Source organism: Erigeron canadensis, chromosome 2 (assembly GCF_010389155.1).
Source record: "Erigeron canadensis isolate Cc75 chromosome 2, C_canadensis_v1, whole genome shotgun sequence".
Taxonomy (NCBI): Eukaryota; Viridiplantae; Streptophyta; class Magnoliopsida; order Asterales; family Asteraceae; genus Erigeron; species Erigeron canadensis.
The window spans coordinates 6,955,290-7,099,468 of NC_057762.1; the positions used below are offsets into that span (position 1 = coordinate 6,955,290).

General features: G+C 33.5%; 12 protein-coding genes and 1 pseudogene across 13 annotated transcripts; 10 read left to right on the plus strand and 3 right to left on the minus strand.

Moving 5' to 3' along the window:
* Positions 1-5,878: 5,878 nt before the first annotated feature.
* LOC122587614 (protein FAR-RED ELONGATED HYPOCOTYL 3-like) lies at positions 5,879-7,251 on the minus strand. The gene is made up of 3 exons (XM_043759789.1): positions 7,171-7,251; positions 6,529-7,071; positions 5,879-5,905 (listed from the first exon to the last, which is right to left on the minus strand). The coding sequence occupies exons 1-3, from the start codon at positions 7,174-7,176 to the stop codon at positions 5,879-5,881; spliced, it is 576 nt and encodes a 191-aa protein (XP_043615724.1). The 5' UTR covers positions 7,177-7,251.
* Positions 7,252-9,979: 2,728 nt separating this feature from the next.
* Positions 9,980-26,297, plus strand: LOC122586569 (protein SABRE-like). Its single transcript, XM_043758552.1, has 23 exons — positions 9,980-10,046; positions 10,826-10,937; positions 11,347-11,628; positions 12,525-12,784; positions 13,507-13,711; positions 13,786-13,947; positions 14,034-14,111; positions 14,204-14,449; positions 14,683-16,782; positions 17,199-18,957; positions 19,443-19,549; positions 19,676-20,032; positions 20,562-20,680; positions 21,015-21,264; positions 21,642-21,866; positions 22,261-22,400; positions 22,574-22,646; positions 23,096-23,197; positions 23,282-23,389; positions 23,535-23,831; positions 24,254-24,421; positions 25,147-25,519; positions 25,965-26,297. The coding sequence occupies exons 1-23, from the start codon at positions 9,982-9,984 to the stop codon at positions 26,144-26,146; spliced, it is 7,770 nt and encodes a 2,589-aa protein (XP_043614487.1). The 5' UTR covers positions 9,980-9,981; the 3' UTR covers positions 26,147-26,297.
* A 12,338-nt stretch (positions 26,298-38,635) lies between these two features.
* On the plus strand, positions 38,636-47,052 carry LOC122588440 (protein ANTHESIS POMOTING FACTOR 1-like). Of its 2 annotated transcripts, none has more exons than XM_043760555.1 (10): positions 38,636-38,940; positions 41,009-41,109; positions 41,775-41,884; positions 41,961-42,027; positions 43,020-43,119; positions 44,820-44,936; positions 45,065-45,202; positions 45,278-45,359; positions 45,660-45,709; positions 46,487-47,052. In XM_043760555.1, the coding sequence occupies exons 1-10, from the start codon at positions 38,857-38,859 to the stop codon at positions 46,646-46,648; spliced, it is 1,011 nt and encodes a 336-aa protein (XP_043616490.1). In that variant the 5' UTR covers positions 38,636-38,856; the 3' UTR covers positions 46,649-47,052. The 2 variants fall into 2 exon arrangements, with proteins under 2 accessions (XP_043616490.1, XP_043616491.1); XM_043760556.1 differs by having other exon boundaries at positions 41,775-41,878.
* Positions 47,053-53,904: 6,852 nt separating this feature from the next.
* LOC122586923 (protein ANTHESIS POMOTING FACTOR 1-like) lies at positions 53,905-55,798 on the plus strand. Its single transcript, XM_043758954.1, has 5 exons — positions 53,905-54,121; positions 54,196-54,278; positions 54,542-54,591; positions 54,802-55,319; positions 55,453-55,798. Exons 1-4 carry the CDS (start codon positions 53,975-53,977, stop codon positions 54,918-54,920), a joined length of 399 nt encoding a protein of 132 aa, XP_043614889.1. The 5' UTR covers positions 53,905-53,974; the 3' UTR covers positions 54,921-55,319; positions 55,453-55,798.
* A 345-nt stretch (positions 55,799-56,143) lies between these two features.
* LOC122587615 lies at positions 56,144-56,845 on the plus strand. The gene has a single exon (XM_043759790.1). It carries the CDS (start codon positions 56,144-56,146, stop codon positions 56,843-56,845), a length of 702 nt encoding a protein of 233 aa, XP_043615725.1.
* A 19,395-nt stretch (positions 56,846-76,240) lies between these two features.
* On the plus strand, positions 76,241-77,702 carry LOC122589213 (transcription factor AS1-like). The gene has a single exon (XM_043761465.1). The coding sequence runs from the start codon at positions 76,461-76,463 to the stop codon at positions 77,574-77,576; it is 1,116 nt and encodes a 371-aa protein (XP_043617400.1). The 5' UTR covers positions 76,241-76,460; the 3' UTR covers positions 77,577-77,702.
* Positions 77,703-80,716: 3,014 nt separating this feature from the next.
* On the minus strand, positions 80,717-83,142 carry LOC122587616 (pentatricopeptide repeat-containing protein At5g19020, mitochondrial). Its single transcript, XM_043759791.1, has one exon. It carries the CDS (start codon positions 83,140-83,142, stop codon positions 81,124-81,126), a length of 2,019 nt encoding a protein of 672 aa, XP_043615726.1. The 3' UTR covers positions 80,717-81,123.
* Positions 83,143-84,585: 1,443 nt separating this feature from the next.
* LOC122587617 (protein FAR1-RELATED SEQUENCE 5-like) lies at positions 84,586-85,494 on the plus strand. The gene has a single exon (XM_043759792.1). The coding sequence runs from the start codon at positions 84,586-84,588 to the stop codon at positions 85,492-85,494; it is 909 nt and encodes a 302-aa protein (XP_043615727.1).
* A 14,651-nt stretch (positions 85,495-100,145) lies between these two features.
* Positions 100,146-101,413, plus strand: LOC122589465 (F-box protein At2g27310-like). The gene has a single exon (XM_043761758.1). It carries the CDS (start codon positions 100,187-100,189, stop codon positions 101,324-101,326), a length of 1,140 nt encoding a protein of 379 aa, XP_043617693.1. The 5' UTR covers positions 100,146-100,186; the 3' UTR covers positions 101,327-101,413.
* A 9,825-nt stretch (positions 101,414-111,238) lies between these two features.
* LOC122587618 (F-box protein At2g27310-like) lies at positions 111,239-112,333 on the plus strand. Its single transcript, XM_043759793.1, has 2 exons — positions 111,239-112,197; positions 112,309-112,333. Exons 1-2 carry the CDS (start codon positions 111,239-111,241, stop codon positions 112,331-112,333), a joined length of 984 nt encoding a protein of 327 aa, XP_043615728.1.
* A 5,026-nt stretch (positions 112,334-117,359) lies between these two features.
* LOC122587619 (F-box protein At2g27310-like) lies at positions 117,360-118,524 on the plus strand. The gene is made up of 2 exons (XM_043759794.1): positions 117,360-117,782; positions 117,825-118,524. Exons 1-2 carry the CDS (start codon positions 117,397-117,399, stop codon positions 118,390-118,392), a joined length of 954 nt encoding a protein of 317 aa, XP_043615729.1. The 5' UTR covers positions 117,360-117,396; the 3' UTR covers positions 118,393-118,524.
* A 2,031-nt stretch (positions 118,525-120,555) lies between these two features.
* LOC122589395 (F-box protein At2g27310-like) lies at positions 120,556-121,548 on the plus strand. The gene is made up of 2 exons (XM_043761689.1): positions 120,556-121,251; positions 121,442-121,548. Exons 1-2 carry the CDS (start codon positions 120,643-120,645, stop codon positions 121,451-121,453), a joined length of 621 nt encoding a protein of 206 aa, XP_043617624.1. The 5' UTR covers positions 120,556-120,642; the 3' UTR covers positions 121,454-121,548.
* An 11,048-nt stretch (positions 121,549-132,596) lies between these two features.
* On the minus strand, positions 132,597-134,502 carry LOC122587621 (annotated as a pseudogene).
* Between the last annotated feature and the right edge of the window lie 9,677 nt (positions 134,503-144,179).

The following is a 144,179-nucleotide window of genomic DNA, read 5'->3' on the forward strand; positions in this document are numbered from 1 at the left end:
GTCAAACAAAAGGCAGTATCTTTAAAGGAAACATGAAAAAGTAGCGCCAAAAAGGTGGCGGCAATTTTGAGCCGTGGAACAAGAAACGTTTCATTAGCCAAATGAATTGAGGATACTATTGTCATTTTGCAGCTCCAAAAATATGATGGTGGAGTATTTCTTTAAATGTGAGTTTTGGGTCCCATGACAAATAATTAGGGACGGAGGGAGTACATCATATGTTATTATGATCTAAATTTCCATTGAACCCTTGTCACCAAGAACATGTATGTGTCCCCGAAACTTCCACATTCACATTATATTGCTTATCAACTTAAAAGAAAATGAACGCACTGTCACCTGATTTCGACAAACTCATTGCCACGTTGGTAACTCGACATATCTACACTCCATAACTCCAGCTTGGTGTCCTATAAATCCAGCCATGCAATGTGCTGTAGCAAAAGCCAACAAGTATCTAGAATCACAAATCCTGTAAAAAAATAATAGAAACATATTGATAATATAATCTTTAGTAATGATTATCACCTACCTTGTTAAAGAAAAATGAAAGCTTCAAACCATTTGCTTCTAAAGAACCTGGATCTAGATGTATTTGCACATGAAAAATAAAAGAAATAAATAAGTAGTAGAAGACAAAGATAGAACCAATTTCTAGAGAAATTAATTGTGGCATTATTTAACAGGCCACATACCCCGACCACGGAATATTCTGTAATCCGACCACCCCTCTTTAGGAGCGACAGTCGCTCCTAAAGGGTAGACCCATTAATTGCTCGCGGACACCTATGTATATACCCGTTGGACCGTTGACCCGTCATACCCCCTCTTTAGGAGCGACGGTCGCTCCTAAAGGGGTGCATTAAACCTCTTCTTTAGGAGCGACGGTCGCTCCTAAAGGGGTCCCTCGAATAAATAAAAACCGATCGATCCCTCCTTCTTCTTCATCAGTTTCTCCATACTCCTACTCCTACTCCATATTTTCCGATTTTCTCTTCTCCTTTCCAACCGATCCAACCCCTCTCTCCCCCATATTTTCCGGCCAAGATATTCTGGTGAGGCTTTAGGAGCGACCCGTCGTTACCTCTTTCGTAAACCCCAACCGATCCAACCCCCCTCTCCCCCATATTTTCCGGCCAAGGTATTCCGGTGAGGCTTTAGGAGCGACCCACTTTTTCAGTGAGGCTTTAGGAGCGACCCGTCGTTATCCCTTTCCGAACGTCGAAGTAAGTTTTATTTTTTTTTTTTTATTTCGTATCTATTAATTTGCTATATAGTATATGTATTAGTTTGATGTTATTCTTGTTATGCATAAATGTATTATGATCGATCTTATATGGCCATAGATTTAACGTATTGTTGTTGTTGTGTTGTTGTTGTTGTTGTTCTTGTTGTTGTTGTTGTTTTTGTTATGTAAAAATGTTTGTAAAAAAGTGTAAATAATATAAAATGTAAAAAAAGTGTATTACATAGTATATAAAAAATATATTTTAAAAAAAGTTTATAAAAGTTTGTACTAGAAAATGTTTGTATTAGAAAATATAAAAATGTATAAATAAAAAAGGTATTAAAAATAAGTATAAAAAGATATTAAAACATATATTGAAAAAGTAGTAGTACAAAAGACATATAAAAAATTAAGTTAAAAAAAAATTGTTAAAAAAGTTGATATAAAAAGTATTATAATACGTGTATTATTTATGTAGATATAAGAAGAATGCTAGGAAAATGTATAAGTAAAAAAAGTATTAAAACATAAGTATAAAAAGATATTAAAACATATTTGAAAAAGTAGTAGTACAAAAGACATATAAAAAATTAAGTTAAAAAAAGTTGTTAAAAAAGTTGATATAAAAGTATTATAATACGTGTATTATTTATGTAGATATAAGAAAAATGCTAGGAAAATGTATAAGTAAAAAAATTATTAAAACATAAGTATAAAAAGATATTATAACATATATTGAAAAAGTAGTAGTACAAAAGTCATATAAAAAATTAAGTTAAAAAAAAGTTGTTAAAAAAGTTGATATAAAAAGTATTATAATACGTGTATTATTTATGTAGATATAAGAAAAATGCTAGGAAAATGTATAAGTAAAAAAGTATTAAAACATAAGTATAAAAAGATATTATAACATATATTGAAAAAGTAGTAGTACAAAAGTCATATAAAAAATTAAGTTAAAAAAAAGTTGTTAAAAAAGTTGATATAAAAAGTATTATAATACGTGTATTATTTATGTAGATATAAGAAAAATGCTAGGAAAATGTATAAGTAAAAAAAGTATTAAAACATAAGTATAAAAAGATATTATAACATATATTGAAAAAATAGTAGTACAAAAGTCATATAAAAAATTAAGTTAAAAAAAAAGTTGTTAAAAAAGTTGATATAAAAAGTATTATAATACGTGTATTATTTATGTAGATATAAGAAAAATGCTAGGAGCTCACGGCGGCGACGGCGATGGGAGGGATCCGCACCGATCGTGGTGGAAGAAAATATCAGGCTGCAAAAACAGCGGTAAGAAAATTGACTTTACATTAAATTTAGTTATGCATTGAAATAATTTTATTCTTATCGTTTAAAGTAACTTATTTATGTTATTGTTACTTATTGGTTTGTAGGCTCGAAGAAAACACCACCACCACCAAGAGGGGCAGCCAAAAATCTAAAACTTGAGGCTGCCTTGAAGAAAAATGGAGGCCCGTTACCCATGTACTTCGACTACAAATCAAAGACCTTTCAGTCGATCGGGGACTACGGGGCTATGTACAAATCTTTGTTAGGCTCGTTGATCGGAGATGTCCCCCAGTACTACGAGTCATGGGATGATGTGCCTAAGTCTATGAGGGACCATATCTTGGAGGAAGTACAGGTTAGAATATCTTTCTTTTTATATTTTTTTACTTAATATGTTTTTCAATGATAACCCCGAAAATGCTAACTTGTATTTGTAAACAACGAAGCGCTATTTTGCGATGGACCAGTACTTAGAGCTTGATGAGGACGACCCCACCGGAAGGCAGCAAAACTGGCTTTCCGTGCTGATGCAGCTAGCATATATAGGCAGAGAAAGTCAAAATTCAAATCTCAGCATTTTACAGCACGGGGGGGTGTAGGCTCAGCAGATACCCTGCAGACAGCACCGCCAACTGGTATGGACCCGAAGAGTGGGAGAAACTATTGAGTTTCTATACGAGGGATGACCGGGTGAAGCGGGCCGAGACAAACAAGACAAACCGGTCCAAACAGGCGGTGGGGACTCAGGGTCGGCGATCTATTTCTCTTGCCCACGATCGGGCGTTGGTACGTTTGGTTTTAACAAAAGTATACAATTGTTGTGTTTTTTAAATGCTAATTATTTGACATGTTTGCAGGCCAAGCACCATAACGAAAAGAAGGAGGGGCCCCCCCTACGTGGGAGTCGACTTGGGCGGCAACCCACAGACTACAACCTCCGGAAGTTGCGGTATATACATAACTTTAAGTTAAATTACTTTTAATTACTGCTCCATTTATTAAACTTACCTTACTATTTATATGCAGTCCCGTCTGGAAGCTGTGCAGCAGAGACATTCACAGGATCCTGCACCGACACCTCCAACGCAGTTGTTCCCGGAAGCGTTTGGATCGCGATCCGGACATCAGCGCGGACTAGGGAGGATTCTCAGGGGTTTCGGATCCCATGATTTCCCTGGTGAGTTGCCGCAACCACATTATGGACCTCCGGAAGGATCCTCCTCCGGCCCGCGTGCATCCTATTCTGACCCCTCTGCATCCCAACCTTCCGGCTACCATGTTGACTTGAACCACCCTGGTGATGACTATTTCGACCCCCGCCAGTTATGGGGTGGGAGATCGGCGCATTTTGGACCTCCATCAGGGGATTTGGTAGCTTCTCGGATATGAGTGGATTTTTTAGTGGGACAGGCTCTGTATCCGGACCAGGTGTGGGTGATGATAATGCCGGTGAGGACGACGACGATTCCGATGATTAGACTTTTTTGTTTGTACGAAATAGGGACATTTTTATAAATACAGTTTGTTATGTACATTTTTATTATTTGTGTTTAATATGGACTTTTTTATTATTTGTGTACTTTTTGTTTATAATGATGCTGGACTATCCGGTTTACAAAAATTTAACACCCCAAATTTCGTAGTATTAATATATTATTATAAGTAATATACCAAGTAAAAACATGATAAAGTTATGAAGTAACACCCCAAGTTTCCTTTAATAAAAAAAAAAGGAAAAAAAAACGGGTAAAACAAAAAACAAATAACTTTATTACAATCCTAATCAGATGAGTCTACTGTTCCCATATAGATGGGAGGAGGTTTATTTGCATCTATATATCTATTGTAGGCTAACTGGCGGGGTCCGTACAAATCTTTCCATTTGCTCACGGGAGGCCTTACACGATCCTGTACCCAATATGCGATCTCCGGGGCCATCGGGTAGTCACCTTCCAACTGCACCATGATATAGTGATTGTGACCCTGTACTAATGCTATTGATATGGGCTCTGTCCTAGGCATCTCATCAGGACCATAGGTAAATGGGAACGAAGTCCAACTGGCGGCAGTAGATAAACAGTTAATTACTATACCCATCCTGTTGGACAACAACATAGTCCCCATAGTCATGTGCATCCAGTAGGCAGTTGGTCTAAACACCCCTACATAAGACCGCGATAACCCCTCAAAAAGCTCGCTTCAACCTGTCCCCATCTTGTTAGTTCATCGTAGAATTGTTTGTTATTTTCATACTCCGCCAACATATGTAGTCGGATCCACTCGTAACCTTCGTTTTCATCGTATCCCAATGCAACAGCAAGTGCCCTGAATCCACAGTTGCCATCACCCCTGACATTAATAATCCCCTTGACGTATGGTCTAAATACATTCGGTATGTCGTCAAGGTAACCCTTTATACCCGTCATCTGCAGTGGGCTAGTGTTAGGTGGTGGTACTGGTAGAGCAGCCAATTGCTGCTCAGCTGACATGGGAGATATTGGTGATGGTGCTGGTGCTGCTGGCATCGGAGGTGATGGTGCTGGTGGCATCGAAGGTTGTGTGGGCGTATTGAAAAAATCAAAGTACGATGATGGTGCAGCTGGCATCGTAGTGCTAGGACCTGCAGGAAAATAAGTATCGGCACTGAAGAACTGATCCATTAAGCCTGCTGGTGCTGTTGGTGGCACAGGATAGTACGCGGGTTCGGCTGCGCCGAACAACTGATCTAAGAATGGGGTTTCGGTTGTAGGCTCATTACTCGGCCCTGCTGTTGAATATTGTGACGATCGGATCAAGTCATCAATATATCCACGGGTGTCCTCCCGTAATTCGGTGTCAGGCTCCGCGAAACGTGACTGCGTGGGCACATGCTCACTGTGTCTCGCCGGATGAAAGTCTCTATAGCATGAGCCTGAGTCTGGTGCGGTATCCGGATATTTAGGTATGGTCACGTGCACAGACCTTGACTTTTTCAACTTTGGTGGTGGTGGCATCGGAGGTGATACGTTCAAGTCTGGCATCTGCAATGAATGAATGAATAATTAAGTTAGATGATAGTATTTAACAAGTAATAATTTGCTAGACTATAATAATATACCTTTTTCTTTGACCCAACAGGTCTACCACGTGTTTTCTTTTGGACCTCTGGATCCTTGATTTTGGACCGACCCGGATAGATGAGGTCCTTTATTTTGGACATCAAGCTTTTCCTTTGTTTTACGGGTTGTCGTTCCAAGGCAGCAGTAACCTCGCCACAAAAGGCCTCAACAGGCTCGTCATCATCTGAGTCTTTCTTCACATTTTCAGGCAGGCAGGTGGACGGGGTTATATCGAGCCTGCACCAAAATGCATCTATCTCATATTCTTGTACACGCCTTCCTGCAGGAATAAAAATATTACATTAAGTATTTTTAAGTAAAATGGACCATTTGTATCTGAATGAACTGTACTTACGTTCCTGCATGTATGTTAGAAGTCGACAACTACATGGCAACCCACAACTAGCCCATACCGTACACCCGCACTTTGACACGTCCCCTTTTACTGTATTTTTCAGTCGATCAATTTCGTCAACCATAATTTGCAAGGCTACATGGGAGGCTTTACCGAGCAAATCCTTTAAGCAGGGATAGTTGTGTTTATTTTGATTGTACTGCCTGCAATGTTCCAGTGACCCCTTTATTTCGGTGTATTGCCCGCTGACAACAGAGTTAACACATTCCACGATTCGGTGGAACGTAAGCCGCTTTTGATGCATAACTGACTTCAGCAAAGAATGCTCGCTTTCAACCCTGTTGGTAGTGTAGTTACGATAGTTGCGGGTTGGTCGACCCAACATGACACAAATAACTCCTTGTACGAGGCAAGCCACTGTATTTGTAGATACTTATAAAGATCTGCAGGAAAATAAAAAGTGATTTAGCTACATGGTTACATCGTAAGCGTTATCATAAAAACAGTATGGGACGGGATGTATATACTTGGTTTATCTGCCAAAATACTTTTAGCCGCTGCTCATTCTCTGCGTATTCTTTAACCGTGATTGAGTTTACGAGTTGATCCCACCGGTGTCTAAACAAACCATAATCTTTTTTTGACCTAAACGATGGGTTGGCATGTAACTCAATATTCCTCCAAATGTGTATTCTACACAGTATCAGCTTTGTTTCCGGCATCACATCCTTAACCGCTTTCATGAGGGCCAGATCCCGATCAGTGAGTGCCACACGCACGACGAGGCCTTCTTCGAGCGTCGACCTCAAGCACTGTAACACCCATGTGTATGTCGCATGTTGCTCATTTTCAATAAGTGCGTGCGCAATGCTGAATGTCTTGCCAGTTGGAGTGACACCCACAATCTCAACAAGCGGCATGTTGTAAACGTTGGTTTTATACGTGGCGTCTATTTCAATGATCCAAGGAAATGCACGCCATATGTCAAGTGATGTAGGATGTACGAAAAAGAGATTGGTCAAACATCCGGTTTTGCTATCCGTCGTGTACTGATACGTGTACTGATGGTCAGATAGTAATTGGAGCACGATCTGCAACGGGTAAACAACCAAAGTATAAGGAATTCGTATTTTTTTAAAAAATAAACATATAGTTATATGATCCACATGCAGGTATGTTTCTTATTTCACCTGCATTCGAGTTTCCCCTCGTTGTTGGGCGTGCTTTAGCCGGTGTTGCCGCAGGTAGTTAGAAATGTCTTGTGAACGGGTCAAGATACCGGGAAATGCATCCTTCAATTGGTCCCTTATGCTATTTGGCCCTAAACCTAGCAATGCCTTTTCGTCCACAAATTCTTTTTGAACATCGGTTAGTCGTCTTGCGTACGCAATACCTTCCAAATTACAAGCTGATGGATGGTTATGTCGGTGATCTATAACTTCAACCCACCAACTATGGTCCTTTGTCAGACGGCCTACCAATTTGAATGGACAGTCAATTTTGGTACTCCCTTTGGGTGCCCGGTTGACCGCTTATCTTTTTTTCCACCACGGTTGCAAATAAGGACCACCTTTTTAACTTCTCCGCCTTTTGTGACATTTGATCTTCGTGTTACTAACACATAACCAAGCTCCTTTGCCGTTCTTTTAGCCCAGTCTACCAAATCTATGTGTGTGTCAAACACCTGAAATATTTTATACACTTTTCTTAATACACTTTTTATGCACTTTTTTATAATACATTTTTTTTAATACACTATTTTATATACTTTTTTATAATCCACTTTCTTATACACTTTTTTATAATACACTTTTTATACACTTTTTTATAATCCACTTTTTTGTACACTTTTTTTTAACAATCTTTTAATAGCTTTTGTTAATCTACATTTTTACGTACAATTTTTAATATGTTTTTATAAACAATTTTTTATCCGTAGTTTTAATAATTAGTTTTCTTACATACTTTTATAGCAATATTTTATACACTTTTTCTTAATACACTTTTTATGCACTTTTTTATAATACATTTTTTTTAATACACTATTTTATATACTTTTTATAATCCACTTTCTTATACACTTTTTATAATACACTTTTTATACACTTTTTATATCCACTTTTTGTACACTTTTTTTTAACAATCTTTTAATAGCTTTTGTTAATCTACATTTTTACGTACAATTTTTAATATGTTTTTATAAACAATTTTTATCCGTAGTTTTAATAATTAGTTTTCTTACATACTTTATAGCAACAAATCTAATGAATAATAACAAAATACAATTACTCACAAAATAACAACACAAAAAGTGAAAAAGGTTGGATTATATACATACCTCCTTGGTATAAAAAACATCGTGATCGTAATCAAATTCATCACGGACATCTGGGGATTCAAATTCGTCATCGGCCTCTTCGTACACAAACTCTTCATTTACACCTTCCGCGCATTTGGATTTAAGAAAATTTCCTCCAAGCAATCCATCTAAAATATAAAAATACTTAACAGTAATAAATGAAAACAAATAAATCAAAATGAATGAATATAAACCAATCGAATATCAAAACGATTCAATATCAAAAGGGAAATGTTGCTCCAAGAATGAATATGAAACGAGATTTTATAAACGAAGAATCGTCACGGGGAAACAGAAACATTACTGTACGTTTCGTACCAACCCGAAAACAAATAAATCAAAATGAATGAATATAAAACCAATCGAATATCAAAACGATTCAATATCAAAAGGGAAATGTTGCTCCAAGAATGAATATGAAACGAGATTTTATAAACGAAGAATCGTCACGGGGAAACAGAAACATTACTGTACGTTTCGTACCAACCCGAAAACAATAAATCAAAATGAATGAATATAAACCAATCGAATATCAAAACGATTCAATATCAAAAGGGAAATGTTGCTCCAAGAATGAATATGAAACGAGATTTTATAAACGAAGAATCGTCACGGGGAAACAGAAACATTACTGTACGTTTCGTACCAACCCACCCTTTTGGAGCGACTGTCGCTCCTAAAGGGTGGGTTGGTACGAAACGTATAGTAATGTTGTCGTATGCTGTCGCCCGTTGTCGTATCCTACTACCCCTTTAGGAGCGACTGTCGCTCCAAAAGGGGTGGTCGGGTTACATGAGGGGTGGTCGGCTTACACGTCCCCTTATTTAAAAGATGCATTGAAAGATGCTGATGCATTGAAAGATGTAAAATTATCTAATTTTTTGGAAACATGCTTATCTTCTCATATAAGCTATCTATTCCCAATACTAACTAAATATTTATATCCCAATTTGTTGCTAACCGACTTTTCAAACTAGATGATGAGATCATCAATTAACACTTTTTTAGTCCATTTTTCCTATGTGGATAATCTAGATTATCAACACCTAAGTCTTGCTTAATATTATTAGGAAATACCTATAATACCCTTAAATATCAACTACTTATTTTTTTTTTCTCTCTTAAATCTCAACCACTCATTTTTTTTCCTCAATCCATAAGTTATTTTATTTTTCTAATTTATTCAAAATCTTTTATCTCAAAAACCATATATCGATAAATTATAAAAAATGTATAAATGTTCTTAAAATTTCATGCTCTTTCACTAGATATGTCATTTGATATACTTTTAACGAATTTTTAAATTCAAATACAAAACCCGTACGACTAAGGCATTTGGCTATCACCATCAATCATTTATCACATATCACCCCACTATGCTCGATCGTATATGGTAATTAGTGAGCATTTCATGGATCAACACATTCTTTTTGTCCCGAAAAAATTACAAACAAACAAACACTTGTCTAAATTACTTTCTTCAGTTTCGCACCATGCATACTTGGTGCTTTTGCACAAACATTTTTCGTACGTCTTCGAGATTCAAAATTAATTATGGAATGAAATGATCAACAAGTGAATGAAAAGTAAATCGAAAACGGAGAGGATTTTTATTACAATTATTCTTTTTTTGTAAAAAGCAATGTCTCCCGTTAAATTCCTCTTCATATTCCTGTTCGCATCAGTCACTTTCTGGCTCATTTTATTGTAAGTATATATATATATATATCCATCAACTTATTTTTTTTTTTTATTGATTTCATTATTATTAATTAATTATTATTGTTGTTGTTTTTGTTGTTATTATTGTTGTTGTTGTTGTTGCTATCCATGTTTTATTCTCTGCAACAATAACAATACCCAATCCCGTAAATTGTTGGTATGTAGACCGTCGTATTCTAATATTCCATATTGATATCATACGTTTAAAATAAGTTTAGTAATCAATCATGTGACATGCATTATGGGAGATCTTGAATTTGGGCGTTAATGAGACTTATTCAAGTATGTATGTATATATAATTGCTTTTTTTGTTATCGGTTTGTGAAAGTGAAAGTAATTGCATGAATGTTTATGTGATTCAGTTCTCTAATTGTGTGTGTGATGGATACTGCAGTTTTGTATATAAACATTTAGTCCAAATGGTTGAAAATATATATACATTTAGTCCAAAGTTTATTGTATGTATCCAGCTTAGGTCGTTTCTGTAATCTGTATGCAACTTTTAAATATTGCTATTGTATGCATATGACGTTACTTTTGCGGAGGTGTCATCTATATAAGGTGCCACATCGACTAAAGTATCACCGGATACATAGGATTGGAACGTTTTAAAGTGTAATTACACACAATAGTAGCAATTTAAGTTGGATACATACAATAGATTTTGGACGAAAGTTGAATACGTTTCCAAACATTGATCCTTTTTATATATTACTTCCAAGTTTCAGAATACTTACCATACCCTTTTTTTATTTATTTCCAGATTTGCTTCCAGGTTTGTGGCTTCATTTTTGAGCCGAGTCCTCAAAGCATCTGTGGTCCTTAGACTCTGTGGATGGAGAAGTTTGAGGGATGTTAAGATCAAGTTCGAAAGGGTACTTATCGCTCTCTTTCAAGTCACTTTATTACCTATTTGTTCGGTCTATGAAAATTTATGACCCCATATGGTATTCCGTATGGATGTTGAATGATCTAGTGTTAAAAATTAATTGTCATTAGCTGATGCACATGCTTGTTCTTGCATAGTCTGAAGTTCTTGGATAGTCTTTATGATTATATTAATCATGATAAATATAACATCTTGAAAGAATAATTTATACTATATTAGACAATGAAATATTTTGTTATTTTAAAGATAGTTAGTTACACGAATGAGGATTCATTTTCTATTTGATTGAATCCACATATCCATCTTAAGCGTGATGGCCTCGATGAGATGATAAAGCAAAACCTGGATTGTAACATCAAATCATGTTCATCTTGATGTTGACGGAAATTTTACAGGGTGCTGTTGAATCTATTTCGGTTGGTGAAATCAAACTTAGCTTACGGAAATCCTTGGTTAAACTAGGAGTTGGTTTTATTTCTAGGGACCCCAAACTGCTGTTTGTGATAAGCGATCTAGAAGTTATTACGAGGACTCCCGACAAAAGTTCAAAAAAAGCAACACCACAAAAACCAAAAAAGAGTTCAAAGAGTTCTGCTAGTAAGCAAGGCAAAAAGGTCATGGTTGTGGGTAATGTGGCAAGATTTTTCTCTCTTTCTGTCAGAGAGTTGGCTGTGAAGGTAAGTTTATTTCAAAATTCATGCACATATTTGTTATGTTTACCCGATTTTTATTTTCGTTATTGCTGATCAAGTTTTAATGCACATTAAATGATTATTCATATCATGCTATAACCTTTACGGCTGCATGATTAGAGTCCTATATTGTTATTAATACTAGCTAGACATGAAGGAGTACCAGATGTGGCAATTTTCACACATTCACTAATTACCAATGTATGTGTCATTTTGGCTTTTACTCTATATATAACTGTATCGGCCAAATAAAAAGATTTAGTTAAAAACGGAAACAGGTCAAATGGGCCTAAAGATGCCCAAAGTGTATCTTTCTTGCATGCAATCTCGTATATCATTATATACAAAAAATAATAGTACTATAAATATGTAGTTTTGTAATCATATTTAAGAGATTAACTATTCATAATTATGGTAGAAATTTGTGAACTAAAGGTGACCCCTTTTGACATGTTAAGATCACCCATTTTGATCCATTACTCAAGCAGCCATTTTACCATTCCTACAAAGGAGATAAACCAAACTAACTTAAGTTGGCTACTTGGCTCTATGATATTTTTTTTATTGTTCACACCGCACACGTCTTCAGACTAAGATATATCAATAATAGGATTGCATATAGATGGCGTACCAAAGGCAACCACAACTTATCAGATATTCAATTTTTATGTTATATATATGTTGGGCACTACTTACATAAGTGTATCCACTTCTCTGAGCATGTATGTAGGCTATACTTCTATTAAATAGTTATACTACAACTAAAGAACAATTATCCATTTCAGCTTTCATGTTCTTTTAACTATGTGTCATGCATTCTATATTTTTCAAACAGCAAAGTTTGCCCAGACAATCCTTTTTTTACTATTAATTTTTGCCAGACACCGAAAGCAACCCTAGAGATTAAAGATTTGGGTGTTGATATGTATAAAGATCGAGGTTACAAGCCATCTATGTATTTGAAGTTGCAAATCTTGCCTATTGTTATCCATCTGGGTGAACCGCATATTAGTGGTGATACTTTATGTAGATCGACGGACAGTGACGGATTATCTGCAGGGGATGGATCGACAACAGGGAAGTCCGCAGCTCATTTCATCTGTGAAGAATTTGGTCTCTTAGTTGAATTTGCTCCTCACAGGTTTGTATTCTTTTTCTTCTTCAATAGATTATTTTCCAATACCTTTTTCTTTTGCATTGGCTAAGACTGCCATTTTCAAAAAGAAAAACAACCAAAAGAATCGAAAATAGAACTATATAAAATGTAACATCATCTGAGTCATCAGAGAGAAATTTAACCCAAATGAACCCATTTTACGTAATTGGGTTGAAATCCCCCCTATGATGTTATAGTAATGTTACAGGAGCATTGAGAGGTGTATCTAATGTTAGGACTTATAACAATTATCATGTACATATAATCACGAGTACGCAGCGGAATAAATAATATGTAATATAATAATTAACAAAGATTGTGAATATGTACCTTTTAACTTAGCTTACAATAATCAAATAATAATAATAATAATAATTATTAAGGTTTAAAGTAAAACCCTCTACGATGGCACACTTGACACCACTACGTATGTATGCTATTACCTGATGACGAACTCATAACCCTTTGTGTTTATCCCCTTAAAGTCGAAATCCAAAACCCGAAAACCCTTTTGATTTGATGCTACGAGCCTACGACCGAAAAATAACTCGAGATGCGTCAATAGTCTTGTTTCACTTACAAATTAATTAATCACATAGATGTGTCAATAGTACTCTTGTTTTGTGTTGCGGTTCTTTTTAGCCCCCCGCTTCCGAGTTTTCCAAGCATTTTTTTTTTTTTTGTATTTATTATAATAATAATTGCAGAGAAACGGGTGTAATCATTAGAAACACTGATATATCACTGGGAGAGATTAGTGTAGACTTGAATGAGGACCTGATTTCCAAAACCAAGTCATCTAACACTCATGTTGCTGAGCAAGTTGTCGTCAAATCTACCCCTCAAACCAACAAGAAGCAACAAGATGCACTTTCAGCCATCACAAAGTGCACTTCTTTCTTTCCCGAAAAGGTTAGTGATCGACTTCTTTTTACACAACTTGTAGTTCATCTTACAAGCTGATCATATCTCTCTGTGTACACTAGATTTCACTGACATTGCCAAAGGTCGACGTAAAGTTTGTACATAAAGAGCATTGTGTTACACTGGAGAATAACATCACGGCCATCCAGTTTAAAAGCATAAAGTCTCCATCTGTTGGAGAAACGACACAACTTGATCTACAGTTAGATTTCAGTGAGATTCATGTACGGACAATTTTTCATTTTCATTTATTCAATACTTATTCATATTTTTCGGACATAATTTTGTCTTTTCGTTATGCCACTTGTAGATTATCAAAGAAGGTGGAACTTCTTTCCTTGATTTACAAAAGCTTGCTATTCTTTCTTTCATTTATGTACCGTTAGAGGTTAGTTAGTTCATAAGCTTGTGTTGCAATCTAATTATACTAAATACAGTAATTTTTTTCTTTTTTAAATCTAATTAATTTACATTTTGTAGCATACATCACCTATAAAATGTGAAATTGATATTAAGCTGGGAGGAATACAATATAACATATTTATGGCAAGATTAAAGCCACTGATGCAATTGCGCCCTCCTAAGAAGAAAAACAAGGCGCCAAATGGTGAAAAAGTTAATCCAGTAAAGGTCGATGATTTTAAAATCATTACGTGGACATGTACATTCTCGGCTTCTGAGGCGACCATTGCAGTTTTTAATTTGGAAGGATTGCTGTTGCATCATGTAAGCTTCTCACTGAATCATACTTGTAAGTTTATTGATGTAAAGGTATTGCCCGATGATTTATTTCAATTTTATTAAATTGATTTCGAGCTCATTTTCTAATAACTCAAAAAGCAATTTCATTTTGGATGCATGAAGCTAATAAGGTCTAGTAATAGTGTAAATTAGTAAATTCTTAATGGAATATATATATCTAATAGTTTTTATTATGCATCCTGTTTTCTTTGTTGCAGGGTTGCTTGGAGTCATCTCATCTCTTTGCCAACAACACATCTAATACAGGCACTGTAGTTGACTTTGAACTTGGGGATTTTAATTTTCAAATGGCTGATGAAAATCAAGAATCTTTTAAATCAACCTTTTTTGTTGTGGAAACAAACACAGTTGCAGTACTGCATATAGCGAAAGTCATCCTCAATTTTGGCAAAAAGGACATGGATTTAGTCAAACAAGATAGTTCCAACTTAAAATCTGTTCTCTCTGTTGATGTAATCGGTATTGGCATGTGCTTGACATGCAAACGAGTCCAATCTCTGTTATCCACCGCTTTATTGTTCAAGAAATTATTGAGAACTCCATCTTCTCCATCTGGTAAATCATCATCTGCACAGAGTGAAGCACCAAGTCCAAATAAATCATCAGGAAAAGGAATCCAATTGGTTAATTTTAATCTCCAGCGTTTTTCTGTGAATCTATATGGTGATGTAAGCTTGGATCATGAAATTGTTGACGATCCTAAACGTGTGAATTATGGAACCCAAGGTGGTCGTGTTCTTATTTGTACGTTGCCTGATGGAACTCCACGTAATGCAAAAGTGGCATCAACAGCTTCTGCTGACTACAAAACAGTGAAGTACTCTATCGGACTGGAGATTATTCATCTGAGTTTGTCTTTGAACAAAGAGAAACATTCAACTCAGGTGGATGTTGAAAGAGTCAATTCAGCATATCAAGAAATTTTGGAAGATGACACTTGTAGCACAAAGGTGGCATTGTTTGACATGCAGAAAGGGAAGTTTGTAAAACGAGCTGGTGGTCTTAAGGAGGTACCTGTTTGTTCCCTTTTCAGTGCGACTACTATTACTGCCAGGTGGGAGCCTGATGTTCATTTAGCATTAGTTGAACTCGGGTTGCGGTTGAAGCTACTTGTGCACAATCATAAGCTTCAAGAACAAGTACTTACAAAGGATACCGAACTTAAGAAAGAAGGGTCTGAGGATTTAGTACACATGGAAAATAATCAAAACCAAAAGAAGAAAGAATCTTTGTTTGCTATTGATATCGAGATGCTAACTGTCATGGCTGAAGCTGGAGACGGTGTTGAAACAATGATTCAAGTTGAGTCAATTTTTTCAGAAAATGCAAAAATTGGTATTCTTTTAGAAGGATTAATGCTTTGTTTTAATTCAGTAAGAGTATTCAGAAGTGGTAGGATGCAACTTTCACGAATACCTAATGTATCTGAGCCAGCTGTTAAGTGGGACTATGTGATTCAAGGGCTTGATATGCATATTTGCTTGCCGTTTAGATTGCAATTGCGTGCAATTGATGATTCCATCGAGGAAATGATCCGAGCATTAAAACTAGTCGCTGCTGCTAAAACGAAGTTAATATGTCCATCTAAAAAAGTGAGTGAGAGTTCAAGTGCAGAAGCAAAGCCTAAAAAGCAGAGTTCTTCAAAACTTGGTCGTGTAAAGCTGTATGTACGTAAATTAACGGCTGAAATTGAGGAGGAACCGTTGCAGGGATGGCTTGATGAACATTATCACTTAAGGAAGGATGATGCTCGTGAAATGGCAGTCCGTTTGAACTTTCTCGATGATCTTCTTTCTAAAGGGAGCCAATCTGCTGGTATTGTGGATACCATAGATCCTTCTAATGAAGGAAAAATCCAATTGGATGGCCAAGACAAGACATGTGTGTATGATGCATCATCTATTGAAAAAGAAAAAGAGGAATTGTATAAGAAATCATTTCGATCTTTTTACGAAGCATGTCAGGCTCGTGTGATATCAGAAGGATCAGGTGCATGCCGTGAAGGATTTGAATCAGGGTTTAAGTTTAGTGCCTCAAGAACATCTCTTTTCTCAATCGTTGGTACTACACTTGATGTAACATTGACTGCAATTGAAGGTGGGGAGGAGGGGATGATTGAAGTTGTGCAGGCACTTGATCCAGTTGCTCGGGAATGTAACATTCCATTTGCTCGTCTCTATGGATGTAACCTTATATTGCAGGCAGGATCTCTTGTTGTTCAGCTAAGAGACTATTCGTATCCGCTTCTTGCTGCAACTTCCGGTGAATGTGAAGGTCGTCTCGTGCTAGCTCAACAGGTCAAATTACACTGTGTCCATAATTATAGAATTCACTTGAAATATATGAGCTCTTGTTACATGGTCAAGTTCATGATATATCAACCAACTACCACTTCTTGATTATTTTGAGTAATCTACTAATTTTCACTATTTGGTCGGTGAAATATCTGTTTTTACTATGTAGGTCACTGAACTATCATATTTCTGTCATCCAAGTCAGTACATGGAGTCTTGATGCTAACAAAATGATGGTTCACTAACATGTTTCACCAAAATTTATTTTAGTGGTAGACACAGTGAAAACTGGCAATTCTGTAACTCACATTTGAAAAAATTAGTTGGTTATCTAAATTGATTATACAGTGATAATTGGTTTCTGTTCCTAGCAATAAAAACCACAATTTGATATATTGAACACTTTTCTTGGAGTGCAGGCGACACCTTTTCAGCCTCAAACTCTTCATGAAGTTTATATTGGAAAATGGAGGAAGGTGGAACTGTATCGTTCTGTTAGCGGCACAACTCCACCGATGAAAACATTTCTAGATTTACCATTACATTTTGAGAAAGGAGAAGTATCATTTGGAGTTGGATTTGAACCAGCCTTGGCCGATTTGAGTTATGCCTTCACTGTGGCTTTACGCCGGGCCAAATTAAGTGTCCGGGACCCTAATCCGTTCGTTGTTCCCCCAAAGAAAGAGAAAAGCTTGCCATGGTGGGATGAAATGAGAAATTATATTCATGGGAAGACGACGTTGTCTTTTTCGGAGACATTATTTAATATTCTTGCTACTACTGATCCATATGAAAAGTCTGATAAACTCCAAATGTCTTCTGGATTTATGGAAATCCAGCAGTCAGATGGTCGTATTCATATCTCTGCAGGGGACTTGAACATATGTACAACCAGTTTAGAAATTTTTGCCAGGAACTCAACCATCAAACCTCCAGCTGGTGCACCGATCCCTTTCTTAGTATCCCCAACCCTTATTCTTGAGGTTGATATGGATTGGGGTTGTGATTCCGGTACCCCACTTAACCATTTTTTGTTTGCGCTTCCATCTGAGGGTGTTGCTCGTGAATATATATATGATCCTTTTAGATCTACTTCACTCTCGCTTAGGGTAAATTTGGCCCTCAGGCCTTCTAGCTCAAATGCTTCACTTAGTTCACCTACTATAAATGTAGCTCTTCACGATATTTGTTGGCTGATGAACTTCATAAACTTGAACTACCTTCCTCCTGTAAAACTACGTTTTTTTTCTCGTTACCCTCGTTTTGGTGTCCCGAGAGTTCCTAGATCAGGCAACTTGTCATTAGACAAAGTGATGACTGAATTTATGCTTCGATTTGATTCAACCCCGACCATTATAAGACATATGTCAATAGATGAAAATGATCCGGCTAAAGGGTTGACTTTTAAGATGACAAAGATGAAATCTGAATTGTATTTAGGTCGTGGAAAGCAGAAATTCACCTTTGATAGCAAGCGCGATCTTCTTGATCTTGTTTACCAGGGGATTGATATGTATATGCCTAAGGTGTTTCTAAATAAGGAGGATAACACAAGTGTCATTAAAGTTCAAACTTTAAAGAAAAACTCACTAGATGGTATCGTTAATGATAACAGTGGTAATGCAATAGGAAGTAAGGAAAGGAATCATGACGATGGATTTATATTGTCGTCTGATTATTTTATAATCAGAAAGCAATCCCCGAAAGCAGATTGTTCTAGACTATTGGCATGGCAAGAAGCTTGTAAAAAAAGTATTGATACAAAATTTGTGACACCTGTGTCTGGTGGAAGTGACAGTGATGAACGAGACAGGTCTGACCCGAGTGATGATGATGGATATAATGTTGTGATGGCTGATAGTTGTCAGCGGGTTTTTGTCTATGGATTGAAGCTACTTTGGACAATTGAAAACAGAAATGGAATTTTATCATGGGGCAGTGAATTAGCTAAAACATGTACACCTCCAAAGCCTTCTCCTTCTCGTCTGTATGCTCAGAGGAAGCTGCTAGAGGAGACCCAGGCACAAAGAAATAGCCAACCTTCTCAAGAAGATGCCTCAAAGGCTACTTCAACTGGTCAGAGTGGAAGTCCATCTGCAAATCAAAAGGATGACTCTAAATCAGATCAGTCTCCATCAAAGTTAAATAAACTTGAACATCAAACATTTGATGATATTGGTAAGTACAAAACCCCTTTAAAGTTTGTGTTGAAGATCTATCAAGTATCGACACAGCTAGAGGTGACAACATTAACGGTTGGACTGGTTGGGTAACAGACAAATGGGTTTGGGTTACACATACTTTCATCTTTTCCATCTTTCTATAAATAAAGATAAAGATATGTGCAATAGTTATGATTAAAACCAATATTATTACAATTACAATCTAAATTATTTGAAGAGCAACGACTGAGTAGGTAGTATGCGTAAAAGGTAGAGTTTGAGAAATTTTCAGTCAGGTTGACCTGCTCTAACTATTCCACCTAGTTGTCGTCTTAGCTGAACTTACTATTTGACTCATTTGATAAAAGACAACCCAAGTCAACCCATTTATATGTAAAAGGTCAAAAGCTTCTTGTTTTTTTATGACCTGACCTATTATCCCATATATTGGGCTTTTATACAGAACATCATGTATAAAGGTTTTCATGCTTTTTTTGACAGCAAAACATGTCAATATTGATGACTCCGAGGAGGACGAGGAGGGAATTAGTAATTTCATGGTAAATGTTATCGAGCCACAATTCAATCTTCACTCAGAAGAGGCCAATGTAAGTTGATGTGATAAAACTCAAAAGATTAAAAGTTAAATGGTTGTAGAAAAATTGGTTGTTTTTCAGCTGCTTAGTTATGGTTACAGCATACTTTTATATCTTAAAAGATCTTATAATCAACAGGGTAGATTTTTGCTTGCTGCTGCTAGTGGCCGAGTTTTAGCTCGTTCGTTTCATAAAGTTCTTAAGGTTGGTATTGAAGTGATTGAACAAGGAACTGGTAATGAAGGGGAAATTAATTCTGAAAGTCAACCTGAATTGATATGGAATCGCTCGGAGCTTTCTATCATGTTGGAACACGTGCAGGCTCATGTTGCCCCAACTGATGTCGATCCTGGCGCTGGAGTGCAGTGGCTAAGAAAGATTAGTACGAGCTCGCCTAAAGTTAAACGTACCGGGGCTTTACTTGAACAAGTTTTTATGCCTGGTGATATGTATTTTCGCTTCACCAGGCATAATGGTGGAACTCAAGATTTGAAGGTATGCCTGATTGCCTGTTCATGATATGAATCTAAACCAGTTATTAATTTACCTGTATGTTCGATTATAAAAGGTAATTGGGAGTACCTGGCAGCCGGTAACAAGTTAAATGTGGTTACTTTTTTTTAGGAAACTGTTCAGGTTGGATTTACCCGAATCACATTTTGCCAAAAGTCATATTTATAACTGATTGATGTGCCAAAGGTCTATTTTAGGACTTTGAACTTCTTGAGCTGTTAATAAAATTGCCCTCTCAATTGGAACCTGACATACCTCATACCTCAGAAGGATATCCGGACCATTGGACATGGTAAAGGCTGCCAGTGAGGAAAGGGGATGCTGTGGAACCATAAAAATAAAAATTCCAAATGGAGTCTGCTTTTATATTTCAGTGATAAACAATATTTAGTTAAAGACCACTCTCTGATAACATTTTCATAACAAATACCCGACAGTTGAAGCTAAAGCTTGCATGTAACTTCAGTACACTTTAACATGCTAAAATTAAGTTGAAATCTTTCTTCTGCAGGTGAAACCTTTGAAGGAACTTGCATATAATTCTGATAATATAATAGCAACCATGACATCTCGACAGTTTCAAGTTATCCTTGATGTTTTGAACAATTTACTCTTGGCTAGGCCTCCAAAGTAAGATTTCGGTCATCACTTACTATTTGTCTCAAGAGAAAGTGTCAGAATCAAAATCCAAGTCAACCTGAACAAGAATGGTTTGCCTGAATCTGTAAAATTGAGATCTGTCTATATATAATACCAATATAAATATAAGATCCTGCTACCAATAGCCTGTAATGATGAAGAAGTAATTTTGCTACTAATTAGTATACTATTACGTGTGAATTATTAGGACCCAAATACAAAGTGTACTACTGTTAGATAAAGCTGATCTTCATGGTTGATTTGTATCATAGGATTAACTACAAAGCATATGTAGCCATCGATTTGATTGAAATTTATAATTCAGGCGTCCGAAAAGCGGTCTTCCTACATCAGCAGAAGATGATGAAGACATGGAGGAGGAAGCTGATGAGGTGGTTCCGGATGGTGTTGAAGAGGTAGAATTAGAAAGAGTCAATCTTGAACAGAAAGAACGAGTACAAAACTTGATTTATGATGATATTCGGAAGCTCGCTATTCCAACTGATACTGCTGTAGATACTTCCTCAGAAAAGGAAGCTGATTTGTGGATGTTAACCGCCAGCAGATCCATTTTGGTAAATCTGAAGCTTTTAGTTATTTTTATAAATATATATGTCATAAGCAAATAGAGATCCATCTTTTTGAAGCTCACTTGGTAAGAGTCTTGGAATGGCCAGGGATAAAGTCTAGGAAATGGCCATGGGAATACCCATTAGGCTGCATACATCGAAGCCTGGCTTGCCTTTCCCCGGGTAGCTAAATAAGGATTCCTCTCGATTTACCCAATTATTAAGCAAAAAGATGTACATAATTACTAATAACACAAAATAAAGATACTTGATTGATATCAGCTTTACTTGATTAAAGTTTATGAGCAAGTACATAAGTAGGTCTTCAATCCATTGTAGTTTTCTACTTGTTATATATAAGAAAATTAGAAACTTGCCTTCAGGTGCAAAAACTTAGGAAAGAACTGGTAAATTCACAAAAATCCAGAAAGGCTGCTGCAGCTTCTTTGAGGATGGTTTTGCGGAAAGTTGCACAGCAACAGCTAATGGAGAAAGACAAGAATAAAGGCCCATCATGTGCTATGCGTCTATCTTTGCAATTGAAAAAAGTGGCATGGAGCATGCTTTTGGATGGAAAAGCTATCTCAGAGATTGAAATAAATGACATGGCAAGTCTTTAAATTATTAATTGTGTTCGTTTAGTTTAATCTGTAGGTGGTAAAATAGGCCAGTCAGCGAGTTGGTTAATGGGTCAATACAAATTCGGATCAGAACATGTATATCTAGAGGTCGAAACAGGTCGGTTGACCCAGGGCACTTCCTCATCAAAAATTCTTATAGATCAACTCATTTACGGTCAAGACCTTTGACTAATAAATTAGGTGGTTTAATTTCAATATATCATTTGGATGAATTTTGACCTGTTTCATTTTATGCTAATCTTTTTGTTTACATGTTTGAAATGTATATAACCCAAATTATATAGTTTTTTTCCGATCATTTTTTTCTTATGGATCTCATATATGTTGAAACTTGATGTATGAATGATCTTTTTATACACAGATCTATGACTTTGACAGAGATTACCAAGATATTGGAGTCGCCAGATTCACAATAAAGTACTGTGTTTTGAAAAACTGTCTGCCTAATGCTAAATCTGACACACTTCTAGCTGCATGGAATCCTCCTTCTGAATGGGGAAAGTATGTATATATTTGTTATTTTTTGACGGTTAAAGTAATTTTTTGACCGTTACTTTATTGTAGAATAATAACTATTAGAGTTTTTTACTTCACTATGTTTTGGTTAGATTTTGTGTATCTTTGGGATTTCGTTCCTATTTCCAGTGATACAGTAATATTTTTTGAGGGTGCAGGAAAGTGATGATTCGGGTAGATGCAAAACTAGGTGCTCCAAAGGATGGCACTTCACCTATTGAACTCTTCCAGGTCACTCCCACCCTCTTGGCCTCATTTAGTTCCAAATTTCTTATTTGCAGATGAAGTGTATCATTTATTATAGATGTGGCATAACGAGCGGGTTGGGTGGTTGGCATTTGGATATCAGTACAAAACGGGTTTGGGCTAAATCTGGTTGACTCGAGTCGAACTGATCCACCAGTACTTTTAAATCCATTGTAAAAGGGTATTTAGGAAATGCATCTGGATACTTATTGCCTTGGACTGCTCTGTCTTGGAGCATTCATACTTCATGTTGTTTTGTACTGTTTCTGTTTTATAATTACAATTTGGTTTTCGAAAGGAAAGGGTATCCCATTTGACTAGTAGCAACCACTTTATTTTATCTGTCTCATCAAACGGTCCTACATTCTTTGGTTTGCTGAGACAATCTTCCTATTTTTCTGATATCTTGCCTTTTATACTAATTACATATATAGGCAGATGTTCACCCGTTGAAAATACATTTGACTGAGACGATGTACCGAATGATATGGGGGTATTTCTTCCCGGAAGAGGAACAAGATAGCCATCGACGGCAGGTTGGACTCCCTCTATCAACAATAATATTATAAGTTTCTGGATGTTTTAAAATGTGAAACTGAATGCCACTTTTCAACAAATAGGAAGTTTGGAAGGTCTCGACAACTACTGGCTTACGAAGAGGCAAAAAAGGGAATGAGGCTACAAAAGAATTAGAAGTATCCTCTAAATCAATCACTGCCGATCCCTTGGTAAGTATTAGCTATATTTCAATGGATTGGATATCACATGTGGTTGTTTATTTTAAATCTATACATGAACGTGAAATTCTCGTGCTGAACATGTAGGTAGAAGTGGTATTGAATTGTATTGCACTATTGTGTATAATGCCTGCAGGCAAAGAAAGTGAAACCAACACACGAGTTAAAAAGAAGTTCTTCTTTTGATAAAACATGGGAAGAAAGTATAGCCGAGTCCGTGGCTAATGAACTTCTAGAAGAAATGCGTTCTCTTGAGCAGGAAGAGTTGAGTAAACCCAAAAAGGACTCAAAAGCTACAAAAGCTTCAAAAACTGTGAAAGCTTCAAAGAACAGTCATTCTGGTCAAGAAGAAAAGAAGTCAGGCAAACCAACTGATGACAAAAAAGGCAAGCCTCTCATTTTGAGAGAGTTTCATAATATCAAGATAAGTCAGGTGGGTATTCAAAAGATTAAAATTCTAGTTCAGTATTTTTTATATTAAGTATCATTGTTACTAAAGGTGTTGGTAATTTGGGTATAGCAAATAACTCACCTAATTCGTTTGTTGTTTAGTTTCTTTGGATTGGCTTATGTGGTTTTGGTTTTGTCTTTCAGATTGGGTCCTACTCGTAACTTAAATTAGAGTTTATTTCTTAGAGGTTTTACGTTACCCAAGTCCAATTAGCCAAAATACCCAATCCAAATAACTCAAATCAATTCTAATCTAATTGAAATAACACATTTTTGTTATAGGTCTTGGGTGAATGGGTGGTTGGCCAAAACCTGAACAACCCACACTAGATGAATCCAAAACTGCCAGATTGAGCACTCATGTTTTTTAGTATATAATATTTATAGCGCATGCTATTGAAACAGGTTGAACTATCAGTGACCTATGAAGGGTCCAGATTTGCTGTCAGTGATCTGAGATTATTGATGGATTCTTTCCATCGAGTTGAGTTCACTGGAACTTGGAAAAAGCTGTTTGCGAGAGTCAAGAAGCATGTTATTTGGAGTGTCCTGAAGTCTGTCACGGGAATGCAGGTAAATATCCTAGATAATTATTATTGGTGAAACTATTCAATTAATTTTCGAAAATGGTCACAAATATTTCCCAGCATGAAAATGTCGTTATAACCATCCAACGTCTAGAAAACTATCAATCATGTCAGGAGCTTTTCTATTCGAACATTTCAGAAACAAATATTATCATTAAGACACTGGTTCTAGACACAACACAATTATTAAATTCTAGTTATCAAAAATTAAACAAAGGTACATTTCTGTTTATTGAAATTTGCCCATTATAAATTCTGCACCTGATTTGAAAAGCACAATAACATTCACTAGATAACAACCACGAGGGGAAAGGACATCATCGTGTTCCTTCTTTCTGTGATTGTCCTTGGCTTGTGAGTAAACATAGCCCAAGGGGGGTTGACTTGGGTTACAGTTTATTCATTAAAGGTTGAACGGGCTACACGTAGCATAAAAGTATGAACTACAAGGAAACAATTTAAACTGATAGAACTGGAGAAATGGGTCGGAAATCTCCAAAAGTTTATTCTCAGTGTAATGAACCTCCCAAACCACCATTTCTAAATAGTTAGACTGATGCTGAAGTAACATAATTTTGATAATAGCTATTGAATGACTAAATGATTAAGAGAAAATCAGAAATGCTAGAGAGACAATGTTGGGGTAAGGATTAGACCTGATTCGACCAGTCTATTTTGTTGACTTAACATCTTACAATCTGATGTCTACAGGGTAAGAAGTTCAATACCAAGACACATGGGCAGACCAAAGAACCAAATGTAGCAGATGTCCCCACCCTTGATCATATCAGTGACAGCGGCGATGGACCTAATGGAAAAACCAATAATTTGGGTTTAACTTTTCCTAAAAGGCCTGCTGATGGAGCAGGAGATGGATTTGTGACATCAGTCAAAGGAGTATTCTCACTACAACGCCGTAAGGCCAGGGCATTTGTGCTCCGCACCATGAGAAATGAAGGAGAAGAACGGATGCCTGGGGAATGGAGTGATAGTGAGGATTATTCTCCTTTTGCTAGGCAGCTCTCCATAACTAAAGCTAAGAAGCTTATACGGCACCGCACCAAGAAGTTTAACTCAAAGAAAGGTCAGTTTAGGAAATTTGGATTTGTGTTTTGGAACTAGTTACTCCCAATAATCAGTTTTTAATGTTTGGATTAATATATTAAGCTTTTGATTGCATGTTCATACCACAAGCAACAGCTGATTATCTAAGCTTAAAATGAAACTATCTTTTACATCAACCTAATTTGAGATGAAACCACATTTGACCAATTTCTGTTTAGCTGATTTCTTACTTTACAACCCTTTAGAGATGATAAATAACATGTGACGCGATCCATTCAACTTTACTTTCACTTTAGTATGCAACTCAACTTGAGTTACTTACAATGGTTAGGTGTAAGTAACATGCTCCATATTCATTGTTTCGTTTACCATAGTCGACTCTTTTATTATTTATGATGATACATACGAAGTACTTTTAGAATGACATCAAGAAACTTATTGACCCAGCTTCTCTTATGTACCAGGGTTTTCTGTAGATGGGCTTTCATCTTCTCCAAGAGATCACGAAGGATCTGAAAGTGATTCATCGGGTGGTGACCCTTTCGAGGAATACCTCGAGTACAAAGCTGCCCAGGAGAAAGCTGAACAAGATGCCACCCAGGAAAACGCTCCCGTAGAACCCCTAACAAACCCAGAAAACCAATGATCTTTTACTTTTTTGCAAGGCCTTGCTTACATTTCCTAAGCCAGCGAGACAATCTCGTTGACTAAAACAGGCAAGGCTGAGTTTTTGTTCAATGAAACAGCCAATGTAGCTTCTTATATGAGTTATATTTCGATTTTCATTTTTTTTATAATTATATATATATGGTCACCATATCTAAGAGAAATAAATCAACTAAACAAAATATCTAAGCCATCGAAATTCATAACCAAGTTAATCTTAGCCCTTAAAACTCAAAGTCAAATAATTAAAACTAAAAAAAGTCAAACTTCTAATAAACAATGGGATATGTACATATTGACAGCAATTTTGAGCGTAACTAAAATAAGTATTTCACAGTGCAACATGCCATAAATTCTTATAAAGCAATTATCTAATTACGTACAAAAATATCAAACCATATTTCCTAAAGTGGTGCATTGAAGACGACACATATAATCAAAAAGTCAAAATTTATAATTAATAACAAATCTTTATGAATGTTAACGGTACTTTAAAGATTTTGATATTTTTTTATTATTTATCTGTGTCCACTAACGCTCCTGTCCAGAGCGAAGAGAAGGCGAAACGCCGCCGAATCAAGTGACTTCTCCCTTCTTCATTGATCTGGGGGGAAAGGAACCGTCTATCCCTCTCTCATTCCACTTTCGGTGGCAACGACTCTTCGAAAAAAGACAACCCATGGTATTCATATTTACCATATATACGAATTATAGTGCTACAATTTCAAATATCTGACTATGATGTATTAACAAAAGTCAAAGTATGTAATAAATGAAAAATCTTTACATATGTTAAGGAGATTTAACCATATCATTATAAATAAAATACACACTTTTTTCTTCTCATTTCGATACATCACAATGTTTAACAAAATGACCAAATGAGGAGCCTTTTGATAGTGATGATGAATCATATGCTCCAAGTAGTGATTCTGATGTGGATTCTGTAGCCTCACTAGACCATTTAAGTGAATGGGAAGATGAAATGAGGTAAGTTAGGAAAGGAAACCCCATTGCCAAGATCCCAACCCCTAGGCAACTTCCTGAGCTTGGTGGTAATACGCAAGGTCATGAAGATGAAAAATGTGTTAAGACAACAGTTCATACTGAGCATGAGAATTTCATAAATGAACTAATTGAAGCCCTTAAATTAAAGGATGGGGAGACTTCCAATGACCCATTGAAACCACCAGAACCAGAATTGCCCAAATTCCCAACTCATGATCCATCTACACATTGGAGATTGAGAAGACCTCAGGTGGGTGAATTATATACAGACCACAACCAATTGAGAGAATGTTTATCCTATTATGCACTTGCTAATGGATACACCTTATGGTTTGAGAGATCTTGTAAAACCAGTTTAATTGCAAAGTGTAGAACTAGACCCCCTAACATCTCTGACCTATCTAAAGGTAAACAGAGAAAGCATATAAGGTTCCCTGCTAAGCAACAAAAGTGCAAGTTTAGATTTTTTGCCAGATTGAATAATGAGAAGTCATTCCAAATAATGTCCTTGGTTGATGAACACACCTGTGCCATAAACTTCAAGTATGGTTCTTTGGTTAACTACAAGTGGATAGGAAAACATTTTGCTGAAAGGATTAGATCACAACCAGAAATCAGGCTGTGTGAGATTCAAAATTTGGTTATGAAGAAGTACAAATGTACTATTTCAAGTCACCAGGCTAGAAGGGCCAGAACATATGCCTTGACAGAATATGAGAAAACCTTAGAGGAGCATTATGGCATGCTAAACTCATATGGTCAAGCCATTTTGAAAACAAATCCTGGTTCCACAGTACAATTAGGCACTACAACCAACCCTGATGGTAAAACATACTTTGACAGATTTTACACATGTTTCTATGGGTTGAAACAGGGTTGAAGGTTTGGGTGTAGAAGGGTTGTGGCATTGGATGGTTGTTTTCTGAAGAAGCCATTAAGTGGAGAATTATTAACTGCAGTTGGAAGGGATGGAAACAACCAAGTATACCCAATTTGTTGGGCTATTGTCAATGTAGAAAACAAACATAACTGGACATGGTTTCTGCAGTTGTTAAGTCATGATCTTGATTGCCCAGATGGTGCAGAATTAACTCTAATATGAGACCAACACAAGGTAATGTATATTTTGTTTCTGCAGTTACATTTTTTATATTGAAAATGACTTAATTAACAATGCAAGGCTTCACTTACATTTATATATATTGAAAATGACTTAATTAACAATGCAGGGCTTAATTGAGGCTGTGAAGGATGTTATGCCTAGAGCAAAACACAGGCAATGTGCCAGGCACATTTATGAAAATTTCAGGAAGCTTTACAGTGGTGTGGAGTTCAGAAACCTCTTTTGGAAAGCTGCCAAGTCCACATATATGGCACAGTATGAGGCTGCTATGCAAGAAATCAAGGTAGCTAATCCTAATGCCTATAATTATTTGATTGAAAGGAATCCCAAATCTTGGTGTAGGGCATTTTTTGAGATACATAGAGGATGTGAGGCAGTTGAAAATAGCTTTAGTGAGTGTTGGAACAGTGTGCTGTTGAAAATTAGGAACAAACCTATAATAACTTTGTTAGAAGCATTAAGGGTTATTGTCATGATTAGGTTGGAGTCAATGAGGGATATAAGTGAAAACTGGAAGCATGATGTGTGTCCTGCAGTTAGGAACAAATTAGAACTTATCAAGAAAGATAGGGCATGTTGGTTGGTGATACATGCAAGTGACAATATCTTTGAGGTGAGAATGCACAATTATTCTTATAGTGTCAGTTTAAATGAAGGAAGTTGTACATGTAGAATGTGGGAATTAAGTGGAATTCCATGTATCCATGCAATTGAAGCTATATACAAGTGTAACAGGGATCCAGAGGAGTACATCTCTTGCTAGTTTAGGAAGGCCAATTACATACAAGCATATAACAAGATTGTGTATCCAGTGGGTGGGATGGACACATGGCCAACAGTTAATTTGCCCAAACCATTGCCCCCTAAGTCTAGAACTATGCCAGGCAGACCTAAGAAAAAGAGGATTAGAGCTGCACATGAACCAAAAGTTGGGTCAACCAAAGTTACAAAACATGGAGTAGACATGCATTGTAGGAATTGTTGGGCAGTGGGCCACAATGCTAGGACATGTGACTCTAAACCAAAAGAAAGACTAGCCCATTTACCAAAGCCTCATCAAAAACAACCAAGCACTTCTGCAAATCAACCAAGCACTTCTGCAAGAAAATCAAACACTTCCACAAGACCACTAAAGCCTGCAAACCCTTCTACAAGAAAATCAAACACTTCAACAAGACCACCAAAGCGTGCACACTCTTCTGCAAGTTAACCAAACCCTGCACACCCTTCTGCAAGCCAACCAAACCCTGCACACCCTTCTGCAAGCCAACCAAACCCTGCACACCCTTCTACAAGCCAACCAAACCCTGAAAAAACTTCTGGAAGTCAACAAAACTCTTCTGAAAATAGACCACTCAGTCCAGGCAAAAAGTTTGTGTTTACCAAAGGAGGCCACAAGTTTGTCACTTCCAGTTCATCAATTGAGCATCATGATTCATCTTCAGGTATTGTTTGTAGTTGTGGTACTTAATTACAATTCTTGCAAAATGAGGTCAAAATTACAAGTAATTGACTTTGTTATGTGTTTTGCAGTCAATGTTGCTGCCAAGACCAAAGCAATTCATAAGATTGGAAGAAGACCAACTGCTACTGGGACATTCAGCACCAAACCATTCTCAACACCAAGACTAGCCGCTACTGGAACAAGTGCAAGCCAATCACCCAATAAGACTAGGAAGGCCAAGGAATATGTCAAGACTAGGACCCCAAGTCAGAGGGCCTTAAGACAAAAATTGCAAAGAAGAGTGCCTAGACCAGGGTTGACTGAGGATGATCCTGTGACTCTCTTATAGATTGATCCAACTTTGTTATGTATTTAAGATAAACTAGTGAATATTTGGGATGAACTTGTCATATTTTTTGTTTGCAGTTTGTACTACAACTGATCATGTCTTTTGGTTGTGAATGACATATCCCTGGTTATGGTATTTTGGCAATGTTTATGGTATATTTAGTTATTCTGCTATTTTGGCAAATTCACATTGTTAATTTTCAGTTTAGTTATTATGGTATTTTCTTCATAATATAGCTATTTTAGCAGATTGACTTTGACATTTTCATCTTAAAATCCATAACAATAACCAATTGTGGCAAACAAACAACTTCATTCCATTTCTTAGAAACCATTACAATGACCAAATTACAATACTAAGACAGCAATTACAAAGCTTAATAATGCCACAACTCTAATCAAAACAACAAAAACAATGTCAAACAGTTTAAGCTTTGACTTTGCAAAAGTCAACTCTGTTTCAACCTTCTTTTTTTCTTGTGAATCAATATTTTCTTTCATCTTTGCTTGTGAATCAACTTCTTCCTCCATTTCCTTCTTCTTTGCTTGTGAATGAAGCTCATATACAAGGTTTTTGTAATAATCACTTGGGAGTGGGTCATCAAAGAAACTAAATTTTGTGCAACACCCACTTTTCACCTAAATCAAAGTTAAATACTGATACTTATTTCCAAATACAAATAACACATAAACCCTAACCCAATTTGACCCCTAAACCAATTCCTGCAAAATTAGGTCAAAATTGAAAATCACTTACATTAGGGCACTTCACAAATCGACGTCCAGGATTTTAGCGGTCCATGAAGTGATGATGTACATCCTGGCTCCACAATTACACTTCATAAATCGCGAATTTGTTGAATTTGATGAAATTGAATCCATGGAGAAAGAGGAACGAGCGGGAGGAGGAAGAGAAAAAAGAGGGAAAGAAAGAAATGGGGGGAAATCACCAGAATTTAGGGTTTTATATTCTGTTTTTTGTTTAATGGAATTCCACGTGGCAAAAAAAATTATTAACCGGATGAATTACCTTGTGTATCCGGTAGCATGCGTTAGATAAGCCAAAAAACGTAGTTGGTTACATTACATAGCAAGTCGAGTAGTAGGGTACATTACATAGCATTTTTGTCATAGTTGGTTACATTCTCATGCCTTTATACCTTTATTTTATATTTATATATAAAGTTCAATATGTTTTGTGAACTCTTAGTTATATATAGATATATATTGTTTTGCACTCAGTCAACGACCAGGTATAAATCTAGTTTACTTTGTTAGAGTTGTATAGGACAAGGGACTTTTACTCTGCCATGCCTTTATACAGGACATTAACTTTTGAGGTAAAATTTCAATCGGAAATAGGTGTCAAATTTCCGCAGTTTTGTGTTTTTTGGAGTGAGACTGCTCGACTTCGAAAGCAAATTCACGTGTAGGCAGCGCTGTCTGTCGTACCGTTGACTCTATCTATTCATTGAATTTTCTTGATTCCTTTTTTTATATAGGCTCGCTCCCTCTTTTTCCAAAAATTCATGCACTTCCCTTTACACCATAGGCCTCTTTAATAGGTTCATAGTCCAAAGCCTTCCATTTCTGTCAAATGACCACCTAGAAATGTTGGGGTGTTAATAAAAACCAAACATCAACAAAGGTGATGAAAACGAAAGCTATTGGAACTCCCATTCAAAACACTAATGTAGACCCTTAATCAAAATCCAAAGCTAAATATATAAATTGAGGTGTTGTAATATATCATAGCATAACAAGCATGGTATCCGCGCAATGTGGCAGCAGTAGTGGGGAAAACGGTCTGCTTTTTTAGGGATTTTGGGTAGTTACGTAAAGAAAAAAAACAAAAAAGTCCAAGGGCAAATAAGGTATTTCAAAGACAGAAATATTTAGGGGGAGGGGGTGATTTGCTTTATTAAGGAGTAGAGATAGAGATAACCGATGGAAAACTAATTCTTCCAAAAACCATAAATAGAAAATATTAGATTTATGCCTGTTTCAAATACACGGCTGTTTTTTATGACATTCTTATAACAGGATCTATTATTAAATGTGTAAATTTAAATGTAAAAATGGTCTTTGTAAAATAATATAGTTTTAAAACATTACACGCGTATACTATATTTTATTTTTTTGTAATGTTTTTCTATGCACAATTTATATTTTTTTTTCATGCAACATTTGTTGCTTATCATCACTTTAAGGTACTTTTCGATTTAAATCGATATATCACAACGTACAATTATCTATACTTAAAAACTGGACGTTATAACTACAAAATAACTTTAGATTAAAAAATAGGTGATAACTATTTACATGAGCAATGTACCTTTTATTTCTTATTCAAAATAATGTATTAATTAATAGATAGAATTTGAGATACAAATAACTAAAAATCAATATTAAAATAATATAACATTTAATAATTGTTTTCTAATTGGTATATTATTAAAAAAAATTAATTTTTATAATTATAAAATGTATGAATTATTTTTTATAATTGATGACTATTTTTAGTTTATTAAATTGAAATTAAAACCAAACTAATTCATGGTAGAATTCAAATGTTTATCTTTAAATATATAAAAAAGAAACCTTAATCTCAAAATGAAAAAATTTAGACCCTCAAATAAAACTCAATTTTTAATTAAAACCACTATATCAGAATGATGACGTCATATACTTTTTATAACTTTTAAAAATTTAATTTTAATTTAATAATTTTAAATATGGTTATTAATTATGGAAAGTAAATTTTTACATTTTATAACTATAAAAAGGAATTAAATTAATGATATAACTATGAAAGTTAATTCATTTAACAAGTATTAATTAAGGGTATGTTTGGTAAGGGGAAATGAAATCAAAGAAATAGAAATGATTTCATTTCCCTTGTGGCCTTGTTTGGTAAGCCAAAAAAACTAGAAGTACGAAGAAATTCATTTCCTAAGAAATGGTAACCTTCATATTTTGATTTTCTCTCATTTGGTGAAGAATTGGAGAGAAATTGGTTTTGTAAACAAAAATTTCTCCGTGTTTTTGAGCTGAGAAAAGGGTTTGTCTTAAAAAAATAAAGTGTATAACAAGATCAAGTCACGTGCTTCTCACATACAACATTTTCAAAATCATCCAAACCCTGACACCTCTTATTGGGCGATTTGGTAGCACTCCTCATCTCCTGACTTCATCTCTTCAACATAGGTAAGAATTAGGCCTCACATACCCTTCTTGTTCACCCCTCTCATTAATTCTCCATTTTGAGTTTTTGACACATACAGATCTGTAACATGTGTTGATAATTATGGTTTTGATTAAAAATAAAAGTTTGATAGAAAAGGGATTCAAAGTGGTGCCGAGGTGTCCAATAAGAAATATTGCTCATCTTGTCTAAGGCTGCTAGTTTAAGAACTTCAAGTGCTTTTAAGTAATATACACACATAAACAAACACACAATATATATATATATATATATATAGGGAAAAGTTATTTTAGGAACCCTACAAAAAGTAGGAACCTTTAGGAACCCTATAAGTAAATCCCAACCATTAAATAATAGTGATCGAGGGCTAAAATGCAGGGTGGCAAAAGTGTAAATAAATTAAAGAAATAAATGAGTAGAACATGTGATCAAGGGCATAAACGTCATAAAAAAATTGACATTAAAGTCAAATATGTTTCAATATTTCCAAATCAATGGACGGAAGAATAAAAACCACTTTTGTCTCTAACCTACCTTCCCTTGAAAAACTCCATTGAAGATATCAATAACCAAATCATATCCAAAAGTTAGGCAAAAATTCAAATCAAATAAACGAGAGGTGCGTGTGATCAACAAAAAAAAGGGAGAAGATAACCATTGGTGATCCAGTAAAATAGCGAGGGGTATTTTTTTTTTTTGCTACTCACGATATTGACGCGGGTTGATAATTTCTAAAGCCGCCGACTTGAGTTTTGTGCATCCGTATTCAGGACGATAGACGGAGATAAATGTTTTATGTTTTTCATTGGTTAATTGATTCATAGTAATTGAGCATATGTGAATAGTGAACACGTGTCACATTTATATGTTTAAGGCATGTTTGTAAGTGATTATTTGTGATAAAAGCAATATGATTGATAAACACGATAATTTTTGCTTAGTGTATATCTTATATGATTCTTTAAGAATACACAAAATATTCGGGTATTTGTATCAACTGTGAGCATTTGTTCATTGGTAGACAGGATTATTTGTGATCAGTGTAAATCCCATATGATGTGCATATGTGTTTGTGTAAAAGCTAGAGCTGTGAAAAGTAAAGGCAAAACAAGTATGTGTTTGTGTAGGAGCTAGAGCTGTGAAAAGTAAAGGCAAAACAAGTACAATGGAGAGAATCAAAGCAACAAGTATGATGTAAGGAAATGGTTAAGTTTTTATTTGCGTTTTTTCATAGTTAAATATGATTGTTTGTGTGCATATTTGTTTGTGTAGACATGATTATATGTGATTAGTGTGTGCATATGTGTTTGTGTAGATGTGATTATATGTGATCGGTGTGTCCATATATGTTTGTGTAGACATGATTATATGTGATCAGTGTGTGCATATGTGATCAGTGTGAGTATATGTGAGATATGGTTTAGGAACAAGTCAATGTGAAACTTTTGATCAGTTTGAGCATATGTAATTATATGCAATCAATGTAAGTATATGTGAAATATGGTTTTAAGGATATTTTTTCTAGCTAAACTATCTTGATGATCATATGTGCATTCATATTTAAGTATAATTGTTTGTGTGTATATGTGTTTTGGTAGACAAATTATGTGTGATCAGTGTTTGCATATGTGATTTGTATGAGTATATATGAAATATGGTTTGGGACCAAGGCAATGTGGATTTTCTAGCTACATATGCTCATGATCATATGTGCTTTCATAGTTAAGTATGATTATGTGTATATGTGTTTTGGTGGATATGATTATATGTGATCAACGTGCGTATATGTATCCAATAGTCATATATATGCAGTCAATTACCATATCTATTCAAGTAAATTTACATTTAAGTACTTTGGCTATGTAAATGTATGTTTCATGCTTCATAATCACATGTGCATGAACGTGTATAATTAAAAATATAACTGAATTTGGTGATGTAGATGTAACTTTTGTAATTTTTCTAAGCAGGTGACGAATCCCGTGGGAGGAAAATAGGAGTAAGAAGACAAATAGTAACACTAAGAATAGGAAAGAAAATGTGTCAAAAAAAAGACAGAAAGAGGGACGAATCTATTAGCCAAGGAATAAAGAACAAAACTACTTGCTAGACTTGTGGTTGACTACAACGCAGACCGGTAACTTGGGAACAATGGAGATCATTCAATATGGCAGGCTTCATTTGAATTTGATAGTTGTTTGGTTTTTAATGCAATGATTCATATAATTAGAAGGCATGTATGCACATACGAACAATCAAAAGGTGCATATGTATGTGCATATGAACAATCAAAAGAAGTATATTGTTTTATGGCGGTTCTAGTGATTGGATCGGTTGTAGCTATAACTACAAGGCTACCATGTTATTTACGTTTAACTCTTTTGTTAGATTGAAACGTCCATTTTTTTTGTTACTGAGGTATGTTGTTAACAACTTAACATCATCGATTATAGTCCAAAGTTTTGTTGAGTTGGTTTACTTATTTATCCAAGATGTACAAGCGTGTATGGATAGACTGTTCTATAATGAAATGCAACGAATGGGGAAAATGTAATAGTATATAATTACCTCTTTTATTAAATAATCAAAGTACAAAATTTTATTACAATCCTCAGCCTAAATTTACTACTTGTGAGCTTTAAAGTAGGATCATAGATAAACATTTCCGAACACCGAGTATTTAGGTTTGCCACGTTAAATCCATGTAATAGTCAAATCCATGACCTTTAATTAGCAGGTATCTAGTAGATGACAGAACTCAATATCCGTAACATTCGTGCAACATCAAACATGGTCACATAAGCTTATGTAAAATTAACGGTAAAAGTTGTTGAATATGTTAACACTACACTATGTACATGTAACATCTAGCTAACCTGATATTCAAACCTTATCTTTTGGTTACATGTAACAATTGGTAAAAGACATCGAGTAGTTGACGTGGATATCAAAAATAACTCGGCCCCAAAAACAGAAGTACACATGATTGTAAAAACATATATGCTTATTTGGCAACTATATATCAAATTTTGAAATTTACAATCATCAAAGTCACACAGGTCAGAAAACATTATATAGTATATACTCATATAATTGTTTGCTAAATAGAGGGCTGACTGCATACTTACGATCATCAAACACAGGCTAAAAAACAATTGTAAACACACATAAGTTAATAAATTAAAAAAAAAAAAAGGAAAAGAACACATACACATAAATGAATCTCAAAAGTTGGAAAACTTTGTTATATATATACAAAAGTTCTCGTATATACATTTCATATTGCAAAATTTCAAATTCAAAAACTGTAATGTAATTTCGTTAGAAATTGTAATAATGTATACTCAATTCAAATTATTCTGAATTGATCCGCAAATCGTATATACTAAAGAATACAACATAAAACAAGCATTAACAATATCAAACACATAGATAAATTTAAGAGTTTCTTATATGATTCAAATATACTGAAATTGCAAAATGACATCAACATACCTTCATGATGATCGAATGGAAGATTATCACTCCTAGCCAAAATAATAGAATTGCATATTTCATCGATGTTTGAATCATATATTAACTACAATTCCGTTGTAGTAAGTTTGAAGGAAAAACCATAGTAGATTATAATATAGGCCGGTCAAAAAAATTATGTATCGAGACTAGTTGAATATACGTAACTGCAAGAGAGAATCATGGGATTTATTAATTTAATTTTCTATTAACTAAATGGATTATTAGGAAAGTACAATAATACCCTTAACTATATTTGTGGAAAAAAGTTCCTAAAGGTTCTTGCCTTTTTTTGAGTTCCTAAAATAACTTTTCACTATATATATATATATATAGAGAGAGAGAGTTTTAAAATCGATTTAGAAAAGAAAAATAACGAGGATGAACGATTTGAACAAATTCAATATTTATGTAATGCATAGTCTAATCTCGTTTGTTTGAAAAAAGTGTATTTCAATGTGTGGATTCTGAAGTAATATTTGGAATTTTAGAGGTTCATACAGTAGTGGTGACATAACGTTTTAACAAACCATTTTTCATTTCCTTGCTTTTACTTTACCAAACCAAACAATGGATTCGATTTTTTTTTAATTTCTCGGATTGATTTCCCTTGTGGTACCAAACGATAGAAAATATTGAATTTCTCGGCCAATTTCATTTCTCTACATTTCCCCCTACCAAACATACCCTAAGGGCTCGTTTGGTAAAGAGAAATTTAGAGAAATGAAATGGAGAGAAATGAAATTGACTAGGAAATTCAGTAAATTCCGTTGTTTGGTAATAACAGAGAAATCAACTTGAGAAATTAGAAAAAATTATTTCCATTGTTTGGTATAAAAAATTCAAAGAAATGAATAAAGATTTTTATCACAATAATCTTATAATTTTAGTTTTATAGAATCCAAATAAGAACTAGGAAGTATTATAAAATATATCAATTTTTCTAAATAATACTGTATTATTAACCTTGAAAAAAAAAACAAATAGAAAATTTCCTTTTATTACGATAACAATAAAAAAAATCCCCAAACCAAAAACCCTAATTTCAGTTGCACAAATTTTCAGAAGCTATCTTCAAATTGAGATATTTCATTCATGATTAGATGAATTCGAAGTTAAATTTTTATCGAATTCGAACTCGAGTTCGAGAGCAACAAATGGGGGAACCTTCAAATCAACAAGAAGTCAAGAATTAATCATCTTTAATGTAGGTAGAGAGCAGTGGAAGAGCACGATGACAGCGAGAGTTAGATGTGAACTTGCAAATCGCCATAGAAGATAAAGGGATAAGATTTGGTGGTGGTTTTCAATATTTGTGGAAGTCATATGCCCTTTGATTATTATACATTGATAAAGACAGAAAGCAAGTGGAGAAATGTATTTTCCGTGTTTAATTTTTGAAGGCCAAAAAAGAAGGGAAAAGATTTCCACACCAAAATTGGAGAATTTGGGTTATATGTAAATTGATTTTCCAAGAAATGGATTTCTCACATTTTCTATTTCTCTTGATGTACCAAACGCAGGAAATGAAAATATTTACATTTCTCAGCCACCAATTCACCCTACCAAACACACCCTAAGGGTAATTTAATATTTTTCCATCTAACATTTTATAATGCTTTATAAGGGTAATTACTCGACTCGTAGTATTATAAATGAGTACAGATTATAGATACTAGATGGATACCCGGGCGATGCAGCGACGGTATAATGCGGCGGTGGGTGGAAGTGACAGCGGTTGATAGTAGTAATTTCCCTATCAGCGTAATAAAACCGCGAGTTAAAAAAAAAGGATTTTAGGATGGAAAATATATTATAGGAATAAAAAATGTCCAAGATAAACTATGGTATTTCAAGGACATAATTGATTTTTGATAGATAGGCGCTGTGATTACGATTGCATTGATCGGGTAACAGGCTCTGTGTTTGCAACCTCATAAACCCTCATCAGCTACCCATCCAACTCTATATAACTACCAAACCCTAATTAGAAAAATATAATCAAATTAATTTAGTTATCATTGTGGAATAATAATAATAATAATTATAATGAGGAACGCATCATCATCAGTATCAGAACTCAACGATGGAATCATCCGCAATATGTCAATCGCTGCTCTTTTTTCTGATTTTGTCAGTCCCTCCCTCCTTTATTTCATTATTATACATACACTTTTTTCTGTATCTATAGATCATCATTATCAACATTATTATTATTGTTTATACAAACAAACCCACTTACTTACTGAATGTCATTCAATATATGTATATGTATATATAGGGTAACACTCCGGTGAGAACAGTCTTAAAATAAGAACGGTGAGAACACTTAAAAGATATCATTTTGATGCATTAAAAGTCCATAAAACTAACATAGTGCAGAACTAATTATCATCATTTAAGTGTTTAACAACACATTGATCCGTCAAAATTGAAAAAATCACGTTTTTTGATGGATGCATCATTTTGAAGAATATGCATCCAAGATGGATGCACAAAACAAAAAACATAATTTTCTTCATTTTGACAGGCCAATGTGTTGCTATACACTTAAATAATGATAATTAGTTATGCATTATGTTAGTTTTATGGACTTTTAATGCATCAAAATGATGTTTTTTAAGTGTTCTCACAAACCTGTGTTATACTAATATACTCACAATATATATATATATATATATATATAAGAAGTAGAAATATAAAGAAATTAAGAGTAGACGGTTGGTGGGGTGTAAATGGGCGTAAATCGTTTAATCATGGAGGATTTAAGGTATTGAAGACGAACATTTGTTACTCTTTTATCATAGAGCGAGCGAAAGACTTGCTTTTTGTGGAGGGTTGGATGATAATCATAAGAATGTATTTAGTAAAAGCCTGAGAATCAGTTGACTAGCTAACCACTTGTATGATTGAGATTGACCTCTCACATGGGTGAGAGATGAGTATCGGTAACTTGTATCTTATGATTTTCTGAAAGTACACATATAAGAAATTAAGAATACTTAGAAACTAGTTTAAGTAGTCATTGGTGGATTAATGTGGTGGGTTTAGTGTACAAGCAACTGTAATATTCGAGTGTTGTAGGTATGTGTTTGATGAAAAGCTGGACGATATTTGTTTTCTAATGTATATTGTGTTTTGTAATTGTGCAAATCGTTGGATTACGTAGATAAGTGGCTCTAGTTATAAAATTGGAATTGTTTTCATACCAATGTCCTGCTTGATACAATATTAGATCACCTTTTTAGATAAATTTCAACATGAGTTATGATTATTGGTGTTACACAAATGATTTGTTTCCTGAGCATATGACTGAAAGGACAATAGGAGGCTATTTGTTAGCTGAAAGTCTTTGTAAATACATATCTTGATTTAGTTGATATGTCAAGACTGATTTAGTTTCTTGGCTTATTTGGTTTCTTTATCTTAGCATTGTATATTATCTATAAATAGATGCTTATCTCAAATTGAATATACAACTTTTTTTTTTCCTTCCAAATTTCAAATATTCGGTAGATGACATTGTGATAATGGGTTGGTCAAATGTTATTCTGATGCCATGTAAAGACTACAATGAGATTTATTAAGCTCAAGGGTTGTTGAAGACACTGGGGATACCGTAACTGGACGAAACATTGTCATTTATGTCAGTGAAATCTTACCAAGTTAAACAGAAGGTGGATCAGATGGTTGGGCCACCATTTGAGCAGTCCTCTAGGTGAGCTTGATCTACCTCTAAGGTGGTCGGCCTGGGCCTGTCTGCCACATGTCAGTTAGGACTGTTGGAAATTCTAAATTTTGGAAAGAAAACATAATGGATAATGAAAATTTACATCTTGGCCATGTTGTTGGATATAAAGAATAAGAGATGGACTTCAATGGGAAGAAGAATATATGAAGGCAGAGAGTGGTTATTCGCTGTTCATAGACAAACATGATTTTTTTTTTTTTTGAAGAGCAGATTATTAGCAGACACATGACGTTTTTCCTTGTTTGCATAATCATGGTTAGGATTTAGGAAAATGTTATACTATGTAGGAAACGTATAGGTGTTTTACATGTGACAACTGGTTCCATAATGAAAATCTAGAGCAATGTACTCAAGAACTTTTTATTTTGTGTATTTTCATGTCTAAAAAGGTTAATTGTTTTTATTGGATTCAGTCTATTGCTTTTATATTGACGTTTAGAACTGTTTCAGGTTGGGAAGATTAATGCGCTTGATTTTCATCGTACTGCAGATCTGTTGGTAACAACAGGGGAGGATGATTCTGTGCGGCTATATGACATAGCAAACGGCAAGTGCGTATCATTCACGATTTTAATTAATCCTATAGTAATAGAAGTAGAGGATATGTAATTCAGTAGTGTGGCATTTACTTTAATATGTTTACTTATGGCTGTATTCTTATCTGGTCATCAGTCAAGAGTGATATGGTAGCTAACTGATATGCAAATATGTTGTAATACACTATTTAATTTGTGAACCACCTTAACAAAATATGGCGTACCGGAGTTTTGTGCCATCCCTGGTGCATCTGCAGCGGAGAATATTTTAATGATATTATGTTGATACGGCTATAAGAGCTTGAAATCTTGAGAACATCTAAAAGCAGTAAAAAAAATGTCATGGATGGGAAGTGGTTAGTGCTTTGTGGTTGTCCTTACTCCAAACTCCAAAGTACGCTTCAAATACCAACTATCCAAGTTGGTATACTATTCATACACTCAGGCTGTCTTCGTCTTGTAGAATCTGAATATATTTTGATATGTTCCTGAAGACTGTTATGGAATGGTCTCGTATTTTTAAATACAGTTATGCAAAGTCTTCATTTTCCTTTTTTCCATTAATTTGTTTGCAATAGTGAATTTAGTGAGTCGCCATTTTGCTAGATTTTTGGTTATAAAAAATGCTGTTTGTAAATATTTGACTAGTTGATGATCATTGAATTTCAACCATCTTCCAGGCTACTGAAAACTACACATCATAAGAAACATGGTGCTGATCGTATATGTTTCTCTCACCACCCTAGTTCTGTCATATGCTCTTCAACACGCAATTTGGATTCAGGTGCAGGTAAATATGTTTGCTATAAGTTTACCTGGATTTTTCTAATTTGCAATGCTGAAAAATGAAATTCTTCACTTTTCAGAGTCTCTGCGTTATCTATCTATGTATGACAATCGTTGCCTTCGCTACTTTAAGGGGCATACAGAAAGGTTAGTCTTTATTGGCTTGACTTGGTGATCACAATGTGTTGCCTTGAACATGTGTACGGTTTGATGGGATACATCTTGATGATCAAATAGCTGGTGAGATCATGGAACAAGGTTATAGAAGTTTTCGTTCTGAATAGTATATGGGTTTATAGCATGTTGGAAGTACCTTTTTTAAGATCAAATTTAGTTGCATTTTTGTTTGGTCAGATCTGAAAGTGTTCCCTTTAGTTATAAATGAGTCAATTAGGGTATGTTTTATCTATCATCGGGTTTAAACTTTAAACTTTAAAATAGGTTAGAAAGAACAGGTCAAACAAGTTGAAAGTTGGCCAAAAGGCTTTCCTTTGATGCATTAAATACTCTAGATCAAATAATTCAAAAAATTGGATAAACTTCCAAGTTATATAGTTTTCAGAATCATACTTGATTCATTAATCATTTAAAAGAATGTTAACACTAAAAGTGTTTCACCCCAACCCGACCCAACCCATGCTGATCCGTGCCAACAAATATCATGTCTGACTTGTTACCGAATCTGCTTAACCAAGCCATTTGTCACGATTACTCTCTTCGTGATAACAAGCCAGTGCCTTGTGGTTATGGGAGGCATAAGAAAGTAAGAATAATGTTTGTCAAAGTCAGAATATTGTCCATTGTATGTGACATTGGTTTTTCGTTCAAGTTGTGTTTGTGTTATGAACGAGCTAATGTTTGTCAAAGTCAGAATATTGTTCATTGTATATGACATTGGTTTTTCCTTTAAGTTGTGTTTGTGTTATGAACGAGCTTTTAGGTTAGAAATCTCGATCATTTCAGATATGGGTTCTGATCTATACTTATTTTCTTTCTCCTCTTAACTTGCAAATCAGTTCTCCTGAAGGAAATCATGATCAGTGGCAATTAAACCTGTCATTTGTACCCCTTCCATATTGAATTGTTAAAGTCTGGTTATGGGCACATCCTTAAAATTTATTGTCTTACTTCATCTGTAGGGTTGTGTCCCTCTGTACGTCTCCAGTTGATGACAGCTTCATGTCTGGCTCTCTAGATCACTCTGTCAGGATATGGGATCTTCGTGTGAATGCCTGCCAGGTATGTACTTAAGAGTATTTGTAATGGTTCACACCACCACACTAGGTGGTGTGACACATCAAAGCCATGTCAGCACCACACACACCACCCAGTAACCACACCACACCATAATTTAGTAATAAAATATTACACATTTAATTTAATAAATAAAGCATACCACATTTGTATAAGTATATAAAAACTTTATTAAGATAAAAATAAACATTATAATACTTTAGATATAACAAAATATTCTAAGTACATGTAAATTTACTTAAGCTGAAGAATGAAACACAAACAACATATAAATTTATTAGCTCAGTAGTACATATGATACCTCTAGGCTTCCACTATTTAATATCAATTTATTAATTTGGAAAAAACAATAAAAGGAAAAAAATTAAGTATTAAAGTTGGGACCCACCTCCAAATAAAAAAACCATACAGTTGGCCTTGCTTCTTCTTGGATGTATATAACATACCAGAGATCTATATATACACTCTACTATATGTATTTCAGTATCTATGATTATGTCTATCACAAAACCTTGAAAACAAAAACAATTAAAGGAAAAAGAAAAGAGGACACCAACCACCCCACTCTTCACCGTTGATTGGTAGACGCAGGTCTCTTCACAGGCATCGACCCCAAGTTTGTAGTGGAACGACCCCAGCTGGTCGGGGTGGTTCCTTTCCACGTTGTCCACACCGTATCCATTACGAATGCTCTAAGTTTTATAAATCAACAAATTCAAAATGGAGTCGTGGAGGGTACCATGCACTATATTTAAGTGACAGGTGATATATACCATACGAGAAAAAAAAATAGAACACAAAGAAACAAAAAATTGAGTCATAGCAGTAAAGTAAGGAAAAGACCATAGGTGCTCTGGAGATAACTGAAACTTAAACAGACAATTTCTAGTAGATGGCCTTTATACTTGCTGGGTCTCTATCAGTTCTGCTAAAGTATTCGAGAGTAAATTAATTCACGACTCACGTCAGCTTAACCCATTTACATGTTTATTTGAAATTAACTTTAATAATTGGTCTTTCTATTCTTCCATAACGTATTCAAATTGTACAAGGTGTCAGAATATACACTAGTTGGTATAGAAACAGTAAACTGATAATTGGTCTTTCTATACTTCTATAACTTATTCAAATTCTACAAGGTGTCAGAATACATGCTAGTTGGTGTAGGAACAGTAAGTTCATAATCTTGTTTTTTTGTTTTATAATTTTTTTGTATTACAATATAACTATAGTCTCTGGATTGGTTTACAGAAGGCACATGGGTTTGGTTCAAGGTTTGTCATAATTTTGATGTTAACCATTAACATGACTTATGAACAGACAGTTGGCAAATGGTGTTCGAACTGCAGAATATTAGGAAAACATACATTTTTGCCCGTGAATAATCATGTCTTTCTGAAATAGAGTTTTTTTATTTTATAATTGTTTTTGTATTACTATATAACCAAGTCTCTGGAGGTAAACTACAAAATATAGGTTCGGGTTTACAGAACGCATATGAGTTTGGTTCACGGTTTGTCAATAGTTATATTAACCATGAACATACCTAAACTTATGAACATGAGAGTTGGCAAACAGTGTTTGAACTGAAAAATACTAGGAAAACATACATTTTGCCAATGATTAATCCTATGTCTCTCTAAAATGGAGTTATGATACTGATTTATGCACACATTACTTTTCAGGGCATCTTACGTCTGCGAGGTAGGCCTACAGTTGCTTATGACCAACAAGGCCTTGTCTTTGCGGTATCAATGGAAGGTGGTGCTATCAAATTGTTTGATTCACGGTCATATGATAAGGTTCTGATCTATCTTGAAGGGAAATAACAGAAAACAAAATAAAATAACTCTTGTTCAATAAACAGATTGAAACATGCAAAAGTAATATTCATTCTTGAATCTGATTATGATCCTTATTATTCTACTAGGGCCCATTTGACACTTTCCTGGTGGGAGGAGATATGGCTGAGGTGTGGGATATAAAATTCAGCAATGATGGTAAATCAATGCTTCTGACCACCAAGAGTAACAACATATATGTCTTAGATGCATACAATGGCGAGAAGGTTAACAATTTGTTTACTCTATTTAATATGATTATTATTTATGTATATTATTGTTTATTGAAGTATTTTATGCAGAGATGCGGATTTAGTGTGGATGCTTCTCCAAACACAACAATTGAGGCCACATTTACCCCTGATGGCCAATATGTGGTTTCAGGTATATTCAGTTGCATTGGTTCTGTTCAATATGAATCTTATGCTTATAAGTTATAGCCCGTGCTGATTAATTAATCTCGTATAACATTGTCGTGAATACTTGATGAAATTAGACAATCATCTTGAAAGTGAAACGGAAATTTATAATGAACGAACTTAATTAATGGTTACCCCTGGTTGGTTCTGACATCTGATAGCATTGAAAATTTTGAAGGAGGTTTATACACACAAGTAAAACTTCTGATGGTAGTATTATTTTAGTATCAAGAGTTATCTCCTAAAACAAATGATTATGTTCCAGGATCTGGAGATGGAACATTGAATGCATGGAGCATCCCCGCCAGAAGCAAGGTATAAAAATTTGCACTTCATATTTACTTCAGATTACGCTATCTATTACTTGACTATCAACTTAAGAATACTTTTATATTCATGGGAGCAAAAAGTATAAAAGCCACCATCTGCCTTACTAGTACATTTCTCAGTTGCATATTTAAACCAGGTCCGTAGTACTTTCAATCTACCTTAGGTTGATATATAGATCTGTAATATGCTCTAAATCTCACACAATCTATGAGACAATTTGTTGCCAAATTGTGTACAACATGTCTTCGGCATTTAGGAATGAAGATTGATGAAAGCAGACAATATGCACGAATGTCTCACCTCTTCAGGGTTCAAGACATTCTCTTTTAAAAGGCCAACTATTTTGGCATATTCTATCCACTTTCTTCCAAAATATGGTTCTGAAAGAACCGAACGTGAAGACACTATTAACTTCTTTTGATGACATAACTTCCATTTCTCTCAGTGACAAAGCTATACTATGACATACTTATAATTTGGTTTGTTTTTCTCCATCTTTTCAATCCAAGAACACATGTTTTCCAAAGAAAATTTTCCAACTCAAGAACATACAATAATACATCTATTACACTTCTTTTCCTTCCTTTTGTATCGTGATTGTCACTTTCATGACCCTTCTCTCTCCAAATTCGAGAACATAGCATTAAAGCATAATCTGAAATAAAAAAATGACTTCCATGAACATGATATTTAGGTTATGCTGAATAGTTGGCATATGTGCATCTAATTTTCTTACAATGAATTAAAACATTGTTGTGACAGGTCGCGAGTTGGGACAGCAACATAGGTGTTGCGTCATGCTTGAAATGGGCACCTCGTCGTGTAATGTTTGCTGCTGCTTCTAAGGGAGTCCTCACTTTCTGGATACCCAAAGGCACGAATTCAGCTGTTGCCAGTTTTGACTACTCCAAAGAGAAATTTTGACTACTCCAAATAGAAATTTTGAGCAACTACTTTTTATTTGTTGTTACCCTGATTACCCACTTCACAATTTTAAACTGCATTTCACCGCCTCGCCAGGATCATCATGCCAGAGCAGCACTGAACCAGAACTGGGAGTCTGAACATATGGAAATCCAGGTCCTACCATATATTACTGGTCTAGTTGCAAAACTGGGCAGTGAACCAGACTTGAGTATTGGGCTAGTGGTTCAGTCCCCAATCAAGTACGAGTATATGTTTTTCTATTCTGATTGGTATGGTTTGTTGGTTTTTGTGTTCCATACTAGGTGTTACCAACTATTAACCATTTGTGTTGTCATCTTGTATGTATATTCAGTATCATGTTTAACAATTTTCAATCGGATAAGTAAGATGGTTTATTATCATTTATCATTTTACAAACAAAAGTTCATAAAAACATCTGCCGTGTAATGCCGTCCACCATTTTCATCATAATTTGGAACATGCTTTGGCGATGACCTGGCCAAATGCTTCAATCTGGTTGAACAGTTTTATGAGAACGAGAGTAAATACCCGCGTGTTGTGGCAGTGAGATGGTAGGGCGATAGGTTATAGAGTGTGATAACCAAATGCCTTAACCGTATGGGTTCCGTCTCGGATTTAAAAATTCGTCGAAAATATATCGAATGCCATCTATAATGAAAGTGTACAAAATTTTAAGAACACCCGTATTATTTTTATAATTTATCGTTGTACGGTTTTTTGAGATAAAAGATTTTGAATGAATTGAAAAAATAAATGATTTATAGAGGAGAGAAGGAAAAAAATGATTGGTTGAGATTTGAGGAGAGAGAAAGGTAATATAGTTATTTTAGGTAAATATAAAATAGGTAGGAGGGTATTTTGCGAAAGTAAATGTTGAAACTTAAAATTTAAACATGGAGAATTTGTTTTATAATACGAGAGTAAGTACCCGCGTGTTGCGGTGGTAAAAAGATAGGGTGATAGGTCATAGGTACTTAGGTAGTGATATATCATAGAGTGTGATAGTCAAATGCCTTATCCATACGGGCTCTACCATCGGATTTAAAAATTCGTTGAAAGTATATCGAATGACATCTCTAATGAAAGAGCATGAAATTTTAAGAACATTCATATAATTTTTATAATTTATCGATTTATGGTTTTTGAGATAAAAGATTTTGAATTAATTAAAGAAAATTATGGAGGAATGAGAAAAATGAGTGGTTTAGATTTGAGGAGAAAAGAAAAAATGAGTGGTTGAAATTAATTAAAAGGATATTATGAATAAGTGATAAGGGTATTTTGGGGGTTTCACTTGTGTAAAGTTAAAAAAATGGAGGGAACAAATGTTTTATAATACAGTAGTGATAGTACAGATATAGATAAAGTAGAATGATATAGCCACATTTGATCGGTAACTAATTCTCAAACAGTTATTTGTTACATGCGTTTTAGCTCTTAGCATAGCATACTAGCATGTACGAGACTCGTTGTAAGGATATGTAGACTTAAATTGTTAAATCCACATAAATATATAAACAGCAATAATATGTATCCATCTTATTGAAAAAAAGATTCGAGGATTATAAATATAAACACGATAATATATATGGAGGAAAGGAATATGAGGCTGTTAGGCACCTAAGTTGGGTGAAAAACTCCTCACATACCTTTTTTTAAAAGGTAAAAATCATGGGGGGTCATGTATTTATTTAAAATATTAAAATATTAGTATGTGACAGGTTTTTCACCCAAGTTGAGTGCATAAAAGCCTCATACTAACTTTTCCCTAATATATATCCATCTCCTTTGATGTTTCATCTATCTATATTATTATAATATAAATTATATAACTCCCAATTTAAGAGTTTAGAAAATATGAAAATATGAATTGGCTAAACTATGCTTAATGATACCTAATAAAGTATTTGACCATTTTATTTTTTTTAAAAAAATTTTGATCTACCTAAACTACCCATCTCTTTTATGCACTAATTTAAATATCTCCACCTAATATAACTATAGCACGCCTAACAAAATTGTTAACAACATAAATCCCTAGCCCTTAAATTAACTATAATGCCTTTTTTTACATCAATTACTTTTACATTAATAATCACGCCACTACCGACACCGTCGCGGCCACCACCACCCGTCGTTGCTGCTACCACCACCGCATCGCACGAACATATGAGTAGTCCTTAATGAATTAAATCACTACCAACCCTTAATATTAAATTAAACCACTAGTCATTTATACTATAAAATATCTATACTACCTTCTTTTAATCAAACACTTTTACATCAATTACCTACACTATTTGGCGCTGCCACCACCATCATCATCCGTCGCCTCATTATTATCGTCGCATTGCGCAAGTACCATGCCAAACATAGCTTATTTTTACTTATTTTGTTTACAACCCATCTCTAACGACCCTTTCTCCTGGATCTTGGATCGGAGATTGAGCCTACGATTTTGAGATCCAGATCAAGTATTAGAGATTGAGAGTTTGAGATCGAGATTATTCCCATCCGGTTAAAGTTTCCACTCCAGTAGATCTAATTATATTTTTTACACTCTTTGGCCCGGAGGTCCCTTCCACTTCGATGGATCTAGAAACAGCCTCTCTACCGTTGGGTAAGGGTAAGGTCTGTCTACATCTTACCTTCCTCGTACCCCGACGTTTGTCGGGATTGGATACTGTTGTTGTTGTCGTTGTTTACAACCCATATTGGCCCGTTTACATGGATCAAGATGGTCATTTATCGGTTTATATGTTCTTTTGATAAAAACAAGTTACAAGGACTAAAGCAGTGAAAAGTAAAAACTTTTAACAGCAGACTAAGAAAATGAAAATCATTGAAACCCTAGAGTGACTGAGTGAGGGAGAGACACACATATACAACCAAAAATGTCAGACAACATCCCTTATAATCTGGAACCCTTGTACCAGGAGTTTGTTACTGCCCATACCCTCCGCCATTATCAGGCCCACAATCATCTTCTTATAAGCAAACAAGATCATGTTTGTTCACAGGTAAAATATGTTTCCATTGTCGATTCAGTTAAATGTTTTAGTCATTATTTTAAAACAGTCGGTAGTTCTCATGGCTTGTGGAATGAGTACCGCTGTTATCTGGAACCCTTGTATCAGGAAAACTGTTTCCATTAAAGTACCTACACCTATCGTAGGCCGACCCAATTATTGGACTGTTGTTGGTTTTGGCATTTGTCGTGGAATTCTTGACCTTAAGCTTGTCAAGATCGCACAAGATGATCCAAATAGTACTAACACCCAAGTTTTGGTATACACGTTAAGTTCGGGAGGGGCTTGGAGAAGACCATTAAGTAGAAATCTTCCTCATAACTTGATTAGATTTAGATATAAAGGGGTAGCTATAGATGGTTTTTTATATTGGCTTGCCGCTGATAGTAGTAATGTGGTTGATGGATTTGGATATCGCAATTTAATCATGTCATTCGATTTGACAAGTGAAGAATTTACCAAAGTAAACCTTCCTGGTGCTTTAGCACTCACGCTCCACATTGATTCGTTGTTATCTAACCTAAGGGAGTCTCTTGCTCTTTTCGAGTTTGAGTAGAGGACTTCAGAAAAATTTTGTGCATTGGAATAGAGGACTTCAGAAAAATTTTGTACTTTTGTTATCTGTAAGATCCATGTTTCACATTAGTTATGTTGAATCTTATTTCATTGTAAACATTATGCACAGCTACTTTGTTGACATTCACTATGTTTTGATGTTGGTCTAATTTGTGCTTCAACTTTTTCCTGGTTGTCTTACACTCATTTTCCACTATGCCAGAGATGTATGGTATATATGTTTTGTTATTTCTGTTTTCCTAATCATATTATACTGCATGATTTTCTATCTCATTGATATATTATAGGAGGGTACAATCTGAATTTTTCAGTTTTTCCTTATGTTTCAAGATATCTTGGATTTATCTTATTCCATTATTGATATGAAATCAGGAACATTTATCAACCATCCTCTACAAAAGATAGTGCATGGCTGCTTCCTCAAACCTTTCATACATGTGAGGATGAGCCTTCCTTCACCATTGAGGCATTAACCTTGGTGAACTAGTACTTTCGCTTTTGTCTTATATTTCGTTAGATCTTTTTATGCCTAAGTGTTGATAGGAATAGGGAAACTTGATGTTGATACAGAATATTTACCCAAATCCTTTGAAACCGGTCACTTCAATTTGGCTAAACGTCAGTAATTGGATTTCTAAGACTACCTTGTGTATTTGGGAGGTGAAATAGGGCCAAGCTATGTAACTTTTTTTTTTTTTGAATTGTCATTACGTATATTAAACAAATGATCCAGCAAGTTACTTGGATCATACAGTTACAAGCCAGTTAGATCTAAGATGACTGCAATATGTAAACTGCTCATACGTGTCTAAGTATGGATGGGATGATTGGGGATGGTTGTACTAGATCTTTCAATAAGCTATACACCATTAATGCACGTGATAATGCATTAGTACATCCAACACTGGGATTCCGAAGGAATGGTGCACCCATAATTGAAGTAAAGAATGAAAATGAAAATAGATTTGATTTGGAATATGAACTTGCTAATTATGAGCCAGAACCAACAAGCAACACTAACATCGGAGTTCATGGAATAGGTGGTTCCTTTTTGGTGCATTCCTACATGGAAACACTACTTTTGCTTGGTCATTGAGGGATGATTATGGGACAATGACCAAAGTGTGCATCTGAGTAGAGGACTTCTGAAAGATGCAAGTAAAGTTCTTGAAATTAGATTTCACGCAGGTTAAAAGTTAACAAAAATTTAAACGCATTACATGTAGATTCATGCTTTGTTATCTGTGAGATCCATGTTGAACATTAGTTATGTTAAATATTACTTTATTGTAAGCACTATGCACAATTACTTTGTTTTCATTTAATCTTTATGTTTACTGTTGGTCTAATCTGTGCTTCAACTTTTATCTGGTCGCCATGCCCACTATGCCAGAGATGTGTAGCATAAGTTTTTTATTATACCAGATTACCAGATGATGTTCTATCTCATTAATATAATTAGGGTACAGCCTGAGTAATTACGGTCTTCATTTTTTCCTTATGTTTCAAGATATCATGGATTTATCATATTCCATTATTGATATGAAATTAGGAACATCTATCAACCATCTTTACAAAAGCTAGTGCATGGCTGCTTCCTCAAAACCTTTCATAGTGAGGATGAGCATTCCTTCACCATTGAGGCATTGACCTTGGTGAACTAGTACTTTCACTTTTCTCTTATATTTCGTTAAATCTTTTTATGTCTAATTGTTGATTGAAACAGGTCATACTTGATGTTGATACAGAATATTTACCCAAAGACTTTGAAATCAGTCACTTCAAATTGGCTAAATTAATGTCACTAATTGGATCTCTATGACTACCTTGTGTATTTGGGGGGTCAAATAGGGCCAAGCTATGTAAGTTATTTTTGAACTGTCATTATGTATATATTAAACAAAGTGATCCAGCAAGTTACTTGGATCATACAATTACAAGCCAGTTAGATATAAGACGGCTGCAATATGTAAACTGGTCATACATGTCAAATTGAGTAAACATAAACTCGTTGTATACTTTCATTTCTTTTTCAGGCTGACTAGAATTGGTATCGAGTGGATTAGTGTACTTTTATTGTAATTTGATTTTTTAAATCTTTGTTTATTAAAGCTCCATTGCATTTTAATACTAACCGGCTATGGCGACTCAAAGATGTCCATGATTTGATTAAGAAAAACCAGGTAATTCATTTCTCTCTTTATAAAAGTTGCTGTTTTAATAAAAAAATTTTTTTTTTTTCTTTTAGAATGTGTGCAGTTTAATCCAAGTTCAGTTTTTTGTTGCAGAAACTATAAAGAATAGAAGCCATAGTTGTAACGAACAAGGAAAACAATGTTCACAAGATGCCTGGTTTTAGTGCAGATGTTTTTGAAAATATGAGTTTGGTTCAAGGTTTGTCAAAATTTTTATGTTAACCATGAACAAAACTTATGAACATGACAGTTGGCAAATAGTGTTTTGAACCGCAGAATATTAGGGAAACTTATGAACATGACAGTTGGCAACTAGTGTTTCAAAATTTTTATGTTAACCATGAACAAAACTTATGGAGTTATGATACTGACTTGCGCACATTACTTTTCAGGGCTACAGTTGCTTATGACCAACAAGACCTTGCCTTTGCAGTAATTAAGACTTCATAGTTATCCTTTGGATCAATCCACTTCGGAATGGCCTTCCAAGCCTTCTTATTTCAAGTAATTTTTCTCTCTTTCAATTCTCCAACACACACACATACATACATACAAGACACATTAATTTGCTCTATTGACAAGTCTATTTTAGCATGCATTATGTAAACTGGTCATACGTGTCGAAGTGAGTAAACATAAACTCGTTGAATACTTTCATTTCTTTTTCATGCTGACTAGAATTGGTATACTAAGAGTAGATTAGTTTAGTTTTACTATAATATGATTTTTTAAATCTTTGTTTATGAAAGCTCCATGCGTTTTGATATTAACCGGCTATGGCGGCTTGAAGATGTCCATGATTTGATTAAGAGAAACCAGGTAATTCATTTCTCTGTTTATAAAGTTTTCTCTTTTAATAAAAAAAATTTCTTTAAGGATGTGTGCGGTTTCATCTAAGTTCAGTTTTTTGTTGCAGAAACTATAAAGAATTGAAGCCTTAGTTGTGACGAACAAGGAAGACAATGCTCACAAGATGGCTGATGGCTGGTTTTAGTGCAGATGTTTTTGAATATATGGGTGTTTGATGTTTGAACTGCAGATTAGTAGGAAAACATGCATTTTTTCCAGTGATTAATCATATGTCTTTCTGAAATGGAGTTATTTTAGTTTATAACTTTTTTTGTATGACAATATAACTAAGTCTCTGGAGGTTAATCACAAAATATAGGTTTAGTTTTACAGAACGCATATGGGTTTGGTTCACGGTTTGTCAATATTTTAATATTGACAATGAACACCCCTAGACTTATGAACATGAGAGTTGGCAAATAGTGTTTGAACTGAATAATATTAGGAAAGCATACACTTTTCAGGACATATTACAGTTGCTTATGACCAACAAGGCCTTGTCTTTGCGATATCAATGGAAGGTGGTGCTATCAAATTATTTGATTCACAGTCATATGATAAGGTTCCAATCTATCATCTTGAAGGAAAAAAACAGAAACAAAATAAAATAACTCTTGTTCAATAAACAGATTGAAACATTCTTGCATCTAAATATGATCCTTATCATTCATTTAGGGCACATTCATTTAGGAGATATGGCTGAGGTGTGGGATATAAAATTCAGCAATGATGGTAAATCAATGCTTCTGATCACCAAGAGTAACACCATTTATGTCTTAGATGCATATAATGGCGAGAAGGTTAACAATTTGTTTACTCTGCTAATATGATTATTATTTATGTATATTTTTGTTTATCGAAGTATTTTATGCAGAGATGCGGATTTAGTGTGGATGCTTCTCCAAACACAACAATTGAGGCCACATTTGCCCTTGATGGCCAAATATGTGCTTTCAGGTATATTCAATTGCATTGGTTCTGTTCAATATGAATCTTATGCCTATAAGTTATAGCCCATGCTGATTAATTAATCTCGTATAAACATTGCCCTGAATACTTGATGAAATTAGACAATCATCTTGAAAGTGAAACGGAAATTTTAAGCATGTTTTCTAATGAAGGAACTTCATCAATGTTTGCCCCTGGTTGGTTCTGACTTCTGATGGTAGCACTATTTTAGTAAAAAGAATCATCTCCTAAAACAAATGATTATGTTCCAGGATCTGGAGATGGAACATTGAATGGTTGGAGCATCCCCGCCAGAAGCAAGGTATATAAATTTGCACCTAATATGTACTTCAGATTACGCCATCTATTACTTGACTATCAACTCATGCATCATTAATACTTTTATATTCATGGGAGCAAAAATATAAAAGCCACCATCTGCCTTACTTGAAAAATAATGGTTGGAAAAATCTATTCGTCATGTCATGTTTGTTGCTGTTTCTAAGGGGGTCCTTACTTTCTGGATACCCAGAGATGCAAATTCAGCTGTTGCCAGTTTTGACTACTCTAAAGAGAAGTTTTTACTACAAAGGGATTTTGAGCAACTACTTTATATTTGTTGTTCCCCTGATCATCCACATCACAATTTGAAACTGCTCTTCACTGCCTCAGCAGGATGACATTTGCATGCTTGTATAGTGGTAGTATTACTGGTCTAGTTGCAAAACTGGGAAGTGAAGGAGACTCTGAGTATTGGGCTAGTCGTTGAGTCCCCAATCAAATATTTTAATTTCTATTCTAATTAGTATGGTTAGTTTTTTTGTTCCATATTAGGTTCTACCAACTGCTAACCATTTGTGTCGTCATCTTGTATGTATATTCAGTATCATGTTCCACAATTTTCAATCAGTAGGATGGTTTACAAACAAAAGTTCCTAAAATCATTTGCTGTGTAATGCCGTCCACCATTTTCATCATGATTTGTAACTTGCTTTGGTGATGACCTGGCCAAATGGTTCAGTCTGGTTGAACAGTTTTATGAGAATCAAGGTATGTTTTGGTTCTGCTGATTGTAAGGACTTTGTAATCAAAATTGTGTACAACGATTGTATATAGTTTGATTTAATGTTAAGTGAGTGATTCAATTATACACTTGTTCTTCAATTCAATAATCATACCTCAGAGCGAGCGAAGGTTGAGGAATTGAAGAATCGTTGGAGAGGGCTGTTCATTTGTGATAAACAACAACCAGAAACAGTACCAAGATCGAGTGATTCGATTTTGAAGAACAACCAAAACAGGGACGGTTGATTGTTTGCGGTGTGAGGTCAAGGCTGAAGAAATTGGATTTGCTTGATTCTTACCTTTGATCTTCGCCGACAACAAGAAGAAAAAAAGGAACGGAAGCTAGTGAAGGTTAGGAGAAAAGGCAGAATCTTGGTAATTGGTGAGAAAAGTCAAACTTTTTGGATTTTGGTAAGCAACGTGAATCAAAAGGAAAAAGAGGCAGTGACTCTTCAATCCAAAGGTTCCTTATCCTTTTATTTCTTATCAATTTAATTATAAGGATTCTATTTATTAGAGTTTACATTGGGAAAACTTTAGAATTATTTTAAGAATTATTGTGGTTAGAAAGAAATAAAGTTTTTGATAATTGTTGGAAGTATAGTAATTTAAGTATTAAAAGTAAAACTTAGAAACCATGTCGGGTTCAAGCGGTAACAACAACAACAATGCACTTTCAATGTCCGGTTTTAAATTCTACAAATTACCCCGTTTGGGCTATTCGTTTCAAAACTATTTTAGAAGCAAACGGTATATGAGAAGTTATAGAACTAGGCACTGAAACCGATGTAGAGAAAAAAAAGGCCGTGATGGCGTATATATTTCAAGCGTTGTCAGAAGATCTAGTTTTACAAGTTGCAAATTGTAAGACCGCAAAAGAAGTGTGGGATGCACTTAAGACAAGATATGTTGGAGAAGATAGAGTAAAAAAGGCAAGATTGCAAACACTCAAATCCGAGTTTGAGATGTTGCAAATGAACGAGGAAGAGACAATCGATGCATTTACCGCGAAGATAGATGGGATTGTCACTAAGGCAGCGAATTTGGGTTCAACATTTGATCAACCAAGTCTAGTACAAAAACTTCTGAATTCTGTACCAGATAGGTTTATACAAGTTGTTGCATCCATCGAGCAACACTGCGACCTTGACAAAATGACGCTAGATGATGCGATAGGAAGATTGAAGGCTTTCGAGGAGAGAACAAAGTTTAAGAATAATAAAGAAAGTGATGATCAAAACAAGTTATTGTTGACACGTCACAACAATAAATTTAATCAAGGAAGGGGTTTTGGGAAACGTGGACAAGATTCGTCGAGAGGACGAGGCAGAGGGAAATATAAAGGCGAAGGTCACAACTCAGAGGATTCGGCAGGAAACGACAAAAAACCGCGAATGAATGTTGACAAGTCGCAAACAGATTGCTACAAGTGTGGAAAACTTGGGCACTATGCTTATGAAGGTTCAAGCACAAAAGAGAAAGGGATTTGCAGGACTCTCCATAGAGACTGATGATGATGAGCACTTCTGATGTGCTTTACTGACGAAGACTAGAAAGTTTGAAGGCTTGATCGTGTGACGCGATCAAGACAGAGTCGTGTGATGCGGAGAAGTAACATGTGAAGGGTGGATTGACAAGATTTAGTGATTGGATCAAGTCAAAGCAAAGACCGTGTGATGCGGGAAATAACCTGTGAAGGGTGTAATTTAATCAGTGATTGAATTATAAGGAAACACGTGTAACGCGGTTTCAATCCGTGAAGGATCAAAACTCTGTTAGAGAATTAAAGGTTGTGTAAAATAACCAAGTTTACCGTGAAGGATGGTTCGTGATGAACAAGGTCAGTGATTGATTAAAAGTAAATGGTGCGATGCCAAGTGGTGAAAAACTATAAAGCAAGTTTGTGTGACGCAGACTCGTATGAAGCATATTTGTGTGAAGAAAAGTTCCTGAGGAGCAAGAAGATGGTGTGACGTCATCAAAGATTTATAAAGACAAGATTCTACTACAAGTTGAGAAGACTTGGATCAAGCAAAGACTAGGCGTGATGCGAAGACGGGTTTGAAGATTAGAAGAACAAGTCTTAAACAATTGGGGGGGGATTTACAACAAAAAAACATATAAAAGCAAGCAAGGAATGAAAGATTGTAATGACAAGTTGAAAACTCTTACTTTAAGTTTGTAAGTTGAAAACTCTTACTTTAAGTTAGCATATAATATTAATTTGTAAAAATAGTTATCGTTAACATGTTAGAAAAAATGGCTCAAATTAATGCGACATTTAAACGTAGGTTTAGAATATGTAGATGGATATCTATATATATATAATATAAAGTTGAGTTATAGTTGCTTAGTTAGAACAAAAGTTGTGATTAAATTTATGAGGGGCTTAATGCATTGATGTTTATTATGTTTATGGTACTTGTATGTTGAGTGGAAAAAATGAGGTAATTTATGATTCAATTTTGAATGTAATGTTATTTTTATTTGTTAACGAGGACTTTTGAGTTACCTATTAGTGATTATGGTTAAAGTTATGGTATATATTCATAATTTTATGACAAAATTTTGAGTTACCTATAAGTGATTATGGTTAGGAAGTTATGGTTAATGCATAATGTTTATAAAGTGTTAGCTTTTATATTAGGTATTTGATTATATGTATGATTGTATGACTACCTAGGTGAGTTTATTTATTAAGTTTTGTTTTTTATGATTTTTTTTAATATATGAAAATGGCAGGAAAAAGGGGTTTCTGTGAATGGAGGGATTGATTTCAGAGATGGAAGTTAATGCTTTTAGAAGACTTTCCCTTACGGTTTCATGAGCACTGTTTGCTTGAGTTGCTAGGCCTCTTGGTAAAAGTAGACAAACTTTTATGGGTTTACGTTAGTCTAACTCTGTTTTAACTTTTGATGCTTTTTTTTTATATATATAAATATCGTTTATATGTCTCCTTATATTTAGGCCAGTTATTTGAGAATGTATTGAACTTTTGCACATTTTGCCATCGTATGAACCAAGCTTTTAGATAGTACTGCTTCGTGTATCTGACCTTTTTATAACATCTAAACCGATGCTGTGGACCCTGTTATGATGACATGATGATGATGATCTAGCAGTTTCATCAAAGGGACTGAGAACCTAGTGAAAAGGTCACGGGGTACATGCAATAACAAGTTCTTGAAGTTCAATACATATAAAATGAAGGTGTTACTTCTGATTCAGTTTGAGATTCTATGACCACATTTTGATATTTGAATTTATGTTGTCCGTTTTATGTATCTTTATAACATGTCCCTAGAGCACATGGAGTTGTTTTCTTTCAGAATACAAAGTTGAAACAAATGACGAGTCAAATAAGGCACATCATTGTAAGTATTTCACACATACATACATATATATATATCTTTAATCGGATTTAAAGCCACAAACTATATTGTAGGTCAGGGGGAAAAAATGTAAATGCCCAAGATTCCCTTAGTCCTGTAGAGGAATTTTCCCTCTCAAGCCAGCGACCCTGTAGGTTTTTCTCATAACTATCATTCTATTATTTGTTTCCCATATGAGCAAGTTGATCAGCATTGTATCTCAGTTTAGCTATAAGAACATTCGACACACTTTATTTTCTATTTGATTCACAAAGCAACAAACTTTTAGACAAAAACCTATGTGTGTTATCAATTTATGGTACTTCATAAGTTTATCCCCTTGCAATATGATGGTTTTCTTACCATAGAACAATGTAACAGGGGTATTTTGCTCTCAGGGGGAAGACTCACGACTTCAATGGAGAATCTAAAAAGGTTGACTGACAAAATCAAAGTTGGCAATAGAGCTATTCTGGAAACGGGACAGGTAGGTGCTTTCATCTTGCAAGATTCAACAGCATGAGCCTTTGCAGCGTGCGAACCATACTTTCCTACTTTATGCTAGGTTTGTTATATGCGTTCTTATTTACCTTCTGAATTATGCATTTTGTCTCCTGAACAAGGGTTATAAACGTATCAATGCATGTTTTGCAGCTCGATGGGGTAAAAGTTAATGTAGATAGGAGCAAGAAAGATTTGTGTGGCATGTCAAATAAAATGAACCAAACATTGCCTCTACTATCAACCATCATCGCACACTATTTTTTTAGATACAAGAGGGTCATTTGTATTCGTAGAGAGGCTTTATCGTCCATCCTAACAGGGAGGAGTATTGGATACTGAGACCGTTGTTACACTCAAGAATGCAAAGCGCCAGTGATTTTGCAATGAATATGTTGGCTTGGAACCGAATCTTGGAATGCTAGAAGGAAAGGATGGGGTGCATCAACAGTGCTTTTGGTATTTGGCAATTTGAGGTTTGTCTATGAGGCATCTGCCAATTTTTTATACGCACACATTTATTCTATTTGATCTTTTATATTAGTATGACATCATTCATGCACTTGCTTATAATCAACTTTTTGGAGTGTAGCTTTCCCTAGAAAAATTTGTCGAACTCGTGAAGGTAATGGAACATAGATATGGTGACAAGGACTTTGTGACTAGCCAAGACACTACAATTCTAGCTCCAGGCACCTATTATCTCACTAAAGTTGACTCCAGGTACAGTAGATTATATTCAAAAGAGACCACCAAGTTGGCTAATGGTCACTGGTTAAGATTGTTTGGCAGATAATATAGCTTTAGAGACATCAGGGGGTGGGTCTTTATAAATGTTTGTTTTGCTTCAGTTCAAGTGTGATATTGGCAGATAATGTAGCTTTAAAGCCACCAAGTTAGTGTTCTTTATTATGATTTGAGATAAGTTAAATGCCTTTTGTAGGAAGGGTAAACTTTAATCTCTCAAAGAGAATTGCACTATGGCAAGATTATAATAATTTTTACGGTTGTTTAATTACATGGTGTTCACATGTAAGCAACCTTTACACCATTTATCTAACCGTCTGTATATGTGTAGATGATAGGCTTGGTACGAGTCGAGTGTTCATATTCTAGGAGTGAGGGGTTAACATCACTAATTTTTGTGGGGCTGTGTCTATATAATAATCATTTTAATGATAAATATATATCATATGTATAGATATATGAACTTTGTATTTCATTTTTAAATAATCAATAAAACAAGCACTCAATCGCTGGGTGGGTTAGTAACCATGCGAGGCTGGTCTGTTAGTAAACTTTCTTAACATGTATTAGGAGGTTACTATACGTTTGTTAGCACATCAAGTCATGTAAGTAAAAAAAGAAGGAAACATGCGATATATGGTATATTGGTATATTCCCAAAAGCGAGATCTTGGAAATTCCCAATTCTACTGTGGAACCCAGTATCACTTACTCTAAGAATGAGAACATATCTTTTTTTGATCCTGCATGTAAATGTAAAAATGTAGTAGAAGTCATAACACTTTTAATCTACATGTACATGGGAGATTAACCTGGACAGTAATAGTTATTCCATTTTCCTTTTATTCACTTATATTAAGCGCCTTCTATCCAAAGTGTAGTTCGTTTATAATTATGATTTTATAAACATGTTAAGTATATATTAGGACGAGTTTAGATGGCGACTTAATTGTGACGATATGTTGTTACATGTATTTAGCTTTTAATTATTTTTCCATTGCTTCATTGTGTCTATCTTAATGGTATCATTGAAGGTGTTGACGTGTTGTTATCAGTTCTATTTCCTCTAAGTTAGGGTGAAGCTCATGGCTGTTATGATATTAATGTTGGAATATGATCACGTAAAATGAACGTATGTCCGAAAAGTATTTAAGCCTATGCGGTCACACCTCAACGTGAATGTTAATATAAATTAATTAATATATTAAATGTAATTTATTGATTAATTTGATCACGAAAATCTAACGGGGGTTCGTTAAAAGAGTTAAAAGTTAACGGTACTTAATTAACGGACTTAACGGAGAAGAGTTGGAATTAGGAAACAATTAGGAAACTTCTCTAGATGGTTCTCTAAGGGGGCCGGTCGACTAGGGCTCAAAACCCTCCAAGACTTGGTCATTAAGTTTCCTAATCCTATAAATATAAACCTATGTTATTTGGTTTTTCACACAATTAAATCCATAGGGTTTTCTCCTCTCTTTTCTCTCCCTCTCTCTCGACCGAAACCAATAAACCCAAGGGTTTTTGGTTTTCGGTTTTCATAGCTAGGAAAAGGAGTTTTCGGGTTAGCTAGGTTTTCGGGTTTAAGCAAAGGGTTGTTCGTGATCAAGTACTAGCATACATATGTTCCACCGTTGAGTGTGCAATCGTAGAGAGGTTAAGTTAAACCTTATTTTGTCTTCAATCTCTCCATATTAAGGTACACATTCTATTCCTTGGTTAATTAGTTAAACTACATAGATCTTGTCTTCCGTTGCGTGCTTTGTGATTTGTTGTGATAATTAGTTATAAAATCCAACAGTGGTATCACGAGCCTACTATGTATGTTTTTTGATTACCAAAAGATCAAAACTTGAAGGGGGGTTAGGGTTCTTGATTTAAAATTTTCGAGTATATATATATATATATTGTTAAATTGATTTTGTAATTTAATTAGAAAAAGTTTTATTTAATATATATATATGGATCGAAATTTTTCCAGAAAAATAAAAAAAAAGTTTTTTTTAGGGTTCCTAATCCAAGTTTTGATTTAATTACATGTTTATGTGATAAATCGTATGTAATTATATGTTGTACCTTTACTTTTAATTGTTAAAAAGAAGTAAAAATCATGAATTTTTCATGCAAATCATTCATGATTCTTACTTAGATATATTGATATGAAATCTTGATCATTAGGGTTAATTATGTTAGATAATTGTAAAATTAATTGTGTGACAATGTGAATTTTTCGTATAAACTTTCTGTTTTGCGACAGTTTACTAAAAAATTCAGATCTTTTAATCCGTAATGAGTTAGAAGCTGTGCTTTGAACTGTGGATTCTCAACACATAGGGCTAAAACTTTGTAGTTCTGGTCGAAATCTGAATCTGACCAGAAACAGGTCTAAACAGGTCGTGAAGCTACTGGAATTTCCAGAAAGCTAACTATGTGATTATATGATAATTGTTTGTGTTGTACATGTTTAAGGCTTACGCAATCAAGGCAACTTGATGTATGTGGTCCTCTTCTTTGAAGGGGGAGCCGGATTAGACATTAATAAACCATAGTGACATGTTTAGGTGGCCTACCATAACTCGTTGCATGCTTAAATAGTTATAGTTTATAATTTTGCATATTTATTGTGATAAATTGTGATGTAAAATTGTTTTGTGAAAAGATAAACATGACTAAGCAATATCGAAATACGAGATTTTTTAATAAAATTGGAGTCCTACAACCTTGAGATACACCGGCTCACCCATTTGAACAAACTCTAAGAGAGGTATAAGCCGGAGTGCGCTAGCCTTCTAAAAGGGCGGGTTTTTAAATCACGTTTATCGCATACCTTTGCCCTTGCGCTTCTTTGTGCGTTCAAATGGAGCTACCGAGCTCTCTCGTGTTGCTAAGACTATACAAATGATTTTATTAAATATTATGTTTGGAAGATGTGCATGAATCTTCTAAACATAACTTTTTGATCACATATCAAATTGTATAACCCAATAAACTTAAGTCATTGCCATCCAATTTGTCAAGGACACATAGGGTCGTTATTTTACTCACTGGTACACAATGGTGAAATGACGATTGCATGGCAAAACCCATTCACTGGTACACAGTGGTGGTCAATTTTGCACGTTCTTAGTTGGACGACTTAAAGTGAGTTAAGCGGTGAGACCTTGACCCGTGGCAAAAGATGGGACAAAACATGACTACGATAGATCGCTTGATGAATCGAGCGTCTTACGTAGGTCCCATACTTTCTAGGAATTGCACTTGTAATGCAATTACTGATCGTCACTTATCTTTTGAGTGCAATCGTTTCTAGCAGATCAACTGATGAAATGGTTGCATGTCAATTGGATCCTAGCCTTGATGAGATTAATTGTTTATTCCATAAACATTTGGGTAATTAATTTCTCAAGGATTGATTATCGAAAATACTGATTTTTGAACTTAATCTGTTTTGTAGATGGCGATGAATCCCTCCACAAACACCAATGCTTTTCGGCAAATGTTTGAAAGAGAAAAGCTTATTGGATCAAATTTCAATGACTCGTTTCGTCAACTATGAATTGTTCTGCGAGTTGAAGAACGTATGAATGTCATTGAAAAACAATGGCCTACTGAACTGGCTGAGAATGCTACAGCAGCTCAAAGAGCTGAATATAGAGTTCAATACACTAGATTCAATGAAGTTTGTTGTTTGATGCTTGCGAGCATGTCTCCTGAGCTACAGAAACAATTCGAACTTTACACTCCATATGATATGATCAGCGAGCTGAAATCTCTATATGAGAAACAAGCCGAAGTGGAACTTTTCGACAACGTCGTGGAACTCCATGACATGAAACTAGAATCTGGGAAGCCGGTTAGCAGTCATGTGCTCAAGATGAAGAGCATTTTTGACAAAATGGAATCTATGGAGTATGCTTATCATAAAGATGTTAAAGTTGGCATGATCCTCAAATCTCTTCCTAATGAATTTGAGAGTTTTGTGCAAAACTATAACATGCACTGTATGAAAAAGAGTGTTAATGAACTCCATGCTATGCTCATTGAATTTGAGAAGAAGATTCCTAAAAAGGCCAACGACTCTAATGTTCTTATGATCAAAGGGGGTCGGATCCAAAAAGCTAAAAGATCGCGAAGAGCTAGAGGCAAGGTTGATGGCAATGGAAAGGGCAAGCAAATTGCAAACCCTTCCAAGCCAAAGAAGACTCCTCCAGCTAAGAAAGAGCATCCGGCTAAAGACCAGAGCTGTCATCATTGTAATGAAGTCGGGCACTGGAAGAGGAACTGTCCTAAGTATCTTGCCGAGTTGAACTCGAAGAAGAAGAATACTAGCGGCGCTAGTACTTCAGGTATCTTCACAATTGAATTATTTTCCTTAACTAAGCGTAAATCGTGGGTTTATGACACTGGCTGTGGCACTCACATTTGTAATGAATTACAGGGGCTTAGGAAAAGGAGGAAACTGAAGCCCGGAGCTTTGCAGTTGATAGTGGGCAATGGTCTACCAGCAGCTGTTGAAGAAATCGGAGAATTTCATTTAGTTCTTCCTTCCGGTTTAATTATTGTACTAGACAATTGTCATTATGCACCTTCTATTACTAGAGTTGTTATTTCAGTTTCTTTGTTGAAAGACAACGGATTCATTAATGTTTTTAATGATATTGGTATTTTAGTTTCTAAAAATAATGTTCATTATTTTGATGCTATTGCTTTTAATGGTATTTATGAAATTGATATGCTTGATTGTGTTTCAAATAATTCAATGTATAATGTTAGCAAAAGAGCCAAGACTGACTTGGACTCTACCTATCTTTGGCATTGTCGTCTTGCACACATTGGCAAAAATCGCATTGAAAGACTTCAACGTGAAGGGATCTTGAAATTGAATGATGAATCATTTGATATATGCGAGTCATGTGTTTCCGGCAAGATGACACGAAAACCCTTTAAGCATACGCCAGAAAGGGCTAAAGATCTTCTTGGACTCATCCATACCGATGTTTGTGGCCCATTTAGACATGTGTCAAGAAAAGGAGCTAGCTACTTCATTACTTTTACGGATGATTTCAGTCGTTATGGTTATGTTTACTTGCTTAAACATAAACATGAAGTCTTCGAAACATTCAAAGAGTTTAAGAATGAAGTTGAAAATCAACTCGGTAAAACCATCAAGATTCTTCGTTCGGATCGAGGTGGTGAATACTTAAGCCAAGAGTTTAAGGATTATCTTAAAGCATGTGGAATTGTCCAACAGCTTACTCCTCCATACACTCCTCAGCATAATGGAGTGTCTGAAAGGAGAAATCGAACCTTGCTAGAAATGGTAAGATCGATGATGACCCGTACAACTCTCCCATTTTCGTTTTGGGATTATGCTCTAGAGACTGCGGTACGCATTCTCAATATGGTTCCAACCAAGAAAGTTGACAAGACACCGTACGAATTATGGCATGGTGATGTCCCTAATTTGTCTCACTTAAGAGTCTGGGGCTGTGAGGCACTTGTGAAGCGTGATACGCCTGAAAAACTTGAACCCAGAACTACTAAGTGCATCTTTGTCGGATATCCTAAGGAAACGATGGGTTACGACTTCTATGATCCCGCCAAAAACACTGTTCGTGTTGCTCGTTATGCTGAGTTCTTTGAAAAGAAGTTAGTTCAAGAGAACAGTGGGAGGATGGTAGAACTTGATGAGATTTAAGAGAAAGATGTGTCACCTTCTGAAGATACTAGCAATCATCAACTTGGGCGGGAAAATGTTCAATGTGATGAACCTCAAGTCGATGATAATGAAGCGATTCCACTTCGTAGGTCCGAAAGGACAAAACGTCCTACCAAAAGACTATGTCTGATGGTAGAAGAAGACGTTGTTGGAGATCTCGATGAGCCTCCGAATTTCAAAGCTGCATTATCGGATCCGGAATCTGACAACTGGCTTGAAGCTACGAATGTGGAAATGAAATCCATGAAAGACAATCAAGTATGGTGCTTAGTTGATCTTCCACAAAATGCTCAGACTGTTGGGTGTAAGTGGATCTTCAAGAAGAAGACTGACATGGATGGAAATGTACACACCTATAAAGCTCGTCTCATGGCGAAAGGTTATACTCAACGTTTCGGCGTTGATTATGAGGAAATCTTTTCTCCAGTCGCGGACATTAGAGCTATTAGGATTCTCTTAGCCATAGCTGCGTACTATGACTTTGAGATATGGTAAATGGATGTTAAGACTGCCTTCTTAAATGGTTACTTGGATGAAGAAGTCTATATGGATCAACCGGAAGGTTTTATTGATCCGAAACATCCCAACAAAGTATGCACGCTTCAAAGATCCATTTATGGACTTAAGCAAGCATCGAGAAGTTGGAATAAACGGTTTGATGAAGAAATCAAAAAGTTTGGTTTTATTCAAAATCCCGATGAGCCATGTGTATATCGCAAAGCTAGCGGGAGAAATGTTACTTTCCTTGTCTTGTATGTCGATGACATATTAATCATAGGAAAACACGTTCCAATGTTGCAAGATGTTAAATCCCATCTTGGAAAGTGTTTCGCCATGAAAGATCTAGGAGAAGCGGCATTCATTCTTGGAATCAAAATCTATCGAGATAGATCAAGGCGATTAATTGGACTAAGTCAGAGTGCTTATATTGATAAGATCTTGAAGCGATTCAAGATGGAGAACTCTAAGCGTGGGTCTATACCTATGCAAGAAAAACTTAGTTTATCTGTCAAACAAGATGCTTCTACGCCTAGTGAGGTAGAGCGTATGAGTAGAATCCCTTATGCTTCAGCTGTAGGATCTATTATGTATGCGGTTAGATGCACTAGACCCGATGTGGCGTTCGCGCAAAACATCGTAAGCCGATATCAACAGAATCCCGGTGAAAGCCATTGGATTGCTGTTAAAAATATTCTGAAGTACCTACGAGCTACTAAAGATATATTCTTGGTGTATGGAGGAAATCCAGACTTAGAGCTCAAAGTGACCGGATACTGTGATGCTGGATTTCAAACTGATAAAGATGACATGAAGTCTCAATCAGGATTCGTCTTCGTTTTAAACGGAGGAGCTGTGGACTGGAAAAGCAAGAAGCAAACCATAGTCGCCATGTCTGCAACAGAGTCTGAGTACATTGCCGCCTCAGAAGCCGCAATGGAAGCAGTCTGGATAAGGAAGTTCATTAGCGGGCTCGACGTGATCCCCTCAAATGAATTACCCACTGATTTGTACTGTGATAATTCCGGTGCATTAATCATTGCCAACGAACCCGGAGTTCAGAAAGGTGCCAAACATTATGCTAGACGATATCACTATGTTCGAGAGCAAATCGAACTAGGAGAGATCAATCTACTCAAAGTTCACACAGATTTTAACTTAGCTGATCCTTTCACGAAAGCTTTGTCTAGGCCCAAGCTTGAAAGGCATGCCGATGGCATAGGTCTTAAATTAGATAGAGATTTCATGTAATTCTGTAGTTTCAGTGTTTGGATAAGGGATGTTAAACAATTTATATTTTCTATAATGAAATAAAGTACTTGATATGTTTGATTTCATTCAATATTAAATTGTGTCCTATATTTGCATGTTTAATCCTTGAATATTTCGTTTAATATCTTATATATTATCGAATATTCTAAATTGTCCATTGTCGATTAATTATATGGGAATATAATTAAACGAAGACAAATGTGAGTGATTGGTTATATTCTTGGAATATGTAATGGATGGATCCCACCAAACTCACATGATATCCATAGCGGATGCATATCGGACTACCCCACTAACGAATTATCGCTTTATGGATCGTCGTCATTAAGTGAAATTCGTAAATGGTTACTTTTATTGATCCTTTGACTTGAGACACAAGTCAAAGGGGGTACATAAAGGGCTATTTTCAGAAAGCGTTGTGAAATATGATGACTGACACGTGTAGTCAATATAGGATTTGTTCCTTCAATTTGAAAATTGAAGTATGATACCATTTGGCGCCCTCATTAGGACTGATTAAAGATGTTTGCATGGCCGTGCCCAAATAAATCCAGATTGTTCTCGATTATATTTGGTAATCATTAATTAGTTATAAAATGAGAAACATAATCGTTAAATGATGAAATGATCTCGATCCATATTCATATTTAACAAAGGTATCTGAACAAAGGGATAATAAATGCCTTGACCATTTAAACAGTACTTAAATATTTTCGGGAGCATTGGGGTGTTGCTAGACGCTTACCAATGTTATTACCTTCATTCGTTACGAGCTCAAGTGGGAGCTGTTGGAATATGATCTCGTAAAATGAACGTATGTCCGAAAAGTATTTAAGCCTACGGGGTCACACCTCAACGTGAATGTTAATATAAATTAATTAATATATTAAATGTAATTTATTGATTAATTTGATCACGAAAATCTAACGGGGGTTCGTTAAAAGAGTTAAAAGTTAACGGTACTTAATTAACGGACTTAACGGAGAAGAGTTGGAATTAGGAAACAATTAGGAAACTTCTCTAGATGGTTCTCTAAGGGGGCCGGTCGACTAGGGCTCAAAACCCTCCAAGACTTGGTCATTAAGTTTCCTAATCCTATAAATATAAACCTATGTTATTTGGTTTTTCACACAATTAAATCCATAGGGTTTTCTCCTCTCTTTCTCTCCCTCTCTCTCGACCGAAACCAATAAACCCAAGGGTTTTTGGTTTTCGGTTTTCATAGCTAGGAAAAGGAGTTTTCGGGTTAGCTAGGTTTTCGGGTTTAAGCAAAGGGTTGTTCGTGATCAAGTACTAGCATACATATGTTCCACCGTTGAGTGTGCAATCGTAGAGAGGTTAAGTTAAACCTTATTTTGTCTTCAATCTCTCCATATTAAGGTACAAATTCTATTCCTTGGTTAATTAGTTAAACTACATAGATCTTGTCTTCCGTTGCGTGCTTTGTGATTTGTTGTGATAATTAGTTATAAAACCCAACAACTAAGTTAAAAATGTTGAATATATAAGGTATTATAAGGGCATCATTGGGAAGCACTGTTGTGTTTTTTCTTTTGGTAATAGTTATAGCCTTGCAATTTTTGTTTGATATTATATTTTCAAGCATATGATGACCTTTCTTTAATGTTAGTTGAATAGATACAAGAAGCTTCTATGCTTAGTGGATCTCACAAAGGACTTCTCTGTTACCGCCATTGACAAGGGAACCGGAAAGCAGCAAAATTTCACTGTCATCAGCGCTTGCACATTACCAAGTGATTTAGGTGTCTTTGTTGATTGTAATCTTTATAGCGGAGATAGTATATATAAATGGGTTGGGTCAAAACGGAATTCTGGTCAAAATGCAAATAGTTTATAGTGTGGGTTGCGAGCAGTTGGGCTAACTCACAAAGGGTTTTTTTGGGAATTTTTTAAATTCAGTATGAATGGTTAAGTATGATTGAAAACCTAATATTATTTTGTTACCACCTGCAACTTTACTTTTTAACTTCTTTGTATTGCTTGCAGTCACATTAGAGAGTCATCTTTGTACCGGATGACAAACAAACTTCAGCTTTAAACAAAGGCAACAAATCAATCCGAAAATATGTTTCTGGAAGAGCTTGAAGAAGGGGTGGTGGTAGGCCACTAGGCCAGTACTTGCGATGGCTGAGGTTAATGGGTCAACGGGTGTGGGGAAAGCCACTGCTGATGTTAGCAGTTTTGTACATTACCCTTTTCAGTTTACTTGAGGCACATGTGCCTACCGAGAATAAGTATTTAGTTGGCATGTCTTTCATCTTTGATTGTTTGATTCCACTTGAAATTGTATATAAAAATAAATTATCATTAAAATTGAGCTGTTTTTTTTATTTGTTTTTTGTGTAGCGTGCATCTGTTTCCATCATTTTGCCAATGTATGAGTGCATGTAAATAACAATATTTGACTATCACATGTGTATATGTAGCTCAGGTAGTTTTTTTGTTGCTAATTCCCAACCGTCGATTATACATGATTTGTGTAGGCTACACATGTTTTCACTTTTTGTGTGATATATGACATGTATTGTGTAAATATAAGCTTTTGTACGAGGTATTTCACGTGACGTTGTTGGCTTAATCGACGGCCTAAAGTAATTACTTAACTTGCAGATTTGATTATTTATGTGACATGTGTTAGGGAGCTTATTAAGAAATCAACCGATTCACAGATAGTTGAGTTCAATCTCACAAAAGAGAGGCATGAGAAAAATGTAATTCTTATACAGGTGTTACAATAAACATGGAACTATAACCATTTTTGTCACTATGTGCAGTGGTAGATGGATTCGGGTGACATTTGCATAGTGGACGCAAATGATGAAAGATGCCACATTCTGGGTGCGTGCATGATACTTGCTCAATAGTTTACTTATTAAACTTTCTTACACTAATCTTTACAAATGTTTCAAATTGTAGGAGTTATCAGGATGTTTCCTTCAAACCTTGACAGACAAGGAAACAGGCATTGCGTAAAATACTGCAAAAATCCATGGGCCAAACCAAGATGCCTTGGTTGATCGCAGTTGGGTTTAAAGGTAGCAGATGGCCAGTAACATCTGGATTTTTTTTATACAAATGAACACTTTTTAATTATAACATAACATAAGTATTCTTATGAATACGTATGTATTCTGTATACATACACCACACTTCCCGACGCTCGTAAATACTTAAGAGTTAAGTCAGAAGCATCTCATATGTTAATTTATTTAATTATACAAGCTTTGTTTTAAAATTGTAGCGGTCTAATGGTCATAAAGGTAAGAAATGTTTTGGTAGTCTATTTTGGGTTATTTGGCCCGTTTGGCCCTTTTGTCAAATTGGGAGATGGTTAATTCAAAGTTGTTGGATATGTTAGTTAGAATAAATATGCATATTTTGATGAATTAAAAATGATATTAGCTTAGGAAAATGAGTCGAGTCTCAAAAGTAGAAGAACCGTCGGTTCACAACTTGGGTAAAAAGCAGAATTGGCTTTGGAAAAATTTTGAAAGGCGATAACTCTTAAATTATACTGTTTTGGTATAATATGGAACGATAGGTGATGAAAGTAGTGTCAAAAGTCTTTCAAATGGTATAAGATTTGCAGAACAAGGACATGTCTGAGTGGTTCAACTATGGTCACAAATCAGCCAGGGCTGTTTGCTGAGTATCCAACAACCAAAATTGGCTTTAGGCAGTTTTCGAAGAGCAATAAATTTTTGTGTAATTTGTTTTTGATAAAATAAGAAAATAGTTATGGACGGTATGGGATTAGGTCTTTCTAATGTCATAAGTTTTGTTGAATATGCAGCCGGTTGAAGCTGCATGTAAAATGCTAAACTAAATTTAAGACGATCAAAACTTTTAAACCGTAATTCTGTTTCTGACAGATGATTTGTCCATGAAAAGGTTAAGAAGTTTAATTTCCAATGATTATGGTATGGTAGTCTGAATCAGATTTTAAATATAACCTCTAAGCTGTTGAACAAGTGTTGTTAGGGTAGGTTGACTGTTTAAAGTATTTAGGAGCATCAGAATGTGTGATATATGTATATATTCATAAGAATACTTATGTTATGTTATTAAAAAGGGTTTAAATTCCAGGCTTAACATGGGCAGGGTTCTATTTTGAAATGTACTGATTCGTATTAAACTACAAAATCAAAGTGTTTAACAATGAAGGTATTGCCCTCCATGTTAACCCACCAAATCGGTGCTAGCCACTACCATGCATTTGCTAATTAAGCACACATTGGTACACCATGTAACTATCCACGATGCTTTTATAATACAATAAATACAAAAACAATTTGATAAACATCCAGTGATCGATGATCAATAACACATTATTCATAAAGACAAAGCACAGAAAATTTCAGTGACCACCAAATCTACACTTACTCTAGGGCTATCTTTTGCTATATATGGCCATTTGAATAACGTGGACACGTAGTTCCCCTTCATATCAAAAGATATAATAGATATCCAGAACATCAGACCACATGCATATGATGACTAACCGTCGACTCTTCCTGCAAGAAACTGGACTAACGGAAGACAAAAAACTAAGGTTTCAGTTTTATGAAGACAGGTCGTCCATTCCTGGGGAAATCGTTTGTTTTGAAGTCTGCTAGAATGTGACACTATTTTAAAGCCTGATTGTTTCTGATTTTTTTAACACATATATCATCCAAACACTTTTAAAAGCCTGATTGTTTCTGTTTTGAAGTCTGCTAGAATGTGTGACAACTTATTATGCTTAAGGTTATGAAAAAGCAACAACCACCCACTTATTTTGCTTAGGAAAGTATTAAAAATGCTCTGATTTTTGCGGCGTGACTTTTAGATCATCTTGGTATCCACTTACAAATCCTCCTTATCGATAATGTACCATTCATTCCAAAACCAGCTGGTAGCACACATTCACAGTAAGTCATGTGTTGTATTAGAATATCGAATATCGAAATATATATCAAAGAGAGTTGCTTAGCCGTGCATCGCACGGCACTGCACTCCAGTAATAGGGAAAATCTAGTAGGGTTTCCGGTGGAGCTTGAGTATTTTTCTTTTCCAGATACATAACATTAAATATTATTATGGGGGTATTTATTTAACTGTTTACTACCTAATAGAGTGAACTCAAAGTTTTAGAGTTGTATTGAAAAGTGTCTTGTCAAGCAGGTAATTATAAAGTTCATACTACTAGTTTTGATTGAATTTTAGATTTTTGTCTTAATTGGGTTGAATCAAGCAAAGCTAGAGCTTAAAATAAAGGTTTAATTTGGAGGAGCTCGAGTCGAGTTTCAAGCCTACAATTAATGGCTTGAGTCAGGTTTCAAACGTACTATGTGTCGACTTGATTCCATGCATAATAAACGGTAAGCTCTGACATATTTAGATTACTAATATCAATTTAAGACCCTAACGTTATGGTTTATAAAGAATATTGACAAATATAACTTTTGATTTTACCACATTTTTAGAAACCAAATTTTAGGAACTTTGTAGTAAATTTAAAAGGTTTTGATAGTGATCATTCATAGGGTGCTGATTAACTAATTAATTGAATGCATAAAAAAAATTGTATTTTAAGTAATTTAAATGTGGACACAATTCCGAATTTACTCTAGTTCTTGAGTTCGATCTTTATGGATGACAAGCCTTAGGGTTTTTTTCTTTTGAATACTTGTAACGGCCCATGGTCGACATCTCATTGTCTAGAATAGGTGCAAGGCTCCACCATTACACGGTGAGGTTTTTCAGATGTTGTATGCGGACTGAATGTTCGAAAAAATATGTGAAAACATTTCGCATGCATCATACCTTTGTAGGGGAAGGATGATAACAATAGGTTAATGGTTACAGGATTAAGGCGTTCCCACCAATCTACCCATATTTTTAATAGCTGATATTTTATATTATAGAGTACAAGTATCTTTTTTACAAATACGAATTGAAGATCATAGTTTAGGACATGTATCTAATAATGTATTAGTCATATTCTATCGAAATCTAAAATTATAAAGTATTGCAATGTAAATTAGTTGTTTGTTATCTATTTGTACTCACATATATCTTTCACCATATGATAATAAAAGATAATGAGAATAATCTGTGACTGTTTATGTAAACGTTACAAGTTAATTATATCTTTGGCAAGAACTCCTCAAAGAATCAAAGCCACAAAGATTCATTTGCTACGACTCATAGCTGGTAAAATGACTTGTCTGAAATTAGTCTTTCTTGTGAATTAATACAAACATTCAATTCAACGCTCAATAACCAACATGATAAAAAAAAAGGAAAAAAGGTTGATGTAAGTCCCAACTACGAATAGATGAGTGCTGAAGACACCTCTATATCAATGGTGAGTGTACTTTGCAACACTTTCACTTAATTTGGACGTGACCAGTTTAGAGTGAACAGTGTACCAGGTTAACTGGAGTTATACTTATTAAGGTGACAAGTCGAATAAGTAAATACAATGCAATAATGTAAAGTATAAATAAAGTAAATTGGTGAGACAATATGTAATTTTTCAAGTGTATTTTATTTATTTATTGTTAAATAAAATACAAGGTTGTTGCGGAACCAAGATAATACATGAATGTAAATATCCTAACAACCTATTCAATACAATTGATCTATACTTGGAAAATCTCTTAACAATCGAAACACTTAGAGTTGTGAAATGTTCCCTTTTGCGATTGAGATAATATTGCACAAGTTCACCAACAATATTGCAGAATGTATGAGTTTGCAAAGTTGTTGAAGTGCTTGGGCAAGGACCTCTATTTATATTCGAAGGTTGAACATTGGGATCTCAACTTCGACGTACAAATATGTTTGACAACACACAAAAGTATTAGTAAATAATTTTGTGTGTGTGTGTTAAATAAAGTAAGACAAAAGGTTACTTTATTCAACCACTCTACATCTTTGCACTTTTATCCACAGGCAAGATTATTATCCGGGTAAAAGGATGTAGTGAAAAGGTCCTCCTCGTAATTAGTGTAAAGCTTTGTAAAGACATTTACACTGGAGGATCTCCAGTTGATTAATCTGGTAGAAAGTCAACTGGGCTTCGTTGCCATTGCCTTTCTCTTTCTTCCACTTGTTGTCTTTGACTTCAACTGGAATGTCTTCAGATTGTTGTTTTTCAGATCTCAACTGGAGGAAGTCGTCAGTTGCATAAACTGTACATTGCAACTGGACTTCAAATATTTCGGACAATTCTTCATGCTCTCCAGATGTAACTAGAGAGATCCAGTTTTCAGCAAAACTGGACCTAACAGTTGATACCTTATATATTTTTATAAAATTAAAAATTTGATGTACATATTACCAAAAAAAAATGCATATCAAAACAGATACAAAAGTTTTAAAGTAGTCAGCACATCATATATACTCATAATGTTAGTATACATATCTTGCTAATTACAACAAAGTATTGAAAGTAATTATTTTATACTTTTCGACCATTTCTAGTTTATGTAACGCATTAGAATTTAGAGATAGAACGAGATATGTCACACGGACGTTGTCTCGGGAGCCATATTACATTTTTTATATACGATAACATGTAAACTTAAACAACTTAAAGCGTGACAAACCGGGAAAAAAAAATGAAAATGTACTAACATTATATTATTATATGTGGAACAAAAAAAATTGTCATAATAAAAAATGAATGACATAATAACGTTTCATTTATTTAAAAGCATAAGCCAAAAACAAAAATCTAAAACAAAACATATATTATTAAAAGAAACCATCTAATACATATAATATAGCATAAATTAATGAGTAATTGAGTGTTCACATATTAGTAATTATTGATATATGTAAAAGTTAAAAGTTTTGTGATGTATGTGTCGTAAATGAAAAAAGAGATTTCTCCTCAAATATAAAGAAACGGATAAAAACAAACGATTTGTCATATTGGACAATGGTTGTTGAAGGTTTTAAATTTAGAGACGATCGTGAACATGAACAAAGACTCAAACTGCAAAAATGTACAAATGATAAGGACCATTTTTGAAAATTTATATAAATTATAGGGACCATTGTTATAAAAACAAAAAATGCAAAAAAAAAATAAAAATAATAAAGAAAGCGTGGCACGACTCCCGTTGCACGAGTTTTACGATATGTATAATTTCCATTTGAACAGTAAAGTAAGCAGGTTGTAGTGATTTAGCGATTTGGGAGAGCGAGCAGCTGTCTGTTTGTGGTGTCGTATCAAACCCTCCAACCAACGCCATCCAATCCGACAATCTCTGGTTCCTTTTTTTCCCACTTCTTTCTTTATATATTATTTTACCTTGAGAAATAATCAATCCTTCTAATTAAATACCTAAAAATCCTCTTAACATATAAAAATTGAAGGATAAGATTATGAAAGAGAATTAGTAGAATTTAAATGTCAAAGTTGTAGAGGTTTTAAAAAGATTTTTATGAGGATTAATCAATTTCTTTTTTACCCTCTTCTTTTTTACCCTCCCATCCCATCAAACATGTGATGCTAAATTTGTTTTTGTATTATTTATTTATTCTTGTACATTTAATAGGCAGCATATTTAGCCTAGAATTCTTTTTTAAACTAAAAAATAATAATGATATGTGAATTTTATCAGGTCCCTATCATCTGATCCATGTCTTGTCACTATCCCCCTCACCACCATCTTTCTTTCAGCTTTTATATATCTCCGATCCCCATTTCCCCTTGCCTTACCCTTACATACATACATTTTTTCCATATATATACACATATACATCTATCTCTCTATTTATATAAATTTATGGAAAAAAAATAATAAGAAAAAAAGAAAGGACCCCAAAAAGACAAACGTCCTTGGCCAGCAGATCCGAGAAATGCGTTGATGAGTCCCTTCTTTATATACATATACATATATATTTTCCACAAATATATATCTAGGCGTCTCTTTCTCATTAATTATTTCTACACTACCACCAGCTGAAATTAACTAACATACATTATGGTGTTCAAAAAGAAATGAAGGAGCGTCAACGATGGCAGCCTGAAGAAGACGCCCTCCTCCGTGCTTACGTCAGCCAAAACGGCCCAACCCAATGGAATCTCATCTCTCAACGCATGTCCAAACCCTTAGACCGTGATCCTAAATCTTGTGTTGAGCGTTGGAAAAACTACTTAAAACCCGGTATCAAAAAAGGCTCCTTGGCCCCACACGAACAATCTCTAGTCATCTCTTTACAAGCTAAATACGGTAACAAGTGGAAAAAAATCGCTTCTCAAGTCCCTGGCCGTACCGCCAAACGTCTCGGCAAGTGGTGGGAGGTTTTTAAAGAAAAACAGCTCAAAAAAAACAACGCATCCGGTGGTTGTTGTTCTTCTCCTGAAAAACCGGTCCAAGGTACTTACGACCATATTTTACACACTTTTGCTGAGAAATACGTTCAGCCGTATTTGATGAATCCCACAATATTGTCTGATATCAATTCCCCAATTTTATCTCTTGGCTCCGGATCCGGGTCGGGTCATGTGCCTGATCCTAATGTGACGTCGTTGCCTGGACCTGTGGCGTTGCCACCATGGATGAATATGAATGCTGGTGGTGGGAATACTATAACAATGACGTCATCGTCTTCTTCAAAGTCAACAACGCCATCTCCTTCGGTTAGCCTGACGTTATCTCCTTCTGAACCGGTGGTGTTGGACCCGGTTCATTCCCGGTTTTTGCCGGTTCAGCAAGTCGGGACTCTGGTTCATTACTGTAAAGAGGTTAAGGAAGCTAGGCAGAACTGGGTTCAGCATAAGAAAGAGGCCACGTGGCGGTCGAACCGGTTGGAGCAACAATTAGAGGCCGAGAAAAACCGGAAGACCAGAGAAAAGATGGAGGAAATTGAAGCGAAAATTCGGAGTTTAAGAGAGGAAGAAACGACGTCGTTAATGAGGATGGAGAGTGAGTATAGAGAACAATTGAGTGCTTTACAAAGAGATGCACAAGGAAAAGAAGTGAAGTTGATGGAGGCTTGGAGTAATAAGCAAATGAAGTTGAGTAAAGTTGTTGAACAAATCAATGGTGGCTTAATTCAACATCAACATATGATTAGTGGAACTAATCATAATCATCATCATGAGTTAAGTTAAGATTAAGATGAATAATGGTGGATTATGTTTCATTTTAGTATGCAGAAATTTGAGTTTAAGCGGGTGTTTTTATGAGATGTAACGAATGCATGGATAATTAATCTTATAATTTTGTTTTTCTCTTAATTTGCTCCATGATATAAGAAAAAAAAAAATGGGTGGAACCTCTGGTCCCATGTACCATTTTGGTACTTAGAACGCACACCGCATAGAATTCATATCCGGTAAGTCACCATTCTCACATATGGGATCACAAGATATAGTTTCTCTGCTTGCCAAAAAGTTTTAAACATGTGACTTCTAACCTTTATCTTTAGATCTATGTAGTCACATGATGACGGTACCATTAAGGTTTCACCTCATTGATTGATCGATGATATCATGCATCCATGATATTATGCATTGACTATATAAAAATCAAATATAAATTATCAATAATCCATGATATAAAAAATTGGTTGACGTCATGTTAAATATTAAGTTTGATATATTATACTGTATTGCATTAATCAAAATTATGATATGTTTGACATATTAATTTTTCGAAGTTCAAATGATTACATATGCATCATCATCCTCTATTATATGTTACCATCTATACGAAAATTTATGTTTGTGAAAGGGAGAATCCTAGAATTCATTAAACACAATACCAGAAACATGTTGGTTTTTCTAATACAAAGTTCTTCATTGGAAGCCTTCAATTCATTACTATGTAACTTTTTTTTTTATGACAGGAAAACTTTAATGTGTCATACATAGTCATGATATTACTAGTTTTTGTAACTTGTACAGTTAAAATTTGAGATGCATAACAACCAATACTTTTCAAAGGTTTAATAAGTTCTTAAAAGTTACTAAATGCAATAATAAAATATACTATAATATAATGTATTTAATTACAATTGTTATTTAAGGTATAGAGAGTGGGGATGGGCCGGGTTACGGGTACATTGGAGTAGGTGTAAATGATGGTATGCAGTGTGGTGTCAAGAACTGTTTGATCATTTTTGTGACAACAATAACACCAACCACTTTTAATTTAAGCCTTTCTCTTTTATATGTTTTTCTTCTCAATTTTACTCCTTTTACTTTTTTTTTTTTTTTTTTTTTTTTTAATCTTTTCCAGTTTTGCAGGCAGGGGCGAGTGAATAAGTAATGCACAAATCACCTGTTTTTTCCATTGGTGCCGTGGTAGGGTTGGGAGTATTTTGGACTTCTACGCTTGACATATTCGGCCCACTTGGCCTTAGATTTCATCTCATGGAAAATAATTCGCACGATGAACACATAATTTATACATGATCATAATTTTTTATAAGATAGAGCTTTTGATAATGCTCTCAAGTTTGGTTTAAAGAAACCGGAAAACTTTACAATGTATCATTTGTTTTTTTTATTATGAAATAATTTAGTAATATATCCATACTTTTATGAATATTCAAGTTATAATTAGTTAATAATAACTTCTTGTATTTTAAATTAAAATCTGATTAAAAGTGTAACTAAATGTATTGTAAAGAAAAAAATAGATATAAGCTCAATAAATATGAAAACAAATAAACTAATCTAGTTGGTACAGGGATAAAATAGATGATTCACAATCACATGTAGAATTTTTTAAAAATTAAACAACTGATAAAAGTACTATAAGGGTTAGTAGATGTGTAACATACATGTTTAAATATAATACATGTCATCCTATCTTAATCTTAATATACATATATATATATATATATATATACTAGGATTTTTTTACCCGCACGATGTGCGGCTGTTTTAAAAAGGTGTTTAATAAAATGAGATTTAAGTTAAACTTGCTTAAAAAAACATTTAATGAAATGCTTAATATGTGAACAAATGAGTAATGGAATGGATCAATAATGATCGTAAAAAAAACATATGGACGAACAATCTATTTAGTTTCACTTAATTAAATTAGCAATAACGTATTCATTATCCAATCATTAAACTAATTGTTATATACACTTGTTTTGAACTAATTATTCGTCTACCATCATAATATTTTTCTCATCATCACAATGAAAAATTGTATTGTTAAAAAACAAAAGAAAAAAGAGATTATATTAACCATTATCATAAAATTCAAAAAATGATAAAAGAATTAAACCAAAAATTGTACATAATTTCCATGGTGATATGAATGAAAGAATTAACATAACTCTTTCAGAAAGTTATGATATTATACAAAGCTCTTAACTCATATAAGATGAATATAATTTAGTGGTGATAAAAAAGCTTATAAACTTTAAATATTGTCACTAATGATTAATGCGATGAGAGTTCCAACTAACCAACGGCCTGAGCAAACTTTCATATAATCACCATAAAAAAACGAAAGGAACCTCATATAAATGTTGAATAAAAAAGATAATGAAATATCATTAGGTATAGACATGATGTTTTAAACTAAAGAGAAGATATCATTTTATCTAATGAGAAGATCTTGGATTCTTACAATATATATATATATATTTATTTTAACATATATAGGTTCATTTGTTTTCTAAATATATAGTTTATTTAAAGAAAATATGGAGTTGACACATAGGATAAAATCTTATGTCGCAATTTTTTAAATTAGTTTTAGATTGCAAGAGAGCTTTAAAATGCTTGGTTAACTATTGTTTTATAAGAGTTATATATATATATATATATATATATTATAAGAGAGTTGAACTAATGACTTATTTGTCAATCACGTCGCCCGATTTCATCAAATTGACTATCGCTATTGTCATCATTTATTTTTTGTTTACATATTATTAAGTTCAATTATAGAATAGTCGATCTCAATGTTCCGAGTGAAACTTCAAAAGTTTGTATCAAAAGAGTAATTTGAGGTATACTTCAGGTATTATCCGTGTAATTTACTCATTTGTTTATTGGTTATGATTTTACGTTTAGGAGTGGTATGAGGTTTAGGTCAATTGTTGCAGTAATTGGGAATGTCCAATTTACTGTTTTGTGTAACATATGTACATATTGGTTGATTAATATATGTTCGCTTTTCATTAAAAAAAAATTTTTTTTGGCATAATATCATGGACATCCCTCACCTTTATTAGTTAATAATCTAACAAGTTTAATGTTGCTATTGGTACTAATGTACTATCACATTACAACAAAGTTGTATAATCTCCATATTATTTTGAGCTATGATTGGGAGTTTGGGACTATCACATTACAACAAAGTTGCAATGAATATGAACAAAGCTCGCATGTTTAACTTTGAAACAATCCTTCTTTGGAATATTTTGTATAATCTCATCACCATGACATAATTGGCAAGGTTCACAAGAAGGCATTTTTGTAAGGAGTGTTAAATGTTCTTCTCTAGCCAAGCCAATAGCCTCTCGAGAGTCCGCACTGCAGCATGAATAATTCTGACATCAACTTAAGCCGCTCATGCACAGTGTCTAATAATCAGTATGTGCAGCATGAGCATATGCCCTGTTGACCTTTTTCCTTTATATGGTCAAAAGGGAAATTTTTATGCAATTGTCTGATTCAGAAACAAAGGAGATCATATGACCCCACTGTAACCAGGTGACCTTGTTAATCTTTGGCAACGCATTTTTTGTCTTACAAAAGCTGCATCGTCCAATCGTCCTGCATCTATATAGAGATTGGATAGCAGGATTCTTCCAGGGCCATGAGATGGTTCTGCATTTGCCAAACATTCAGCTGCCCTTTCTCCCATTTCAACATTACCATAGGTTCTGGATGCTGATAACAATGTGCCCCATATTACGACGTCTGCCTTCATTGGCATGCTCTTTATGAGTTCCTCTGCTTCCTCTAATCTCCCCGCTCTACTCAAAAGATCCACCATACAACCATAATGCTTAATGTTTGGCTCTATATTGTACAAATTTTTCATCCTTTTGAAATGTCGCTCACCCTCTTCTACCAAACCAACATGACAACAGGCGCTTAGTACTCCAATCAATGTGATAGCATTAGGTTTGATCTTTCGTTTCTCCAAGTTAGAAAATATTTCCAGAGATAATCCTGCGTGACCATGCATGGCCAAACCACATATAATCGCATTCCATGGTGAGTTTGTGAAAGCATTTTCCCTGACTTGATTAAAGACTTGTAATGCATTCTTGATGCTCCCACATTTAGCATACATGTCGATAATGGCTGCGCTTAGGTTGTCATTTATGGGGATTGACTGATTGATTATATATTCATGAGCCCATCTTCCTTGTTGCAATATGCCCAAATTAGCAACAGCTGAGAGCATGCTTACCATTGTTACTTCATTTGGTTTAATACCATTTGACATCATGTCATCAAAAAGTTCCAAAGCCATATGTGGTTGCTCAGTTTGTGAATATCCAGAAATCATCGAGCTCCATGAAAAAACATCTCTAGTCGGCATCCTGTCAAATAATTCTCTAGCTGAATCAATCATATTATTTCTAACTAGCCCTGATATTAAAGCATTCCAGCAAGGCAGATGGTTTTTAATTCCTATTTTGAACTGAATTTGGGCAAGTTCGATATTATGGCAAGCTGCATAAAAGTGGATGATTGTCGACTGTACAAAGTCGTGAAGGTCAAATCCTAGCTTAACACTTACCCCATGAAACTGCTGACCTTCGCAAAACGCACTTACTTGCCCACACATTGCAATAACCTCCACCACCAAAACATCATTAGGAAGGATACCGCCGTTTAGCATTTCTTGATATAACATCAAAGCTTCCTTCAAACTTTCATCAACACGTAAAACACATCCAATAATGGTACCCCACGAAACAACATCCCTTTCCGTCATTTTATCAAACAAATCTCTTGCCAAGGTGGGTAATTTGGCCTTAGAGTATCCATTCAACATTACATTCCATGTAACTATATTCTTATACGACATCCCGTCAAACAAAATCCGCGCATCATCCAGACACAAACAAGCACAATACACATTAACCAAATTCGTCAAAACAACATTACAATCATGAAACCCCAATTTAGCAACCAAACCATGAAGCATCTTACCAACATTCTTATCTTTACTACAAACATGCGTATAAGACGACAACACACTAGACAACGTAACATGATTAGGAAGCAAACCCAAAAACCGCATTTCCCTAAAAACGTCCGTTACCACATCATACCAATACCCATTTTGAGCCAATGCAGAAATGACAGTAGTAAAAGAAACCGTGTTTTTCTCAGGCATTTTATCAAACAGTTGGCGGGCATGACTAAAACGACGAAATTTAAGATAAGCAGAGAGCATAATGTTACACGAAACTGGATCATATGAATGAGGAGACGAACCCCAGATGGATTCTGCATCATTTATGGTATTAGAAAAATTGGCATATAAATTGATTAAGGTATTAGTGATAAAGATATTGGAATGATGGCCAGATTTGATGATATGAGACTGAAGATTTTGGACATGAATAAGTGATTGACATGACTTTAATGTTTGTACAAGTCTATATTCTTGGTTTGATATGTGGTGGTGGTGTTGTGTTGAGTAGCAACGAAATGCGGTTGGAAAGTATTTGTTGCTAATTTTCATTAGTTTAAAACTTTGATAATTAGTGTTGTCTACATACTAGTCTCTTTTGAGTTTTGATGATGATGAAGAAGAAGATGATGATATAGATGTTAATAATGAGATTATATATTTACCCAAAAGGACTAATTTGTTGCTTTTACCAAAATATTAGAAAATGGGTTTTCTAAAAGGGAGTCCTACATAAAACTAATTCTCCATACACAATAATTATATTTAATTAGACTATTTAGCCTTTACATCTAATTTTAATATTTGACCCTCTTATTTTACTCTATTACATTACAATCACTTCTTTCATAATAATACCTTAGAGGTTATCTTCCTCAAGCAGCATGGTTGGATCAGTGGTAAACACCATTGTCTCTGGAGATAGAGGTCATGGGTTCGATCCTTATCCCATGCAAAGGTTGGAGGGTCTTTTCTACCATTTAGGTAGAAACTGGAAGCAGCCTCTCTACTTAGGTAGAGGTAAGGTCTGCCTACATCTTAACCTCCCTATACACCGTCGAGGTATTGGGGTTCAAAACACGCGAAAGACGGCACTGAGCAGTTAGTTACTTACTTTAGGTTATCTTCCTCATATATTACACATACCCTATATTTTTTATTGCCGCCAAATCATCTTGATTAGAATACATGGAGACACAAACACAGGTAATGATTATCATTCGATGGGTTTTATTTTTATTTTTTATCTATTTTATTTGCTATATGTTGTGAACCCATAATCAATATATAAGTGATTAATCAGTCTGATCGATCTCTTTGAAGTATGTTTAATTATGGATATGTCTTTTACGTGCCATTATGATTGATTAGTATATATACAGTATATGTGTTTTTATCATTTTATATCATGTGATATTATCTTACTTTACATAGACTTAGATTCTCTGTGGTTTTTCTATTACATTAATCTCACTTGTGTTTTGTTTTTTACAAAACATATAATTATTTTTGTTATTATGTTTTTACAAATTCATAAGAATTGTGTGTGAATTAATGTAACACTTACATGTTAAAGTTCACTTAGCAGAATATCTCATCTGACACAGCTACGTACTCCAACAATTCATAGCGAAGAAATATATCTTGCTAGCTCTAAATTTGAATCAAGTGATGATTTGCTAAAAAGTGTACGAGAATTTTATGGTAGAAAGGGATACGGGTTATCTATTCGTGCTTCAAAGAAAGAAAAACATGTGATCTTGCAATGTGACCGAAGTGGCTCTTATCGAAATACAGTGCAACTTGGGAAACGTAAAAGGAGCACAACAACGCGTTTAACCAACTGCCCGTTCGAAATCATAGGCCAAAAGAGAAGTGATGACACTTGGACTTTTAAAGCAAAAACCTTAACACATAACCAAGAGCCATCAGAAGATATCTCCGGTCATCTATCATTCCGTCAATTGTCACCAAATAAGGTAAAGAGTAAAAGAAATGACTATGTCTGGCATACCTCCAAGACAAATCCTTAGTTCTTTACGCCAAGAAAACCCAAAAATTCGAGCAATCTCTAGAACTATATACAACCTGAAGAGAAAAAGTCGTAGAGATGATTTGGGAAATCGGCCCATGATTAGTGTCCTCTTTGAAGAGCTCGCAAAAGGTGGTTTTTCATTTGATGTTTTACAAAACCAAGAAGGGCGTATAACCCGTTTGTTCATTGCACACCCTTTGTCCGTTAAATTGGCGAAAGCTTTCTCCCATACGTTTGTGATGGATTGTACGTACAAAACCAACAAATATAAAATGCCTCTCCTTGATATTATTGGAAGTTCATGTTTCAATACCTCTTTTTATTCCGGGTTTGTTTTTTTGGAAACAGAGGATGAAGAAAACTACATATGGGCATTAACTACATTTAAAAAGCTTTTTGGAGAAGGTAATCAACCATCGCTGCTAGTGACGAACAGGGAACTTGCACTTATTAATGGCATAAAGAATATCTTTCCTACTGCGACGAATCTTTTGTGTGTTTGGCATATCGAAAAGAACATCATTGCAAATTGTAAGAAGCATTTTCAACATAATGAAGAGTTCGACATTTTCATGGAAAGTTGGAAAAATGTGGTATATTCAAAAACTGAAGCTCTCTTTGAAAATAATTGGTCTGAATTTAAGTTGTTTTATAAAGAGAAAAAAGATGCAGTTGAGTACATAAATAAGATATGGTTGCCTTGGAAAGAAAAGTTCGTTAGTGCGTGGACCGATAATTACTTACATCTTGGTAATCGTTCCTCCTCGAGAGCTGAAGGTGCTCATGCCAAACTAAAAATGTATTTACAAGTTTCAACGGGTGGTTTTAAACAAGTGAAGGATAAGATTAGTCTTGCTGTTAGAGCATGAATTTAACGAGATTAAAGTCCAACTTGCAAGTGAACGTATTCAAGTTCCTCATGATTGCAATATGCCTTTCTTTAAGGAGCTCTTATGTCATGTGTCTCATTTTGCATTGAAATAGATATACAAAAAATATGAGCAAGCAAGAAAAGGTAATATGTCTGACTTTTATATGAAGTCATTCTTATACGACTTCAAGTTGTTTTAATTTTAACATGGTCCATTTATTTTTTTAGGTATTATAACTCCTTGCAGTACTCATTTTATGTCAAGTATGGGTCTTCCATGTTCCCATAAGATAAAATCTTTGATGAAAAAGACACTTTCATTGGATCTTATTCACCCACATTGGAGGATTGATACGTTATCCTTAAACACAGAAGATGGTATACACCAGGACGATGATAGAAAGTTTGATGAATTGCTTAATGCGTTGCGTTCGAAATATCAAATGTTTCCCCAAAACAAGAAAGAATATGTTACTAAAAATTAATAAAGTTGTGAATGTGTCTGATCTGTTGTTTGAGCCAGAGATTCGACAACCTAAAGGAAGACCTCCCAAAGCAAAGAAGAAGAAAAGGGGATCAATTTCTACAAAACGAGATCCTTCCAAGTTTGAGTTTGTAGAATCATCACGAGCATGCAATTCTTCAAGCTCTACTAGTTTACTTACGTTTGCTATGAAGATAGTCTATTTGATTCAAATTCATATCCAGGTGATTTTACGTCAACTGAATAGTATGACATGTGAGGTTTTATTTTAATTTTTTTTAGTTTTGTTGTTTTGCAACATCTTGCGTTTAATCATTTGTATTGCAGACTATAACTAATATTGCGTGAATGTGTTCAGGTAAGGGAGACGATTTGCAGTTGTGTTGATGACATGATGTTCAAAAAATGGTGATGGTGTTTTAATTGGGTAGTTTAAAGATACACTATCATGGTTTTTTTTTTTGTTATTAGTTGAGTTATGTTCTTCAATTTAGACGAGAATTTCTTTTGTAGTTTAAAGTTTGGTTTATCATGGTGGAAGTTTAAGACTCACTTTGTTTTTTAACGGCAAAAAAGATATATTATATATATGACAAACGATTAACTAGCAATTTACTAGTGATCAATATACAATGTGCAAAATCTAGAAATATACACGCTAAACATAGACTAGATTCTTCTTAGAACTTTAACTGCTAAGGTTGCAAAAAGGTTGAAAAAAACTGTAAGACTCATTTTGGTATTTTAAGTTGTTAAATGTAATTTGTTTTATTGATTTTTGAATTGATTTAGCATCCAGAGATATTGGGTTATAAATAGGGATGAAATCTTGTCATGTATATAATTTGTTTTTGGTCCTGTATGTCAATGAAAATGATTATATATACATATATCGTGTGAATAGATGTCGTGTTAATAAAATGATAAAGTGACAAATATAAGGTAGCTGTAATGTAAGATTGAAAATTAAAAGGGTCAAATATTGAAATTAGACATAAGGGTAAAATAGACTAATTCAATATAATTTTTGTGTATGGAAAATTCGTTTTGTGAAAGGATCACTTCCCTTTCCAAAAGGGTTTGATGCTTACTCCATTATAACGTCGAAAGTCATTATCTACCATATATAAAAGTGATAAAACCGATATCTCTATCATTAGATACGAGTAAATTTGTCTATATTTTTACTTCTTTTAACATGATAAAAAATGTATTGGGAGTCAATAAGCTGGAGGGAGTGAGGGGGCGAGATGGGAGGGAGACAGGTGAGAGCTCACAAGGTTGAAGGGATTATGGCCGCCACTGCAGCGAGATGGGCGGAAGGTTGGAGGTGGCGAGCTGGATTCTCGCTGAAGGTTGGGAGGAGATGGGGAAGAAGGAACGAAGGTGTAAACTTTTTTTACCGTTGCAGGGACCAATAGTGTAACTTTGCACACGTCAGGGGCCAAAAGTGTAAACTAAGCCAAACGTCTTTTTTTTTTAAGCTGCTTAGAGGGTAGCCAATGGACTCGTCCCTGAACACGTTCGACATCCTCGGACGAGTCCACACCGTTGGGTGGGACTCGTCCTTGGTTCGTTCGGGTGGCTCGTCCGGGTGGCTTGTTCCTGCAGGGACGAATGCTACGCTTGTTTCTTTTTCGTTTTTTTTTTAATTCCAACGCCTACTTTTTGAAGAAGAAGACAAAAAATTTAAAGTTTCAAAAGTTGGCAAAACAGGTCCCTCTAACGGCCTTTTTGCCCACCTGTAGTTCAAAAAGTTTACACTTTTAGTTCTTTAACAGCTAGTTTTTGAAAAAGCCTATATATACACCTCCATAAGCACTAGAACACACGACACTTGCATTATTCAGATATATTGACACATACAAAACCATTTTAAGCACAAAATCATGTCGAACTTCAACAACCAAAAAGCCGACGACTTCTGGAACTACGCCGTGAACGATTTTAATCAATCGTACACTAACCAGCCATCACAAATATCGTTCATCCCACAACTAAATGACTCCCGTTATGCTCAATTCATGGCAGCTTATTATGTTTCACTTGTCGTTGCACAACCCCTAGTTTCTACCATGGGGGTCATCGTCAGCAGCACAACTTTAACAACCTGATCAACACTGCTTTCCCACACCACCATATAACCCCACACCTGAATCTGCTCCCACGCCCGAATCTATTCTCACCCCCCAATCCATTCCTGAAACACAACCAAAAAAGGGTCGGATCAAAACCATATCCAAATGCACCAAGAAAAGCAAACAACTAAAAGAAGCTGCTGCAAACTCGTCAAATTGGAGCGAGCTTGAAATGAAAGTTCTCACTGAGTGTTGGATCGATGCTACAGAAGATCCAATAGTTGGCAAAGACCAATCTGTTGATTCTTTTTGGGGGAAAATCGTAGACAAATACAATGCAAGATTCCCCAACAACCCAAGAAATCACAATCAGATTAGTGGCAAGTGGAGAAAGATCAGAACAAATGTGTCAAAGTTCAATGCAATCTGGAAAGGCTATGATGGTCATCGGTGCAGTGGTGAGAACGATGCCCAAGTAATGGAGGAAGCGCGTTCAGAGTGCTTTACTCAAACCAAAACTCAGTTTACCATGTATGAGTGTTGGTTGCTTGTGAAAGATAAGCCAAAGTCCTTCGCTCCATCCGGTCATGATGTTCTGGGGCGAAGCCTGCATAAAAGGAAAAACGTTCTTAATGTTGTTGGTAGTGAAGATGAGGAGGATGAGGGGTCCCAATTCGAGCCGGTGGACCTTGGTGATAATGACCTCTTCGGTCCGGATACGTATACGCGCCCCCTACTAAGTCAAAGACTTCATGAAGATCTGCTTCTTCCGATGCGGGGTTTGCTCGTTCTTCAGCTTCGAACCTAGCCGCCCGAATCGACCTATTTGGGTGTAAAAAAGCGGCGGTGTTGGATGAACAACAACTATCTTTGGCTGCCATTCGTGAGGAAGAAAGAAAGCGCACCATGTATTCGGCTCTTTCGTTCATGGACAAAACAGATGGTGATGATGAGGAGAAGAATTACATCAAGGAAGCCAAGAAGAAACTCATGGCGGAGTACAAAGACTTTCTATTCGGTCCCAATTAGTTTAGGTTTAGTTTAAAAAAATAAAAATGTTGTTGTGTTTTTTTTTTTCATTTTTAGGTTGTGTGCTTTATTTTATTGTAATTTGTTTTTTTATTTTTATGTTCTAAATGTATTTGTATTTTTATTTGTAATGAACTTGTATGTTTTGTTAATAATTTGTGTTAATGGACTAAAAATGTATTTTATTAATAGTTTAGATGGTTAAAAGTATAAAGTTTGGATAAATGGGTAGAATTAAATAATTGGTGGGTCCAAGACTAGTCCTTGAGGGATGAGTCCATTGGGTGCATTTTGAGAGGATTAGTCATTGGAGTGTTTTTTGCTGATGTTGCGCTGACAGGGACTAGTCTTTGAGGGATGAGTGGTTACCATTGGGTACCCTCTTATGAGTTTAGTTAAAAAAAAATGAAACTGTGGGTCACACATTTTTTTTTTTCCTCCAACCTTTTAGCTGCCTTTTGTTTTAGCAAAATGAAATTGCTTATGATTTTTTTTTTAGCTGCTTTTTTTAGCTCACCCTAAGTTTTTTTTTTTCTTCCAACCTTTTTGTTTTTGGCATAATGTGAACTTCTTTTTTCTAATTATATAATGTTTTTATTTTTATTATTTATAGTTTTACGTAATGTGTTTTGTTATTAATAAAAAATATAAATTAAAAAAATGATTAATTATGCAAAGTTATAATGTTAAGGATAAATTATGAAAATTTAAAAAAAGCTTGGAAGTGATAGTTGCCACTAAAAAAGATTGGAGCGTTAAAATGAGGTGGAGTAATTTGATTGGGTAATTTGAGGAAGATGGAGAGATGGAGATATATGACTCTCTCGGTCCCTCCCACTTAACCCATGAAAAACGATATGGTATTATTTTAGTATATATAATCTTGTAAATATATGATTTAAAAATCAAGACAATAAAATACATGTTTGTTTTTAATTAAAATAAAACAAATATTAAAGTAAAACAAAAAACAATAAGTTTCTATTTAATAAATATCACAATATATCATGAAAATTATCGTGCATCAATATATATACATGTGCTTTGTGAATCAATTTTATCATGATCTAATGGTCAAGTTTTGTCTTATTTGTTTAATTTAATATTTGTTTTACAAAAACTAACTTCTATATAAACATATTCACTTGTTCTTCATGATATTTGATTGATTAACCAATTGATCATATATTAACTGATATGTGACCACATTAGTCACAAATGAAGGTTGTAAGTCATAGGTATAAACCTTTGTCTTTCAAAAAAAAAAAATTTTAATACTCTAAATCTACCATTTAAGCATTGGTCGACCCCAGGGAGTGTATCCATTTTTTCAAAATGTTTTGGTGTGAAGACTTGTCGATACTTTTATTGAAAGAAAAGAAAAAGATAGCCGTTCTCATATTAGACCATGAGATATATAGATGCGAACTTTTAAAATGCGAATCATATCGTGATGAACTTTTTTTAAGATTTTATGATTTTTATAGTTGGTAACTTGATATGTATATGTACCTGCAATTGCAAATATGGTATATCACACGTAGTAATCTATATTTATACTATCTTATAAAACATTTTGTCCTTTTTTAAAATCTTAAAAGATGATTTGAACTATTTAAATTATCCCCTTCTTTATTCACCAATTTAAACATCTCTACCTAATATACCTATAATACCCTTAAATTTAAACCACTCATTTTTTTCTCTCTCCTCAAATCTCAACCACTTATTTTTTACTTTCCTCCGTAAATCATTTTATTCTTCTAATTCATTCACAATCTTTTATCTCAAAAACCGTATATCGATAAATTATAAAAATTGTATGGGTGTTCTTAAAATTTTATGCTCTTTCATTAGAGATGTCATTCAATATACTTTCGGCAAATTTTTAAATCCGAGTACGCACGACTAAGTCATTTGGCTATCACACTCTATGACTTATCACCTCATTGACTTATCAACTCCACCATCTCACCGCCGCATTACGCGAGCACTATGCTCGTATATACAAATTGAAAAGAACAAGCACCAAAAATTACTTCTTTCTTCTGATAATACTAAGATTTAAAAATTACTTCGAATGCCCAGTTAATAATACGAGTAATATATATGCGTCGGCAAGATCGGCTCCAGGGACGGCTGCAGCTTGGGGGCAGCGGGGTCAGCTGCCCCACTCCAATTTTAATACAATGTAATTTTTTAAAATTTAAATGGTATATTTGTAAAATTTTTTTATAAAAGTAGGAAATAAATATAAATGTTACCTTCGTTGTCAACTTGTCATAAACTTATTATTTGGATCTCATTGGTCATCGAGCAGTAATTTTAAGATAGATCTTTTCATTAAGGTTTTAAAAAACTCGAGTTGTTTTAATTTTTAATAGAAAGAATGAAGTATAGTTTAAGAAAAAACTTTCGTTGTTTGAGTATGTAAATGTGTAGTACATTATAGTGGAACTATTTATAGAAAATGTATTTTCTTTCAAATTATTATATATATTTATCATAAACAATTAATTATAATTATCATAAAGCTAATTATATCCAAAAAAGTATATTTTTGGGTTTCTTGCATTATATGATTGAATACGTTTTCATTTAATAAGACCTTGTTCGATACGTGTGGTCATTATTTATTAAAAAAAGAACTAGTATTTTTAAATATGAGTGTTAGACCCGGTGTAGATAACAAATTCTTTTGAGAGTCCATTTTTTCTATTTTCGAGATAGGCCCTTTTTTGTTTTTTTTTTTTTTTTTCCATTTTCAGATATGACTGTTATAAGTATAAAAAACAACTTTTAATTTTGTCCCCTTGCAAAAAAATTTCTGACTCCATCTCTGATTGGCTCTGTTGCCAAAATGGTACGCTACCAAAGAAACTAGGATTCAACCGAGTCGTCTTGTTCACAGATTCATTACATTGATTTAGCTTAAGAAAGTAAATTATGTGGTTGGTTTATTTATGTTTAGGCCTAGGCCCAACAATCATGTTGAACCATCATTCAACTCCACAAATCCACAAACTTGGCCTTCCTAGCCCGATCCACTAGCAGAGGCGGATCTAGGATTTGCGAATATGAGGGGCACGATTACAAAGGTGGTTATACGAATGGGTTGGGTTACGTGTAAAAAAAAGCGTCTAACACGGGTCTTCGAATACAAATGTTATGGCACAATGCTCCAACTTTTGTAAAGTTGATCACTAACATCTTGCTAGTCGATTTTTTTTCTATTTTTAATAAAATATTTATGTCATTCTAAAAAAAAAAATGCTCCAACTTTATTCTCTTATTTTAACGATGGTTTAGTTGGCTAATGAAAATTTATTCACTCATTATGTATACATGGAGATTTCTTTTTTATTATTATTTCAACAAGTAGTTAGCCAAGGTATTAAAAATTTTCTTTATAAATCAAAAATTTTTTGTTTACACAACATCAAATAATTTACCGAAGTAATATTTATTACTAAATGCTTTCAAGCGCTTAAGATATCTGATGTATCACTTGTAAAATATTAGCTTTATCTTGTTGATATTTTTATTATCAAATCAGTTGTTATATCTATTCATTTGTAATCCATCTATATTTGTTTTCTTATATTGTTTAAAAGTCCTCAAGAAGTCAAAATGTATCGTAAAAGACGAATATAAGAAAAATAATAACATAAAAACATAAATTTATAAGTAACTTTTGTGGGATTTCATTCAAAATATAATTTTAAACTTATGAAACGGCTAGCTAGAAACAAATTATAAAAAACAAATTATAAAGAAAGAAATATGATTTTAGTTATATAAATTATTTAATTTAAAATATAAGGTAGGAGTAGATTAGATGTCCTTATAAAAAACATATATTAGAAATGACACATACATTATGTATTGATGTATGTTTCTGTTACTTTAGTCTATTTTTAACGTACATAGCTTACCGTTATATTACTTGTTTTTACTGACGAGACTAAAAAAATTTTAGTGCTCGATCGGGGCTCAACAACAAGCAGCGGAGATGACCTTGGTATCTTAGAAATAAACCCAAATAGTCACTTATTTTATCTCATGCGAAAGCCGCCTCAGTAAATTCTATAAGTTAAAATTAATAATTTATTGTTGGCCATCTACCATTATTGTAATCCATGGCATGCACAAACTTTATATATTCGTTTATCTAGAATCATTGACTTAACATGCTAGCCATCGATCATTATTGTTATATACGTACGGCCACGCACAAGGTTAAAGTAATATTATTATTTGTTTTCTTTATATCTTTAGGGGCAAGGGTGTAGTCGGCTTATTTTATCGGCAAAAACCATCGGCAAGTATCAACTCATTGGCTATACTATAGTACATGTATCGGCTAGTTTTGGCAAGTTTAATCGGCTAGTTTTGGATATATATATCGGCATGTTTTGGACGATCCTTGTGAACGTTAGGAGCATGTACTTATGACCATTTTTTTTTGTTCTTGTGCCAATCTTCTTAGCTTCGCTGGAAACCTAAAAGAATTATTTGGAGGTTTTCAATTTTGAGGCTTGATCTACGTTTTTCTTGGCTTCTATTGCTAGAATACATGCCGATAAAACTTGCCGATGCTCCTAACATTATATATCACCATTTTCGGTGAGATCAGAAACCCCTTTTTGGGGTTTTTAGTGGTTGTCGACCAAAAACGTTCACTTTTATTACGGCCAAAACTTTCTTTGGCTTGTGCAAGGGTGTAGTTAGCTATTGACTACTTGTTGGTCGGTTTTCACCCCTTTTTTGGGGTTTCCAGCTTAATCGATATGGTTAACTGTTGCTTTGTTGGTTTGGTTTTCCGGCGAAGCCCTTTCTTGGGTTTTCCAGTGAATTGTTGGTGCTGCTGCATTTTGCATCGGTTTTCCAGCAAGCCCTTTATTGGGTTTTCCGGTGAGACTGCTGCTGCTACGACGGTTGTGGTTTTCCGGCGAACCTTTTCTTGGGTTTTCCGGTTACTGCTGCTGCTTATATGTATATTTATGTATATATATCTTTTTACATTGCCGTTAATTGCTTGTTTGTGATTAGCTTGGTAGTGTTAACTTAGCGGTAGCGTAGCCAAATTTTTCCAGAGTAGAGTTGCCGGATTTTGTTCTATTAAAGCAATAGGTAGCCGAAAAAAGTAGTTTTTAGCCGATGATGATATCGTTGAACAGTTTTTTAGGTTGCCGGTTAAATGGGCGATGATGATACAAATGTTCGTAAAAATGGGACTCGGATGATTTAAGGCGTATCTTGGCGGGGTAAACCCTTCGGGTTAGCCGCCATGGCGTCCCCAACTTCCGAAATTCCCGTCCTCCAAATTCTGAGCCCAAGTTTTTTTTATACAAAAAACGGTCACTTTTTTTATTTTTCCGGCAAGTTTGATTATTATTCCGGTTACCTTTGCTATGTTATCAAATTGTCAAGTTTTGGTTTGTTTTGTTTGCTATACCACTTCTTTTGGATAGTTTTGGCTAGTTTTTTGCAATTACACATGGCGGATTGTGATTCGCCAATAATTAGCCAAACTAGCCAATTTGCCAAAACTTTGGCACTACACCCTTACCCTTTAGAAGCTTTTAAATTTTAATATTATTTAGAGACGAAATGTTGTTCCATCCCCAACTATAAATTCTACCCCCGTTGAATATTATACTTATTTTTATATTATCAATTTGAATTAAGCGTTTTTTGAGTATGCCAGGGGTGTTCAGCGGTTCAACCCCTACTAATAAACACAACTACAACAGATTATTTTATCAACCCATGATCTATAATATTACTCTAAAAGAAAAAAAATTATTCATTGACACCTTTTACGAGTTTTGAGCTTCAATACCTCAACGGTGTATGAGAAAGGTTAAGATGTAGACAGACTATACCTCTACCTAAGTAAAAAGACAGCTTCAGATTTTACCTAAATGGTAAAAAAGGACTTCAATTCATTGTAACACCCCAACTAAGACGGAAAAATCGGGGTACAAGATAAGCACACACGCACATAAGTGTTACATAAGAATAACTAAATAAGTGCATAACATTAATTATAGTAAGTCGGATACATAGCTCAAATAGGCAAACAAAAGTCACAAACACATATTCAACAAAGCATCCAAATAAACATAATATAGGTTCCCACGCAGGGGGATACGATAAGGCATATTGCCAATCTAATACAAATAAGGAAACATGCAATCACTCCAAGTCCTAAGCCTGAAGTCTGCTACGAGTCACATGTTACCATCCTAGCCACAATTTGCTTGATTAACTAAAAGAAATACTTAAAAAAAAACTCAACACAAAGGTTGGTGAGATCGTAGGTTTGAAATCATGATTGTATGTTAAGTATGAATACAAGTATGAATACAAATAGTTTACTTGAAATCCGTTTATGCCGTTTACTTGAAATCCGTTTATGCCGTTAAGTATGAATACAAGGATGTCATAGTATGAATGTGGCTATAGACCTACTTATGATACATTTGCATGATTGCATATAAACGTGCCCTTACGGTCATAGACATGACCTGGCTAGAATGAATACCAATATGTTCCCTTACAGTAATAGACAAGACATGGCTAGAATGAATACCAGTATGTGTCCTTACGGTCGTAGACAAGACCTGACTAGAATGAATACCAATACGTGCCCTTACGGTCACAGACAAGACCTGGCTAGAATCTTCAAAGGATGAATACATTATCATACAATAGTCTAATAGCCATAGAATAATAGTAATGAAAATAGTTACGATATATATATAAATATATATATATATGAAAACACATGTTGTATTCCTTCTACCCTAAAACATAAGTACAAAGGGGCTACAAAAACTCACATGTGGTCCTGAAATACAACTAAGCTACACAAGGATCTTATTACAAACAACAGCTACACTTAATCTGTTCATGTAACGAGTAATAAGTATCTATACTAGTGACAAGTGTCTTATGGTACTCTAGTAGTTTAGTTAGAAAATCCTTAAATATTTAACTTAGTTCGTTCAAAAGTATGCAAATTTGTCTCAACAAAGGTTTACGACTCTTTGACCATTTTGAGAGTTTGACCATTTTGAGTTTTGACATTTTGAGAGTTCTGACCATTTTAAGAGTTTAGACCATTTTGAGAGTCTGGCCATTTTGAGTTTTTCCATCAATTTGAGTGTTCTTGTCATTTGAGTGTTTCTAGTCATTTGAGTGTTCTTGTCATTTGAGTGTTTCCAGTCATTTGACTGTTTCTGGTCATTTGAGTGTTCTTGTCATTTGAGTGTTTCCAGTCATTTGACTGTTTCTGGTCATTTGAGTGTTCTTGTCATTTGAGTGTTTCTGGTAATTTTGGTGTTCGTGTCATTTGAGTGTTTCTGGTCATTTGAGTGTTTTGGTCATTTGAGCGTTCTAGTCATTTGAGTGTTCTGGTCATTTGAGTGTTCTTGTCATTTGAGTGTTTTTGGTCATTTGAGTGTTTTTGGTCATTTGAGTGTTCTTCCCTATGAACTCTCAAAATGCTTTTCACAAAAATCGTTGTTAGTTTTAGAAATCCGGTTGTACTTTTATGTTTCTTATCACTATAGAAAATTAATATTAAGCATACGGTTTCAAAAATGAACTATAAGTATGTGACCCATTTGGTAAGAAAGTTAATAAAAAGCTTTACAAAATCGCTTAAAATTCCTACTTTTGTTGATGAAAACTTGTGATACATTAGGACTAGTAATAACATATGTTTTAGGAACTTTTGGACATAAAAAGTTATAAGTTTGATGTAAAAACTTGTGACATATTTGTTAATAAAACTGAAATATACAAGGAAGAAAAGGTGGGGATTCTTTTGTTTGAAATACCTTAAATTTGAAAGAGATGATGTTACTTGAGTGCTAGATCTGTGGATTACTAAAGAAAAATATGATTTTTGGTTGGAGAAATGATTGAGTGATATTATGAGATTTGTGTGTTCTTGAGATGATATTTTGAGTTTTGAGCAGTGGCGAAGCTGGAAAATTTTCCGTGGGGGTCGAGATCTAATTTTTTTCCCTAATGCTAAAATGGGGGGTCGAAACCGAGTATATCGAAATTTTTCTACACGAAAACTATATACCCCTACATCGTAAAAAAAATTTCAGGGGGGTGGGGGGGGGGGGGGTCGGGTGCCCCTCCCCACCCCTATTAAGCTATGCCCCTGGTTTTGAGTGTTGTGTGTTTTTGAGTTCCTATCCATTTGAGTGTTTTATGTGTTTATATAGAGGAATGGAAAGACATGGGGAAATTTGAGTCTTCTTAATGAGTGTTCTCAAAATTTTAATAACTTGACTATTGACATTTCTATCAAAAGCATTTTATTCGTTAACCTCTTTCAAAAATTTTAGTTTAGAATAATTCTTTTTCTTAGCTTCCGACACCATAGTTTTACTCCATGCTACTTTCCAAAAATAAGTTCACTCAACGAGTACGATTACCGGCTACCGCTAAGAAAGCTAGTCATATTGAATGCAACTCACGAATGTTAACAAATCTAGATCGCTTGTGTTACAGCTTCATGCTTTTGGATGGGATGAGAATTGAACCGTTAAATTCTGTCTACAGATGTCAAAATAGGGTGTTTACCACTGATCCAACATTGTTTTAATTTAGTCCCGTCTAATCAGCCCTTTTCATCAAAACCTCAAAGATTCATCAATTAAATCAAAACCCTTTAAATATTCTCCGAGAATACCATCAAACAGTAAGCACATTAATGTGGTTACCGGAGAGAATTTTCAAGTTTACCCAAGGTCTTGAGTTCGATCCTTAGGGATGGAAAGTCTTGGGGCTTTTTCTTCAGAATACTTGTAACGGCCCATGGTCAATATCTTGTTGTCTACGGTACGTGCAAGGCTTCACCATTATATGGCGAGGTTTCCATGATGTCGCGTACCGATTGAACGTTCGAAAACAAAAGTAAGCGCATAAATGGATTTCCTTTCCTTTTTCATATGGTATCCTATATAATCAATTATGTAATTACTTGAATTTCGTTTTATTAACTTTATCCAAAACTTTCCTTTGATCTTCTATTTCAAAAGAAATTATTTATAAATGAAATAGTTGCCTTACATATTTATAATGGCGGTACTACCTGAGAAGAGAAGAAATGGCTAAAGAATGGAGCGTTGTACAAGAGAAGATACTTTTTCGCAGTGGGTTTGGCATTGGTCCCGTCCTCCTTCCTCAACCACCGAACTGTATCACCTTCAAGATATGTTGTCCAAGATTCATCACATCAAGCTTTCAAGTGCTCACAATTCTTGGGAATGGGCCTTAGATACATCGCACGACTTCTCTGTCAAATCAGTGAGTTCCCGTCTTCAACAAGCTCCGTTTGGGCCCAAACAATGGGCGTTTCCATGGAACAAGTTAGCACCTTTAAAAGTGAATGTTCTCGGGTGGCGTGCAGAAATGAGTCGATTACCCATTGGAGTTGTATTCAAACATGGTGTCATACTGTTTCTATGAAACCACATAGCCTTCAAATCCCTCTTCTTAACTAGATCCAAGCAAGCATTTGGTCAACTCATCATCCTTGCCTACATATGGGTGATTTGGAAAACGAGGAACGAGTGTATATTCTCCAACAAACAACCTTCTCTTCGGTTCGCTTTTAAGGAACTAGTTTGTTTTGGTTATATAATAGATCGTCTTTCCTAAGAATCACCTGGCCCGAATGGTGTAGTTTCATTTTCTAAGTTATCTTAAGTTATCCCATGTACATTATATGTATTTCCATCAACTTGCTAGACTCCATATCAATAGTATTTCAATTTTAAAGTTAAAAAAAAAATAACTTCTACTAATAACTTTTGTTGAGAGAATAGGTAATGGAGACCAGCTAGAGTGGATAATAATTTGGTGTCTGTCGTAAAACAAAAGTTACCGTTTTAAAAGTGACTTGAAACTCGACACATCCATATCAATAATATCCCTCCATATCTTCATCCCTTTATTATTATTATTATTATTATTATTATTTTTATTATTATTATTATTATTGGTTAAGACATACAACTCAGGATACAACGATAAGCACATACATCAAGAAAATTACGTAAGATAACTAAATTGCATCCGATAATGAGTACGACGACATATAAGATCCACCAAAGTTCACAAACTAAAGCAATAAACATAAAATGCTAAATAGTAAAAGCAATTCACATAAACATAAATAGCTAAATAAACATAAGGTATAGTAGTTACCATTACAAATTCAATAGTCTACTTCGACTTATTTAAACAAACAGCAGAAATTTTTGTTTAGTAAAAAAAATAAGCACCTTGTTAAGTATTTTCGTCACGGCATTTTGAGCGTTGTAGATTGTTACCGCTACATCGTGTAGGTACTAGACTAGTAATATTTATAATTTACAATACATAGCAATTAATAAAGATAATGGTTGCGAATTTTATTAGAGTCTAAAAGGAACTTTATTGCATTATAGAGATTGATTCACTCTCTTAGAGTGTATATAACTTTTAACAAAAACAATTAAATATTCTATGTCAAAACATAATCCAATAGCCAAATATCAATTTTTGCCTTTATATATATACATGCTTAATTGAGTTTTATGTGTTAACAAGTGAATATATTAAAAAGATTTTTAGAATGATTGGTTAGGATGATTTATCATTGTCCTAATAACAATTAATATATATAAATTGATTATGTTTGAAATCCATCATCTATATTAAAACAAAACAACAATCATATAGCTAATTTATAAGTCAAACCTTTTAAAAGAATACAAGTGCCATGGGAACGTCTAGTATTGGTTTTATGTTTAATGGGAACGTAATCAAGTTTTCTTTCTCTAATAAACAGAGTATGATTTGGTTCTTTTTTAAATCATCATATGGCAATAAAGAAATAAACAAAAAAGTATGCTTTGGCTGTTTTTTAAATCATATGGCAATAAAGAAAGAAATACTTGTCAGGGTTATTGGAATAGCGATGCCCATATATAAATAGACAAACTAGCCCATACATAGTCATTTCAATTTTTTTGAATGGTCTATAGTTAGTTTACTCGTTTCTTTAAACAGTATAAACAGTATACATGGCTACAACTCTTGAAGACATCCATCAAGATATCATCCAAAAACACATCTTACCACGTCTCGATGGTCCATCTCTCTGGACCATCGCGACAGCCACCGCATCATCATCATCTTCTTATCTACGATCCCTTTGTTCCGATGATGATCACTACAAGCTATGGACCGACGTTTCCATGTCCACTTGGCCTTCTATAACCCACCCTCGTGTTCATCAAATCATTTCCACCTTTCCTAATGGTTACCGATCTTTCTTTCAAGACTCTTTTCCGTCTTTATTCACATATAGTCCCTCTTATTTGTCATATTTACATCAAAAAAATAAAAATAAAACCAAGTTAACCAATGTAAAACCTATACCAAAAACAAATTTGCATCAGAATGATCACCAACGGATGACATCATGTGATCATCATCCTTTGTCATCTAAACTCATCTCACTTGTCGATATTCGCTACAAAGGCAACATCATTTACTCCAAAACGCATTTCACTGACACCACAAATGATCATTTTTTGTCATCACCGTTTCAGATTGTATTAAACGAATCAACACACGTACCCAAGAAATTCGATGAGCTAGCACCCCTCAACGACGAAGAAACACTATCATTTTTGAAAGAATCTATGACACTAAATTGGATTATAATAAATCCTACTCACAAACGGGCAGGCAACTTATCGACTATCAAACCCGTTAGTGTAAAATATGGTTGGGTGTCTAATGAGATAAATTTGCAATATATTACTGTTTTACCAGGATGTAACCCAAAAGATGAGATGGTAAAATGTAAAATACAATTGGTATTATTAGAGTCTAATATTGAAGGAGATGTGATTTTGCAAGTCAAGGAGATTAGTCTAAAAGCACAAGACTTGGTTTCTAGTAATTGGTTGAATGGTAAAGATTTTATGGTGATTACACAAAGAGCAATTTTGGAGGAAAATAATGTTAAGAGGAGTGTGATCGATGATGAGAGGAGATTGATGAGTCACATACAACTCAAGCAAATAAAAAAAGATCAAAAAGAAGCAAAAAAGGAAGAAGAGAAAAAAAAGTTTGTTGCCAAGTTCAATTATGCCGGGCTCATGTCGTTGTTGTTTTGTTATTATATTTACTTTTTTTTGTCCACTAGTATATGAACTTTGACATTCAACTTGTATATAGACAATATATATACTTCTATTAATTTGCTTGATATAAATTTATGTTATTGATTAATTTTGCCATTTCAAAACTTCTGAATTTGTTTTGTAATTTGTAAACAACTAGCTAATAATCCCGGATTTAACCTGGGTACTAACTTAAATATTAAAATTAAAAAAAAAGTTAAAAAAGAATATATGTAATTTTTGTAATTGATATATCATAACTTTGTTTAGAAATATTAAGTTGGCTAACATAATATATATGTATGAGTATTTATTGCATTAACAAAATATAAAAAAAAAATCACAATCAAAAAGTAAGAATTTAAAATAAACATTTAGTAAGTTAGCTATTTATCTTTAAATATATTACAATATTAAATATGACATATGACATCCTAAATAAAATAAAACCTTTTTTAAGAAAAATATAGACTTGCCACATAATACTTTTTTCTAAAAATAGTTTTAGAAGACAATTTTCTTTATTATAGTAAACATTTAGTAAGTTGACTATTTATCTTTAAATATATTACAATATTAAATATGACATATGACATCATAAATAAAATAAAACCTTTTTGAAGAAAAATATATACTTGCCACATAATATTTTTTCCAAAAATAGTTTTAGAAAATATCGTTAATAAAATATATTGTTTAAAGAGAGTTTAAATTAAGGTGGATGACTTAATAATGCTAGGATAACAATTGATTTTTCAAAACTTTTAATATTGATATTGATAATGTGATTTAGTTATCATATATAGTTTTGATGTGTTGTTTATTTTTGTAGCCATATGAATAAAAATTTAAAAATAATATCTAACGTTATAATCTACAAAGTAGAAAAGTAAAATAAGCAAGTAAATAACATAAACAAAGAAAAAACCATATTTATTACTCACAAGAATGAGTGTATTTAATTCTTTTGTATAATGACATTTCAAAAAATTATTATTCAATCAAGTATCTACAATATCTAGTTGTTAATGAAAATGTAAAAAAAAAAAACACATATATAGAAAAATTATCAATTTCAAGGAACAATTTTATATAAACATATTTAAGCTCAAACTATATTTCAATGGTCTTAAAAATATTGTGCTTGATATCTGTATATATCATGATGTATATGTATGTATTAGTGAGTGGACTTTCTAAATATTCATGGGCTCTCATCCACCATCACTTTTGTTAATATATAAGGACACATGATTTAAACATCCGATAACTAAATTTATTTTTATTTTGTATAGATTTAAAATTTCGTGATTAATGAAATTTAGATTTTAGAATATATAATTTCTTTATATCTTTATATATATTAATTAAAAATAGCCAAATCAAAAGAAAAAAAAACAAAATCAAAGGATACGGAGTATTGCATTAAATGCATAGTTAACAAATTAAATAATATCCATGATTTTCTAAACTTTGTTGTATATTTCACTATTTTATTATTATTCTTATAAATATTGTAAAAAAAGTATGGAGATGACACATAAGATTCAATCCTATGTTGCAATATTATAAGCTAGTTTGAAGTTGGGGAAGCTCTAGAATCGTCCGGTTAACTACTGTTTTATCCATGATTTTCTAAACTTTGTTGTATATTTCACTATTTTATTATTATTCTTATAAATATTGTAAAAAAAGTATGGAGATGACACATAGGATTCAATCCTATGTGGCAATATTATAAGCTAAATCAAAAGAAAAAAAATAAAATCAAAGGATACGGAGTATTGCATTGAATGCATAGTTAACAAATTAAATAATATCCATGATTTTCTAAACTTTGTTGTATATTTCACTATTTTATTATTATTCTTATAAATATTGTAAAAAAAAGTATGGAGATGACACATAGGATTCAATCCTATGTGGCAATATTATAAGCTAGTTTGAAGTTGGGGAGGCTCTACAATCGTCCGGTTAACTACTGTTTTAATAATTATATAGATATATATATAGAGGAAGGGTTATTTGAGAACTCACCAATAAAAACGAATGCGAGATTAATTCTGGACCACTCATTTTCTTATATTTTCTCTCTCTTCCATTAAATAAGAAAATTCACCCAAATCATTTAAAATGTTTTATCTCACAAACCGTAAATCGTTAGACGAAACAAAAAGCATGGGTTGTCTTAAAATTTCGTCCTCTTTCATTAGAGATCCAATTCGATATAATTTTGACGACTTTTTAATTTTTAGTTTTTTTTTCCCATCGCGTTCATCCTACACATGTGTAAGATCATTGTTTTCACATGTAAATTAGTAAATGAACATATGAACACAACAATGTAGGTCAAGGGTGGAGCCCGTCAATCCATGGTAAGGACGGAGCCCGTCAGTCCATGGCGGAGGAATAGCGGCTAAGGGCGGAGCCCGTTAGGTAGATCACCCCTCATTGTTCACCCCTTATGACCTATCACCCTCTATGACCTATCACACTATGACCTATCACCCTCTATGACCTATCACCCCCACTAGCTTTGATTTATGAATATCCTTATGGGCGAAGCCCGTTCCAAATCATAATTTTTGTTCAACCTACACACGTGTAAGTTATGTGTAACTACCAAAAAGAAAACGAAAATTAAAAAGTCGTCAAAAGTATATCGAATTGGATCTCTAATGAAAGAGGACGAAATTTTAAGACTACCCATGCTTTTTGTTTTGTCTAACGATTTACGGTTTGTGAGTTAGAAAATTTTGAATGATTTGGGTGAATTTTATTATTTATTTGAAGAGAGAGAAAGTAGAAAAGAATGTGTGATCATAATGGTTCTTGAGTTCTTATTTTTTAGGAGTTCTCAAAATAACTTATCCCAATGGTTATTTAAGAACTCACAAATAAAAAAGAACGCGACAACAATTCTGGACCACTCATTTTCTTATATTTTCTCTCTCTTTCATTAAATAAGAAAATTCACTCAAATCATTTAAAATGCTTTATCTCACAAACCGTAAAACGTTAGACGAAACAAAAAGCATAGGTAGTCTTAAAATTTCATCCTCTTTCATTAGATCCAATTCGATATAATTTTGACGACTTTTTAATTTTCTTTTTTTTTTCCCATCGCGTTCATCCTACACATGTGTAGGTTCATCCTACACATGTGTAAGATCATTGTTTTCACATTTAAATTAGTAAATGAACATATGTACACAACAATGAAGGTCAAGGGTGGAGCCCGTCAATCCATGGCAAGGACAGAGCCCGTCAGTCCATGGCGGAGGAATAGCGGCTAAGGGCGGAGCCTGTTAGGTAGATCACCCCTCACTGTCCACCCCCTATGACCTATCACCCTCTATGACCTATCACCCTATGACCTATCACCTTCTATGACCTATCACCCCACTAGCTTTGGTTTATGAATATCCTTAAGAGCGAAGCCCGTTCCGAATCATAATTTTTGTTCAACCTACACATGTACATGTGTAAGTTCAACCTACATATTTGAGAACTCACAAATAAAAAAGAACGCGAGAATAATTCTGGACCACTCATTTTATTATATTTTCTCTCTTTTCCATTAAATAAGAAAATTCACCCAAATCATTTAAAATGATTTATCTCACAAACCGTAATTCATTAGATGAAACAAAAAGCATGGGTAGTCTTAAAATTTCGTCCTCTTTCATTAGAGATCCAATTCGATATAATTTTGACGACTTTTTAATTTTCGTTTTTTTTTCCCATCGCGTTCATCCTACACATGTGTAGGATCATTGTTTTCACATGTAAATTAGTAAATGAACATATGTACACAACAATGAAGGTCAAGGGTGGAGCCCGTCAATCTATGGCAGAGCCATGGTAGCCAAGAACGAAGCCCGTCAGTCCATAGCGGAGGAATAGCGGCTAAGGGCGGAGCCCGTTAAGTAGATCACCCCTTACTGGTCACCCCCTATGACCTATCACCCTCTATGACCTATCACCCCCACTAGCTTTGGTTTATGAATATCCTTAAGGGCGAAGCCCGTTCCAAATCATAATTTTTGTTCAACCTACACATGTGTAAGTTCAACCTACACATGTGTAAGTTATGTTTAACTACCAAAAAGAAAACGAAAATTAAAAAGTCGTTAAAAGTATATCGAATTGGATCCCTAATGAAAGAGGACATAATTTTAAGACTACCCATGCTTTTTGTTTTGTCTAACAATTTACGGTTTGTGAGTTAAAACATTTGAATGATTTGGGTAAACTTTATTATTTAATGAAGAGAGAGAAAGAGTTTAAGAATGTGTGGTCTAGAATAGTTCTTGAGTTCTTTTTTTTTAAGAGTTCTCAAAATAATTCACCCCTATAACATAAAACACAAATATATTTAAATATATAATTTTTTTAATTTTTTATCTTTTTTTCCGAACATTCAGTCGGTATACAACATCCGGGAAAACTCACCGTATAAAGGTTTTTTTTTAATTTTTTTTTATCTTAATGTGACTTTATATTCTATTTCAAACTCAATTTTATGATCAACTAGTCCTAATACTCGTACGATTTATAGTAGTTATATAAATTGTAACACAAAAAAATTCGAATATGCCTCATATATTATTTGTGACCCTGAAATAAATTATTGTTAAATTAAATCGATGATCGAAGTTAAATTATAATAAATAATAATGATAAATATAATATATGTTTAGCTAGAACTTTGGATTTACCTTAAATTTTTCGAACCACATCAAAATCGGAACTTGTAAGCATAGTGAATGATGACAAAATAGCATTGTGATTTCAGATCGTAAACTTAAATTTTTGAAGTCTTCATGTTAATAACTTATTTTAATGAATATAAAGTAATAGGAGTCGAAGAATTGAGAAAGAAAAATAGACAATTTGTTAATGAGATAACAATCAAATAAAGTTATAATGTCTTTTGTATTAAATGGCCAAGAGTCAGAGTTTAATTCTAAGTCTAACAAATAAATTGAATTTATATACAACTAAAAAAACTAACTTAACAAAATAAATAAATTAAAAGAAAACGTGTCGATCAAGGATTACGCCACGTGTTATTTCAAGAACATGTCAATCCTGTTTTAGTTTATTGGTAGATGCTTTTATTGCCTCAAACTTATTTTTAAGAATGGCTATCGGCTTTTATCTTCTAAGATCTTTTAACACAATTGCATTAATAACTTATTGACCAATCAAAGTTCCCGATTTTCTATAGTTGACTTTTGTTTTCAATTTTGACTTTAATTTACACTTTTTTGTTTTCCATCACAATTTACACTTTTTACCCAATAATGTTAATATAATAAATAAATAATAATAGCTAATATATATCCGATAAAATAATAGCTAATATTTATCTATCGGAATAATAATTTATATATATCCAATAGAATAATAACTAATATATATCCAATAGTATGTTTTATCATATACGTATAAAATTAATTAATTCAAAATAAGATAAAATTACGCTATTATTTTTTATTAAAGTGTTTAATAATTGTCATAATGCATATACAAAAAAAATTCATTATAGGAAAAACATATAACATTGTCATATTATAATTCAAATATTTAAAATATCTTTCATCTAAAGATATCGCTAAGCATATCACAATAACTTCGATTAAAATATTTTTAAAAAATAGTTAAATATAAAACTTAAAGTGTTGATATACAGATCAGTTTTTTATTATTACTCAAAGTAGTATATTAAATTTTAAACTATAATAAATTAACATCTAATATTAATAACGTCGTAAGCCTCGTGTATTAAAAACAGGCCTAAAATCTAGTTTATAATAAAACTGTAACTTACAAAAAAATAAATAAAATGATGTAATTTAGAGAACTTAAGAGGGTGTTTGGTAGGAGAGAATCATAGAGAATGGATATAGTGAGAAAGAGAATAAGTATTCGGAAAGAGAATGAATTTTGTTGTTTTGTACCCACTGAGAATGGATATATAAAAAAATTAAAATTTTAAAGAATAATAAATTTAATACATATAACATCTTGAAAAAAAAAAAATTATTCCATTCTCACCCATTCTCTACAATTTGTAGATAATTGAGAGAATGCAAACAAATGAAATTCCATATATCTACACAAACAAATGAAATTCCATCAAATTTGATTTTGGATAGGTTTAATGATACTGAACTCATTTTTTTTGTCTAGATGTATGAATAAAATCAAATATGATTTCGTATGGGTATTTCACACTGTATGCTTAAAATCATTTTTGATTTTAAATGGGTTTCTTGGTATGTAACTCATTTTGTTTTGTTTCAATGTGCTATACAAAATCATATAGCTTTTACCTAATGTATACGTAAAATCATTTTTGATTTTGAATAGGATTTCAGACTTTATGATTTATCAAAAATGATTTTGAATAAATTTCTTTTTAAGAAAGTCATTTGGTTTGACTCAATGTGCTACACAAAATCATATATGATTTTGAGTATTTTCTTGACGATGTATGCGTAAAATCATATATACGATTTTGTATAAGTTTTTCACACTGTATGCATAAAATCAAAATTGATTTTAAATTGGTTTATTTGTATAGAACTCATTTGTCTTGTCTCAAATTTATACGTAAAATCATATATAATTTTGAATAAATTTTTCATAGTATATGCTTAAAATCAATTTTGATTTTGAATAAGTTTATTTTTACTGAAGCATATACAAAATCATATATGATTTTGAATACGTTTAATGATACCGCACTCACCTTTTTTTTGTCTAGATGTATGAATAAAATCATATATGATTTTGTATAGGGTTTTGACACTCTATAGGTAAAATCATTTTTGATTTTAAATGGTTTCTTTGTATGGAACTCATTTGGTTTTGTCTCAATGTGTTATAAAAAATCATATATGATTTTGTATAGGTTTTCCCCAATGTATGCGTAAAATCATTTTTTATTTTAAATAGGTTTTTCACAATGTATGCGTAAAATCAATTTTGATTTTAAATAGTTCATTATATATAGAATTTTCACACTGTAAGAGTAAAATCAGATATGATTCTAGGCATAAGAACACAAGTAACTAAAACCCTAATACAAAATCAAATTTGATTGTATAAACAAAGTTCCAAAACAAAAATCTATACAATCTATATACAAAATCAAATATGATTTTACACATACAGTTACAATAACAGAAATCTCTATAATCTCTATACATAATCAAATATGATTATGAACATAAAAGTAAACAATAACAGATAACAAATCGAATTTGATGTTACTCATACATTTCTAAAAAACAAATGGAGTTTATATCCACAAACTTATACATCAAAAAATTTAATTCAGAATCATAAAGTTGATTAAATCATATTATCAAACTTTGGTTTAGACATTTCATCAAACACCTTGTATGCAATACTCAATCAAATATGATTTGATTCTAAATCATATATAAGAAACTTTGGTTTAGACATTTTATCAAACACCTTGTAGGCAATATTGTACCAAACAACAAAGTCAATTGAATAACTAATAAAATTTAGCAAGTTCAAATGTTAGAATAGATCTAATCACATATTATCAAATTACATTTGATTATCACCTGAGAAAATTCGAATTTACATAACAAAAAGCCATATATTCATATTCAATAGATATTCATTGTTTACTAACATCTTCAAGATCCATTGATGAAGACTGATGGAGATGATGATGATGATGATGACAGGGGCAACGATGACTGTACTTTCCATTGGAACGTGGTGGTGAATTGAAGATGGTGGTGGTAATGTTGGTGGTGGTAATGGTGCTGGTGATTTTCCAAGAGGGGGAGAGAGAGAAAGAAGAGATTTGTGTCTCTTTTGTGTGTGTGTGTGTGTGTGTGTGAAGTTATGAAGAGTTAGCAGGGGATTAAGATAATATGTCAAATGACAAAATTACCCCTCCGTGCACTTTTTTTAGTTTTTAACAGATCATTGATCATTTTTGATCCAAGGGTTGAGATGTGACTATTGGATCTCAATAAATTTTTAAAGATGTAAGGGAATACAACTATATATATATATATATAAGGGATTAGTGCGCCAGAATGCAACAAACTATGTCCAAAAGGTTATAGTGTGCACGAACTAATGTTTTTTTCTTTTGTATAAAAATATTCAAATCATACAATGTGTATACGTGGCAGTCCGTATGAGCTGCTACATGTAAAAAAAATTTTTTTAAACAAGCCACATGTAAGATTTTTATTGGTCGGTCACAAAAAATTGTACGATATAACATTTTTTATTAAGTTTATGCATACGATAAAAAAAACTTTAGTTTGTGCACACTATAATATTTTGGGCATAGTTTGTTGCATTCCGGCATACTAAACCCTATATATAATTAGAGACTTAATTTAATTAGTATATCATCTAATATTAATTCTTTCTTTGCGGGTTTTGACATTTAGTTTATTATTTTTTCATTTAACAATTAACAGTTTGTAAAAAGTTATTATAATAAAGCCCGGGTATTACCCGGTTGATGATAAACTATACTTCATGAAAACAAGCGGACTTGGAGTTGAACGAACCTGGTAGTTGGTCACTTGGTCCCGCAAAATTAACTATGGGCCAACAAACTTTGCTGGTTAAGTTTCATTGGGCCAAACCCATGAAATTATCAGTAAGGCTATCACAGCTTGTTAGCCTATGTGTATGTTTTGTTAGGGTGTCTCATGTGTTGATACGGTGGTGAGCACATGTCGGGTCGACAATCTATTAATATTGAGTCATCTCTATAACTTCTAGTCCATTATTATGTATTCGGAAGAAAAAGAGGGTAAATACTTAAAAACCCTTCAGTCTCGTAGAGGAAATTTTCATATTAACTATAATACTGTCTGACAATGAGACCCATAAACCTTGGCTGCTTTTGCAGAAATTTAAACCTGGATGGTGTTCCCACCAAGTCACATTTTAAGGGGGCAGGTGGCCAACGAGCTGTAAAACCAGTACCCAGATGGTTCCATGATTATTATTTTGATGTATACCTTAATGAGAAAAGTTCATGTTATAACCATTTGAATTAATAGATACATGAGAGCTTCTTAATCATAACTTGAAAATAAGAATATGGTGAGAACACTTAAAAACCACATTTTGATGCATTAAAAATCCATAAAACTAACATAGTGTATAGGTAATTATCATTATTTAAGTGTTTAACAACACATTGGTCTGTCAAAATCGAGAAAATCATGTTTTTTGTTTTGTGCATCCAACAAAAAACGTGATTTTTTTGATTTCGACATATCAATGTGTTGTTAAACACTTAAATAATGTTAGTTATGCACTATGTTAGGGTAACACTCCGGTAAGGACAATTTTAAAATAAGAGCAGTGAGAATACTTAAAAACATCATTTTGATGAATTAAAACTCCATAAAACCAACATAGTGCATAACTAACATTATTTAAGTGTTTAACAACACATTCATCCGTCAAAATCGAAATAATCATGTTTTTTGTTTTGTGCATCCATCTTGGATGCATATTCATCAAAATGATGCATCCAACAAAAACATGATTTTTTCGATTTTGATAAATCAATGTTTTGTTAAACACTTAAATAATGATAATTAGTTATGCACTATGTCAGTTTTATGGACTTTTAATGCATCAAAATGACGATTTTAAGATGTTATCACCGTTCTTATTTTAAAACTGTTCTTATTTGATTGTCTCCATATATATATATATATATATCCCCACTAGCTAGCCAATAACTTGTCACGAAACCTAGGAGAATGACATAAGATTATTATTGATTATTATTTACTGCAATTGTTAGTGGCACTAAAGAAATACTTGTCTCGATGGTCCATACCCAAATATAAGTAAATAAGCTAGCTGCATTACCTGCATATCTTGGTTAATTAGTTTACTTGATCAATGGCAACAAATCTTGAAGATATCCAACAAGATATCATCCAAAAACACATCTTACCACGTCTTGATGGTCCATCTCTCTGGACCATCGCGACAACCACCGCATCATCAGCCCATCTACGATCCCTTTGTTTCAATCACAAGCTATGGGCCGATGTCTCCATGTCCACTTGGCCTTCTATAACCCACCCTCATGTTCATCAAATCATTTCCACCTTTCCTAAACGTCACCACTCTTTCTTTCAAGACTCTTTTCCTTCTTTAGTCACATATCCTCCCTCTAAATATTTGTCAAATTCTCATCATGAAAAAGACCATTCTTTGCCATCTGAACTCATCTCACTTGTCGATATACGCTACAAAGGCAACATTATTTACTCCACAGCCCACTTTACTAACACCACAAGTGATCATTTCTTGTCATCACCATTTCAGATTGTATTAAACGAATCAACACACGTACCCGAGAAGTTCAATGATCTGGAAATCTCAAACAATGAAGCTTCATTATCTCTTTTGAAAGAATCCGTGACACTAAACTGGATTATAATAAATCCTTCCTTGAAACGGGCAGGCAACCTATCGATTATCAAACCGGTTAGTGTAAGCAGATATGGGGTGTTTAATGAGATTGTTTTGAAATACATCATTGTTTTACCTGGATTAAATCCAAATGAGATGGTAAAATGTAAAATAAAATTGGTATTATTAGATGCTAATTATATGGAAGGAGATACGATTTTGCAAGTGAAGGAGGTTAGTCTAAAAGTACAAGATTTGGTTACCAGTAATTGTTTGAATGGTAAAGATTTTATGGTCATTACACAAAGAGCAATTATGGAGGAAAATAATGTTAGGAGGATTGTGATTGATGATGAGAGGAGATTAATGAGTTACATGCAACTCAAGAAGATCAAAAAAGATCAAAAGGATTTGGCAAGAAAGGGAGAAGAGAAAACAAAGTTTTTTACCAAAATAAAAAATGTCTGGATCTTGTCTTTCTTGTTTTGTTATTTTATTTACCTCTTTTGTTAGTAGGTATACTAACTTTAACATTCAACTTGTATGGACAGATTGTATATGCTTCTAGTTGTTTAGTATATATCAATATATGTTTTAAATATTGTTTTTAACAACCAAATGTTGATTAATTCACAAGTTTACAGCAAGATACCAAAGAACTTAATTAAGTTATAGCTGTCTACTAGACGTCTATAATCCACGAATAAAAAGAATCACGCTAGCTGTCTACTAGACGTCACCAATACGACACATACACTATGGAATTTAAAAAAAGTCTGGCCATCACCATATAAAACAAACAGTTTAAATCACCTGTTTGGAATTTTGCTGGTGATAAAAAGTCTTTGGCACCTACATTTCTTAATTAGGAGCTAGGAATATCTAGTTATTGCATCCTATTGGGAAGTTGTCTTCTGACCTCCATGGCAAATCTACATCTCAGGAAACAAAACATGGTCATTAAACTGGAAGTCACATGATTTCTTATTATTATATGATCTTCTTAGTAGGATGCGTACCTATTAATTATATGTATAATTGTATGATAACATGGTCACTTGGTAATTGTTTTCGTTTTCAGTTTTTTGACACCAAACATTTTAGGCTCTCAAATACAATAGCATGATACTAAAGGCCACATCAAATCTGTATTATATATATATGGAAAAATTGTATTCCACATCAACACACCAATACAATATCTAGTAGTATAGAAGACGACCAACTAGCATGATACTAAAGGCCAAGATACAAGAGAATAAATTTAATTTATGCGATTCCAAACAAAAACGGGGAAAAACTAGGAGCTAATGAGAATAAACTAGCAAAATTAAAACTCGACAAACAAAATAACACGAACAATCAAGAAAACTAGAAGTTCGATTTTTAATTCACTCATCCCGACTGATACTAGACTTTGCTTGTGTATATCGAAACCACAAGTAAGAGAAGTTGATAATGGCATTAACGAGCACAAAATCCCTTTTCTTAGACGGATTAAAAATAGCATCATTTCTAAACTTCCAAAGCTCCCACTAAACTAGAAGATTAGAGTTTGGTATGGTGTATTAAGAGGTAAGTAATGGGATTGATTATAATTGATGGTGCTTGGTTAGTTATTACCTAATTAATCATTGGCCACTAATGGTTAATAAACTATTCCCCACTAAATTGGGGGCATTGGACTAGTTAATCAAGTTATTAAACCACTTTCCCTCTTTCCCTAAATATTCTCACTTTCTCTCTTTCCCTAAAAATTAATACTTTTGGTTTTCCAAAACAACTTTTGGTTTTCCAAAATAGCTTTTGGAGGCCATTACTTTCCTACACAAATAATTTCCCTTCGCATTGCATGCAAATATATAGCTTCCATGCGCATAGATAATTAACTTCCCTCCACACATAATTAATTTCCAAGACTCTTGAAACTCATTTAACATGAGAGACTACATAATAGGCTTAATTTCCAAGACTCTTGAAACTCATTTAACATGAGAGACTACATAATAGGCTTTTCAAACTCATTTAACATAAGTAACTTTTAACATTACAGTTATTAAAACATTACAATTATTAAAAGGTATGGTGTAGTTTTATAATTGATTTCAAAAACTTAACTTTTATATTATATATAGATATAAATAGATAGATAGATGGTATCCTATAGTCAATTATGTAATTGCTTGAATTTCGTTTTATTAACTTTATCAAACTTTCCTAGTTTCCTTTGATCTTCTGTTTCAAAAGAAATTATCTATAAATGGAATAGCTACCTTACATATTTATGATGGCGGTACTGCCTTAGCAAAAATGCATGGATGAAGAATGGAGTTGATAACTTCAATTGATAACTTTTATTAAAAGTATAGGTATGGAGGCCAACTAGAGAGAATAATAATTTGGTGTATGTCGTGGAACAAAGATTATCGTTTTAAAACTGACTTGAAACCCGACACATCCGCATCAATAATATCCATCCATATCTTCACCACTTTATTATTATTATTATTATTATTATTATTATTATTATTATTATTATTATTATTATTATTATTTATTTATTTATTTATTTATTTTTAATTGAAACTTTACAAAAAAAAAATTACAATTATTATTATTATTATTATTCTTATTATTATTATTATTATTATTATATCACATCACGATTTTGACGGAAAACTCAGGATACAACGATAAGCACATACATCACGGAATTTACATAGGGTAACTAAATTGCATTTGATAACGACATTCAGGATCCGACAAAGTTCACAAAGCAAAGCAATAAACATAAATAGCTAAATAGTAAAAGCAATAAACATAAATAGCTAAATAAACACAACGTATAGAAGTTGCCATTACAAATTCAATCGTCTACTTTGATTGTTCAAAACAAACAACAGAAACTTTTGTTTAGTACAAAATAAGCACCATGTTAAGTATTTTCGTCACGACATCTTGAGCTTTGTAGATTGTTATCGCTGCACGTGCAGGTACTAGAATAGTGATACTTATAATTTACAAGACATGATAATTAACAAAGATAATAGTTGCGATTTCATTAGAGTCTAAAATTAACTTAATTTAATGCATTTTAGAGCCCTGAGTCACTCTATTAGAGCGTATATATAACTTTTAACAAAAACAATTACATATTTTATTGTCAAAACATAATCCAATAGCCAAATACCATTTTTGCCTTTTCCTATATACATGCTTAATTGTTTTTCTACCTTTTTCCGGTTTTCGCTTCAAGTAAAGACGTGTTTCACAATTTCCTTAATTATCTTTTGAAGTGTGTATAAAAACACTAAAATAGTACAAACTGAATTCGGTAAAACTTTTCAATCAAGATATTAAGGTGGTGTAAAAAAAAATAATAATAAAAAAAATTGAGTGGTGTTAATTACCTTTTGAAGTGTGTATATAAACACTAAAGTAGTACAAATTGACTTTGGTAAAACTTTTCAATCAAGATATTAAGGTGGTGTAAAAATTGAGTCGACCAGTATTGTATGTAAATATTAACACAAACTTTAAATATATATAAATTGATATTGTTTAAAATCCATCATCCACATTAAAACAAAACAACAATCATATAGCTAATTTATAAGTCAAACCTTAAATGAATACAAGTGATTAGTGCAAAATGGGAACGTATAGTTTTGTTTTTATGTTAAACTAGCTTATAACCGACGTAAAATGCGAAGAACCTTATAAAAATAGTTAAATTTGTATATATAAAAAGCTGAAAAATAAATTTCAAAATTATAAAAATCTAAGAGAAGACAAAATGCGCAGTAATGAAAAAAAAAAATATTCTTTGATTACGTTATTTATCTTGTATTTTAATCATGTTCTAAAGAAAAACCTCATCATATTAAATAATCAAAAATCCGTAAACTTGTAAAAAAAACCCTCATTAAAACATATATCAGAGTTTAAAAAAATCGTTTACAAGAGCGTTTCTCAGATTGCTTTGTTATTAAAATATTAGACATTTATTCGTTTGATCGCACTGAAAAGAGTGTTTCTCATGGTGCTTACAATCTATATTGCTTTCAATTTACATTATGAAAAAAAAAGTGAAAAGTTGCAAAAGGTCGAAATGTATGAGTGTTTGAAAAAAGGGATTAATCACGGGACGACTAACGTACTTTTTCATTTGTACACGGTTGCCCATTATATTTTTTTATCAATGGGTTTCACCAACAAACTTTTTTCCTTTTGTATACGGTTGACCATTATCTTTATACCTGCTTCTCCCTCGTCCACATTTCTTTCGTATCTGGTTCTCTCTCTTCAAAGAAAACCCAGATCTTCAAAAAAAACAAAAAAAAATCAACTAAATTTTATTAAATGTATAGTCTTTTAAGCCGCTGCTTCTCCATTTCTAACCAAAACCAGAACCAGATATGAAGAAATGTGGATGAGACAGAAGCAGACATGAAGATAATGGTCAACCGTGTAAAAAAGAAAAAAGTTTGTTCGTGAAACCTATGGATAAAAAAGTATAATGGGCAACCGTGTATAAATAGAAAGTACGTTAGTCGTTCCGTGATTAATCCCTTGAAAAAAATAATAGAAGTTGGAGGACTAAAATCGTATTTGACTAAAAGTCCAGTCAAAGATGATGTAAGCATTTCTTAGAGTGAAAAAATAAAAAATGAATTTCAATATAGGGTCATTTTTCATTTTTCTAATTTAAGAATCTCATTTAATATATATAAAAGATGGGAACATAATCAAGTTTTCTTTTTTAATAAACAAAACTAGCTGGTAGCTGTTGGCTGGAAGCTGTTAGCTGGTAGCTAAAGGTTAGAAGCTGGTAGATGTAACTGTAAGCTGGTAGCTGTAACTGATAAATGTATTTTTATGTTTGGTAAAGTAGCTGTAGCTTTTAATAAAATGTGTAAAATTACCATTATAGACATTATCAAAAGTTATTAAATCCTTGCTCAAATAATTATAAAGAACTTTTGATCATTTTCTGTTCAAAAAAATAATTATAAAGAAAAAAAAAAGTCAAAGTGTTTTTCACTTAAAAAAATATATATATTATGTTTTACCTTTTAATGTCAAAGTTGCTATTGGAACTTGAAACTTGAAGACTCTTTTCAAATGTTTTGCTCTCCAAAGCATTACCATGGCCCATAAGTATCCTCCCTATCATTTATATTATACAGTATTGGATTGGATATGTAAGGGTCCATCAAATATGTTATGACACCGTATAGTATTTGAGAACATTCGCAGGTCATTTATGTAATTAGTGTGTCAAAAGCCTCTAGCTAGTTTGAAACGCTAGACTAGTTAGCGTTTAGATATGCAGCTTTTTGATCAAATTTAAAAGCTTAAAGCTCTTTAATCAAACATAACTTTTTCAAAGGTATGAGCTTTTTCTTAAAAGCTTGAAGCTTGCAGCTCCTAAAAGCTTGTTGCCAAATATACCCAAAGTATGATTTGGTTGTTTTTTAAATCATATGGCAATAAAGAAAGAAATACTTGTATGGGTTATTGGAAAAGCCGATACCCATATATAAATAGACAAACTAGCCCATACATAGTTTATTTCCATTTCTTTTGAATGGTCTATAATTAGTTTACTCGTTTACTTAAAGTCTAAAACAGTATATATGGCTACAACTCTTGAAGATATCCATCAAGATATCATCCAAAAACACATCTTACCACGTCTCGAGACCATCACAACAGCCACCGCATCATCATCATCATCATCATCATCTTATCTACGATCCCTTTGTTCCGATGACGATCACAAGCTATGGACCGACGTTTCCCTGTCCACTTGGCCTTCTATAACCTGCCCTCGCGTTCATCAAATCATTTCCACATTTCCTAATGGTCACCGCTCTTTCTTTCAAGACTCTTTTCCTTCTTTATTCACATATAGTCCCTCTTATTTGCCAAATTCACCTGATCAAAAGAATAAAAATAAAATCAAGTTAACTAGGGTAAAACATTTACCAAAAAATATTTTGCATCAGAATGATCATCAATGGTTGACATCACCTAATCATCATAATTTGTAATCTGAACTGATCTCACTTGTCAATATTCGCTACAATGGCAACATCATTTACTCCAAAGCCCATTTCACTAACACCAAAAGTGATCATTTCTTATCATCACCATTTCAGATTGTATTTTTTTTTTCGAACGGCCACTTACCTGAGAAGTTTGAGGAGCTAGCATTCCTCAACGACGAAGAAACACTATCATTTTTGAAAGAATCTATGACACTAAATTGGATTATAATAAATCCTACTCAAAAACGGGCAGGCAACTTATCAACTATCAAACCGGTTAGTGTAAAATATGGTTGGGTGTCAAAAGAGATCAATTTGCAATATATTACTATTTTACCTAGATGTAATCCAAATGATGAGCTGGTAAAATGTAAAATACAATTGGTATTATTAGAGTCTAATATCGAAGGAGATGTGATTTTGCAAGTGAAGGAGGTTAGTCTAAAAGTACAAGATTTGGTTTCTAGTAATTGTTTGAATGGTAAAGATTTTATGGTGATTATACAAAGAGCAATTATGGAGGAAAATAATGTTAGGAGGATTGCGATTGATGATGAGAGGAGATTGATGAGTCACATGTAACTCAAGCAAATCAAAAAAGATCAACAAGATTTGGGAAAAAAGGAAGAAAAGAAAAAAAAGTTTGTTGCCAGGTTCAATCATGCCGGGCTGATGTCGTTGTTGTTTAGTTATTATATTTACCTTTTTTGTTCACTATGCGAGTCACATGTTCGAATTCCATCTCAAGCGTTGTTTCTAGCCAATATTCTTGGCGAGTGAGTTGAATTTACAGGGTGGATCGGGCGGAGGAGGGGATCGGGTAGGCCCATGGTATTCAATCCGGATACCCGTGGTCCGACCTTTCGCTGTTCTAAAAATATATATATATATATATATTAACTTTGGCATTCAACTTGTATAACAGACAATATATACTTCTTTTTGCTTAATATAAGTTATTGATAAATTTTGCCATTTCAAAACTTCTGAATTTGTTTTCTAGTTTGTAAACAATTTGCTGGCTATTACTTTTTTACATATATATTTTTTCCAATTTACATGCGTTGAATAGTTTAAAACTAGGTTATTTACGGTCTTGTTTATCTATATCACTGCGTAGTAATTTGTTTTGGAGAAAAAAAATGTTGGGAGCACAGTGAATGATGACATGAGGAGATTCAACGGTTTACGTAAAGAAATGAAGAGAGATAAACATTTTTTAAGTTGCTAAAAAACTTGAAAAAGAAAAAACAAAGCAAGAAGTTTAATTTATTGTGAAGATGAATTTATGTTGACCTCTTGGTTATGTTTGGTTTTTGTGTTGATTCTCACTGTCTAATAATGTACATTAGTTAGTAATTTGGTACTTATTTCTTTTTACTCGTATATATTTAAAACTCGATTTTATTTATCAAAAAATTCCCAATATATAAATTTTTAAAAAGGTGTGATCATTTATCTAGCTTGATTTAGATTTGTTTGCTGCAATTGTTTGTGAAATACTAAAAAAAAGAAATAGATTTATATACATAGACAAACCTTTGCTACAATATAGGATCAAATCGATTCTTCCACGTACACAAAATGTTCCTTTGAAATTGTAGATCTGTTTTTGTGACTGTCTTCATACAATTCAGGACAGCAAGCGGACTTAGAGTCGAACGAACTTGGTAGTTGGTCCTAGAAAATTAGTCGTGGGCCAAGTGGCCAACAAACTTTGCTAGTTAAGTTCATTGGGCCAAAGTGCCAAACCCACGAACTTGTCAATCAGGTCACACAATCTATATATGTGTTTGTTTCTTAGGTCACACAACCACCACATCAGCATTTAGCAGATTTTTTACACGATTCGTTCAATTTAACAGGTTACTTACATACAATGAACCAAAACAAAATTTCCGGTAACCGAAGATAAGTTACATACACACAGAGATTCTTTTCCCTAGAAAGAACTTTAGCAAGGTGTTAGAATCTAGAATACCGAGTACAGGATATAGCAAAAGCTATTTTAGAATACAACAAAAGACAGTCTAGACTCACTAGGAACAATAACTGTAAAAACAACAAAAAAAGATGAAAAAACTCATGTCGATTACATTCAAACGAGACATGAAAAAAATATCCACCTAACATATATCACATCATTAGTTTTCACTATATGATATTTTTGGGAGGGGATTCCCTTTACCAACTTGAGTCAAATGGATAAAATCTTGACCCTTAAATAAAAATCAAAGGCCAAAATTCAAATATCATCTTTAAATATTGACCTCAAGTTAATCCCTTCCCCATATTTTTAATATACTAGTCCTTCCGCTCCATTAAAAGTATTTCATTTTGAATTTTCAAAGTCCAACTATTCTAACTTTGACCTTAAATGATTTTGTTTACGTTAGATAATATCTGATGAAAGTTATATAAAGTGGTTGCGTTTTAAACGTGTTTTCATTGGTATAAATTTCATCAAATTTTATATAACACAAAAATATATATTTGAGGTCAAAGTTTATAAAAATAGACTTTGAGAATTTAAACTATGACATTTTTCATGGGTGGAGTATCATACAACACTTTCCGATAAATACAATATATATTCTTGAAAAAGTAACTCCCCACTAACTAGCCCACTAATTCTCACGAAAACAAGGAGAATGACATGTCATTACTATGATTGTTATTGAATCATATGGCAATAAAGAAATACTTGTCTAAGTTTTTGAAAATTCCCAGCCTATACCCATATATAAGTAAATAAGCTAGCTGCATATCTAGCAAGATACCATTCAAAAACACATCTTACCAAGGTTTTGAAAATTTTCAGCCTATACCCATATGTTATTGAATCATATGGCAACGATTCTTGAAGATATCCACCAAGATATCATTCAAAAACACATCTTACCACGTCTCGATGGTCCATCCCTTTGGACCATCGCGACAGCCACCGCATCATCAACCCATCTACGATCCCTTTGTATAGATCACAAGCTTTGGGCCGATGTCTCCATGTCCACTTGGCCTTCTATAACCCACCCTCATGTTCATCAAATCATTTCCACCTTTCCTAAATGTTACTACTCTTTCTTTCGAGACTCTTTTCCTTCTTTAGTCACATATCCTCCCTCTAAATATTTGTCAAATTCTCATCATGAAAAAGACCATTCTTTGCCATCTGAACTCATCTCACTTGTCGATATACGCTACAAAGGCAACATTATTTACTCCACAGCCCACTTTACTAACACCACAAGTGATCATTTCTTGTCATCACCATTTCAGATTGTATTAAACGAATCAACACACGTACCCGAGAAGTTCAATGATCTAGAAATCTCAAACAATGAAGCTTCATTATCTCTTTTGAAAGAATCCGTGACACTAAACTGGATTATAATAAATCCTTCCTTGAAACGGGCAGGCAACCTATCGATTATCAAACCGGTTAGTGTAAGCAGATATGGGGTGTTTAATGAGATTGTTTTGAAATACATCATTGTTTTACCTGGATTAAATCCAAATGAGATGGTAAAATGTAAAATAAAATTGGTATTATTAGATGCTAATTATATGGCAGGAGATACGATTTTTCAAGTGAAGGAGGTTAGTCTAAAATTACAAGACTTGGTTTCAGGTAATTGTTTGAATGGTAAGGATTTTTTGGTAATTACACAAAGAGCAATTTTGGAGGAAAATAATGTCAAGAGGAGTGTGATTGATAATGAGAGAAGACTGAGGAGTTACATGCAACTCAAGAAAATCAAGAAAAATCAAAAGGATTTGGCAAGAAAGGAAGAAGAGGAAACAAAGTTTGTTACTAAAATAAAAAATGTCGGGCTCTTGTCTTTCTTGTTTTGTTATTATATTTACCTCTTTTGTTGGTTAGTAAATTTACTTTAACATTCAACTTATATATACAGATTATATATATGCTTCTAGTTGTTTAGTACGGATCGAGTATATATCAATATATGTTTTTAACGAGAATTTTACACCCGCGTGTTGCGACCGGATGTTACATATAGTTCAAGGTTGTCACATAAGGCTTGAGTCGACAACTTCTTTTGCTTATAGAACCAAATCTGAAGTTATGACCCTAGCCGATATGTAGCTAATGTGGCATACCTTCAATTCCAATATTTTGAAATTCATTCCCCATATTATTTCGATCATGTGGTAAATGAGGAGCATAAGTCTACGTACTGCTCGTCGACAACAAAACGATAATAGTAAACTCCGACATTTAGTACCTTAAACGATAGAGAAATCATAGTTCGTACCCTTTAATAAATCCCTGATGAAACACGAGATTCAATAATATATAGCCATCAAGCTACCAGAAAAATTAAAATTGGCAAAACGAGTAGTTCAAAAGGGTTAGGTAATAGGTCAAAAGGGATAAGTGCCCCAAAATGTAACTAAGTATGGCTAAATGTCTATTGTAGGAACCAACTATCAGTTTTGGATATTGTATGGAAGTAACTTGGTAAAAGAGTCTAAAACATTAAAAAGTGACATGTTCCATCATTAGCCGGTAAATACTCTATTTTCTTTTAATTATTTCCGACGTTGAATATGTGAGCGGACAAATAACAACAAAAACTAACTTACATATAAAAACAAACGTTGGATCAGTTTCTCATTTCACACACTTTTACACACACACACACACACTTTTACACGCACACGACAATTCCAAACCAAAGCCACACATACAACATATATACGAAATCCAAAATTCGTCTTCGATCGATGTCTACTTAACTCTTCCACTGCTATATCAAGGTATTTCCTTCATTTATCTACAAGTAATTCATGTTTTGTAGCAGGTATAGAAAGGGGGAAAACCAAAAACCCTAATTTTTCATTTTTTCAATTTTTTCAATTTTATTGCAATTGCTTTCTATGTCAGAATATGCAAGATTCAATTCCTCATATATTCTTTGACCGCAAATACTAAGTATCTTTGGGAAGGCTGTTAAAAGTAAGTGTCATCTCTTGAATACTACTAACAGTTAATAAAATGTGATAGCTTGGTTCATTGTACAGGAATGCAAGATGAATAAAGGGGTATTATACATAGGATAAGTATTGTTGTATTGCTGCTTGTGTATATTTGCTACAAGAGATGCGGAATAGAAGACAATTCAAAATTGTTGAGTTGTGTAAAGGAAAGCTGTAACATCCGCAAATTTTGACCTTTTGAATTTTATGCAAAATGCTTAGTAAATTTAAATAAAGAATGATTTAGCTCCATTGAGATTAAATGATGGGCAAAACGTTTAATGGGTCATTTGACCACTCGTTGGACGGTATGATTTTAGACGACAAAAAGGGGCAACGATTTATTTGAGCTAGTAGTGTGTGAAGAGGGTCAACCCATGACCCAAGACCCGTGACCCAACCCCATCCCCCTTATTCCCCTCCAACCTCCACCACCCCTTTCATTTCCCCATCTCTTTCTCTCTTTATCTTTCTCTCAAGAACACACACACACACAATCTCACTCTCTCTCTCTAAATTCTCTTCATCAATTAGTGTATCTCAAGCTAGATTAATGCAAGATTAAGTTTCATCACCATCTCATCTTCATCATATCAAAAATTCGGGTTTTGAAGTCCAAGGATTCTCCCATTCGGGTCAAATTCGGGTTTGAGCACGAGGTGAAGGTTTTGGTAAGTTAAATTCATCCCATAGTTATCATTTCATGCTTATTTACATATTTCTAGTCATTTTGATGGACATTGGGTCAAATTGCAAGTCAAAAACGAAATGGGTCGAAATTAGGGTTACAAAGTGGGTAAATTAGGTTAAATTCGGATTTAAGCATGGAATTGTTGTTATGGATTGAGTTTTGAAGTGGGTTGTGTCTAATTTCGCTTATACAAGCTTCAAAATGGTCAAAAACGAGTTTGGGGTCGATTTTGAGGTGAAGACCCGTTTGAGCAAGAACATGCCCAGATGTGCCACATTAATAATGCATGTGCCACAGTTTTTGTGTAAAGTCCGAACAGAGCTAAATATGTTCCACATGCATTTATGCATGTGCCACATATTTGCCCAAAAACCTGAAAAAGCTAAATATGTGCCACATGCATTTCCTACGTGCCACATATTTGCTAGTTATGTATATTTTGTGTTTTAAAGTGTCTAATCTTTAGTTGCTTAACCCAAATTCATTTTTACATCTTAATGATCCATAACAAGGCGTGTGTAACACTTTGATTTCTCCGTCAAAAGTGAGTGTCAAACCTCAACTAGTGTTCGACCAAAACTTTTATATCTTTAACCAAATGTTCTAGACTCATCTTATAAACCATGTTTGGGGTTGTGGCATAGTGTATGATAAAATGTGATGATAATATGTTGATGTAATAGGGTTGTGATCGTTGTGCTCCTCACTCACCCGCTTAAGCTCATTCTAACGACATCTAAGGCTAAGGTGAGTTCCGTAGCTCCCTACTCGCTTGAGATTCGGGCTGGAAAGTGTACAACTACTTGTTAGTCGTTTGATTGTCTGATTGACTTACTTGACAGTTTATCCATTACTTGGTTGGTTTTGCGCATGGTTGTGATATCATGATTAGTTAGGATAGTTGTGCCTACATGGAAGTCGGTTATGCTTCTCAAAGGGTTTTAGATGTGGTGGGAAGGTTGCGGGTGACCCTGTATACAAGCATCTAGAACTTGATGAAAGTAAAATCCTCCGAAGTGTAGGTACGTGTTGTGTAGTGGAATGGATGGATATTGGATTGTGTTGGAATGGACATATACGTATTGTTACTCATGATTTACGCGCTTTACACGCAACGTATACTTATTTATGCGCTTTACACGCAAAGCATACTTATTTATGCGCTTTACACGCAAAGCATACTTATTTATGCGCTTTACACGCAACGTATATTATTTATGCGCTTTACACGCAACGTATACTTATTTATGCGCTTTACACGCAAAGTATACTTATTTATGCGCTTTACACGCAACGTATATTATTTATGCGCTTTAAATGCAACGTATACTTATTTATGCGCTTTACACGCAAAGTATACTTATTTATGCGCTTTACACGCAACGTTTATTATTTATGCGCTTTACACGCAACGTACTTATTTATGCGCTTTACACGCAAAATATACTTATTTATGCGATTTACACGCAATGTATACCTATTTATGCGCTTTACACGCTGCGTATACTTATATATGCGCTCTACACGCAATGTATACTTATTTACGTGCTTTACACGTAAGCTCACTTATCTATGCGAATTACACACATGCAAACCCTTTACGTGACATGGTTGGCTTACATTTGATATTCATCATGGCACATGCATACATACGATACGTGACTTGGACATTTACATCACTTGTGCTCATTTATTACACGTAACTATTTTTTGCCATATGGTCTTATTGTGATTAGACATTGTGACTATCGACAATGGTTCCTTGTGAACCATTTTTACGAACTCACCAACCTCGTGTTGACTTGTTTAGTACACTTTTCAGGTAATCAGGTGAACCCAAGACAAGATGTATGATTTGATAGATTGTTGGACCCGGACTTAGACTTACATGGATCAAGGATTCACATGCCCTTCTTTTGCATTATGCTTAGGATCGATCGCCATCTTTTAGATTGTTTTGTAAACTTGTGATGGCTACTGGCTCCTTATGCATTTTGTGTTTGTACTTGTCTTAAACTTATTGAATTCATCGAATTCATTTATTTTCATTTAGTTGCCTACGATAATTCCATCATGTGCTATTTAATTTCCGTAATATTCCGGGCCGTAGTTCGGGGTGTTACAAAAGCAAGTAGACCCGATTCTTACAGTTATCAGATACAGGAGTACGAGATTACAGTTTCAGTCGCCACCACTTCACATATTCCACGTCGAAAATAATTGAAAAGAAAATAGAGTATTTACTGGCTAATGATGGAATAAGTCACTTTTTAATGTTTTATACTCTTTTACCAAGTTACTTTCATACAATATCCAAAACTGATAGTTGATTCCTACAATAGACATTTGACCATACTTAGTTACATTTCCATGCACTTAAGTAGTTACCGGCTAATGATGGAACATGTCACTTTTTAATGTTTTAGACTCTTTTACCAAGTTACTTCTATACAATATCCAAAACTAATAGTTGGTTTCTACAATAGACATTTGACCATACTTAGTTACATTTCGAGGCACTTATCCCTAGGTTAAAACGGTTATTTTGGACATATAAGGTGGATGCAAAACACTTTTTTTTTTTTTACCAATTTACTTATTAGCAGATTTATATTGTTTTACTGCTTTGACACCTCTAACAAAACTATATATAACAGGGAGGTAGCAAGGCTTTGCCACCAGCCCACCATGAATCCAATTGATAGCTATCGGTATTCTCTTTTCGTGATATACAGATCTACATTTCTTTTCGTGATAACAGAAATGTCAAATGGGTCAAGATCATTGAACTTATTGTTGAACAAAATCAAAACAAAGTTTGGGCGTACAACGATGACTTATCAACTATTATAACTATTCAACTTCAGTTGTTGGTGACAATAGATTTCACTAATGTAGAAAAAACAGATGTCAAGAAAAACAACATACTGTATCTAGAAACTTGACAAATTTTTTTGCCAAAAGTGATGGACTTTTTTGGTGTACGTGTTCATTTGCATAGCTTGCTTTAAAGCCGCCTCCATGGTATTTGAGTGCGTCAAGTAGCAATGTAAAGATTTTGAATCAAATATAGATCAGAGAAAATGACAAAAACTAACTACAAATTCAGGTCTTTTTGTGCAGTAAATTAAGCTAAAATCAAAATATATATAGATACACGCCAATTAACATGAATGTGTAGTCCACCACATCTTTATAATTAAAACCATATAGCAATCAAGTAATGAAAAAATAATAATTAGCAAATCGATAATACCTCAACAATTGCAAAAGTAGAATGACGAAAGTGAATGACCTGTTCCTGGTTAAAAAACCCCCAAACATAGTAGCATTTAATTGATTATTTTTGCCGCCCAAAAAAATTAGGACTTTGAAAGAAAGCAACAACTCCTAGTTGGTTGATGATTGCACTGATGATATTGCTAACAATTTGATTTAAGAAGGGGTTATGATAACCAAAGGGAGGAACAAGTGAATGGGGGAATCAATATTTCCGTGGTTTTTTTTTTTTAAATTCCATAAAAAGGTAACATATTTACATGAAATTCCTATTAAAGGTAACCTATTTTGTTTTCGTCTATTTAAAAAATCTTATTTTCAAAAAATTCCTAATAAAAGGTATATCGTTAGTTTTTGACAGACGGAGCTCGTTAAGTGTCATGTCACCGATGTCATGTCATCAGTTTTGATGACTTTGACTCACCTCATGGCATCGGTGATGTGGCATCGGTGATGTGGCACTTAACGAGCTCCGTCTGTCAAAAACTAACGATATACTCTTTATTAGGAATTTTTTGAAAATAGGATAAAGACGAAAACAAAATAGGTTACCTTTAATAGGAATTTCGTGTAAATAGGTTAACTTTTTTTGGAATAAACCCTTTTTTTCCGACATAAATTAACTGTTTGCAAGGTTGTACCAGCTGTTAATGGAAGTGTACCTCCTTGCTATAGTAACTGTTTTTTTTTTCAATTTTGACTTTAATTTACATTTTTTGTTTTCTATTACAAATTTACATTTTTTACCCATTAATTTTAATATAATAAATAAATAATAATAGCTGATATATATCTGATAGAATAATAGTTAATACTTATCCAATAGAATATTAACGGATATATATCAAATATAATAATAATTAATATATATCCAATAATATGCTCTATCGATCTCTACTACATTATAAAGTACAAACATGCTAACCGCACAATGCGGCGGTAATGGTGGGGAATACGGTCTAGCGGTGTCGGTGATGATACTATTCGTGGTAATGGCTGTGTCAAGTGGTATAGATTGATGTAATTGTGATAGTGGAAATTTTTAAAAGATAAGGGCTTAAAGTGTTAATTATTAAAAATAAAGGTTTAGAGTGTAAATTAATTCATTATAGGCTAAACTTAAAAAGTCAAGGGCAATTATGGTAATTCAAAGGTAAAATTACCTAAAATAGAATTGAGGTTTTTCTTTATAAGAGAATATATATATATATATATATAGATATAGATTTACTCCATCTATTTTTTCAACTTTAAGTAATTAAAAAACCCAAAATACCCCTGTCACTTATTCATGAAAAAAACTTAACCACTCATTTTTCTTTCTCTCCTCAAATCTTAACCACTCATTTTTCTCTCTCCTCTATAAATCATTTTATTTCCCTAGATAATTCAAAATCTTTTATCTCAAAAACTGTACATCGATAAACTATAAAACTTATATGGGTATTCTTAAAATTTCATGTTCTTTCATTAGATAGGTCATTCGATATACTTTTGACGAATTGTTAAATCCGAAGGCGAAGCCTGTACAGCTAAGGCATTTTGCTATAACACTCTATGACCTATCACCTCCTATGACCTATCAACTTCACCATCTCACCGCCACAACGCGGGAGTACTTTCTCTCGTCATATCAATATATCTTTCTTTTAAAGATAAAATATTATTTCCTATAGTGTAAAATTAGAATGTAATACAATATGTGTAACAATAAAGCAAATAAAATAATAGTGACCTATTATGATCTATTTAATGTTCAAATATCACTAAATATGTCACAATTTACAACTTAGATGGACATATTATATTTTGTAATCTTCAAATATCGTTAAGTATGTCAAAGTAAATAACATCGATGAACATTGTTTTAATATTTCAATATAAAACTTAAAGTGTTGATATATAGATCAAGTTTTTATTATTCAAAATAGTATGGAGTATTAAGTTTTAAATTATAATAAATTAGCATTCAATGTCAATAACGTTCTAAGCCTCGTGTATTAGTTTTAAATTATAATAAATTAGCATCCAATGTTAATAACGCTCTAAGCCTCGTATATTAGACACGAGCCTAAAATCTAGTTATAGTATTATTTTTAATAGCCAAATTTTTAATAATTTACAAGTTTGCAGCAAGATACCGAAGAACTTAAGCTAATGGGCCATGTCTGCCACATAATCCACGAATAAAAAGAATCACACTAGCTAATGTCTACTAGACGTCCACCAATACGACACATACACTATGGATTTAGATACATCCCTTTTTAAAAGGGAGGTATATTCATATTACAATTTTTGATAAATATATCATAACATACAGATTTTACAGCTGATTATACAAATTAATGATACGAAGTTATAGTAAAATTATCAAAAGATGTAGTATTAATATCAATTCTTTTTAAAAAAAAGTGTGGCATTACATATGAGCTTAATTATTAAAGTGCTTGAACATCACCATACAAAACAAACAGTTTAAATCACCTGTTTGGAATTTTGCTGGTGATTATAAGTCTTTCGCACCTTTCCTACGAGGAATATCTAGTATTGCATCCAATTGGAAACTTGTCTTCTGAGTTCTGACCTCCATGGCAAATCTACAATCTCAGGACAGAAAACATGGTCATTACACTCGAAGTAGTTACATGATTTCATATTATTATATGATGTTTTTACTAGGATGTACCGATTAATTATACGTATAATTGTATGAAAACATGGTCACTTGTTAATTGTTTTTGTTTTCAGTGTTTTGACACCAAGCATTTTGGGTTCTGAAACAACTTACTTTAATACACTTATTGTTTTACTTCTAAAGATTTGCTTTTGACTATTTTCTTTCGTTTTGTGATATATATATATATATATATATGGGAAAGAGAATATGAGTCTATTAGACATTTAAGTTGGGTGAAAAATTTCTCAGATAACTTTTTTTAAACCATAAAAATCATGAGGATCAAACATTTATTCAAAATATTAAAAAATTGGTATGTAAGGGATTTTTCACCCAAGTTAGGAAACCGATTTTTCGGAACCGGTTTTTTTGTCCATGTCTATCTTTACCTACTTTGTTCCTGAGTATAAACTTGGGCCACAGTCTATACTTTTCATAAAAACCGGGCCTTATGTCAGGCTTGGGCTAGCCCATAAACCCGAAAAAGTACATTTGTAATTCTTATAAATTTATGTCTCATTATTATCATACGTACGGTCTTAAATTGATTTAGTTAAAAACTAGTTTATTTTACCCGCACGTTGCTGCGGCATATATATTTTACACGGTAAAGTTTTGGACCCAAATTTATGTCGATATTTGAACCCAAACTTTAAAAAAGACAACTAAGTGTGTAGTAATAACAATAATATTTTTTAAAAAGGAATAATAAGATGTATAGGCACATAAACAATAACTATATTAATATTTTAAAGCTTACATGAACGTTAGATGTAACGATGATGAAAGTTGTTATATATTAAAAACGTTATATATATAAAAAGATTAATGAGAATAATCAAAGATCAAATGTTTGATGGTAAAACCGTAACTGTGTGAAAGTTGTTTTAAGAAAACATGAGAACCTAAAAGTTTATTGTCGAAAAAATGAAACCGAAAACTTTGATGTGAGTTAAAAGTTAAAAGATAAAAACTTTCCTTAGAAAAAGACAACAAAACATGTATCAATTACATTGAGAAAAAATTGTAATAGAATAATAAAAAGTATAAAAATATAAACAATAATTATATATATGTTTTAAATATTACATGAACGTGAGACGTGACGATAATAAAAGTTATTATATATTGAAAACGTTATATATATAAAAAGACGGATGAAAATTATCAAAAACTAAAAAGTTTATAAATAAAACCGTAAGTGTGTGAAAGTTGTTTGATAAAAACGTGAGAACTTAAAAGTTTAGTGTAAAAAAATAAAAATGAAAACTTTGATGTGGGGTTAAAATTAAAAGATAGAAACTTTAATAGGTTAAAATGAAAATTAATAAATATTAGTATGTGCTATAAGAATTTGTACATGCTTAAAGAACTTGTACATGTCATATAACTTTTTAGCATATATATAATATAATGAGAAGATATACATGGAATGTATGTATATGTATCTGACTTTGTTAATAAAGAGTCGATCTTACGTATGATGATTCGAAACTACCTAGAACTCTTTTACTAGATGGCTCGCCGACTTCACTATCTTTGTTAATTGGTTGTGAAGGTTTGGAACATGTTGGTGCTCTTCAATTGTTAAATCACGTGCTCAATGCCCTTGAGCTTAAACTATATTAGTTGAAGAATTAGCCACTCATGGAAGCAATTAAATGAGACCAGGCAACTTCCACTATATTAGTTGAAGAATTAGCCACCCACTCAAGAAGAAAGAGATTCACCTCGATCAGCTCCTCCTAGTCAAACAAGAGAAAACCGCACCATGATTATCATCATGCTTTGCTCCAGTTTCCAAACTCGTTACATGGTGATCTAAAAGAGGAACTTTATTACATGAAGATTCCTCAAGGTTTCTTAAAGAAAAACGACACGAAAGTATGTCGCCCCAAGAAGTCTCTTTACCGCTTAAAAAAAGTGTCTCGAAACTAGTACCAAAAATTTACTGCCACTCTAATTGATTTCGGTTTGAAACAGTCCAAAGCCAACTATTATTCCCTATCCACTTGCAAATCTCTTGGTAGCTTTGTTGTTATTCTCGATTATGTGGACAACGTGATCATCATTGGTGATCATATCGACAAAAATCTAGAAATTAAAAGTTACCTTCATGAGCAGTGACGGATCTTACAAGTTTTAACTGTGGGGGTTAGGAACTTTTTTTTTTATTTTTATCATCATTATGTTCCAAGTATTATATTATGATTATGCAATACATTAAATTGGCTCGGGTCAAACAAAAATAACACTAATAATCTAAGTTTTCCATTCAAATTATCAATACATAGTTTCTAACCAACAAAAACTACAAAGACTTACTAAAATACCAAGAGAAAAGACGTTGACTAATTGAATTATGGGTTATAAAACAAAAAAGGTAATTTTCTTTTGCCGGAACCTAAAACTCAAAAACAGGAGGAAGATCTTGTTACGTGGATTGTGAATAGTGGCTAAAACATAGATTTATGAATGGACCAAGTGAATAGTGGGTTATAAAACTAAAAAGGTAAATTTTATTGGACTATTAAATGTATTAAATATATCGAAAGTTGTTAAAAAAAAAAATCTTTGGGGACCGACTTAATAGATATAATTTTTTTTGGACGAAATACGGATATCTTAGAGAAAAAACTGCGGTGGCCAGGGCCCCCACGGGTCCCCAAAGAGAACTGCCCCTGTTCATGAGAAGTTCACTATCAAGGAACTTGGATCGTTAAAACGTTTTTGGAAACCGGGATAGCTAGAACAACTGAAGGCATGGTCTTAACTCAACGAAAGTATATTCTTGACATTCTTGACGATAAAGGCTTAACTGGATGTCGCCCCTTTTCCTTCTTCATTGAACAAAACTTGAAACTTAATGATGTGAAAGTGACAAAACTAATGCAACTCAATATCGTTGTCTCATTGGGCGGTTGTTATGTTTACAAGCCACATGACAGGATATTGCCTATTCGGTTAATGTGTTGAGCCACATGTACTTACATGCTTTTTTAAAACGCAGTTTTGAAAACGTAAAATATATTTTGAAAAAGCAATACCAAACACACCCTAATTAATTAACAAGTAGTTTAAACACTAACCTATTATTTTAGAGAATCGACCAAATAAACTGACATGTGGGTGGCACATGCAAACTTGAGTCATTTCTCATCACACCGAAGCCGACCCCAAGCCGGGTGGTCTAAATAATACGGAGTATAAATAGAAAACAATAAACGAGACTAGCCGACTAGATCGTGGTCCAAAAGTCTTATAAAGACAAAAGGTTCTTTATTCCGTATCTTACATCTTGGCCATCAAATAGACACCGATGCTATCCAATAAAGCGCCACGACGACCATAAATTCCTGCAAAAGAACCACTGTCCCATTGTACTGAAAAAGGTGTCCCTCGTTTTTCACCAAAGGCCCATGAGTTCTTTTGTTTGTCACAAATGACATTGATGTAATAACCGTGTGACCTGGAAAAGCTCCCTTTGATACCCCAACTGTTCCAACGATGCCAATAATTTCTTCGTCTGAGTCAAATGTTATCTGTGGTAGAAGATCGAAGAAATATATCACAAACTAGATAAATACTAAAAACAAGTCAAGGAGATAGATAGTCCATTTAAAAAATAATTAATGTTGTATTATATCAACTGTAAAACTTTTATCACTAAAGTGATTTTATGTTGTGTAAAGATTTTTTTATATATAATTACAGTTGATATTTGAAAATTTGATATTCCTGCCAACATATTAGCCAATTTATTAAAGTTTTCTTTCATTTGTTTTTCATGTTGGTGAAGCTAGCAAAGGTCTCCTATGGTTATCAATTACCATATAATGATACGGAGTTTAATTGTACTAATCATCATTGTGGTTTATACATTTTAGTGGTTTTCATCCCTCAAAGTTATTTTTAGTGGATTTCGTCGTTCATCTTTGATTTTTTAGCATCTTATATCCTTTTGAAGGATGAAAACCACGAAAAATGTGTAAGATTACATCCCTCGAAAGGATATAATTCACTAAAAAAAATATAGATGAAAGACGAAATTCATTAAAATTAACTTTGAAGGATGAAAACCAACAAAATGTATAAACCGTAAGGATCATTTGTGCAATTAACTCTAATGATATGCATAGTAATGTTTGTAAAACACGAGCGGATAGACCAATTAACATTGCCGAAAATGCTAACTAAACGAGCATAATGGTCATGTGAGTTAACTTTTTGAGTAAGAAAGACTTTACCACGGAACGTTTCTCTCCACCATGCCAACCACCGATTCTTTTAGATTTGTATCTTAACCCTTTATGTTGTGCAGAGAAAACTAGAGAACATATATTATTGTCATGATCAATGGTTATCCCATTCAGATGATGATTTCTCTCAAGTTCATGAGACCAAATTTCTCCTGGGAGAGGATTTCCCCATGTTCCAACCTTCATGATTTCATTATCAGCTTTCAAATAGACGCCGATGCTATCAATAAAATCACTAGAAAGGCCATAAAAACCAACTAAGGAGCCATTTTCCCATGGTATAGAGAAAACACACTCTGTTTCTCGACCAAAAGGTCCATGAGTTGTCTTGTTCGTTTCAAAAGTAAGGGATGAAATAACTGTATTACCACCTTGGGTACCAATGGTTCCTTTAATATCAATAATTTCCTCGTCAGCGTCAAGCATAACCTGGATATAAAATAAACGCCTAACATTATGTATGTAAATTAAAAAGTATCTATACATTAGCAAAGTTAAGATATGCTAACCTCGGAAATAATGTCTCCCCCAACTGAACCACCAACCTTGTTTGAAGTGTGAAGGATATCTTTATATTGAGTGGTGAACATAAGGGAGTATATTACATCACCATGATCGATGGTTATTTTTTGTAGCTTGTGATTTGGCTCCAGTTCAAAAGACCATTGCTCACTATCTAAACTCACACTTTGCTTTCCCCAAGTTCCTACCCGAATACGTGTTACGGAATTGTTGCATGCCTTGAACAAGGGTAGAACGAAAGATAGAAATCGAGTTAACATAATGTCATAATAACATACCAATACAACAAAAGTAAGATATACTGTATATAACAACTTTGAGATGTGAATAGAACAAAAAATTAAAAAGTGCATCCAATTTTATAAATAGTAATAATCATACAAATTAAATTACAGAACACATGTGTAGTAAGTAATGTTTCATGTTTGTCAGTCCTGAGGAATTAAATGGGAAATAATAACTTTAATTGGTTACGGGATAAAGATGATTGTATAGAAACAGTAGATTTCATTTCCAATTATATATGCTCTTTTGACTAGGGATGTGTACGGCTCAAAACCCGGTCCGACCCGGCGTGACCCGTGACCCGAGATGGCATGAAAAATAGAACCGTAACCCGGCCCGTTAACCCCCGGGCAGGTCGGTTCAGTCCCGGGTTTTACCGGGTCGGGCTCGGTTAAACCGATTTTACCCAAACGTTGGAAGGGTAAATCAGAGTGTGTGCAAAGAAGATGAAGAAGAAGGAAGAGATAACGTAATGTGAAGAAGAAGATAACCCAGAAAAAAGCATAATGTGAAGAAGAAGATAACCCAAAAAAAAGCATAGACATAAATCTGTAGAACGACAGCTGATATCTATCAAAACATTTAGAGTAAATTACATTTTTTGTCCCTGAAGTTGACACATTTTTCACTTTTCGTCCCTTAAGTGAAAAAATTATAATTTTGACCTTAGAGTTGGCAAATTTTTTCAATCATCGTCCCTCACCAAACGTCGTTAAGTTTCAGCCGTTAAGTCAGACACATGCAACACACGTGAGGGACTGAAACTGCAAAAAGTGACAAGTTCAGAGACAAAAACTGAAATTTACTTTTCTGTTGTCATTGTCTTCATCTTCTCCGGCTGACTTTCATCAGAAAATTCGTTGGAAAACTTAAAATTCCGATATCTCACTCGTTTCTTCGAATTAGACCACGAAACTACCACCAAACTTCTCAAAATTAATTTCCGCACGAATCCTAACCAAAAGATTTCAGATTCAACACTTGCCGGAAAACTCAAAATACCCATAACATGGATTTTGAGCAATATTTCTGTACGATTTAGCTTGTTTCATGAATGCAATATTTCTGTTTTCGCAAATAAGTCCAATGTTGGATTAGGTGTACGTGCTCCTCTCTAAGACACCAATGGTGTGCCTCATTTATTATTCCATAAGCTCTACACCAAAAAGAAAAGTACAAAATGAGGAGAGACCTTCATGTGGTTCGGTTTTTGTCAATGAGGCAAAGACATAAGATCGAAAAATTAGAAATATATATAAAGAGGAAGCAAAGAGGGACGAAAGGACCAGGAGGCCTGACAAGCCCTTGCAACTCAAATATTTCTGATCAAAAATTCCAATCATCGTCATCTGATTCTTAATTTATGTAATAGAAGTTCAAAGCAATTTACAGTTCGTCATTTGGTTGATTATAGCTCTTGTTCTATATTTTGTATAGAAACTTTAAATCCGTTGTTCGTGAAATCCTTACGTCGAAATCTCATTCTAAAAGTTGTTACAAGTTTACTATTGATTCATCTAGTATTGTGTTAAGTTTCATAGCGATTTGTTACCTTTCATTTTTGGCGATTTAGTTGGATGTTAGTTTCATCGTAAGGTTTTCGATATAGTTTACTGGTCAATCGTTAAGGTTATTAACGTTGTTACAATAGTTAGATTAGTAGATTGAGGTACAAAGAATTCGGGTGTGACAACCCATTCATTGGATCTCGTTTCGGTTATAAGTTATTCGCACTCAAATTTGCCAGTTCGTACAAGTTCCATCCTAGTTTGTTGATTTTTTTGGTCAAGTGGGTCTTGGTTACAATTTCATTTACGATACTTTTCATTTACATTTCATGAAATATCGGCATTTTAAGATTTTTTTTTTTGTTAGGATTCGTGCGAAAATTAATTTTGAGAAGTTTGGTGGAGGTTTCATGTTTAATTCGAAGAAACGAGTGAGATATCGGTATTTTAATTTTTCCGGCGAATTTTCCGATGAAAGTCAGTCGGAGAAGATGAAGACAATGACAACAGAAAAGTAAATTTCAGTTTTCGTCCCTGAACTTGTCACTTTTTGCAGTTTCAGTCCCTCACGTGTGTTGCATGTGTCTGACTTAACGGCTGAAACTTAACGACGTTTGGCAATGGACGATGATTGAAAAAATCTGCCAACTTTAAGATCAAAATTGTAATTTTTTCACTTAAGGGACGAAAGTGAAAAACGTGCCAACTTCAAAGACGAAAAATGTAATTTACACAAACATTTATATATGTGAATATAGATATAGATACTTGAGTGTTTGGTTTCTTTTATATGATGATATGGATCGGTCAAAGTGCCAAATGCTTTGATATGTGTGAATGTCAATTGGAAAGGCAAGTGGATAGATATGAATATATGTAGAAAAAGGGCTAAGTGCGCCGAAATGCAGTTAACAGTTGACTGCATTCCGGCGCACTTAGCCCTATAGAAGAATTATAGACCATCCACTCTATCAAATCCATTTTTAATTTTATAGTTTCTAATTCTTTTATTTATTTTTAAAAGGCAAATAAAAACAAAAAAGTATTGTCCACATCTTATTCCTTTATCTATAAACCTTTTATAAAGCATATTGACTTTTTATATTTAGATTTTAAGCACTTTTTTCAGTATTCTCATAATACCCCTTAACCATATTTTTTTCTTCCTTAAATACCCCTATTTAAACATAAAACTCTTATATATCATCTCTTCCCACATTCTCTCTAATCATAACACACTTTCATCGACCTTCTATCACCCTCCGCCATCCCCCTCCTTCTCCACCACCTCTCTCGATCTCCACCACCGTCCTTCATCTCCACCGTCGCTGTAATGCGCGGACACTATATTCGTTATAGTAGATAATTGTAAAGTGTTAAGCTAAAAGCAGTTCGGTTTTTTTTACCTTCGGAATCGATTTCTTTCTCTTTAATTTTATAATGCTAATAGCCTAACATTAGCCATCCATTAATTCTTATATACATTATCAGTCGGTCATTGCAGAGACTTCGTCTAGTTCATTAATAATTAATTAATAAAAGTGCTAAGTGCGTCGGAATACAGTTAACTAATCCTGAAAAGTTATTACGTGCACTAACTCTAGGTCGGCTTTATTGTATTCAGGAAACTTGTTCAAGAGTCTCATAGTAAACAAAAGTTACCGGGTAAGAAGTTAGCCGGTCACCACTTTCACGTTGACCCATTGACTGCTTACGTGACATGCACACAATAACTTTTTGAGATTAGTTTAGGCACACAATAAAAAAAATGAAAATAAACAAGTTTTATGTGAAGTAACCGGTCCCACATCCGTTTTATGTTCACAATAAACATACTTTCAAGTTCCATACAATAAAGTCGACCTAGAGTTCGTGCACACAATAACTTTTGATGATTAGTTGACTGCATTCCGACGCACTTAGTCCTTAATAAAATTGTTAGGGTTTTCTTTTTGTTAGATTATATATTTTTATCTTTATATATATACAAACTAAGTTAATAGTTTATTAATCGATCATAACTTTCGATTTTATCAAATTGAAAATCGATGATGCCATTATTAATCTAATTATAAATTAAATACACTAATAATCATTATCCAAATATATTAATATATTAATATTTATATTATTATTTGTATAAAAAATCTCACTAACTTACACTTCTTTTTTTTTTCATCAATAATTTACACTTTTTAACCTTAAGATTTAATTATTAAATTATGTAGTCATCACCTTGAGAATTTTTTTTAAGTTTTCATCATTTGCTTATTAAAAAATTCTCAGCATATTTTTTATAAACATGTTAACAAATTTTCAATAATATATAAAACATAGTAAGTACCTATAAAACTACGTTTTAATATTTTAATATTGTTTTTTTAACGCACCGTATGTATTATACAACTTTAAAGTCTAATAAGTAAGTTAATAAATAATGATATTACAAAGTTTACAATCCCTTAAATATAATGTTTTGTGTGTACTCATGTATATGTTAAAAAAATATACTTTAAAGAACTATTAACCAATCAAAATCTTTAATTTTTTTAAAATAATTCTTAGCTTGATTTAAATATAATTTTTACATATTTCTATTATTTTTAAATTAATAGTTCTTTTCTTGTACTTTTATTAATTGACAATTCACTAATTAATATTGATTTTTAAATTAATAGTTCTTTTCTTAAACTATATCTTTGATCATGAATCTCAAATACTATTTTTTATTAAATATAACTAATTTTAAATTTTGAGCTTAAGAATTTATCTTTTTTCCCAAGCAAATTGCTACATTCATTTGAATAAGAAATAACAAGTACAATGCTGATGTGAATTGTTATTCATTATTTTTATAAAAGTTGGTACATATATTTGTACATTACGATATTTCGAGTTAAGTTGAAAAGTATCTTAAGGTGATGACAAATAACAATTGTCAGATTAAAAAATATAAACAACTTTGTCTAAAAAAGATGATATACAATATATGCGTTCAATGTATTAGAATTATATGCTTTTAATTTGATTTTTATTATATTCTTAAATTTACATTTACAAATTTAACAATTTATCTTCTTTTTAAAATGACATAAACAACCCATGTATTTGAAACGGGTATAAATTTGGTATATATATTTTTTAAGACATATATAATGACTACTTCTAAATAGGGCCTTGATTTTTATACGGAACTCTTTTATTTACAAACATAAAATCATTTTAAAGACAATAATGCCTCTATTTCTACACGGTAGTTATTTCTAACCTGTTGGTCGTCATCCCATCCATTGCATTCCATTTCCTATACATCAAATAAACATATAAATTTAGTATAATAAAAACTTAGGACAAATAAAAAATATGAAATAACTCATGCAAGATATTGAGACTACTAAAAATTTATATATATGAACAAATTCGTGTATATATGGGAGCAAATCAAGTAATATGTAGTTGTGTTTGTTTTTAACAATTTTAATTCTAAAATTCTCACGGTTCTCGTAAATATAAAATCTCACAATTTATATATATATATATATATTCACTTACTTGAAGTCGCAACGCATATTCAAGTTTCTCCATGATTGAACCCATTGTTGGCCGATCATTTCTATTTTCTTTTAAGCATTGATATGCAATCATGGAGAACAATTTCAATGAATCTTCTCTCATTTGATTCTTGAGATCCGCATTGATTATTTTATCTAATATGTTTTTTTCAAATGATTCTTGGGCGAGGGTAGCAAGACAATCACGCCCATCTTGGGATCCAGGATTAAGTGCCTGCCTTCCACACAATATCTCAAATAGCAAAACGCCAAAGGAATAAATATCTGATTCTTTGGTTAGAATACCGGTTTTTAAATATTGTGGATCAATATAACCAATGGTGCCACAAGCAGCAGTGACAAGGTATGTGAACTCCATATTTGAAGGACCAATTTTGGACAATCCAAAATCAGATACTTTTGCTTCCCAGTTCTCATCTAGAAGAATGTTTACGCTCTTTATGTCGCAATGTAAAACCCTATGTTGGGGACCAACCTCATTATGTAGGTAATTAAGCCCATGGGCCGCCCCAAGACTTATTTTGAGGCGTTGAATCCAAGAGAGCTCAGTATTGCTCAGATATTTGTCAAGGCTTCCATGTTTTGCATGCTCATAAACCAGAATACTTTCTCCATTCTCCTCACAATATCCAACAAGGGAGATGAGGTTTTTGTGCCTATAGCATGCGAGCGTTTGAATTTCCATCATAAACTGACGGTTTCCTTGTCCATATTGACGATCCAATCTCTTCACTGCAACCTTGATTTGTTGCTCAGAGAGTGTGAGTATTCCTACGTACACCCTCCCAAAACCGCCTTGTGCGATGAAAGTTTCATCACTAAAATTTTTAGTGGCTAACTTTATTTTTTCAAGCGGAATTTTTAAGTGTTGTACTCCTTCCATGAATGACATTGTAAGTTGATAGTATGAAATGCAGCTAGGAGCTAGGAAATCACCTTAAATATATAAAATAAACATGTTATGTAAACACTTAAGAAATGAAATCAGGGTAATAAAGCTCACTTGAAGGGCCGGATTCAAAATAAAGATTTGTATGTACTGAATATATCATTACAAACTTGGATGACAATCTAACATTTTTGGTCCTTTACAGATTACCATACGTACTCATCATCAATATAAATGCTAATTAAAACATAACATTACTTTAATTACTACTTTACTAGAAGTCTAGAGGTGATAACTTTTTGTGATCAGATGTTATTTTCTACAATGTCAATATATCATCAACCAAGAAAGATATCTACCAATATATATATAACAATATATATATAACAAGGTGATAAATTCATTCCTAAATAAAAAAAACTCTTGGATGAATTCCATTTTTGATTTAGAGTCATTAAATCAAATTTAATTATTTTATCTTTCTTAAATGACAATATTAATACTTATACTTTTTATGATTATACAAAAAATACCCCATTTAATTTACACTTTTTGGTTATCCATAAAAAATTTACACTTTTTACCCAATAATTTAAATTTAATTTACACTTTTTGGTTTTACATTAAAATTTTACACTTTTTACCCAATAATTTTAATCAAGAAATCAAAAATAATAGCTAATATATATACCCCTTTAAGTTAATTTACACTTTTTATCCATTAATTATAATCAAGAAATCAAAAATAGTAGCTAATATGTATATATATATATATATATATATAATAGAATAATAGTTAATAGCATTTTTTTAATATATTCGGTTTAGTCAAATTATTAACGACAGTTTTGAGAAAGGTCGAGTTTAGCTTAGGTGAGTGACAACTTTGGGAACATCAACCTTTAACATTGATCTGCAATTTTGGAGCATGTCGTGACCAAAAAGTCGTGCTCTATTGAACAAGATAAAATAAATTATCGGAATTAATGATATATAATTTAACTTGTAAATATGCGTGACTATTGTGATTACTATTATAAAAGAATTTGAAAAAAAATAATGTTTTTACATACAACTATATTATAAATGTACTGTACCTTTACCCAAACAAAAAAAAATAAAATTTCCAACATCTTTTTTTTCTTTTTCCTATTATATTAAAAATCAAAATAACTCAAAATTTTTACTCTACTAATAGAGAGATTTATCTCAAGACTAATATTTCCAACCAAGTGATGTAGATTTAAAGAAGAGACTTATAAGTCAATGTTTGTATGTATTCTTTATTTATTAATATTTTGCATGAACAAAATTACAAATATACCTTTAAAAAAGTTTACATTGTACAAAAATTAGAGTCCGACTCCATCCATGGTTATATTTCATAAATTTTGTAAAGTTATTATAGAATTAAATCTAAACTTAATATTAATGCGTTGCCTATGATGAATTCTAACTCGGCAATTCAAAGTATTTAGGATATATTATTTTTCTTTATTTCGATTGATAAAGATCACAACTTCATTTTATTTAATTTTTGTGTGGAAGGGGCAAGGGAGGAAGGGGAGGGGGTCGAACTCAGAAAATGAAATGTAATGGATTAACTAGAAGGCAATCGTCAGGTAAAAAAGTGGGTGGTTTAGGTTTTGGTGGTTTGGAGACTCAAAATTTAGCATTGATATGTACAAATGGATATGACATGTGGTTCAAAACTTGAATGTCGTGAGGTTTAAAATCATCCATGTGATTCATGGTTATGAGTTTGCATTTCTATGTAAAACAAATGGTAATAATATATGGGCAAATATATGTTCCTCATTCTCTGAGGCACACTCGATTGCTAGCCCCTTAAGATGTTATTAAAGATCAACTGGGGGTGAAAATAAGACAAGATTCTGGAATGATCATTGGCTTAATGATGGCAATCTTGCAACTCGGTTTAAAGGTTGTATGCCTTGACACCATCTAAAGAACGTATCATGTGTGATATTTTTTATGATATGACATGGAAATCCGAATGACATCGAGATATTTGTGATGACATGGATAAACAATAACTTTTGACATTGAATAATTTATTGAATCAGTAAGACCTAAGGAACAACATAATAAATTTTTGTGAAATTATTAAGGTCAAAAATACAAATGTTAATAAAGTTAAATTAAATATTTTAATTCGTTAATTATTACTAATTCGTTAACTATTACTAAAGAAAATTATATTTTTGATATATATAATTATAAAAATATACTTACTCGCGTATTACGCGGGACAATAATCTAGTTGTATGACTATGAGCTAAGTAATTAAGTTTTATTAGAGCTGAGATAACTAATACCACAAGCAAGGCAACCTGTTGCTTGAAAATTGTTAATCAAGGTCGATATCCAAAGCTAGTTAGTTAGCTCATCATATATATGGCATCTTTTGTGTATAGTAGTTTATAATAAATTATATATGGTTTAGGGAGTCAAATTAAGCCCGCCTGAAGTAAATTTTACTAAGTCGTTATCGCTTATCCAAGATCGGGAGAACTAAAACGACCATTACTGAGGCTCTTTGCGATTAGAAGCTAGGTTTGCTGGTGTGCAATATTATGAGCCCACTAAAAAAACGAAAAATGTGAAGGAAAAAAAAATAATGAAAAATGTGAAATTTTTTTTGACTTTTCACAAACACTATATTGACGCTGAAAGTTTGTACGTTGATTAAAAAAAAGTCAAACGGCAACAAAAATTCCCTAGCTATCTCGCATTGTCTTTTTTCCTGTAACGATTACTGCTTTTCGGGAGATTATGCTTTTTTTTTTTTTTTTGTTACTGTGGGGATTTTTATAAATAGATGCATATAGTTGTAGTTTTTTTTTTGTTTGTTTATGATGCATGTCGGTTAAGACGCATTATATGTTGTGTGGGTGAACGACAGGAATTGAACCCGCATATGGTGGATTCACAACTGTCTTTTTTATGGAATTTTTTACATGTTGTTAATTTTTTAAATGTTGTTAATGTTATCCATATATATGTTACAAATTACATAAAACTAATTCACATAAAAATAACACATATTTTGGGATACCTTTAAATCATATTCTCAAGTTTAAAATTAAAATAAAGCAAAAACTATAGTGAATTTTATACATCCTATATATAGAAAAAAACAATATTGCTGAAAACAAAATGAACTACTTTTTAATAGTAAAAAAAAGGTGTAATTTATGTTTTTATGTATATAAAATTCAAGAATTACAACATACTTCGTCCCATTTTAGTTGTCCACGGTTGACTTTTAAAGTTTTTTTCTTCGACTTTAACCGTAAATATTTTTCTTTATATTATATAATACTTGATGAAAGTTATAACATTGAAATGTTCGTTTAAAATCAAATTCATTTATATACTTTGTATCAAGTGTTATATAATATATAATCATATTTGCGGTCAAAGTTGAGACAAAAAGATTTTGAAAGTTAACAGTGGACAATTAAAATGAAACGGAGGGAGTGTATATATATATATATATATTATTTTTATCAAAATGGTTTATCTTATTCTAGAGAAACCAAAACATAAAAATAAAACGTATATCATTTTTAAGAAAAAATAATTAATATAAAAGACTTTCATGTAACATTATCGAAAAACATAGATATTTAATAAAGTTTAAATATTTAAAAGAACTA

What these genes read in the sequence shown, in the direction of transcription:
- LOC122587614 (XM_043759789.1), bottom strand. An exon ending in AGAATGAGCAGCGGCTAAAA is followed by an intron (nt 5,906 to 6,528) that starts GTATTTTGGCAG and finishes TTATTCCTGCAG; the next exon opens with GAAGGCGTGTACAAGAATAT.
- LOC122586569 (XM_043758552.1), top strand. Translation starts at nt 9,982, where the DNA reads ATGTCTCCCGTTAAATTCCTCTTCATATTCCTGTTCGCATCAGTCACT. An exon ending in GTGGAACTCAAGATTTGAAG is followed by an intron (nt 20,033 to 20,561) that starts GTATGCCTGATT and finishes TTTCTTCTGCAG; the next exon opens with GTGAAACCTTTGAAGGAACT. An exon ending in CAATCACTGCCGATCCCTTG is followed by an intron (nt 23,390 to 23,534) that starts GTAAGTATTAGC and finishes TAATGCCTGCAG; the next exon opens with GCAAAGAAAGTGAAACCAAC.
- LOC122588440 (XM_043760555.1), top strand. Translation starts at nt 38,857, where the DNA reads ATGAGGAACGCATCATCATCAGTATCAGAACTCAACGATGGAATCATC. An exon ending in CAATTTGGATTCAGGTGCAG is followed by an intron (nt 41,885 to 41,960) that starts GTAAATATGTTT and finishes TTCACTTTTCAG; the next exon opens with AGTCTCTGCGTTATCTATCT. An exon ending in ATGCATACAATGGCGAGAAG is followed by an intron (nt 45,203 to 45,277) that starts GTTAACAATTTG and finishes TATTTTATGCAG; the next exon opens with AGATGCGGATTTAGTGTGGA.
- LOC122586923 (XM_043758954.1), top strand. Translation starts at nt 53,975, where the DNA reads ATGATCCTTATCATTCATTTAGGGCACATTCATTTAGGAGATATGGCT. An exon ending in GGCCAAATATGTGCTTTCAG is followed by an intron (nt 54,279 to 54,541) that starts GTATATTCAATT and finishes ATTATGTTCCAG; the next exon opens with GATCTGGAGATGGAACATTG. An exon ending in GCATCCCCGCCAGAAGCAAG is followed by an intron (nt 54,592 to 54,801) that starts GTATATAAATTT and finishes CTGGATACCCAG; the next exon opens with AGATGCAAATTCAGCTGTTG.
- LOC122587615 (XM_043759790.1), top strand. Translation starts at nt 56,144, where the DNA reads ATGGCGTATATATTTCAAGCGTTGTCAGAAGATCTAGTTTTACAAGTT.
- LOC122589213 (XM_043761465.1), top strand. Translation starts at nt 76,461, where the DNA reads ATGAAGGAGCGTCAACGATGGCAGCCTGAAGAAGACGCCCTCCTCCGT.
- LOC122587616 (XM_043759791.1), bottom strand. Translation starts at nt 83,142, where the DNA reads ATGAAAATTAGCAACAAATACTTTCCAACCGCATTTCGTTGCTACTCA.
- LOC122587617 (XM_043759792.1), top strand. Translation starts at nt 84,586, where the DNA reads ATGACTATGTCTGGCATACCTCCAAGACAAATCCTTAGTTCTTTACGC.
- LOC122589465 (XM_043761758.1), top strand. Translation starts at nt 100,187, where the DNA reads ATGGCTACAACTCTTGAAGACATCCATCAAGATATCATCCAAAAACAC.
- LOC122587618 (XM_043759793.1), top strand. Translation starts at nt 111,239, where the DNA reads ATGGCAACAAATCTTGAAGATATCCAACAAGATATCATCCAAAAACAC. An exon ending in AAGGGAGAAGAGAAAACAAA is followed by an intron (nt 112,198 to 112,308) that starts GTTTTTTACCAA and finishes TTGTATGGACAG; the next exon opens with ATTGTATATGCTTCTAGTTG.
- LOC122587619 (XM_043759794.1), top strand. Translation starts at nt 117,397, where the DNA reads ATGGCTACAACTCTTGAAGATATCCATCAAGATATCATCCAAAAACAC. An exon ending in CATCAGAATGATCATCAATG is followed by an intron (nt 117,783 to 117,824) that starts GTTGACATCACC and finishes ATCTGAACTGAT; the next exon opens with CTCACTTGTCAATATTCGCT.
- LOC122589395 (XM_043761689.1), top strand. Translation starts at nt 120,643, where the DNA reads ATGTTATTGAATCATATGGCAACGATTCTTGAAGATATCCACCAAGAT.